The sequence below is a fragment of the Salvia miltiorrhiza genome, chromosome 2 (genome assembly GCF_028751815.1).
Source record: "Salvia miltiorrhiza cultivar Shanhuang (shh) chromosome 2, IMPLAD_Smil_shh, whole genome shotgun sequence".
In the NCBI taxonomy this organism is placed as follows: domain Eukaryota; kingdom Viridiplantae; phylum Streptophyta; class Magnoliopsida; order Lamiales; family Lamiaceae; genus Salvia; species Salvia miltiorrhiza.
Window position 1 is genome coordinate 50,057,695 of NC_080388.1, and position 140,472 is coordinate 50,198,166.

Below are 140,472 nucleotides of genomic sequence, written 5' to 3' on the forward strand. Positions count from 1 at the left end.
TTTTTTTTTTAAATTTTATTATTTTAAAGTACACACATTAGAAAAATATAATACTAAACATAAAAAAAAAATTACAAAAAACTACAATCTAGAGAAAAACCATAAAACTAACTTAATCCTTTTCAAATTTGAACCAAAACTTTTAAATAAATCGATTTTTTAAAATACTTAACATTATTTTATCCGAACATATTTTATTCAAATAACACTCCTCTTTTGTTTTTGTGGTGAAGAAAATATCGCAAAGAAGGTATAATTATAGTTTTCATAATTTAATTAGCTTCCTCTTTTTTCTAATAGTGGCGATTTCGAGTTCCCCTCCTCCGAAAAATGGAAAAAAGAAAAATGAGAAAGTAAAAATCAATTGAGAATATTTTCCCCTTGTCTTGTTACTGTTGGCCAGTTTGGAAGTGTTTTTTGGAAGAGGAGGAATGTAACCTGACTTTGACCCAAAAAATCTTTATTAATAAATGTGAAAATGTGGCATTATTATTGCTTGTCCTTATAATACATTTTGGCTGTGTTGGTTTGTCGCCGTCAAAATATAATTAATATATTCTGGAACTATGGCGTCTTTTTCCCCTCACCACCGAAACCAAACCTTCTTTGTTCAAAAAGTGAAAGAAACATACTACAATAATTTATGATTTGGTTAATACTACTTTTTAGGAAAATATTAAATGAAATACTCAAGTGACATAAATTCCACTCTGGTGCCCGTAAAACAAGTCGGGTTCAAACTAGTAAACATTAATTAGTTGCAATATTTATTAATGTTTTTTTACGGAAGTAGCAATATTTATTAAATTAGGGAAATGAAACACCTTAAGTCATGCCAATATGATAATCTGCATTAATTTTGATGAATGACTATACATGTGCATTAGGGTGCCAAGAATCTCGTAACTCATCACGCCCTTATTTTTATTTTTAATTTTATCTATACATGTCATGTGCAGATATATTTAGCCCATACTATTTTTCTTTCTTAAATTATTTTATAAAAAAAATACACAGTCAGACTCTAGCCCTATAGGTGACTCGAATCTCCGACTTATTGTATGAAGACAAATTGTCTTACCAACATACTGTGGTTCGTCGTCTATATTTAGCACATATATATAAGTAGAAATAAACATTTTCTTATTAAAATATATTTATAAATAAATTAAATTACGATGTGAAATTACAAGGAGTTGTGACTACGGCGCGAATGCCATTTCAAGACTAACATGCCACTTTACACTTTCCGCCGGACTTCACGGTTGAATTGTTAGGATTTTCACTAAAAAATTGAACTTTTGTCAAAACTATTGAGTCTAAAAGCAAAGCCAGCTACACATAATTAAATATATGAGTTATATTTCTTTTTCATCAAACTTTTTCAATAAATAAGTCCCACATGTCCCTTCGAACACTATAGAATCATTCGGTATTACGGTTTCGATTTGTAGGCGTTATAAGCTTTTCGTTTTTGGAAGCTATTTTGGACATTTTGGAATAAGTTTTGATATGATTGAGTTACAAATGACTCTTGAACATTTAAGTATAAAAATGACTTGCTAGATAACTTTTTTAGATAATATAAAAATATTTTAAGACAATTAAATAACGCCTAGTGTTTTTACTATTTATTTTTTCAAACAAAAAGTAGAATAAAAAAGTTGCACATTACATAGTATGTTTTTAGGACCACAAATCCGTTGTGTGATTCTTGATATTTTATGGTGTTGGTTCTACATGAATTCCACTTTTGTGGTTTATAAAGGTGAATGGAATGTTGCAAACTCCAATATTGGAGTATTCGGTTGAGTGAAGTTCATCATTTCATAATTTGGAAAGAGAGAAGTGTAGGTGTAGCTTCACCTCCAATGTGGGTGGTTGTGGGTGTTGTACGTTTTTATTGCCTCATTAGTGGAATCACAAGAAATAGAGGCACGTGATTTGCTTTCATTTCTTTAAGTGGTAGAGAATTTATCCAAGTTTAGTAGCTTCTGAAAATAAAAAGAAAAAAAGAAAAAAAGTGGATTCCCAAAAATACAACATGCTCTTTTGCAGTATCGCTCTCTCAAGCAACTCTAATTATTCCAAAACAAGATACATGTAACCATACTAGATATGACATAAAAAACCTAGATCTGTATTAGCAGCTTCATCCAACTTTTTTGGACTGTATTACCACATTAACCTAATCATAACAAAGCTAATATGCACTTAGCTCTTCTTCCCATTATGTTGAATGCTTTACACTTTCCCTTTGACTAGATATTAAAACTCATACTCCCTCCATCCTAATATTCATGACTTGTATTTTTCTTTGAGCCGTCCTATATAACATGACATGTTCCTAAATATTCATGTAAAAAAAAGGCTATAAATATTAGTATGATGTACGGAGTAACTCGTATTGATGCTACTCTCTTCCAATCTCGTATTGATACTAACTCGTATTAGAAGGAGCAAAACTCACAAGCCCCACTCCTATCACTTTTCCAATCTGGATTTACTAGTTCATTTACCTTCATAAAAAATGAAAGAATATTTTTATTATTTTCACATATTTACTACTCCCTCCGTCCCATTATTAATGGCACGTTTTTCTTTTTGGGTTGTCCCGTTATTGATGGCACGTTTCCTTTTTTGGAAAAAATAAGAGGTAAATTAAGCATTAAAATACTCCCTAATGGTATCATAACTCTATTCTCTCTCTCTCTCCTCCCCCCTACCAGTCGCCGCCTGCCTCCCTTCTCTCTTCAAACATCACCGCCCGTCGCCTCCACCGCCACCACCGCCCTCGCGCCCCCCCACCACCCGGTTCTCTCTCTCTCTTTCTCCCTCTCTCCTCCCCCCCCTACCAGTCGCCGCCTGCCTCCGTTCTCTCTTCAAACACCACCGTCCGTCGCCTCCACCGCCACCACCGCCCTCGCGCCCCCCCCCACCACCCGGATCTCTCTCTCCTCCCCCCCTACCAGTCCTGCCTCCCTTCTCTCTTCAAACACCACCGCCCGTCGCCTCCACCGCCACCACCGCCCTCGCGCCCCCCCCACCACCCGGTCGCGCGCCGTTCATCTTCTCCTTCCTCCCGCGTCGTCCACGTCCGCCGTCCATCTTCTCCTTCCTCCAGCGCGTCGCCCTCCTCTAGGGCTCCGATTTGTGGAGTTGTGGATTCGAGAGGAGGCCGTGGATTTGGGAATATAGGGCTCCGATTTGGGGATTTAATTTCGAAACTTGTTTGGAATTAATTTCGATCTGATTTCTGAAAAATTTGTTTGGTTTCCTCGATTTGGTTTCTGAAATCTTCGATTTGGTTTCTTCGATTTCTTCGATTTGATTTCTGCAATTTCTTCAATTTTGGGAAGAATTTTTAATTTTTGTTTGGTTTCTGCCATGGAGAGAGGGAAGGGAGAGATAGGACGGGGGAGGAGCCGACGAGGCGGCGCTCGCCGGCGCCGCCGTGTACCGGTGAGGCAGAGAGAGAGGCAGTGTGTGTGACTGTGTGTGTGTTTTTAATTAAAATAACACTACACATCTAATTCCCTTAATTCTACTTTTCTTAATCTCCGTGCCGAAAAGAAACGTGCCGTTAATAACGGGACGGAGGGAGTATATGATACAAGAGTTTCTACGAGCACGATGAAATATTTTCTCGAGCAACTCATTCACTCATTTTCTCTCAAATGTTGGATAATATTATTATTATCTTTAGGTATTAGTGAAAATAATTTTTTACATTTTTCAATAGTTTTATCTATAATAAACATATGATAAAAAAAGAAGGAAAATATAATATTTTCTTATCCATCTTTTTCCAATAAAAGTTTTATAATCAAAGTAAAGGCACCCTTATTTCATCTTAATATTCCCTCATATATGTATAAAACAATATATCAATACCCGAGAGTAGCTTTTTTCCGAGTCATGGCAAGAAACGATGCGTGCAACGAGAGAGAGAGAGAGAGAGAGAGGGAGAGAGAGAGAAAGCATTGTACTGCAGTGACGACAGGATGCAGATTTATTGTTCATCTCTCACTAAACATTTGAGGTGAGATTCAAATCTAATGAAAAATTTTGCGAACTTTTCGTACCAACCGACAAGGCTGTAGTAGTTGTGGACCTTCACCTTGCATCAATGGCTTTAAATGGCAATTATTTCAGGCTTAAAAAGACTGGTACTCGTCACATGGATCAACCCTCTTACTCTACTTACTGTCCATTCCATCAACACAACTACTTCTACTTGTGTCCTTTATTTCATCCTATGTATCATACAACATATGTCAAATATTTTCTTGTATTGCAATTGGGCTTCACATCTTATAAAAAAAATCGAATCTTGGAAATCTAAGAAGCACTACACGTTGTGCAGCAGTAACCGACACAAACCATCGCTTTTCCAAGCAACAAATTATTTGAGGAAGACGTGGTGATAAAAGGACAAAAAAAAACAACGTTTATACCTGATATAATTATTACCAGAAACTATAGTCAAAATATCACCTTTCTTGGAAGAATCTATGAAGATCAGAATGAAGTTGAGCAGAGCAAAAATAACAGAAACATGATTATATACTACTGAAAAACAGTGTTACTCATTTATTAATTATCACGGAAAACAAAATTATTAAAGTAACTGGGTCAAGAATTTTCCATCTCTGTTAAATAAGAGTTAAATTTACTGGGACCGTCATCTTTTGAAGGTTTGGGTAGCAAAACAAAACAGACTCGATTTGGGGAATATGTCTAGAGAATACATATTGAAATGCAGATGGTAAAAACTTTATAGAACTCGACCTCAAGCTTACATACAGGCACCAACTCTGTCGCGGGGAATTAAGCGCAGCTCTGAGCCATGTTTAAGAAAGACATTTCCTAAGAAATCAATTCACATAAGAAGAGTTAGGTGCAAACCATGCATCGACTCAGCACACAAACACACGATATTCAAAATCCCAGAACAGCCGAAGTAAAATGCCACAACAGAAGCACATAATGACTGAATTCCTAGCACATAATAACTGAATTCCAAAGCAAGCCATGCTACCTCTTGATTCACAGAGGTCTACATGTATATCATAACAAACTCTGTCTCTCGAAGATAGTAGTGACTGTGTTTGGCTATATTACATATACAATCACAAACAACAAAATCAAATTATAACCTAAGTGACAAAATTAGCGAAGTCTGTTATACCTTAACAATGACTGGGGTGGCTTGAGATAATTTTTGTTGAAGTATGAAATCTTTGTGGAAAAATTTGAGCTTGGAAGTGTAGAGTGGAATAAGTATAGGATAGATGTACTCAGTTGCTTCAACAGAATCTACACAAACCCCACATACAGAAGGTCTAGCCAAAGGAGAAGAAAAGCTGTATTCTAGCAGGTATCAAGGTCCAAAAGAAGCTGGTAATTAATTACAGAAATCTCTTCTATTTATGGTTTAAAGAAGTAAAGCAATGTTGGTGGGTTCAGATATAGATAAAAATGCTAAAAAGACATAGGTGAAAACTAGATGCAAATGTCAGATGGTAAAACAGAGGTTAATAAACAAAAACTAGCTGCATACGACATGAGTTAACCAAACAATGCTATTATTCTCCACATAACCATCTAGAACACAAATCCCCAATCAATCTCAGAATAATGAGAAACACTTAACACAGAAAAACAAATAGAGAATATGTAACAAAACAAGCTAAATAGTAAAGCCGAATTTAAGTACCAGCACTCTGTTGAGGATTGATTCCCACTCCATCTGCAAACAACAGCATTAAACATGCACAAGAAGCAATTCTTAGAATTCAAACACGCACGATAGAGAAGTAAAAACACAATAAGAACAAAATTGACTTATAAATAACAATCTTTTTTAAGAAGAATGGTTTCTACTGGGGCACTGCCAACATCTACAATGACATATTAATAAATCAAACTCAAAATTATACACAAACGCATAATTTTTCCATATTATCATCACCATCAGCTGTAATAAAAAATAGTTCTACATTAACATGATCTACTATTAATTCATCCTAGATCAAAAAGGGACATGGATCAAACTAGAGTTCACGACTATCATGCATCATAAACTCTACAAAAAAAAGGGACGGAAATAATCAAACTTAAAATTTATATAAAATTACTGCAACCAGCCACAAGAAACTTAATTTGCCAATAGTGAAAACATGAAGTTGCGGGAATTTATAAAAACTCGATAAAGAATTAGGAAGTCGATAACATACCGTTAGTGATGATGGCACTGGTTTGGGGGGGCACTTTAAATTCCTCGGCGGCGAATTTCAGAACTGCAGTAAAAGGGGCAGCCTCCGGTACGCTAAATCTATTTTCATTTTATTTTCAATTTTACGGAGAAAATAAGATAATTAAACATACGTTTCTTTAATAGATCATGAAATAATCTACAGAGAATATTCAGAAAAGCCTTACATTTTGAATGGGAGTTTCGGATCAGAGGTAAGAGTAACTTTGAACGACACCTTTCCGCCACCTCCGCCGCCGGCGCCACCGCTCGCCATCTCTTTCGTATTTAAATCTTTTTTCTTATTTTTCAGTAATTTTGAAGATTATATGTGCAATATCAACTGCTTGCTACATACGCGCAGGTATATCCAGCCAATATAAAACAGCCACGTGTCAATCTACTTTAATTTAGGACTTGCGTGTTTTTTTTCTTTTCCTCCACTTTACTTGTAGTTGTACCATGAGTGAAAGTTCCCAAAAATAAGTAAACACAGGAGATATTGACATGTAAATATATGAATTTTAATTTTGATATTTAGATAATATATTATAAAATTAAAATTTTTAAAAATTTAATCCATTTCAAAAACAATTTAGTAAAAAAAATCAAGTTAAAATTCATGAATTTGAAAATATTTGAAAAAACAAGTTATAACACTGAACAAATTCAAGCTAAAACAATACTATAAAAAATGAAAATTTACGCATCATTCTCTTGGATATTTATGAAATTTGAAGACTTCAGTTTCAGGGTAAATCATAACAAATTGAAAGTTTATGTATTGTCGTATGAAAAATTAAAGTCAATGTGCAATTAAAGAATTTACTCAAAGTTCGTATATTTATATGTCAATAACCTTAAACATAAATGGCAAATAGAATTGAAAATTTGTGACGCCCACGTTTGCCTGAGTATTTTTAAATGTTGGAAATGGATTCAATTACTTGAATTCATTACTTATTGTTTGGTTTGGATAATTAGTTAATCTTTACCTTTACATGAGGGTAACTCAATCACCCAATTTGTTACCCCTCAAAATAGAGGTGAAACAAAAGAAAGGGAATTCCTTACTAATGATTCATTCACATTGTTAAACCAAACACTCAATTAAAGTAATAGTTATTGTTACCATTCCACTCATTTATTTAATTCCATTCTCTTTCCATTCCTCTACTTGAACCAACCACTTAGAGTGATTGATACTCGAGTCTACTTTAATTTTATTTTCCTTTCATTTGGTAATGAAAATTAAGTCCTCAATCCTTATTCTATATGGATGTGATTAAAAATTTATAATTGGATTATCTGATGAGTTGAGATTAATTCGATTAGTCGAAATCTCTAAAATGACAAATCTATTGCCTAAATATGTACAAAACTTTTGAAAATGTCACGTCATATTCGTCTCGTTTATTTCCGCTGCTATTATTATTCTAATTGTTGAAACGTTGTTATCAACATCTTCTTTTTAATATGCATCCGAGCACACAAACTTTCAATAGGGGTTTTTAGATTTTTTTAATAAATTAAAAAAGAATATGGTATGATAAATTTAGATTTGAGGATTATATCGTTTGATAGAAGATTGTAGTCATACAAAGAAAATATCCATTTGGACCAAACAATTGAATTTAATTTTCTAGCATTGTCACTCTCTGACATCATAAGATATAAGTTGAAGGGTAGTATTATATTACAATAAACACATTAAAGGGAACAGAAAAATCACCAAGAACAACATGTTCAGGCACCTTTCTGAGGCAATGTTTCGAAGGCGGAGACAGTATTCTCAAACTTGACTCGATGCAGTGGCGCCCCACTTTGCCTGATCGCGCAAGCTTGCTTGTCCTCCAATGGACAGCGTGCTTTCAACATTGAGAAAACATGATTATTCAGTCTTCTCGCTTTCTTCATGGCTTCCAATAGGCCTTCGAAACCCTTTTCCATCAAGGTATAGGTACACCAGTAAGAAACCAGACAAATCGTGTGTGAGTGTAAGTGTACATTGTCGTGTGTGGGGGGTGAATCGGAGATGATGAAAGAAAAAAAAAAGGGAGAAATTTTCATACTTGGAGGAAGTGTGAATTCCTATGGGCTGATGTGATTGATGCAACCTCGACCTCTGCAACGTTGAGGACTTGGTGTGAGAAGTCGAACAGCTCAAAATGCAATTGTTGGCCGAGTAAGTATATTATTGTGCAGCCACCCCAAGCAACTGAATCCCCCAGCATTCCATGATGGCCTGGTTGTACCTGAACAGCTTCATGTAGGTATTCCTGCAATTAAACGACGTAGTTTGAGATGCAGTTGCAAGAAATGAAGCAATTTGCAATTTTGTATAACGTATTTTGCCAGATTGAGCACAAGCCTGCCAATATCTATTATAATCATATAACATCAGAAGATGAAAAGCCAACTGCTGTAAAACAACTTATTTCCTCGTACCAATGCTCCATTGTTCTAAGATTTCCGTAATACTAAACTTTTTTGGAAGCCATCAATGAGCGTCAAAGTCATTATGCTCATCTTTGCACAGTTAGATGCACATTTGTGCCTCCTAAAATCCAATCATTTCGTCATCAAGAAAAAATTGAGATATAGACACCATTTTGTCATATACATGCAGGGAAATTACGTCAGCTTTTTTCTGCATACAGAAGGAAGAGATCTTCGAATTGCTAATGACACTGAAATGAATTCTCATCATGAGAATGGTGAATGCATGTACAGTTTATATGATGGTTCTTTTGAACAGTTTTGCATTCAGGTTTTGAAGAAGGCTAAAATTGAAGAAATAAATTCTATGAAAAGAGAAGTTTAAGTGAAATCACAGAAGAAAATGGGATGCCCTTTAGTTTAAACCAAGTTGCAGAAATTTGTTGGCAAGTACAAAAATAAGAGTCAAAAGAGCTGTTTCTTACCATTTGGAGGCCACTATATACGATAGAAGTCCTTGGAAGTTGTAATATCGACAAATCCTGTCTTCGGTGCCACGCTCCATTTGGTACAATATTTATCTAATACTGCACTTGTAAAAGCAAGTGAATATTCCAGCACACTTCCGGCATTAATGTTTGACTTGTATAACAGGTCTGCAAAAAAAATTATAATCTGGATTATATTGCATTACAGAAGATAAATAACAAATACAGGATAAGCAGGGAACAGAAAAAGACAACTTGTCAAATGGAAAAAGGTGGAAGACAGAACAAACTCAATAGCATTAAGTTGTTGGGGAGTATTGTCTCACCAATTTCAGTGTTAACATCTTATTATTCTGCTTGAGGTGAATGTAAAGCGTTCATTTGGCTTATATATTAGTATGAGGAATGGGCCATTTTTAAAATTTTTAAAACGTAGTAGTGAGCTCATTGTTTTCCACATAAGATAAAGGCATAATATGCCATCACGATTATGTATCAGATGAAGATGATGAGGTGCAGACTAATATTATAAATTTTATAACGGATATATGCTTCATCCTACAAAACTGAACGAGTCTAATGTGCTTTCAGATCATAAAACTATACTTTGTGCGCACACTAGTTTAATGAGGAGATAAAAAAAGAAATAAATACCAGCAGCTTCTGCTTGTCTTGACAGGACTCTGAAAGATGATGAATTCGGGAAGCTAGGATTCGAAACACTTGTAACTGCTATCGATTTAAATAGACCAATGATAGGGCTATCTTCACCATCCTGGAATTGTATTGCTTGTCCATCCACACCAGGAGTTATACCCAGCCAAGGAGCAGTTTGCATGAATTGGCTAGTGTCTACTTCTCTCTAGAGAAAGAAATTAAGAGTATAAGAAGCTAGAAGCACCATCACAAAATGATTTTTCGTACAAGCTTCTCATTAAACCAATGCAACCATGATAGATGGCATTCATGGTCAGATGGTATAAGAAATATCTAAAAAAATTATGTACACTGGCAGATTTGGCAATAAAAACTGCAGTTAACTTCATCAAAGTAGCACCATACCAGCTGACAATTTTTTTAACTAAAGTTTCACTGACTTACATTATTTGCTAAAGGGGTCATTTTGTTTCTCTTTGATCTAGTGCAAATGAAGGGTTGATTTAGTTCAAGTGTCAGCTTGCAAACTAACTTGCATGTCGTCGCATATTTCAAGAAACACATGTTATAGGACATGTAGGTAAATCATTTGTAAGAGTTTTATAGATCTTCATAGTTGGTCGATCGACCATTTGTTATTCTTGTAGATGCTTCATTATAATTCCGTAAATCTCCTAGATCTCGTTAAAAGAAATGGCCATAAGAAACTGACCAGAACAATATCAAGCAGACTCATCCAGTACAGGACGCTTCCTATTTCCTTTATTCCACGAAGAGCCTCAAGTTTCAGTTCTGATTTCGACTGCCAGCAATTAAGATGTTCCTGAACAACCCTTATACAACCTAGAAAAAAGACAAGGATGCATAAAAAGTAAGAGTCTATGAACTGAGAGAAAAGTGGGGGGAAGGGGGGAAAGAAGCAGAGGGAGAAAAGAAAGAAACTACTTATCTAGCAGGGGGACCTTTTTTCCTAAAGAACCTATAAATTTTAGATCTTTTTTAGAGACAAGAGAAGAAACTTTTATTTTGAAACGAAAATGCTATTCGCCTTTCTTATTAACAAAAGAAAATGCAGCATCTCCCAATAACTCATGATGACTAAGGTAGAGTGAAAAATTACTGAAGTGATCTTTTTCATCATTTTAGAATTAAGAACATAGTTTATTTGAAGGAAAAAATTCAGAGAATCAGGCCTGCACACCTTACTATGAAAATCATCTACAGAGAATCTTCAATGAGAAAAAGTAGTCCTACTGGCCCCTAATAAAAGGTAGAAGCAAATCAAGGTGCAAGTAAACCAATTCTTATGGTAAAATGTGAATGCCTGATATTTCAACTGCTGTTTTATATGAAAACAAGAAACTGTAGTATGTTTTCACCGTGGACCACTACGCGGAGAAAGCTCTTACTATCTTAGAAATGTGAAGGAAAGCATTCTCCAAAAGCTTTCATCTGGAGTATATTTATGTAAATGTGAATTATAAATGCAGAGGAAAAATTAGATGGTGAGTAATGCATGATACATCATGTATGTACCTGATACACCACCATCAAAAGGAAGCAGTCCTATAGACTTAGGTAGAACCTCTTGCAAGCCGGTGATCATTGGTTCAAGAGTTGTTATCTACAGAAGAAATTTAGAAGAATTCAAATGCCACTAGCTTGTATTTAGATAAACAGTAGATAAGCCTGATGGTAATGACAGAAGATTTTACAAATGGTAGGTCAAACATTTATATGATAAACTACTAGAAACCAATCTCATCTTTTTAGTCATCAAGAGAGATAAGCAGGAGATAAAATGAATAATGTTTTTGAATCAAACTTATAATATAGGGCATATTAACTCTACTTGTCTACTCTAATGTATAATATAAATCAACCCAAGTATCCATGAAGCCATGCCATCAAATTGTCACCCACTAACAAGCCTTGCAAAACCTGCCCATGAAACACCCACCACAAGACCACTAAAATTCCACCAAACAACCACAAAGCCACATCATGGGGGATACAAAAAACTGAAAAAGGACAAAGGTCAAATGACCGTCAGAGAAATTCTAGTATCATGAAGTACCCACTGTTTCACAACACGTCTTGACTGAAAGTATTAAGCAAGAACACGATATGAATCCCCAAGTCCATATAAAAAATCCAATAACCACAGTCCTAATTTACTTGAACAGTTATCGCATATTTGACATTGTAGCTGCTATCAGCATCTTATTATATAAAATCAGGAACGGAAAACCGAGACATGCAGACAGTCAGAGGATAAAGAAAAGTTTAAGGCAAATAAGACTAACCTTATTTGACACATGATCTAATAGTGCTCGGATAAGCCATGGTAATGATCTGGACCCCAGAAGTCTGACAATGGAGTACATGTGAGGAATGCCAAAAAATGCACTGTGTAATCGGGCAAAGCTCTGGTATGCAGAATTTAGGTCCTTCGATTGGCAAGCACAGGGAAGTGGAGTCAATGAATCAGACTAGGATAGTAGCACCAAACACACATAAAACTGACACATCAGAAATTAAATCACTGTGAAACAAAAACTTAGTGAAAATGACAAGAATTCCATTATCTGTACATAGTCAAGCTAGATTTTGAAGGACAGAAAACAATATATATGTATGTGTGTGTGTGTATGTGTAAATACATGCATTACGTATACATAAATCGATCACAATGTTTACCATGCTCATGGATTCTTGTTAAAAACTGAAAAAAAATCTATGAAACTAAAGTACGGTTTGAAATGATAAAATAACTTAAAACACAAGAAATTATGATCATCGATTCATCATGCACACGCTTTGCAGAACTAGTTCATTTAGCAACACTATTTTTGAAGAAATAAGTGAAGTGATATTAAGAGATTACATGACAAGGAAATTGCGTATTGCTATGAGTTAAAATTTCTTACTTGGGTACCACAATAGAAGTTTGGCTTTGCCTGTGGAACTGATGGTTTTTGAACAGGAATAGGAGGCACTCTTGATGATCTAACAAAGCGCTGAGTTGTATTACACAGGATAAAGTTTGGTAAAAAGTCATTTTGCATCTCTGTCCAAATCTGGAAAGTACAAAAGTTATGCAAGCAATTTGTTAGAATTGGAGTATCTGGATGGTCAGGCAAAAAAACCAAAACAAGAGCTAATCCATGTAGTAGCAGTCATCAATTGAAACAATGGTCTGGTAGGTGGCACATGATATACATATTTCCATATCAAGTTATCAACCTGAATCAATTTGGTAGCATTCACTCCCTGCCATTTGGAGGATGGAAATGCTTACAGTTTCAATTGGTTACTGTGATGAGTTTCAACATTGCATAAATGTCGGAGTTAGAAATATGAAGAAAATTCATTTAATTATCTCTTAGCCAATAATCCATTGACAATTGCACAACATTTCCAACATTTCAGGATTGAAATGAGTTTGAACTGCTAATACTAATTTCTTAACATGTTCCAACAATTCAGATTGAGAATAAGTTGTCAGCTAATCAGGGAGTTCTGTCTTGTCGGTGACTCGGTGTTCAATATTTTTTAGTAACACAATTTACTAGTAAGAGATTCTGGATGCTCTATGCAATATATAAAGGAGAAAAGATTAGCAGTCAATGAATACAATAAGCACATCATCATACCTGTGTTGCAAGTCGGCTAGAATAAGAAACAAGAGATACATTCTCTTGCATCTCACTCAACATGAGAGTAAATGAATCAAGAGTCAGATCTTTGCAAAGTAATTCATGAGCAAGTTGCAAGACTTCAAGGAGCTTTTCCAATTCCTGAAATCAAGGTGGTCACTTAGAAAGGAAATTGATTTAAGATAAGACGCACAAAGTTTTTCAACTGAACACTCACCACAATAGCGCATATATCCTGAGACTCAAATCGATCAAACAAAAATTCAATGTTCTCCCGACATATTTTGTTTAGCCTTTCAGAGATCAAATCTCTCAAGTTGATAGTCCTTCCAAGCAACTGTACACCATGGAAAATCAATTTTAGCATAAATTAGATACAAAAGGGGGGACTCGAGTTCTGTAGACAACGAAAAAAATTATTAAAACAAAACAGGCAGAGAAACCAATATCACAAGAAAATGAAGAAGACTATAGATGGACCAGTTCAACAATAGAAAAGTAGCATACTGACTAAAGAGGATACAAATAAATTTCTTACCTTCACTCTAGTAATCTTTAATAGTGCAGTGAATCTCATTGGTTGAACTGAAAACTTCTCACCAATGTCTAAGGCAAACAAGAATGATGGATCCAGCAGCTCACTTTGAAGTTGGAAACAAAAACTTCCATTAGATTTCAACGAAATGAATCTGGCCAGAAAGCTACGTGTGAAAAGCTTGACGCAAATACCTTGCTGCCCAACTCTTATAGTATGTGAAGATGGTGTCGCATAATTTTGCTATAAATATGTCAAAGCAATTGTCCACCTGAAAAGGAAACAGAAGCCTTTTCTCTAAAGCTTGACATTCAAGCACAATAGAAAGGAAAGACAGCACAAAAGGATTGGTGGAAGTATCATCTCTGAGCTACTCCCTCTGTCCCATTTCAAATGTCCCAAAACTATAGGACAATACTATAGTTTTGGGACATGTGAAATGGGACGGAGGGAGTACTATTTAGTATTTAGCAAGTGTAGCATCCTCAGTCAATGCCAAACAATTTCCAAGTCAGTGCTGGGGAAATTATCTAAGTTCTGAAAATGACTGTTGTATACTGTAACTTGTTTATATTTAGTTACCTCTGCTTCAATTTCATCATAAAGGAATCGTTGCTTGAGGACTACAAGCGCATGCTGAGAAGCATCATTATAGATGTCAAAGGGCATCAATACACTCTCAAGAAGACCAGCACTTTGAGACTCTATTACATGATCCACCAGCATCCAAGGAAGGGAACATTCAATAGGAAACTGCAGGAAAATTATGCACGAATGCTCTTAACATCCAGAGGGAAAATGCATAAAAGTAACTTCACAATGGATTAGCTCAGCTGGAATATTAGGAATAACCAAAAATTGGGAGACCAGCTTTGAGAACCACATGTTATTGTTACTAATTATTTTTTAAGTTCATACATTAACATGATCACAGAAAAAAGGTTTAGGCATAAGTGAGTCACACAATAATTTGTGGAGTTGATATTAATGGGCAGAGACGACGATGATGAAGTTATTTAAGAGAATGTTGGGTAGTCATCCTCATCCACCACCAAGGGGTGCTTATACAAAGTACATAAATAATAATGTCAAACGATCCCTAACTATAATACTCCAAAACATCCATCAAACCCCTTTTACCTGGATAACCCGAGAAGATTCCAAATAAAATTCCCTGAACCATAAGAAACCAAGATCTGTCAAGTTTGCAATAGTTGCTGCAAAAACATAACAGTAAGGTTAGCCGAGTATAGCAAAGATATGCATGGTAATTAATGGTGATGTGTGATCTAAGGATGAGAGTCATAATGCACGATAGTAAAGAAGGTTAACTGATTGGGCATTGACTTTTCTAAGCCAATAACATATCTCTTCAGGCCAAGATATTAATCAGGATGTACAGCAATGTCGATGCATAAATAGAAGATATCTAATGTAATCATATCTATATCTGTACACTTTTTGAAAGTCCACAGTAAAGGAATGCTGGAAGATGCAGTTAATTGGTATATATCGATAGTGCTGAAAAAAAAAATCTTGTCCATAACCATAATTAGTTTTTCACATTGCAAGATAAAGAATGTCGAAACTTGATTTGTAGTTGTTCATGGAATCCTTACAAGTAAATAAGAAATTCTGATGCCATGAAATATATGTGCCCAGAGAGGAGAATTAATTGAACAACATGTTTAACAAAACCTGTATAGTCTAATATATGCAAGAAAAATCCAAGCTTGTAGAAGAATGTTTCCAACTGCTTCAAATCATTGACAGGAATTTCAGAACCAGTATTGCCAAAAAGGCCACCAGGCTTCCTCATGTTGCCACCTGATACCACCTCGTATATCAAGAATTGTAAACAATGGATCTGGGTTGGCAAGTGTAACCAGATAGACAGAGTTCTGTGTTAGTTCAAGGTCGTAATGTATTCAAAAAAGTAAAATCGGACAAGCAAGGATGGTTGTATCAAACAACCTCTACCCATGCATGGATAGAATGAAAGAGTCATTTGCTATACGGTTTCTAACAGGTTTGATAGCATGATACAAGGAAAAATGAACATATCTATTCAATTGTATAGACTACTTTATACATGGAAGTATGTTCTTTAGTCACAAAGTTTCATTTAGATAAATACTCATATGAGCTGTGCATTATTCATCTCCAAACCAATGTAATAAGACATGAAAACACAAACCTGTGCAGCTGTAGGTGCTACTGGTCTTGGATAAAAGAAGGCTCCTCTACTTTCTTCACCTCCATGCTGGAATGCTTGCATTTCAGAATCAGGTTTGCTTGTATTTGCCATCCAATCAGCTGAAAGTGTACGCATATCAGAAAGAATCCTGCAAATAACAAACGTATTATCAGAAATAATCCCCACATATTATTTGTGAAACAGTTAATGATAAATTATGTAAAATTGTACGGATCCACAAGCGAGGGTATAGAAACAATAAAAGCATGTCAAAGTGATGTGGGCAATGCACTAGATGATCGATTGTTGACCTGGATGCTGTCATATGCGATAAGCATCCGTAGTTAAAAAGATAACATATAATTGAGCCAAATGAAGTTCACTATAGAGAAGCAAATGGATCTATTGCAGGTTAAAAATAAGAGTAACCAAAGTTGTTAGCAGTCTGAGATTCTCATATTACATATACTGATATACAATCAAGATCATGAAAGTTCTACCTAGAAAGGTCTTTATTTTTTTTTTTTGATAAATTACATAAGTAAATAAAGAAATTACCTAGAAAGGTCTTTCTTCTTACGGAAGGTAGTCCGCAGCATAGTGGCAAGTATATTTTGCACAAAATCTTGGACCTCTGCATGAACAGTTTCCCACAAGGCATCTGCGACTAGTGTGTCAGACTTCTGCATCAATGACCCAATTCCCTTGATATAGCTCACAAGTTCTACCATGGCTTTTCTTTCGTCGGCACTATAATTATATCTTACCACCTACAGCACAATTAACTCATTAAGCACTTCTGTTTGAGAGATTATTAGACATCAAAGGAGAAAGTCTGCGTTCCATTCTTCAGGTTCCACCATTCCACTTAAATTTATGCCAACAAAAATTACATACGATCATGGACTCTGCAGATCCTGACGATGCGAGTGCATAAACCAATGTTGTATTTCTAGCTTATGAATAGAATGAACAATGATAAGCAACTCTAAAGTTCTTCCAGATGAACAACAAAGAAATATTAAGACCTTCTCATAGTCAGAAAAAGATGATGGCTCATGCAACTCTGTGGAAACGGGCTCCTTGCACGGTCGTGAAAATTTCCATGCACACTGTTCCCAAATACGTGCAGTCCATCTACTTAGGAGTTGAAAACCTTCAACAACCATATCATAGACATTTCCTTTGACTTCCTTTGCAAACTCCATATCTGCACCATCCATTGATCTTAATAGAGCAAGCTGCAAATAGGAAAATGATTAAACAAAATTAGCATGGCAGAAACAAGAGGAGATCAAAATGCACTGAATCAACTACTGATGGAGAGGGAATAGGGGAGAGGGAATAGGGGGTGGGGAGGGGGAGTAGATTCGCATGAATGTGTATATGTGTGTATGTGTATGTATGTGTGTGTCTGTGTGTGTGTGTGTGTGTGTGTGTGAGAGAGAGAGAGAGAGAAGGCACCTGATTCAAGGCAGAAGCAAAACGAATGGAGAAGTCGTCATGTTCAGCACGAACTGCCCCAATGTGGTTGATGATTAAAAAGTGACGCTGATAAGTAAATGAAGTCAAGGGAACTACTATTCACGTCGCTAAACTCTAGGTTACTTTCACTGAATTGGGGAAAATGATCATATATATCTATCTAAATCAATTGTCTATAAAATGAGTGCATGACTCCAGGTAAACCAATAAGAGAAGAAAATATAATCAAGACACTAAAGAACATATCAGTTATATAAAATATAGTATATAATTTCAAGGATATTCTTGTGCTTCGCGAGGTGGCAGCTCATGGGGTGAAGGAAGAGTGAGAAGTCGAGTTTGAGCCGAAAATTTTGGGAAGTATGTTGACAACTCTTTTAGTATCGCAGCCGGAGAAAGATGAAGATCTGGAAATGCAGGGATGACTGGATCATTCTACATAAATATGGATAGATCCATTACAAACTTATACAGAAGAACTGGAAAGGTGATAATAACACTTGCAGACTCAACAGATATGTCGAACAGTTTTGTACCTTAAATATATTGACCAATCTGTTGATTTTTACTCTCTTGTACAGAGACTCGCTATCTTTTTCTGATGAAGCTGCCAAGACAACAAGAACAGGCAAAACACGGAGAAGAATGTGGCGCTCTGGAAAGAGAAGGGCGAAATTCAACTCCAGTGACTCAACAGCAAAAACTATGAGAACTTGGAGAATGTCTTCAACACTATTGCAAGTTAAGGGGTTTACAAAGCATATGTTGAAGCAACGATATAATTTCAAGGAAAAGATAAAATTATAGGAATATGAAAATAACAAATCGCTTTAACTAGGAAAGGGTTATTAGAATCAATCTTACATTTAACATATCTGAAAGAAATTATAACAGGAAAACTTGACTGTATACTACTCTTTCCGTTCCATTTGAAACGTCTCATTTCTTTTGAGCAAGGGTATTACAGTGTAGATGATTTAAGTATAAAGTGAATTGCTTATAATATAGTTGGAAAGAGAAAGTAGTTTTTGGGGGGTATTTCTGTCAAATCAAGTAAGAGAGATAATGTGCAGAGAAACTTTTTTGTGGCATATCATGTAATTTATGAGTTATGTTGAGGGTGTTTGTTTTGTGTTGGTGTCTTCAAATGGAATGAGACATTTCAAATGGGACGCCCCGAATTAGAAAGTAGGACGTTTCAAAGGGAGTAGTACTTTTCAAATTTCAATAATACCATACAACTCACTGTGGAGATTATATACAGAAAAATGTCATAAGAGCTTCCAGTAAAAATTAGTTTTTATGCCCAGCCCAGCAATGTTTTCTTTAGAAGGTCTGTTTTGAGAATGAAGGAGGATTTGCTGAGCAATTTACGTCAAGATAGTCAAAGAAATGGAAGGATTTTGTTTTAAACCTCAATCATGATACTATCTCTCAAACATCATGGAAAACATACAATGGGCCGTAAACTGAAATAAGATTCTTTTTGTAAAAGAAAAAAAAATGTGGAGTGTGCATAGTTGGTAGTAACTTAAGCAAGATATGTTAACTTAAGATGATGAGTGTGCCAATATGAACAAGAAATTATTGACATGAAGGATACTTGTTGACCCTGAACATCTCAACGTGCAAATTCAACAAAATTGCCCACCTTGTACTGAGAAAGATCTGTCAAGATACATAACACTGTATGTTATTATATGATGGGGGGGAAAAAGATTCAAATAAATTTCATCACAGCAAAACCCACATTTTTTCACAATATTTAAGAAAAATCAGAGGACAATGAAGAGTTGAACTCTCACCTGTAAGTCATCTAGCTCTTCCCTCATTGAATCAGTATCTTGCCACTGCACGCTAACTTGTGTAAATGTCCTGATCATTAAATACAATTGCAAGTTTAGCAGCTAAGAAATCTGTGAAGATACATATAAACCCATGAAAGAAGTATATTGAAGAATACAATCAGTGGAAAGAGAATCTGCCAATATGGTAAACTAAGAACTCAAGTTAAAGCAAGATCATGGCAGAAGGTTAGCACTTATTTATGATGTTTCAGAAGACAATTTCCTAATTATAGCTGATCAGAAAATCAGAGACAACTATTTTATATTATCTCAGCTAATGCAATGTACATTAATAACCGAACTAGTATACTGTGAAGTCTTTCTTTCTTTCTATTTTCGTTCCAAAATATAGGTTCCCTGTATTAGATTTCTGAGCAAGAACGTCACACACAATTTAAATAGCAACATCACCATGGGGACATTGAAAAGAAAGAACATTGACATTCTATGTTCTTTAAGAATGTAACAGGATCCAAATATAAGAGAATAGTGACTGATGGTAAAGGGCGGCTCACTTCAACCAAATTTCATGAAAAGGAAAGCAGATACAAAATGGATAAAACTACTACATTGTTAGTTATTCCCAGTATAAGATCTATTAAGTTATCTGCCAGTTATTATTGCTCAATAACTTTACTCCTATTCAGACTCAGTGTCTTGGTAACAGCAACATCTAAATGCATTTTGGAATCTTCACATGCAGAACTCATTGCCATTACATCCCTACTAAATTTTTTGAGTTAGAATAGTGCAAGACAATCTATTTAGACAGATAGATCCTAATAGGTCAGCAAAATTTAAATAATTCCAGATATCAGAATAAAGAGTAAGAAAACAAAAATTGAAAGCATAAAATTTACTATTTGTTCATTGAAAAATGCATGATATACCTTTTGTACCAAGAGAAGTCATTAGGAATGCTAGCCTTTGCATTTTTTAGATGATCAAGTTGGACTAACACATCTAGTAACTTCAGCATCGACCTGCAATGAATTATGCAATTAGCTAACTACCTTTCCCAGATTAGGTATAATGTACAAAATTTAGAAGAAGGGTGACTTTTTGTCAGCAAGCTTCAGTAACCGGAATATGGACAACTGGTTGAATAATTGCTAGATTTTAATTGCAATAGATATTTCAATTTTTATAACGATGCCTAAAGAAGCATTACTTCACTGTATGGGATTAACTTCAGAAATAAATCTGACATATAAAACAGGTAACTTAAAGCTGAAATGCTGAATAGCTTAACCAAACTGCTATTACACATGGTGTATAAAGTAAAACTTATATATATAAAGACTTGATAGTGGAAAAAAGAAATGATGCCATCAACAAACCAGAGATGTGTTATGGTAGGACCATTGATGCGTCGCTCTGGTCTAGAGAAACGTTGCATATCAGCTGCTAGCTGTATCAAGATAAATCATCTTCATGTGCCAAAGAAGAACTAAAACTTTGAGAAGAAAACAGGTGGTTATCTAGTCATACTTTCGATGAAGCTGATGCTTGCCATCGCTGAATTTCGCGCAAACGGCTCATCTCTAGGTCTAAAACTTGGTAAGTTTCCAGATACAAGTCAGCCTGACTTTGCTTCATAGAATCTGGAAGCTGCCATGATTACGCTTGAATTATTATGCTATAAGGTAAAATATGAAGATCAAGAGCAGATATCCTTTTATAGTATGACTTTCAGGTAGCACACACCAGTTTTCTATATCAGACCTATATAAACATAAGTTACCTAAGGAACTACAGAGCTCGCTCAACTCAGTTATCCCACTTGAGCCTCTCATCCATTATAGCAAATAAATAAATCAAAAGCAGCAGTTAAAATAGGAATTAAAGGCAAAACGTGATTTAATTCATAAGCTCATTATAATGCTCAAAATGCATAAGAACAACAATATATTAATTTCCTAGACATTGATGTCCTTTTTTTGCCTTAATTATGTAAGATTTTATAAGATAAGTTTTATAAATCTAAAGCGTGAACAAATGTGGAAGCATGAAATCACAAACTGAAAAATAGAAGTAGTTCAGAGGACGAAGGTGATTCAATTGACCTGTGGAAGGGCTTTAACACAACTCCGGTATGTATAAAGCACTGAACCCATTTCCTTGCCTTCTCGAACAAGCAAATTCTACAACCATTGACAAAAGTTATCAATTGATAGTCATGGCAAGCCAATTACAGAGTGGAAAATGCAAGAACAATGTCTGATTGCAGTCACAAAGTCTAAGGTAAAGATAAAATATACTGAGAACGATGGAATTATTCTACAAAGAGGATCCATGAGAGAGTAAATTGTCATACCAGCTGATTAATGGCTTTAGTGTCCTCAGATAAAGATAAGCGATAGGCGGAAACATCACTATATTCTGCAATCAGAACATGGAAATGGAAGATTGAAGGGTACCACTTTTAAAGTATAGCTTTGATTGCAAAAGCATGCCAACAGTTCAGAACAAGACATCAAGTAAAGCTCAATAAATATATCTTGATATGATAATGCAAAACCCTTTAGGTGATCCAAGAAAGTACTTACAACATCTTCATTTGGCTCCATTTTGTCAGTGAAAGAACTGACTTTATCTTACTTTATATCTTTATTAAACAAAAAATTGAAAGTACTGATTGCATATAATTCCAGGGTATTTTTTCACCACTAAAAAAATAAAGTAACATTCAACTACTAGTTCTATTTATCTCTAGATCAACTTGGGGCTAGCTTGGAGCTTTTAATTAACAGGCTAAGTCCCTGTGTTACAAGAAAATGTCTAAACCAGTTCACACATGAATTATTTTTAAATTACAACTACTAGCTGATAGAAGATACTTGAAACCACAAAAACAAATATGCTGCTCTACATTGTGCATCAACTATCAAGGCACGAAGTTCTTCTCGGACATTCAGTGCTTTCTGCAATTCATGAGCTGAAGTTCTGCATGAAAATTAGTTTACACAACACCTAAATTCACTACAATATGCTATTCAGGGGCATAATGTACTTCATAACACGCAATATCTTGCCTTCCCTTTAGCTTCACATTTCCCAGAAATTCAAATTCGAGTTCATCATAGTTCAGAACTTCAATTAACAAACGATACCCGTAAATTATTTGCATAAAAGTTCACAAAAATCATTTCCCTGTAGCACACAGACCTATAAGGAAACAAAATTTCAAGAATAGAAACTTACCAATTGGACTAATAGTTGCACCTCTCTCAGTTGACACCCAAAATCCAGGCCCTTGAATTTCTGGTTGATCGTCCTAAACCGAATTAAAGTTCGCATTAGCTTAATATCCACAGAATTCAGCAATTAAAGCAAAAACAACGCTATAATTACAGAATTTACAATTACCTCCAATGAAAATGTGGACAGTGCAGCAATGGCTTCCTCTACTGGGACTGCCATGAGAGATCCGGCAGAGGAAAGTTCGAAACTTTCCGAGCTAACCGAAATGTTGAGAATCAGAGCAAAAGAAATGCAGCTTCAATTACCAATTCTACCTGTAGTGGGGTGCCATTAATTTGCAGGAATTTGGTGAGTGTACTGCTGTTAAAGCACCGAGTACAAATCAGTCAAACGAGCAGTTCACTTCAGTAGAGTCGCGTTTGGACTAATGGAGTCGGAAGGATATCTGAGCACGCTTTTAGGTTGCTCAGATTTTAAGTAAAAATGATGATAATGCCATTATTGTTATTTTTTTCTTGATTTTTAAGCATTCCGTGCTATTAACAATTAATAGATGTTTATAACTTTGCTTAGGATACAGCTTAATGTAAATTTATCAGGTTCTATGCAATTTTCAGGATATTATACCTTGCTTGATTCTAAGATGTAATCTTGAAATTTCTTTAAAGTATAATCTTTAAAAATATCTAATTGACATAAAAAAAATGTCGTAATATCAAATACTATATGGCTCTGAAAATGGAATTAATATTGCTTCAATATACTTTATTTAATGGGATAAGTGCGACGTGCACGTGCTCAGATGGTGCCACTTTGTAAAAAATTGGGCTAGTCAAAAAATGATTAACACAAGTAGTACATACTTAATTATCTCATTCGACAACACTTATAAATGACTTTGAACTTCTCAATTTTTTTAATGTGGAATCATATATCTCAGAGCACCACTAATTCCACATACTTTATTCCCTACATTCTCAAGCACTAAAATTTGTGTATTTTTTTTTTTTTTTTAGATGTTAAGAACTTCTCTCATTCAGAGAATCCACTCCAAGAACCACCTTATCTCTCTCATTCAGAGAATCCACCTTATATCTCCAATCTCCAATTCGCTCCCAAGAGGGATCGAACCCGGGTCACTTCACTTAAGTGAGGACCCAGTGGCCAGTGGGCTAAGCCCCCTGGTTACTAAAATTTGTGTATTAATTATTCATTCATTTCAACTTAGAAATGAATAATTAAATATATTAAATTTATTGCTCGAAACGTATATTTCAAATCTAAAATTGTTTTTTCACAAATTCCAACAAATTTACCATAAAAAATTATAATTTAATCACCATTTATTAACCAATTTCCATTATTAAAGAAAAAACTATGTTAAATTCGAATATCAACTAAAACGTTTGGGTTACAAAATATCAACAATGATCTACTCTTTATTAATTTAGGGCTTAAGAATTCATTTTAGTTGGCTAAACGCTTAAGAATCCGTTTTAGTTGGCTCGAATATCAACAATCACCATTTAAGCCAAACGTTTTAGTTAAATTCTTAAGCCCTAAAACGTTTTTTTTTTTTTTTTTTTTTTGTATAGTTACAACTTACAAGTAAGTTTCTAGAAGTAAAATAGGCCTGTGCAAATTGCAAAGCGCCTTATAGCCTCTCTCTCCCTCTCTGGTTGTCCCCGACCTCTTATTAGCTTCAGGCTCCAATTTCACCACCGGCCACCATTTTTGGACGGTAAGCTGCTACTTCGGAATTATAACTGTTAGCCTCTTTTCGAGATTTTACACTTTTAAACGCAGTCTCTCACCCAGCACGCACACAGTCAGTGCCACTAATTTATCTTCAATTGAATGATGGGAAGGCGGAAATGTTGGCATGAGTTTTTCATACATACAGTGCAGCTGCAAAAACATAATTATTTTTGAAATTGTACAGAAACTTGTCAAGTGTCGTTGCTACAGATTAATAAAACTGATGCATACCCGCTCAAGTTTGAACCTTATTTTATTTTCCAATCATTTTTTACTTGAAATTTTAAAGAACCGACGTTTTATCATAAATTCATGATTGAGCTACATGCTTCTTAGGTAATCAGTGGATTCCATAATTCTTGAATGCGTATTCTGATATTTGACAAAATTGGCGTCTTATGCTTTGAATATATGCAGGTGACTGGATGACAATCATACCTTGTGGAAATACATGGCTGACCCGCTGGGGAGTTCAGCCTCAGTGCATACTAAGACCCTCTACTACCAATAGATTATTGGCATCCCCGAATTGGTAAGGTTTTATTTTTATTTTTTCCGAGACTAATTTTTTTGAAATGTTCGCAATTTGCTTGTTTTGGACCATCTTGATCTTTCTTTTGCGTGGCTTGAATTTGTGACGCCTTGCATCTTTTCTTTTCTTTTTTGCATGTTGCACTTTGTTAGTGGCTTATTCGGTGATGTTTAGCTTTGCAATTACAGTTTCTAGTGACTTTTTGTTTGTTATTTGTTGCTGTGCTAGGGGGCGTATTTTTGTAGTTTCATGATAAATATTTGTTGCAATCTTGACATAATTATTTGGCGCGAACAAATCATATTTAATTTTAGGATCCAAGTATGGCTTAAATCTAAATGTAAGCTTCACCTAGTATAAGGAGAAATGGTTTTTCATGCTTATTAATGATTTCGGAAGAAAAGATATCTCTTTTATTAAGTACAGAGAAGCGCTCGGATATGTTTATGATTGGTTAGCATTGTATACATTACAGAAGATGAACTCAATGAAGATGTGGTTTCAAATGGACAGATGTATTCTTTGAACTCATTATTCTGAATGGGAATCAATTATCTCACTAATTTCCACTAAATCCAAATCTACATCGTTTCTACCCAAGTCATTGCTCTGTCTAAGTGGGCCCCTTTGTAATAAGTATAACACGTTTCCTGCAGATTCTCTAGATCATACTGTCCAAATAGGTGATATCAATAATGATTGCCATCTTATATGTATACAGCAGTAAATGAGTATGAGTGTTACTAAAACATTATGGATTTCTCCTCTGTCAAATAAGGAATTTGGGAACCATCTAACTAGGGTCTGAGTGACAATTGAATAAGACCAAGTAGGTCTGGGATCCACTAATTTGATGAACTGAATGTCGTGACAAGATAACAATGTATATTATTTTCTTTAGGATTATAACCACCAAATAATTTTACCATTTCTTCATTCTTATTGTTAGGTTGTCTTCAGTCTTAATCAAGGCCCAGAATCCTAAGCGGAACTGGAACTAACATTCAATATTTTTTGGATCCGACTCTTCATAGTTTTGATATATGCAAACAAATGCAGAGTAACTAAACTGTACCAATTAATTTTAACCCAGTGTTTTAAGATAAATATTCACCAAAAAATGAATATACTCACTTAATTAATCCAATGGTTCAGCATCATTTATTATGGTATTAGCTTTGAGAATAATATTGACCTAGTTAGCGTTATAGCTTCTTTTTTATTTGATTGTTTTTAATTCAAGAATTAACATATATTTATTATATATATCTAAAGTCATAATCAAAGTAATGCGTGTGTTGTTGGGGGGGGGGGGGGGGGGGTGAAGATAAAATGCTGTCATTTTTGGTGGTATGGTTGAAACAAAATTTACTAAGGCACAAATACAATGAGGCCATCACTTTTTTGAGGGATTTTTCATCCCTTTGTAATGACTTAGTTCGTCCATTTCTTATTGTTGTTAATTTTAATTTATAAGAGAAAATAAAACGCACGCACACACATACCTGGAGCTGTCTTGGTCACTGAGGAGGCCTGGCATGTAGAATGGGTGCCTGAGCGAAAAGGGGGCAGCCAGGGGCCACCTAGCGCCTACACCGCCTAGGTGACGGCCATTTAGAATGCCAGCATCTTTTTCAATTTTTAGATGTGTTGAAAACGAATTTCAATCTGTCATCATGTGTTGGTGTCAGGATTGGTTTCCTGGACTGTTTACAGAACTTTGGTTATATGGTTCACTTTCTATTTTGCTTTTAGTTTCAAATGTTCGTTCCTAGTTCTTGAATATTTCCACCTGTCATGTTCCATGAGTTGGTTGTTTTTTCAATATTAGTAAGTTAGTAACTGCCCATTTGTATGAAAGGATATTTGTCTGCACATATTTAATTATATATTCTTCTCATTTTGAATCTGGGAAAGAGATAATAAAGGCTCCTCCTCTGTATTCCCTCCTCTCAGAAATTGACGTTATCTATATGGTATTTTAACTTTCAGGGTTTTACGTATATACTTAACCAAAAAATTTATTCATTCATTGAATTACCTTTTATTTTTTTTTGCAGTACATCAAGCAGGAATAGGTCACTGGCAGTGGCATCACAAAGTTCAGCCTTTTATGCTCAAGAATCTTTGAATGCACTTTTCAGTTCAGGGCCATACAATAATCGGTGTCAGAGAAGAGGAACTAGGCTGATTGTTAGAGCTGAGAGAGTAAGATGATTAGATTTTTTTTTGGTGTTGACTGTTGTTATAGAAAACCCATTGCCTGCGAACCCCCCCCCCCCCCCCCCCCCTCAATTTTCAAAACAGAACACGCACACTTGTTCAAGAGGAACATAAAATGGATTCATATAGCTGTCTGTCTTCTTAGGTAAAGGTCTTTCAAGTGCTCTGCAAGAGATTTATGGCAGAATATCTCTCTATACAGGAATCGAATATGAACAGATCTTCTGTCCTTGACTCTGATTCTCAATGTTTAGAAATAAATGTTAACTACTTTTTATGCACAGGATTACTATTCTGTGCTTGGTGTGTCAAAAAATTCGAGCAAGTCTGAGATCAAAAGTGGTAAGTCTTACCCTCTCTTATACCTGTCAAGCATTGACTTCGTCGCATAGCTGGCTTAGATTAGTTGATGAGAGTTTAACATGTTATCACCATTTTAGTATAACTATAATTAACCCTTGCATTTTTGGATTGACATGTCATTCTATGTTCTCGTTTGATATTCTTCTATTATGATGTCCTCAATGGGTTGAAGATCTTGAAACTTCACTTGTTGACATTAACGCATACACCCTAGTACATATTCCTCTACGCTAAGGACATCTCTGGTGATTGTTGCATTTCCAGATTAATAATATGAATACAATTCCTCTGATTATTATTTTGTTTTCAGCATATCGAAAGCTGGCCAGGAGCTACCATCCAGACGTGAACAAGTAAGTCATAATATCTTACCATGTTAGTTCCTTTTTCTGGTCGGCTTTGTTGTTTCCTCACATGTATGTAGTAGCTGGATGTGGTAGAATAGACGATGAAATACTGTAGATGAATTGGTGTATTCACTTACAAACCTTGTTTAGTTGCTGCTTAATTAGACGTGTATGGTTGAGCTTGACTACCAATAATTCGTCTTTTATGCTTGTACCATCATTGTTGGGGGAAAATCACTGTTTATTCCACAAAATTCTCATTACTATTTTCATAACTTGCTGTCTTATGCTAAAATTAGATTTGGCAAAAACCTTGCAAACAGAATCATAGATGTCAATTGATTCATAAGAAATGTACATGTAATTTATATTGCTGAACTATCTCATTATAACTTCAGGGAAGCTGGAGCAGAAGATAAATTCAAGGAAATCAGCAATGCTTACGAGGTAGAATAATCTGATCACTGTAAAATTGTGTATACTTTTCTGACTAATGCGCTTGCTATAATTAGCTCCTAGAATTTGATAATTCATTGACGATGTGTTATTACAGGTTTTGTCGGATGACGAGAAACGTTCTATATACGACAGGTATGGGGAGGCAGGACTTAAAGGTGCTGGCGCTGGCATGGGAGTAAGTCTTTTTGCCTCAATAGGAGCCTTAAAGTCATGGTAGATGAATAGGAAAAGATCTCCCTAGTCGCATTTTATTCTCCATAAAAGTATGCTTACATCTGTTTCGGCTGCTACAGGATTTCAGCAACCCATTTGATCTATTTGAGTCATTGTTTGAGGGAATGGGTGGCATGGGCATGGGAGGAAGAGGCTCTCGTAACCGAGCCGCGGAGGGTGAAGACCAGGTTTATAATCTGGTATTAAACTTCAAAGAAGCTGTATTTGGTGTTGAGAAGGAGATTGAAATAACTCGTCTCGAGACCTGCAGCACCTGTGATGGATCAGGGGCAAAACCAGGTACAAAGGCATCTAAATGCAGCACGTGCGGTGGTCAAGGGCAAGTCGTCTCCTCAGCGAGGACTCCTCTAGGTGTCTTTCAACAGGTTATGACATGTTCCACCTGTGGTGGCACTGGAGAAAATTCCACTCCTTGCAATACATGTGGTGGGGATGGCCGGGTTAGGAAGTCGAAGCGCATCAGCTTGAAAGTTCCAGCCGGGGTAGATTCTGGCAGTCGTCTGAGGGTCCGCTCTGAAGGAAATGCTGGACGGAGAGGGGGGCCACCTGGGGATCTTTTCGTTCTCATAGAAGTTCTTGCAGATTCTGTTCTGAAACGAGATGACACCAACATCCTCTACACGTGTAAGGTTTCTTACACAGACGCCATCTTAGGAACCACAGTGAAGGTGCCCACAGTAGACGGGATGGTCGACCTCAAAATTCCAGCCGGCACCCAACCAGGTACGACTCTTGTTATGGCGAAAAAAGGTGTGCCGTCTCTTAACAAGAACAATATGAGGGGTGATCAACTGGTTAAAGTGCAAGTAGAGATTCCAAAACGGCTAAGTGGGGAAGAGCGGAAGCTCATTGAAGAATTGGCCAACCTGAACAAGGTGAAGGCTCCCAACAGCAGGAGATAGTTGGGGATTTCTGCTGCTCCACCCTTTAACTAGATCTCGCCGTCGCCATCGGAATCCACATCGGTCGATCTGCACCGTGCAGATTGGAATTCTGCTGATCAATTTTGTGTCAGTGATACTACACTTATACATAAAAATCAGGTGAATATAGTGAGATAAGTTTGTATTGTTTGTGTGAAGTAGACTATCACCATTATTTATTGTAGCATCATGTGATCATACAATCTGCAGAAACTGCTGATTGGTTAATATATTCATCACTTGCTACGTCTTTTTTATTTATTTTTTCCTTACAGTTTTTATCCTAATTATTCTTGAATAGGGTTTTTTTTATGCAGTGAATTTGTGAATTGTTGTCCAAATCAATCCCAATGAGATTGAGGCTCCATTAGCAAAAGTTGGGAACCCTAGTAGAATGCAATGCATTCTCCAATTTTGCAAATCGGACCATTGAAATAAGGTTTTTGATCTACACAAGTTTTTAATGGGTTCTTACTTTTTATTTGAGGAGATTGAGGACAAATACATAGTACTCCCTCCGTCTCCCAAGATTATGTAAAATTGTTTGGGCACAAGATTTAATAAAATTGGTGATGATTATGATGTAGTGGAGAAAAGGTTCCACCACCTTATAAGATGTGTGGTTGAGATTGAATTTGAGGTGAGTTTTTTGTAAATAAAAAGTGTTAGTAAGGATAAAATATTAAAGAGGATGGAAGGACCATTGCCTTAAAAGGAAAGTGGCATAATCTTGGCAGACGCCCGATATAGTAATTTTTACATAATCTTGGCGGACGGAGGGTATATGTATATATACATCTATATACTATATAAAACATCACTTCAACGGTAATAAATTCGCGCCTTAAATACAAAATTTACCGCAAAAATTGAAAGACAGTTTTAACAATTTTTATACTTAAAAAAACGTGCAGCTCATTCAATATTTTGACTTTTTTAACAATTTAATGACAGTTTCATATGCCAGCTGTAACCTTTAAAGCTTAAAGAAATGTGCTGTTATCGAAAAATGTATCCATATTCCTATTTATCAGCGCCACTAACCCTTTGCACTTTATTAATTATATTTAAAATATTAATATTTTAACTTGCAAATGTCTAACAGATACAAAAAGATTTACACAATTAAATATGTACACTATATTTTCTGAACAGAATCACCGAAAAATCGTGAACAGAAGAAAAAGCCATTAAATATATTTTTATCTCATAAACCTATTATAAGCCACGATCAAGTTTGAGTTTATCACATACAAAAGAATATCGGAGAATAGAATAAAAAATAATAATAAAATTAATATATTATATTTTTAGGAATGCATATCCCATAATCCCATTAAGCCACGATCAGTAATGTATCACGTAAAAAAAACTACCTTATGGATTGATTATATATTCACTATTCACAACAATCAAATTACAAAATACTGCGTATCATAAACATACATATCTTTACAAGATTCTGAAAATGCCACCGTTGTTCGGTCTGATCAAAGATCTGCAGCCAGGTAGAAGCAAGATAGCGTTGCAACTGAGACTAATCAGAAGCTATGATATTCTCAAGTTTGGCAACAAGAACGAAGCCTTTTCCCATGAAGTCATTTTTCATGATAAAGAGGTGATTTTCAGATTTTAATTTACTTTTCGTTTTCCAGAATATTTTACTTTATATTGCTAACATTATTATACTATGTTTGTTCAGGGAAATCGAGTTCATGCCACGATCAATCAATCATCAATTTCCAAAATCAAACCAATTCTAGAGCAGGGAAACATCTACACCATCAAAGATTACGTCATCACGACAAACAATCTGAAATTCAAGACCACAGAATGCAAGTTCAAAATACTGCTATTCAGGCAGACACGAATTACAGAATTGGAGGATGACACTTTTCCAAACCACATGTTCAATTTTAAAGCTTTTGATGACGTGGCTAAAATGGAAGAAGTTCAACAAGCATCATTGTTTGGTAAGATTCAAAATTCAAAACCCCGTCCATTTTTTCAATAAATATTAAATATGTTTAAATTTCGAAATTTTAATTATTTTTTAATTTCATACAGATCTTATTGGTGTAATAGTTTCCAGCTATAAGCCGATAGAAAAGGATTTGAATGGGAAGCCTACAAAGCTTATGGATATTGTGATTGAAGATCTTGAGTAAAATCGAAATATAACTTAATACTTATTTTTTCATTTTCAAACAATATCTAACTTAATATTTTCTTTTTCAGGGGAAAGACGTTGTCATGTACTTTATGGGAACAATATGCAGATACAATGTTTGAGTTCTTGTGCAGTCAGCCAAAAATGCATGTATGCATAATCCTACAATATTGTAGACCAACTATGTTTAGAGGTAAAATATATGATAATTTTTATAGCACGTAAAATTTTATTGTGTACTAAATACTTCTTTTCACAGGGGAAGTTCGAATCACAAGTTCGTACCATATTACGAACATCATTTTTGATGAAAATGTGGCTGAAATAAAAGAAATGAAAGAAAAGTAAGATGTAGATCAAAATTTTTGCATAATGTCTATGAAATATCAAACATTTACAATTTTTTTATTTGTGCAGATTTGCTGTTATTCACAAGAACAGATCCATTTCAATAAAGATGGTGAAATCTCCAACTTTTCGAACCATAGAAGATGAGATTAATGATGGTATATCTGTTCTGAAAACAATTTCAGAATTGGCTGAAGGAAAGGTAACATTTATTTCGAAAATATCAAAGTCTTAACATCCAAGTTTTGAATTAATAATTTCTTATTTGTACATCTTTTTAATGAAATATACAGGAGGGAATGTTTTGGATTTATGGAACCATACTTGAGATTGAGACACTTGGGGCATTTACTTACTTGGCATGCAAAATCTGTTTGAAAAAGCTAAAGCAAGATGATGACTCTTTTTTCTGTGAAACATGTGAATCTTTTGACGTTTCTGGAAGACTTAGGTATTTTAACAATTATTTCATTCATAACTATATAAACTGTTTATTTATTAATTATAAAATTTCCAACATGTATAAACTAAGAGTTTGTGTAGCTGATGATTCTGGAGTAGCATCTTTAAATTTATGGGATCGAGAATGTGCTCAATTGATTGGAAAACCAGCATCAGATTTGAGTGTGGTAAATATATAAAACACATTGTTGAAATATGATCCATGTCTATGCAGTATTTAATTTCTGAAAAATATTTTGATCTGTTTTTAGGAATATGGATCGAATGAGTTACCTTTTGAGATTGAGGAATTAGTTACCAAATCTGCTTTGTTCAAGATTATTATTAACAAGGGTGAAACAAAAATGTATGATGGTGCCTATGGAGTGAGTAAAATATGTAGTGATCCAGATATGATTGAAAAATATGAGATTGAAGATGGCGAAGGAAAAAAGGTAATATTTTAATTCTGGAATTTCTTTTAGGTGTGTGATGTTAAATTTTAATAATTAATTGTACGTTGCAGTGTCAAGAGTACGAAGTCGAGGAGGACTTAAAGTATTGCTTTCTGAGGATGGTAGAAATGATGGTACTACTACTACAAATGTTGTATATAGGGAAGTTTTTCAAAATGTATGACATTATGTGTGATTTTTTTTTTTTGCGTTTAATTATAACTTACAATGTCTTACTTTTATGCTTATTTATTTAAAATATTATTTAAAAAATAACAGTCGCCGTGCAACGCACGGGTGGGTGTACTAGTAGATATAAATAGGGCAAAGTTCTATAGAAACGTAAATATATGCAGAGAAAGGAGAGGGAATCTTAGCCGTTGATCTTATCTAATCTAACGGTCAACGTTTGTTCGTTCAACGTTTAACGCGGAATTTTGTTGAACATGAACAGCCATCGAACCCCGCCCCCAAAAGTTCAACAAATTATTTGTACGTTCAACAGCATTAACTGTCATGTTCAATGTTTTTGATTTCCTGTATAAGCTCTGTTTCTGTAGAATGGCTACCCTAAATATGTATAATTCATTTTGAACTTTTAAATGTTTATAATTTGTTAATTTTAAATCTATTTTTTATATATCATATATTAAATTAAAGTTTGTGTTGCAATTTCTTTTTTCAAAATTCTAAACAAAATAATATGATTTTGATAAAATATAAAAAAAAAATTATAAAAAGAAGGAAGAGAAAAAAGAGCAATTTTTTTGCTTTATATAATTATAAATTCTGCTTTATATTAATATTTATTTAATTAAAATATCATTTAATTATAATGATGACCATTTATTACACGGATGAGTATAGTAGGGCAGTTTAAGAGAAGCAAAATTTTCTCCCACCCTTCAAATTTCCTCATAATTAATTAGAACTCTGAAAAGGTTTCCTCATAAGTGTTTCTCAGAATCTCGATTTGTTAGCTTGTAGATTATTGAACTAGGTCATGAATGGTGAAAATATTAAGACATTCGAATGAATAAATGTGTTTAATCGAATTAAGAGAGAAGAAATGGCTATAAAATGTAATATAGATTAAAATATTTTTGTAGCTATATATAGAGTTATTGTAGTATTTAATTTATGACAAAGAACTAAGAGAAAGTTCAAACTCATTTAAACTTGCATATTTTCTTAATAAAGTGATGCTCGGCTTTAAATACTTATAAAATGATTAATTGATGCAACAAAAGAAAGTTTAAATGATAGAAGAAACGAGTTGACATAATAAGGAGAAACAAATAGAGCGAATATTAATACTATAAAAATAAATATTCTAAAAAAAAAAAAAGCTTCCCCTTTTTTTTTCTTTCAAAAATACTAGTATAAAATCAAATTACATCGTAGTACTTATTGTTTCAACTAAAAAGTATTCCCTCCGTCCCGCTGTTCATGTCTCATATTCCTTTTCGGGTTGTCCCACCGATAATGACTCTTTTTATTTTAGACAATAATAAGGGCATACTTAAAAAAATTAACTCACTAATTGTAACACTAATAAACCCTTAATTATTTTCGAATTTCGACCCCCTAATTCATTTACCCTCTATTTTGATTCTCTCTCGGTTCCGCAGCCCCAGAAAACCCTAAAGGCTTCTCTCTCGAGAAGCTTCCACCCCTCTGCGTTCATCCTCTGCCTTTCCGCCTCTCGTCGCCTTTCTTGGGTGTAAGTCGCCGCCCCTCTGCATTCATCTCTCACCTTTTCTACCTCCACCATCACCCATTCCCGAATAATCCATGTGATGTAGATCCATCTGTAATCTGAAGCCCTCTCTCTTTCTCTTTCGTCTTTCGTCGAATAATACTCATCGTCTATTTTCTGAGGGATTTGACCGAATAGATGTCGAAATCCTACGGAGATAAATATGATTTCGAATGGATGGCTGAGTTGGAGGTTTGGACTGAAATGTTGGCGATTGAAGATGGATGCAGAGATCAGGTTCGCCGGGCTTTAGCCCAAGAAGGTAAACGGCCATTGATGCCCTCTAGCCCCTCTGTTGTGATGAACTCCGGTGAAGAACCGGTTTCGTCTTCAAACCCTAATTCTTACTCTGATTCTTTTTTTCTTTGTAAGGAAAATTGGCAACACAGCGAAATGAGCGACGGCGAGTTGAAGATGTTGAAGGTCCTGCTTTTTGCATATTTTCTGGTGAGATCTACCCTAATCTCTATTCTGGTATTGGTTGTTGTCGATCCCTTGTTCTTATGGTTTGGTTTAGGCTGTTGGATGTGGGATTTGCAGTGTTTGTACTATGTGGTATGTGTGTTTATGTGGTCTGAAATGATGAATTACTGCTCATATGTTATGTCCTTGTTGTATTTTAGAACTATGATTGAATTTACTGAAAATGAGATGAAAGATCCCTGATTCTTGATTGTTCCCCTGTTCTTATGATTTGGTTTCCATAGTTCAAGTTTGATTGGGTTGTTTGAGTTGTTGGTTGGCTGCTGTTTGTTGGTGTTATTGGTTGGCTGTTGTTAGAGTTTTTGCATTCATTCATAATGTAACCTTAATCACAGCTTTACAAAATGTAACCTTAACATTTTCGGCATTCCTTCATTCATAATGTAACCTTAATCACAGCTTTACAAAATGCAACCTTTACAAAATATACTTCTTAACATTTTCTGCATTCCTTAACATTTTCTGCATTTACAAAAACATTCAAACTTTTACAAAATGTACTTCTTGACCACATCTTCATTTTCAAAATATTTCCTTTTTCTTCAAAGGTCTACATTTTCAAAATGGATCCTTCTTGTTCACATTACTTCAATTCCTTGAATTTGAAGATGACGCACCATCATCTCAATTTCATCTGTGCATCCTGCATGCACTCCCAATTCCTTCATTAGTGTATTATTAATTGACAATGCTCCATTGCCAATTAGGTAGGATATGCACTCCCTAACAAGTTCACTTAGAACTTGGAGATTCAAGGGAAGCATATCCTGCCTAATTAATGCATCATTCCATAAATGAGGAATCTTGTAGTTATTCCTCCCTTTAACTTTCATAATTCCAACCATACAACTTTGCATGCTTAAAAACACTTTATTCAAAGTGTTTGGGCTTAACTCATTAAATGAATTAATGACAGCATTCACTAGATCATCCATATTTGTACAAACTAATTCAGTTTGTAGGCTCTGTATTGCCCTAAACCACCCCAGATCATTGATGTTTGTATCTGGGGAGTTTGGTGGTTGATGCACCAAATGAATGTCAAAGCCATCTGCTGAAGCTATTGCCCTGAAATCTGGGTCTGAGTCTTGAATGTGAGGCCTAACATTATCTTGCTGTATATAGATGGTTTTGCTAGCATTTGCTGGCCACTTTGCTTTAATAGCAGGAACAATCTGAATTAAAAAAAAAAAAAAAAGTATTCAAACTTTGAAACACATGCATAAACACTGCCATTTAAAAAAAAATCCATACATTGAGCAAGACATTGCATTAACTAAGCATATACTGAAATGAATTGAACTTGGTACATGTTATTGTTACATTTAGAGCATATTTCATTCACCATATGTACCTGGTTGATTAGGCAATCTTTCACTACTTGTTTGGTGATGCTTTGAATTGGTTTCCATTCCATTGTACCTGCAGCCCTATTCTTACTGTTTCTTTTGGCTGGCACCAATTCAGTGAATGGAAAATTTTCAATTTTTCCATCAAACAAGCGGCTACCATCAACCCCAAAAACTAGCCTACATACATCACACATGAACATCACATTGGTGATGAGCTTTTTTTTCTTGCATGTCCTGTGAGGTTCTATCTCTTCAGGAGTCAAATAGAACATTTGTGCACTTTTTGTGATATAGAACCATTTCTCATCAATGTGTACTGTTTTGTGCATGCTTTTAAATGTCAAACTCCTAAGAATCATGTCATATTCTAGAGCTTCTAAGGAAAACCGTAGCCTAAGCAACTTGTTTGGAGCTGTAAGATCGGATTTTATCGCATTTGAATGAGCCCTGATCAGTCCATATTTTATCCACCTGCCTACAGTGCTTTTACTGCATTTAATCCCACATGCTAGCCTTCTAATAGTAGATCTTTTTGACAAATCTAAGCTAGCAATCAAATGTAAATCAAATTCTACAAGTTTTCTCCTTGGTCTTAACATTTTCTTACTCAAAGAACTAATTACCTCACCACTTTCACTTTGTTTTTTTGCAGCTGCCCAAAGTTGACTAATCGTTCATCGCGAACAACTCCACTTTTGCACCGCAGCAGTTATCTTGCCTCTATCAGGTTTTCCACTTTTGCTTCCTTCAAGAAGGGATTGGATGGTGACAACTCTCTCAAAGGAAGAAAGATACTTCCTTCTAGGTATCTTGGAGCTTTTTTTTATTTTAGGAGTTGTGTAGGTTTTGAATGTTGTAGTTTCTACCCTATTTATAAAGGGATGTAGTTTCTGAACTTAGAAAAAAATGTGGAAAATTTGAAAATTCTGAAAATTACTATGAAAATTGCTCTTCCAGTTTACTCTTGAATTGTTGCGCCATTTTCTTTAGTTTTTTTTGGCAGATTTCAGTTTTATGCTTACTCGAAGAATGCTGGCATATTTGTGTTTTTTTGGTAGCTTTAAGTTTGTGATCAGTTTTTACAAGTTTCATTTTTTGGTATATTTCGAATTTTAAGAAATGATTAATTTACTTACAGATTATTAAAAATTAAATTAATAAAAAAAATAAGTCTTTTTTGATATTGATAAAATAGAAATAATTAGTTATTCCTTAATCACAAACTTAAACATGTGGACCACACTATTTATTCACCTAATTTGCTTCTCCTTAATCTCTGTGCTGAAAAATAATGAGACATGAATAGCGGGACAGAGGGCACTACAAAAAAACGCACGATTACCGACGGCAGAATGTTGTCGGTAATAAGGCACGACCGCCGATGAAAAACGCTACCGACGACGATCGGCCACCGCCGGCAACTTGCCATCGCTAATCGGCTCGTTGGTAACGCTATTACCGACGGCGATCGGCCGCCGCCGGCAATTAACGGCGGCGCCGCCGCCGGCATTTTCGCCGTTGAACGGCGGAGAGTTACCGGAAAATTACCGACGGCAAATGCCGTTGCTAATTAGCGGCGGCGCCACCGCCGTCGGTAATTTCCACCGGACGGCGGTGGCGCACACGCCAGAGTTAGTACCGAGGGCAATATGTTGTCGCTAATTACCGACGACATTTTGCCCTCGGTAATATTTTTTAATTTATTTTTTATTTTATTTTATTTATTTTATTGTATATTCACAATTTATTTTCGTATTTATACAATATTGCATAATTTAGACGAACTTTCCAGTCGGTCACCCATCTTAGTTGTGCTCTAAGTCAAGCACGCTTAACCTTGAAGTTCTTTTCGAATGGTCACCAGTACAGAACACTCGTATTATTGATATATATATATATATATATATATATATAGTATCTATTAATTCATTTAAAGTCTACTTCAATATACAATATCATATATATTCATAACCTTAGAATATGTCGAGATGATATACAAAAAATGTTGTTAATTACGGATTGGGCTTGTTTCCGTTATTATTTTTATGTCGGAAAAATATTTATTTATTAATTTATTATTAATTTTTAATTTTTTTAATCAATCTAGTTTATACACCATAAGTATTTTATCAATCTAGTAAGAATCTTGAATTCTTACTAGGAATATTATCTTAGATTAGTGATGAGTGATGTGTGAATCTTGAATTAACATTCTTAAGTTATAATTATAAGATTCTTACTAAGAATCTTGAATTCTTAGTAATAATATTAGATTAGTGATGATTGATGAGTGAATCACTAATCAAATTAACATTCTTAAGTTATAATTATAAGATTCTTACTAAGAATCTTGAATTCTTAGTAATAATATTAGATTAGTGATGATTGATGAGTGAATCACTAATCAAATTAACATTCTTAAGTTATAATTATAAGATTCTTACTAAGAATCTTGAATTCTTAGTAATAATATTAGATTAGTGATGATTGATGAGTGAATCACTAATCAAATTAACATTCTTACGTTATAATTATAAGATTCTTACTAACAATCTTGAATGCTTAGTAATAATATAAGATTAGTGATGATTGATGAGTGAATCACAAATCAAATTAACATTCTTAAGTTATAATTATAAGATTTTTACTAAGAATCTTGAATTTTTAGTAATAATCTTAGATTAGTGATGATTGATGAGTGAATCACTAATCAAATTAACACTCTTAAGTTATAATTATAAGTTTCTTACTAAGAATCTTGAATTCTTAGTAATAATCTTAGATTAGTAATAATCAATGTTTAAATTTTCACTTGTATTTCAATATATATTTAATTTTAATATTTTTGTATTATTATCTTTGACCAACTTATTAGATGATAAATGAAAAAAAATAAAAAATAAAAAAGGTAGATAAAAATAAAAATTAATTACCGACGGCAAATGTCGTCGGTAATTAACATTTGCCGTCGGTAATTAGCGGCGGCGCCACCGCCGTCGGTAATTTTCACCGGACGGCGGCCGGATGTCATCGGCGGTGGTGATTAGCGGCAGCCGGATGCCGTCGGTAAAAAGCGACGGCAATTGCCGTCGGTAATAAATAATATATATTTAAATTAATATATATTTAAATTAGCGACGGCGCAACTGCCGCTAATTAGCGGCAGCTGTTTTGCCATCGGTAATGTGCCGGTAATAAGCAAAAGATGGGTTGCCGTTTTTGCCGCCGCCGTGCCGTAGGTAATTTCCTGACAGCGGCGGCACCGTCGCTATTTTTCGTCGCTATTTACGCATTTTTTTGTAGTGGGGAGTACATCATATGGTAAAATAAGAAAATAAGCTAATATATCAAAGATAATATGTTGTGTGGTATCTACAAAGATAATAAGTGAAGTTGTTAGGGAGTGTATATCCTACCTAATTGACAATGGAGCATTGTCAATTAGTGATACACTAATGAAGGAATTGAGAGTGCATGCAGGATGCATAGATGAAGTTGAGATGATGGTGCATCACCTTCAAATTCAAGGAATTGAAGTATTGTGAAGAAGAATGATCCATTTTGAAAATGCAGACCTTTGAAGAAGAAGGAATTATTTGAAAATGAAGATGTGGTCAAGAAGTACATTTTGTAAAGGTTGCATTTTGTAAAGCTGTGATTAAAGTTACATTATGAATGAAGGAATGCAGAAAATGTTAATGTTACATTTTGTAAAGTTGTGATTAAGGTTACATTATGAATGAATGCAAAAACTCTAACAACAGTCAACCAACAACACCAACAAACATCAGCCAACCAACAACACCAACAAACAACAGCCAACCAACAACTTAAACAATCCAATCAAACTAGAACTAAGGATACCAAATCATAAGAACATGAGAACAGTCAAGAATCAGAGATTTTTCATCTCATTTTCAGAAAATCCAATCATAGTTCTAAAATACAACAAGGACATAACATATGAGCATTAATTCATCATTTCAGACCACATAAACACACATACCACATAGTACAAACACTGCAAATCCCACATCCAACAGCCTAAACCAAACCATAAGAACAAGGGATCGGCAACAGCCAATACCAGAATAGAGATTAGGGTAGATCTCACTAGAAAATAGGCAGGAAACAGGACCTTCAACATCCTCAACCCGTCGTCGCTCATTTCGCTGTGTTGCCAATTTTCCTCACAAAGGAGTTCATCACAAAAGATGGGCTAGAGGGCATAAATGGCCGTTTACCTTCTTGGGCTAAAGCCTGGCGAACCCGATCTCTGCATCCATCTTCAATCACCAACATTTTGATCCAAACCTCCAACTCAGTCATCCATTCGAAATCATATTTATCTCCGTAGGATTTCGACATTTATTCAGTCAAATCCCTCAGAAAATAGCCGGAGAGTATTATTCGACGAAAGGCGGAAGAGAAAGAGAGAGGGCTTCAGATTACAGGTGGATCTACATCACAAGGATTATTCGGGAATGGGTGATGGTGGAGGTAGAAAAAGTGAGAGATGACTGCAGAGGGGCAGCGACTTATACCCAAGAAAGGCGACGAGAGGTGGAGAGGCAGAGGATGAACGCAGAGGGGCGAAAGCTTCTCGAGAGATAAGCCTTTTGGGTTTTCTGGAGCGGCGGAACCAGAATCAAAATAGAGGGTAAATGAATTAGGGGGCTGAAATCCGAAAATAATTAAGGGTTTATTAGTGTTACAATTAGTGAGTTAATTTTTTTAAGTATGCCCTTGTTATTGCCTAAAGTAGAAACAAGCTATTATTGGTAGGACAACCCGAAAAGGAATACGAGACATGAATAGCGGGATAGAAGGAGTATCATTTTTCCACTCATAATATAATTAATTATCATTATTAATATTATTTTTAAATTAAGACCATATAATTAATCATTTTTATTAAAATTTGTGTCTTTCTCTTGGAACTATTTTTACAGGACATGGAAAGTATACGTTATATCTCCAATGCTAGAGAAAAAATTAACCCTGAAATTTCTCTAAATGTTATCGAATTAAGATGTGCTTACATTATTTTATTTATTTATTTATTGACGTGCTAACTTTTTTCTAATGTCCTACCCCCCAAACCTGGTGATCATGATTAGCAGAACTTCATTTTGGGGACCAAAAGCAGAAATTAATACATAGACAATGGTTTTGAAAAACAATAATCGAAATTACAAAATGCTTTATCCTAATAAAAATCCAAACAAAGTAGCTTTTAATTAGATCTCCTTTTGTGAATCCAGTTGTCACACGTGTGGCGTTAATCATGTTTACCACTAAACCTATCCCCTATGCTATCATTGTCTCCATATATCTGCCTAATTATATGGCAAATTACACTTTAATTCCCTTACATGGCAATAAAATAAATAAAATAAAGTATTTTTCCTCCTTTATATTTATTCGAAATTATTATTTTATGCCTTTATACTTTTTTGCAGCCGCGTATATTCATGACTAATTAGTGGTATAAAAACATTTGGGCTGCTTTAGAAAAAGTTTATCATTTGTGGGCCACCCCGCTCGTGCGAACATGGGAGGCGAGGCCCATGAACCTTAAAATTAGGCCCATCAACGGAAAAGAAAATAGTAGTTGAGGGGTAAAGCTGTCATTTCCCCCTGCGACTTGGACATATCTTAGTTGCAACTATAGTTCGACTGTAGCACTCGTTAGCAAAAGAAGATATGCGATTGTGACAAGATTCTAATAAATAATCAATGTTGATGAGATTGAAATTAGGAATTTTATTTTAATTAGTTGGCCATGCTTGTTTGAGGGCATATTATTTAAGAGAAACGCACCATTTTGGGTTCCCATCCCATCTTCTTATTGTACGAATTATTTAATTTATTTATTTTTGGTTCTATATATATTGTCGTTTGTTTTATTGATGCACAATGCCTAATGATTTTGAACCATCTATTTCTGTTTGCGTGTGGTCGCATTGAGTTAAAATTATTAGTAACGAATGAATTAATTATAAAATAATAGTTAATTGAGGGTTAATTGGAATTTTAATTATAGTTTAATAATTCTAAAAAAAATAGGCCATAATTCTATATTGTTTAATTTGGTAGGGGAGTTTAGCAATTCTCAATTTTCATTAAAATTTATTAATCTCCAATTAAAACTTAATAATTTTTATTTGGAATTTATTCATCACAATTTAAGATTCAATTAAACAAAATGTACCAGAAGTGCCTCTTCAATTTGCCAGTATCATACTCCTATTTAATTATTTTTAGAGCAAATAGTGTATTTCACTATTTTTACAATACTTGCAAAACTATTAAGTCTGATACTATGGAATGGTAACTATCAATTAGTTCATTATAAGTTTATAACATTGTCACATGTGAAATCATGCGTGACTAGTGATAGCAAGATATGTTTCTTAAATAAAAATTTCAATCATTCACAAACAAACCATGATATCTTTTGCTGATGATATGTTTCAAAACACTGAAACAGAAAAAACCCATAACCTAAAGATCCAATCGATCCCATTCTTTCCTTGCATGCTAATCCTAGCAATGAATGAATTAGAATATTTGCAACTGATTGTTCTTGACATAAGAGTTAAGTTATGAACTGATGAATAATATAATACGTACGGTATCAAACTGCTCTAGAAAATCTGATGAATAGTATTATTACCTTAAAGATGCTCTAGAAAAGGAGATGTATCAAACTGCAATCAATATTCTTTATGTAGGTTTTCAATTTATAGAAGTTAAATTGAGTGAATTATGTAAAATAAAACATATTCATTATATTACATCTGTATGATGCATCAGTGTATACCAATTTATGTAAAAATATAAACGGTGGATATAAAATTAACATATATACCCTTTTCCCCTGTCTGCCTCTGCTGCTAAAATCAACCAAATTATGCCAACAAAGGGGAAAGAAAAAAAAAAATCACCACAAAACTAATATTCCTCTCCCCCACCCGGAATGAGATTCAGTGTATCACACTTTATGGATCTCATCCCCACCCCCACACACACCGACGTATATACAAATTCATAATCTTTTTCCACATAGCCAATTAACGATATACATATACATGGAGTGGTTCAATTAAAAAAATTCTTACTGGGAGATTTACTGTACTTAATTAACTTATAAAATAATTGTATTGAACCTATAAAATAATTATACTAAACTCTACACTCAACAAATATCGCAAATTACTTATAAATTCAGTATAAGAGTTATGAATAACATTCTAAATGCATTTTTTTAAAATAAAATAACATGCTGCAAGGTGAGCGAACCAGGTCCCTTCATGGGTGACCCAATCATTGCTCAAGAAACGCTACACATTTTTTTGTACAAGCACGCATATACTATATGACCAATCTATAATAACGTTTTCCGTTTCAGAATATTTTTTTTCCTTAAAAAATTAAAAAGGAAAAAATGAAATAATTCCACTATTATATATGCAAACTCCCTCAAAGTCTCCACTGCTTTTCTTGTAACTCTCTCTGAACAGAAAAAAATGGCTTCAGAGAAAGTGGAAACTGTGGTTGCTGGAAACTATGTGGAGATGGAGAGAGAAGAAGATGCGAAATCCACCTCCACCAAGAGCAAATTATCAAGCATATTTTGGCATGGTGGCTCAGTTTATGATGCATGGTTCAGCTGTGCTTCTAATCAGGCAACTTTTTTTTTTTCTATGTTATTGGAAATGTTGTAAGATCTTGAAAAAAAGTAACACTAAATTTATACTCATATTTTCAGGTTGCTCAAGTGCTGCTTACACTGCCTTATTCATTTTCACAACTTGGAATGGCATCTGGGATTGTATTTCAGCTGTTGTATGGATTGATGGGGAGCTGGACTGCTTATCTTATCAGTGTGCTTTATGTTGAGTACAGAACTAGGAAGGAGAGAGAGAAGGTTGATTTTAGGAACCATGTCATCCAGGTTGGTTCAATTACTCTTGGATGAATTGAAGCTTCAACATCTCCATTATTATTATTAATTTTCTTCTTAAATTATGGAAATATATATATGTGTGTGATTGCAGTGGTTTGAGGTTCTTGATGGGCTGCTGGGGAAACACTGGAGAAACATAGGCCTTTTTTTCAACTGCACTTTCCTTCTATTTGGATCTGTTATTCAGCTCATTGCATGTGCAAGGTATGGCACAATCATAAATCTTTGTCTAGCTAATTGTTATGATACTATTATTAAATTTCAGTGGGTGCAGTATCTATCGTGATCATCCATCACTTTCATCTTTTCTCTGACATGAGATTGCAACTATATATTTATATCTGAAATGATAAAAAGGATAAAAGGTTGAATAGTGAAGAACTTCTCCTTTGTTGTTTTGCAGTAACATCTATTACATAAATGACAACCTTGATAAGAGGACTTGGACTTACATATTTGGAGCATGCTGTGCTACAACTGTTTTCATCCCATCATTCCATAACTACAGGATCTGGTCTTTTTTGGGCCTTATTATGACAACTTATACAGCATGGTACCTAACCATAGCTTCCCTCCTACATGGACAGGTTAACTCTTTTTTTTTTTTTGTTTAAAGTAAATATTATCATAATTTTCATTGGACTAGTATTAATTACCTCAATATAATCATGGTATTAAAGTGAAACTTTGGCCTGATTTGGACTTGAAAGAATTATTTAATCAAATAATGATTTTGAACTGGATTTTGGTAAGTGAAGGTTGAAGGAGTGCAGCACTCAGGGCCAGCAAAAATGGTTCTCTACTTTACTGGAGCTACAAACATTCTTTATACATTTGGTGGGCATGCTGTCACAGTGTGAGTTTCTTCAAATTTTCACTTTTTTTTTTTTTGAGAGAGAGACAGAGTAGAGAGGGATAGGAAAACTTATAGTACTATTAATTATATGCAAGTTGCATATCCATATGAAAAGTTCATAGCTGGATTTTAATACTTTTTCCTATGCTTCATGGAAACATGGTCAAAGCTTCTGTAGAAAAATGAAAGACTAGTAAAAACATGATTCAGGTTCAAGGTGAAGGTTGTTTAAACAAGTTAAAATACACATAAATTAATAAACATATATTCTTTCCGCATGAAGAGGCAAGAGGCGTTCTCAGGTGAGAAAGGTAGAAAATATATATTTTTATTTTTTTTTCATTCTTTTCACTTTTTTTTTTGCTAAGTAGGATGATTTTTTATTCCGAGCAGCCCCTTTTCCATTCTTTCTAACTCTAGTTCACGATAATATTGTCTTTGGTTATATTAATTAATGATCATACTGATTTTTTTTTTCCTTTCTTTTGTGTAGGGAAATAATGCATGCAATGTGGAAGCCACAAAAATTCAAGCTAATATACTTGTTGGCAACAATTTATGTATTAACACTAACCCTTCCATCAGCAAGTGCTGTTTATTGGGCTTTTGGAGATTTGCTTCTAAATAGGTCAAATGCTTTATCTTTGCTCCCAAGAACTAGATTTAGAGATGCTGCTATAGTCCTCATGCTCATTCACCAGGTCCATATATTTTTATTAATTTCTTTTATATTTTAATTAAGTTATATATGTCCTTGATGAAGAAATTGATGTATTCTCCAAACAGTTTATAACATTCGGGTTCGCGTGCACTCCTCTGTATTTCGTGTGGGAGAAATTTGTCGGGATACACGAAACTAAAAGCTTGTTCAAGCGCGCTCTAACCAGATTGCCGGTGGTCATTCCGATATGGTTCCTTGCCATAATCTTCCCATTTTTTGGGCCTATCAACTCCACAGTTGGATCACTTCTTGTTAGCTTCACAGTTTACATTATTCCTGCCATGGCACATATGGTCACCTTTGCTTCTGCATCAGCTAGAGAGGTATAACTAAAACATTTAATTATTGCTTCAAGAAATATTAAAATTAGTCATTCACATGTTAATGGTCCCTCACAAGCCTAGGATATGCCTAAGTAAAACGTGTTTATGATCAATTTTTTGTAGCATAAATTCTAAATGTCTAGTGAAAAGGCTAGCTATTGCGGAATTAGACGTGCAGTGTGACAGATACATGTGATATCTATATAATTTATCTATTTAGGTGCGTAAAGTGAAATAGCCAATAGAGGGTCATGCCACAATCCATTAGGTTAACTTTATCAACACATGTTAGGCAGCTAATGAAATAGACAACACTCCCCCCACACGGAAATTTTATAAAGCAAAGGAGAAAAACAAAGGCAAAGGTTAGGCTGTAAATGTTTGTCAAAAGAAATTAATCTCACAACAAAAAAAGGTTTCAAGTCTCGATTTTCTATTTCACCACCACATTAATTTTTGTTTTCAAACTTGACTACATTTTTTTATACTTACACATGATTTATTTTATAATTTCAGAATGCAGTGGAGAGGCCTCCAAGATTTGTTGGAGGGTGGGCTGGTTTGTACATAACCAACATGTTTGTGGTGGCATGGGTTTTCATTATTGGTTTTGGATTTGGAGGGTGGGCAAGCATGGTGAATTTCGTACGCCAAATTAACACTTTTGGCCTTTTCGCAAAGTGTTACCAATGCCCTAAGCATTGAGATTATTTATTAATTACCTATTATCCTTCACAGTCAAGAGAAAATTAAAGGTTCTTGCATATCAAGATTTTATACATATGGAAGTGTGTAAAGATTAAGGATGCCATTTGTAACATTTTTTCTTTTTTTTTGGTGGGTTTCTCCTCTTTAGTTGAAGGCTGTTCTTCAACATGTGTGTGCCCAATTAGTGGTTGTACTAAGAAGTGCATCTCCCTTTGTTTTTGTGGGATCACTTAATTATATATGCTTAATGTTTGAGCATTTTGGCTTTCTTAAGTATTTATGTTGTATATCAATATAATATTTGATTTAAATGAAACTTTCAGGATCGAAATTAATTATTACTTGCCTACAAAAAAAATTATTACTTGATAAACTAATAGTAACTAATTAATTAACTTATGGTCGGATTTCTATATATTAATTTTTGATAAATTAATAAATACTAAAGTATATGTATAGCAAAAGATAAATCCATACTCGATGAATTAATTTTTCTTTACATAAATACTTTATGTGGTTTCAAAATTTTCGATTTATAGAGATTTCATATATTCATACCCGTTGCCCATTTATTGTAACTATTTATATGGCATTGAGGGAGAAATAATATTTCTAAACGTTATATTATAGTAATTAATCAACCATAGGTCAATAAGATGCGTCTTGTTGAAACTAACCTTTTCCCCCGCGTTTGACAAATTGTTGCAAAATTACATGCTTTTTAACCCAATAATTTGATTGATCACTACATTATAGTCACTCATCACTTTCAATCAAATTTATGGAATTCATATTCTACTTCACTTTTTCTAAAGCCAAAACTCCACGTCACATAACTAATCGACAAGACGTGCTACAGTGTCAATGTTATCGCCTAGGCCGATATTTAAAAATGAAGCAAAATAGTTTAAAATTGTGTTGTGAAGAAATAATTCGAATTTCAGATTTCGTTTAAATTAATTTCAATTCACAAAAAATGCACGTCCCCTTCATAATTAATCAGATATGCGATTATTGGCAAACCGGATGGTTCTTTACATTATTTTTATAATTTTCGAAACGATTTTGAAAGCGTCTCATCAAGGACATAAAGTAAATCAGTTTTGCAAGAACTATATGAATCCAAATACTCTCTCCGTCCCACGAATCTTGACACGTTTTCCTTTTTGGGCCGTCCCACGAGTCTTGACCCGTTTCCTTTTTGGGTAATAATTATTACATTCTCTCTCCTACTTTATCACCTTTATTATATTCTCTCCTACTTTATCACTTTTATTACCTTCTTTCTCCTACTTTATCAATTTTATACTTTATTAATTACACACTTAAAACACTAATCTACAATTCCTTAATTCTCGTGCCGAACCCAAACGTGTCAAGACTCGCGGGACGGAGGGAGTATATATTACAACCTGAGAATAAATATTTGTAAAATAAATCAAGTTCAGTTGAATAGATATTATTGTAGTGAACTTGTAAGAAATATTCGAATAACAAAAAAACAATTATTTTCTTTATAAAATTTGGGTCAAAATAATGGCGATATACAAAGATTTATATGTCAATGGGGCAGGTATAATTGATTTCATGAGTAAATCTCCAACGATTTGGAAAGTTTGTCATAATACATTGACAAGACATATGACTTATGGGTTTCAAACATTGAAGAGAGCATTCCAACATTTCACCAAAAAGCAAATTAACCCACTCTGAATTACTCCCTGTGTTTTTTTAAGTGTCTTATTAAGATAAATTTATTGTTCCTATTTAAGTGTCCTATTTCAAAATTTGAGAATAAAAAATGACAAAGTTCCTATTTTATCCCTTTTTAAGTGTCCTATTTCAAAATTTAAGAATAAATTTATTACACTTTGAAAATAATAAATATGGGCACAAAAGTAATACTTCAACTTCCTTGATATATGTACTTTTTTTCCATGGGACACTTAAAAAAAACGGAGGGAGTATCTATTTAAATTAAATAGAATATATTATGTTATCTATATGCATATATATTCATTATTTAATTGTAATTATTAATTATGACTATATAAATGCCAATACAATATATATATATATATACTGGTACGCATTACGGAATACAAAATCTCAATGCGCTAAAAATTGTAAAGAAAGAAAAGAGATGATCCAATAGTCATTTATCAATAAATAATCAATGAGATGTAACAGAACCTGCAAAGTATATATATATATATGTCAGCCTTCTAGGGTAACCTAAATAAAGAATTGAAGTTGAACTAAACGGTAACTATAAATGGGACTTGTTTTGACATAAGCTTATTGCTTGATGGAGATTGAATTTTTTTAGCAATAAATTACAATTTGATCTCATTCAATTTATAGTATAATCGGATGACGATAAATTTATAGATAATTAATTATGAAACTAATTAATGCGAACCATCGAATATGGTTTCGGCTGATGACACATGGTTATCGTTGTAGCTCTTTCTGCTCGAGCTTCATTATAAATCAATATTCTACGTAACAATCAATTAAGGTTAAATATATGGTAATTATTCATTTCAAAGACGTCTAATGTAATTAATGTCCTCTTTTACAACTAATTAATTAATCTCATGAGATACTTTTCCTTTTCAAAAATCAATTAAGGTTAAATATATTATCCAGCCCGTGTACGGCCGTCCGTGCCAGAGATCTCCTCACAGAAATATATACATAGTTCGTGTCACTGTTCATCAATCATACTCCCTCCGTCCATGATTCAGTGCTCTGTTTGGCCTTTAAAAAGTGTCCACAATTGAATGTTCTGTTTTGCTTTTTGTACCCTTTTACTCTCCTACTTTTTCTATATTTACTATCATTTGCTACTAATGGACCCACCTTCAAACACATTTTTCACTTTTATTTTCTATATTTACTACACTTTATCAATTATCACTTTAGTCAACTACCTTTATCACTTTAGTCAACTACCCTTATATTTCATCACAACACCTTTTTCAGCTTTCTTAGTCTCCGTGCCCACACCTAAATGAGGCACTGAATCATGGATGGAGGGAGTATTTAATTTTTTAAAATTAGTTTTCCAAAAAAAAGAAAGAAAAGAAAATAAATCCCACTATTGTGATTGAATCAAACATGACCAAGCACACGAGTCGCTATCCAGCTTTTGAGTTTGCATAAACTACAAACGAGCTGATCCATTGAATCGAGTTATAATCAATTCAACCAAACCCCATATACCCCACCCCCACCCTTCCCAACTCAAAATAATAGTATAATATAAAAATAAAAATAAAATAGTATCGATCCGTAGCTAGTTATTTTAATTTCTTGGAGTTTTCACGTTGTAGGCATATGAAAATCTTGATATTAAGGGCCTTGCAATCCCAAAAATACTGAGGATAAGGTACACATGGGGGCCTTGTAGGCAGTTTTTCTTCTTTCTTCTTCTTCACATTTATATTTACACATGATCAAAGTCAGAAAAAATTGCATGTGATGTGAGAGTAGTGCATTTGATCAAGTGGGGATACACTTTCTTTCGGTGATCAATATAATGGACAATAGAGTCATGACACAATTTTGTGTTCACGAACATTATGGAGAGTTTGGAGAAGTTTGCATTTGTTTGCTAGCATTAGTCTCTCAAAATCAGACATGCATGGGGCATGGATTTCTTAAAAAAAAAAAAAACAAAAAAAAACTGCATTTGTCATCTTCTTATAACTTTATAAAAAACTGAGTCGTAATGCTAAACATGAATAGGGATTTAATGTTGCATTTCTGATTAGACTACGTTTATTTTGCTGGATAAATTTATCTATGGAAAAAGATGGATAACACAAATTTATGCCTTTAAATATCTCCTTCTTTTTCCAACATTTGACACAAAAGATATACTCACTATTTTTTCTTCCTCGTTTTCACTTTAAGGATGGATAATATTATCACACCAAAAATGGAGGGATAATATTATCCATCTTTGAAGTGAAAACAAGGAAGGAAAAACGGTGAGCATTTCTTTTGTGTCAAATGTTAGAAAAGAAATGAGACATTTAAAGACATATATATATAAATTTGTATTATCCATTATTTTCCATGGATAAATTTATCCATCGCAATAAACACAGCCTTAAAGTTTTTCGATTTATAAATAAATGTTAGATGCAAAACTGATCGATCGAGTGTCAAATGTATGAAATTGAGAAACAACATTTTACTAGAATTTATAAGTAATTAAGTCAAACATATATACAAATCAACAGTGCGGATGGACAAAGTATATCTTATTACGTACTTTTGGCACTTTGGCATATTGTTATATCACAATAACTTAGGTATAATCGGGTGTACCGTACAATCGGATTGATCCACACCTAAAATAGTGTTATTTATAAGATTCGAGTCAGGATACGGATTCGGATCAGGATGCGAATCAAGGTCTAAGTGAGGATGCAATCCGATTGTACGGGTACACCCGGTTGTACCCAAGACCACCTCTTATCACACACACACACACACACACACACACACACACACACATATATATATATATATATATATATATAGAGAGAGAGAGAGAGAAGGCGAAAGACAGTCTGAATAAGTCAATAATTTTACTGAACGGAATAAATGTGGCGTGTTATTTATTGAATGTCTATTCATGCGGTCTCTGGAATTATTCGGTAAAATTATTGACTTATTCAGAACGAAATATATTGACTTCCTTATAGATCCCAACCCTATATATATATATATATATATATATATATATATATATATATAGGAAGAGGTTCTAATAAAAACCTCTGTTAAAATGAGAACTAGGAACCTAATCTTGACCTTTTAAATATTAGATCTAATGGTTAGGATTTAGTCAACAAAAGAAACTGTGCATCTATTATATTTTACTGTGCACTTAAAAAATATGCAATTTATGCAATTGAAACCAACAATGCAAAATACTCAAGCAAATCGAAATTGTGCATCTATGCAATTGAAATTGTGCATCTATGCAATCGAAATTGTGCATCTGTAGTTTAATCTTAGCCATCTATTTTATTTAAATCAATGGCTTTAAATTGGTTCCTAATTTTCATCTTAAGAGGGGTTTTTATATTAACCCTACCCTATATATATATATATATATATATATATATATATATATATATATATATTTATATAGGGTAGGGTTAACATAGAAACCTCCCTTAAGATGAAAACTAGGAACCAATTTAAAGCCATTGATTTAAATAAAATAGAGGGCTGAGATTAAACTACAAATGACCAATTTCGATTGCATAGATGCACAGTTTCAATTGCATAGATGCACAATTTCGATTTGCTTGAGTATTTTGCATTGTTAGTTTCAATTGCATAAATTGCATATTTTTTAAGTGCACAGTAAAATATAATAGATGCACAATTTCTTTTGTTGACTAAATCCTAATCATTAGATCTAATATTTAAAAGGCTAAGATTAGGTTCCTAGTTCTCATTTTAACAGAGGTTTTTATTAGAACCTCTTCCTATATATATATATAGATATCGTGCGTTTATTTCATAAATCCTATGTCTGATATTGTACCTAGAGGGAGAATTTTTTTTTCAGGGTTCGAATCTTTGAGGGAGCAAAATATTTTAAATTTCGTTATTCATCAGTATATACTGCCTTGTGGCCTTTGTTCATCAGTATATACGTTTTATTCATTGTACTCAGTGTTTCACAAAAAATAAGGGGTCTCACCGGAGCGCGCCCATATATATATATATATATATATATATATATATATATATATATATATATATATATAGGAGCGCGCTCCAGTGAGACCCCCTATTTTTCGTGTAACATGAGTACAATGAATAAGACATATAATACTAATTAATAAAACGTATATCTAATGAACAAGATGTATATATTGATGAAAAATAAAATTTAAAAAATTCGTAATGAATAAGAAATATATACTGATGAACAATGCAGTATATACTGATGAATAACAAAATTTAAAATATTCTGCTCCCTCCAGGATTCGAACCCTGCGAAAAAAAATCACCCTCCAGATACAATATCAGTCATAGGATTGATGAAATAAACGCACCAGATTGTGCCCTAGATCTCACTAAAATTAGGGGGTCTCATTGGAGCGGCCCCCTATATATATATATATATATATATATATGAATAAGTTAGTATATAGTGTCGAGTAACGGTTTTTAGTTAATTGATAAAATTTTTGCTCGCTTCATGATTTGAACTCAGATAAAATTGCATCTCCTTAATTTAAATATTAGTCATATGATTTGAAAATTTAACATTTTAGATTCATTCTTATTTCTAATCGCATGTGTCCATTTTCATTGGATCATTTCCTTAGGAAGAGGTTTAAATGAGAACATATATAGATTTAAAATGAGAACGAAAAACTATTCTCAATGCTTAAACCATGAAAATCTATAATCGATACATAATTTTGATAGATAAATGCATCACTTAAATTCGAATTTTGAAGGAAATAAAAATTTTATTTTTATTTTCATTTTTTAAGAGTTCAATCAATTCTCATTATATATGACCAATTTCTTTGGAACCATTCATTTTTTTGTAAACATAATCCTTACTTAGGAAATTTATATTTATCAATTTTGGCCTATGTAAACTTAATTTATGTACATGTATTGATTGTTTATGTCTCTTTTTCGTGATCTCCATAAGACAAACCATTATGATATTTTGTTACTCGATAATATTGAATAGTACTTCCTTTATCCCTTAATTTAGTATTTATTTAAAAATGATACGAGTTTTAATAAAATGATTGAGCATGTTCTCAATAAAATAAAAGTCACACGTTTATAAGAGTGTTAAAGTGAAGTAAGGGGCCCATAGTTTATAAGATTGTGTGGAGTATTTTTAAAAAATATAAAGTAATACTTCATCCCTCCAATTGATAATGATTCATTTTCCCTTTTCGTCTGTCTCATTGATAATGGTCTGTTAAAAAAATAACTTATTCTCTCATAAAAAGTTGTGGGCCCCATCACTTTCTATCATTTTTATATTTTAATCACTCTTCTTTTTAATAATCGTGTCGAAAAGTAATGAGTCATTAATAATGAGACGAAGGATTTACTAAATTGGGGATAGACTGAAATGGAAATATAAATACTCCGTCAGTTTTCCATAAATACCCATAGGTGCTTTCAGCAAGAGTTTTAATGAAAAGTTGTTTAAAATATTAGTAGTGGAAAGAGACTCTGACATAAATAGTATTATTAGGTAAATTGTGAGTAAAATGTGTAACTTACAAGTTACAAGGATAAAATTGTAAAAATAATGTTTGAGATAATGCCCAAAAATAAAGTGTACATAAATTTGAAGGATGTATCAAAAATAAAATATATATATATATATATATGTAAATATGGAGAACGGAATGAGTATTAAATTGTAAGAGGGAGATAGTATTAAATAAATGAATTAGTGCACATATTTCTATTGGATTCCAACTTTCATAATTAATGATAAGAACCAAATTATGAAACTCAAAGTAAACCTTACTCAATTTTTTATTAATTTCTTTTATATTTTAATTTTTTTTCTTTAAGTTATGTCCTAAATCATGGTGTGTCCCCGGGTCCTATAAATAATACATTCATTTGTCTTATTCCAAAGAAGAAAAAGTGTGTCCATCCCTCTGATTTTCGCCCTATCAGCTTGTGTAATGTTGTCTATAAAATCATCTCAAAAGTAATTACTAATCGTCTCAAGCTTTGCCTCCCGGACATCATTAATGAGAGTCAGTCTGCTTTTGTTCCTGGCCGTCAAATTACGGATAATGCGTTATTAGCTTTTGAAATCTTTCATATGATGAAGCATAATAAGGCAAAAACTCGTGGTGTCTTTGCGCTTAAGCTTGATATGGAAAAAGCGTATGATAGAGTCGAGTGGTGTTTTCTAGAATCTATGCTCTCTCATTTGGGTTTCCATGCGTCTTTTGTTGCTCTTATTATGCGATGTGTCTCCACCGTTTCTTTTTGTGTGTTGCTTAATGGTTTTCCAGGTAGCTCTTTTGATCCTAGTCGGGGACTTCACCAAGGGGACCCTCTATCCCCTTTTTTGTTCTTAGTTTGCGCAGAGGCTTTGTCGGGGTTGTTACGGAGGGCAGAAACTGGTAACCTGCTGCATGGGGCTAGTTTATGCCGGAATTCTCCAAGGGTGAGCCATTTATTGTTCGCAGATGACTGCATAATCTTTGGGAGATCTAACTGTGAGGAGGTGAAGGTGGTTGGCGAGATTCTTAAAGATTATGAGAGTGTTTCGGGTCAAAAAGTTAATCTTACAAAGTTCATGATTTCCTTTAGTGGAGGGGTTCCTACTCTTAAACAACAGGAACTCGCCCAACTGCTGATGGGGGTTAAGCTTAATGGTGCCCGAACTACTTATCTTGGCATCCCGAGTACGGTGGGCAGGTCCAAGTCGGAGGTGTTTCAAATGTTGGTGGACAGAACAAGAAAAAAATTGAAGGATTGGAAGCGCAGATACTTATCAGGGGCGGGTAAAACAATTCTTATAAAATCGGTATTACAATCTATACCAAATTACTTGATGAGTTGTTTTGCTATCCCGGATCAAATTTGCCAGAGACTCAATAGTATTGCCGCTAGTTTCTTTTGGGGCCAAAAAGATGAGTGTTTAGCCCTATTTTGTGATTTTTGTGAGTTTTCCTGCTGCGCATTCGAGCTCGTTTTGTACCTTTGTGCTCTATTTTTCACGTGCTTGATGACCTTTTGGGTGTGCTACTGTCGTATGCAGGATTCGGGAGTTACCGCGCGTTTTGGCATCGTTTGGAGCGGTTTCGGAGGCAAGGCTCACGGCCGCCGCCGCCAGGCGGCGGCCGCCGTCGAGACGGCGGCCGCGGCCCCACGGCGCGGGCCGTGCTTTACTTGGAGAAGATCAGCGAAAGGCTCCCACGGCGGCGCCGCCCCACGGCGCCGCCGTCTCACGGCGGGCGCCGCCAACCATTTACCAGCCCAGGTCCCACAATTCAAGAAAAGGCCGAAAGGGGGGGACGGCGCCGCCGCCCCTGTGCAATTCCGGCAGTTACGAAAATTGCTATAAAATCCGATTTTTAGGGTTTCATTGAGATCAGACTTCCCCAGCAGCCTCCACCTGCGATTTTATGCTTTTTTCCCTTAGTTTAGTTAGATAGAAACATTCTAGATACTTGTGGATTCCGCTAGATCGTTGATTTCATTGAATCGATTGTAAGTTCTTCATTTTGATTAGTTAATCTTTACAAGCTTTCTCGTTATTGCATTGCCTAGATAATCGAGCACTTAGATAATGATATTTAATTTATGCTTTTGATGTTTTCATCGCCTAGATAATTAGTGTTTATGGTTGTTGATTTACTATTGCTTTCTAGATTGCTAGTTAAAACCCTAGGTTTTTGGCTTTCCTGCGTTCTTAATCCGCTTCCCATCTTTCGCCTAGATAGATTTATATGCTTCCTGTTGATTCTGCATTAGATAATTTACAAGCTTTATTTAATTACGCCTAGAATTAAAGAGAGAGTGTCACACCTAATCTACCCGATTAGAGTGTTTAGGTTTTATTTCTGTTTCTTGTGAGTAGCACGATCGAAGCCCTGCTAAGCCTTCCTTGAGAGACGACTTGAGTCACCTTACCGCCCTAGGACGACCTCGTATAAATTCGAGTCCATCCGTTAGGTGTTTTTGGATGAGTCAAATTTTGGCGCCGTTGCCGGGGAAGGCTTTAGGCATTTGATTGTGTTGCATTTGTTTTTCGTGTTTATTTTGTTTCTTTCTTTTGACTCGGTTATTTTTTCTCCCTCCGGTGCGTTTGATTTGGTTTGCTAGTGTTGTGTATGCAAGGTCGCCGTAGCTTGAAGAGAAAGCTAGTGCCTTACTTTGACAACATTCACCGACCTCGTGAGGTCCCTTCAAGCCTGGAGGAGGAGTCCGAGTCCAGTTCGAGGAACCCTGTGGAATCACAGTTTCAAGAGGAAAACTGTGAAGAGAGAATTGCTTCCAATCCCATCCTGGAAGCCATTGAGGAGACGCCTTCAGAGCACTCTGAAGAAGAAGAAGAAGAAGAAGCTCGGCCCAATCTTGACCAAGAAGCAATGGCGGAGCAGAATGTCCAGTACATGGGAGATTTTTCCAGGCCAGTTATTGGGACCACTAGCACTTCTGCGATAGTGCTTCCCACGGCGGTCCGGAATTATAATCTGAAGCCCAATGATTCAAACCTGCTCCCGCTCTTTTATGGGATGCCCAGTGAGGACGCCTTGCAGTTCATCCGTGATTTCTGCACCCAAGTGCAGACCTTTCCACTGCTGGAACTCACCGAGGATCAGTTGAGACTCAAGTGCTTACCATACGCACTCAAGGACCGAGCGAGAACGTGGTTACTGTCCCTGCCGCCGAACTCCATCACTACATGGGGAGAGGCGAGTGAGAAGTTCATGCTCAAGTACTATCCTAATCACAAGACTCAGGAGATTAGGACCCAAATAATGAACTTCATGCAAGGAGCTGACGAGCCCCTTCACGAGGCTTGGGAGAGATTTCAAGAGCTCCTCCGCCAGTGCCCGCAGCACCAGTTAGCACCCGTCATGTTGATGCAGTTCTTCTATGACGGATTGATTCAGACGGCACAGTTTATGGTGGACAGTACAGCAGGGGGCAACATTGCCCGGAAGACAGCTGATGAGCTCAAGGAGATTTTCAACACACTTGCAGCGAGTTCTCAACAGAAATCAGCTAGAGGAAGGAGGGTTGAAGCCAATGCAGTAGCTCCCAACAATGAGCTTCAGAAGCAAGTAGCAGAATTGATAAGGCAAGTTCAGCACCTCAAGATGAACCAGGCAGAAGCCCCACCAGTTCACGCGCCACCAGCAGAAGGATGTGGAATATGTGGCGATTTTGGTCATGGAACCAACGCGTGCCATCGCATGGGGGGATTCACACCTGAAGGAGAAGCAGAGGTCTATGCTGCTCAGAGCTATCCGGGGAGGCCTCAATTTGAACAGAGGCCTATCTTTAATCAAGGGCAACAAAGCTCCAATTCGGGTTGGAGAGCTCAGCAGCAGAACTACACTCAAGCTTATCAGCAGCAGCAGCCCCCGCAGTATCAGCAGTATCAACAGTTCCCTATCCAACAAGGGAATTTTCAGCAGCAGCAGCAATACCATAATGCCCCCCAACAGTGTCAGAAGCAAGCTCAACCGCAGAAGCCGTCTCTCGAGGACACCATGCAGTCTTTCATGGAGATGACCAAACAGAACATGGAGTCTCAGAGTGCTACCATCAAGCGCCTCGAGACTACAGTTGGGCAACTTACAGGAGCCCTAAATCAGCTGCAGCAAGAATAGCCAACTGGGAAGTTCCTAAACCAGGACAAACAGCCGCGTCAAGCTCATGCCGTGGCGGTAATCAAGGAAACTACCCCAATAACCACGGGGAAATGGAGAAGCAAAACCGTGGAGGCAATCAAGGCTACCCAATGCCCCAGTGAGCCACTGCCACCTGTCACTGATGCACTAGACCGACCACCACCCAAGCAAGGAGATCCAGGTAGCTTTATTTTTTATATTAGCTTAGGTGGGGTTGAAAAGGTGTTTGGAATGCTTGATTTGGGCGCGACAGTCAATTTGATGCCGTTTGATATTTTTGAAAAATTGAGTAATAAAAGGCTGAAAGGCACGAATTTGAAGATAGAGCTAGCTGACGGCTCTATTAGTAGTCCACGGGGCCTTGTTGAGGATGTTGAGGTTGTTGTGAGGGGGATTAGTGTTTTAGCTGACTTTGTTGTACTTGATGTGGGAAAAGGGATTAGAGGCGAGAATGAGCATCTCGTGCTACTTGGCCGACCCTTTATGGCCACCACCCAGACTCGCATCGATGTGAGTACGGGGACTGTGAGTATAGCAGGGGCAGGTAGAGCGATAACATTCTCAACCTTTGATGAAAAACCTACTCCTTCCATTTCCTTAATTCAAAGCTGCTCTTATGTTGAAACTATTGATGCTTTGGAGGAGAACTGTATTGTGCAGGAACTCTTGAATAAGCTGCAGGAGGAGGACGAGATCGTGGAGAAATTCCTTGCTAACTTGCAGGATGAGGTTGACATTGAGCAGGAATTTCTGGAAGAGCTGCCGGAGGAAGTTGATAAAGAGCAAGGCCTTCTGTGTGCTTTGCTATTGGAAGATAAGCTTGATGAGGTTGAGTCACTCAATTCCGTTGGATGTGTGGATAGAGGGCCATTACAGGATATGAGTATGGAGGACTCATTTGGAGGACTCGCAGCTGCAATTCAAGAAGATGTGTTTACAAGGGCGCTAAGGCAGCTGGAGCTTCAATCGGATTTTGGTTAAGGGTTTCTCTTAGTCGGGCTGGCGACTTAAAAACTAGCGCTGCATGGGAGGCAACCCATGTTTTCTTGCTTCTTCTTGTTTCGTTTTTCTTTCGTTTTGTTTGTGTCTTGTTTTGTTGCTTGGTGCAGGTTGTTGTGTTGGAGACTGCTTGTTCTTTGGACGAGAGAGAGGCAGACATTGTGGGACACTACAGACTCACCACTGGATCGGTATTTAGGGAAGTTTCCTCTTTCACCCCTCTTTTTGTTTGCACTGAGGACAGTGCCAGATTTTAAGTGTGGGGGGGCGTTTGTTGGTATTTGTAAATCCTGTGGGTGTCTTCTTGTTGTGTCCTTGGGATTTCTTGTGTTGGGGCGAATGGTCCCCTTGCCTTGTTTTCTTGCTTGTTTTTAAGTGCATCGCATGTTGATAGTGATTCATTGGCGATTCTGGATTGTGTCTGTGTTGTTTGTTATCCTCGTTTTTCTTGATTGATTTGTTCCCAATGAAGTGTAATTAGTTTAAGGTTTTGGTGCAACACCCTGATGAGCAACTTTTGACGTGATTTGTCCGGTAGAAGCTAGGGGGAGTGTTTTCAGTGCAAATTCCTAATATCATTCTCTGTGTTCAATTGTTTGGTTGGTTGTTGAGTTTTTGATAGATCTGGGTCTCTGCTCCTCTAATGGCTTCATTATGAGCATGGGAAACCACACGAGAATATTTTGGATCACCTCCAAAAGTTCAATCTCGTGAATTATGGCCCGTCTATTGAGAGCGAAAATAACTTGACCCAAAAAAAAAAAAAGTGAAATGTGAAAAAAATGTAAGAATGTGAAAAAGGATGAGATATGATTATAAAGGAAATTGCATTAGGAAATTCACCCCTAGCGGAGAACTGGGTCTGATCGGATTGAGTTGTATCATCTTGTTGTTGCATTTTAAACCTTAACTTTGAACACCCGATTGGGGACTTTGATATTTTGAAAGACTTGGATTGGTTGTGTTTGCCTGGTGAGAAGAATCGCTGGAGGATTTTCTGTCGATGTTGTGATTGTTGCTTGAGGACAAGCAAGGAATTAAGTGTGGGGGGTTGTTTAGCCCTATTTTGTGATAATTTTGTGAGTTTTCCTGCTGCGCATTCGAGCTCGTTTTGTACCTTTGTGCTCTATTTTTCACGTGCTCGATGACCTTTTGGGTGTGCTACTGTCGTATGCAGGATTCGGGAGTTACCACGCGTTTTGGCATCGTTTGGAGCGGTTTCGGAGGCAAGGCTCACGGCCGCCGCGGCCCCACGGCGCGGGCCGTGCTTTACTTGGAGAAGATCAGCGAAAGGCTCCCACGGCGGGCGCCGCCAGCCATTTACCAGCCCAGGTCCCACAATTCAAGAAAAGGCCGAAAGGGGGGGACGGCGCCGCCGTCTCACGGCGGCCGCCGCCCCTGTGCAATTCCGGCAGTTACGAAAATTGCTATAAAATCCGATTTTTAGGGTTTCATTGAGATCAGACTTCCCCAGCAGCCTCCACCTGCGATTTTATGCTTTTTTCCCTTAGTTTAGTTAGATAGAAACATTCTAGATACTTGTGGATTCCGCTAGATCGTTGATTTCATTGAATCGATTGTAAGTTCTTCATTTTGATTAGTTAATCTTTACAAGCTTTCTCGTTATTGCATTGCCTAGATAATCGAGCACTTAGATAATGATATTTAATTTATGTTTTTGATGTTTTCATCGCCTAGATAATTAGTGTTTATGGTTGTTGATTTACTATTGCTTTCTAGATTGCTAGTTAAAACCCTAGGTTTTTGGCTTTCCTGCGTTCTTAATCCGCTTCCCATCTTTCGCCTAGATAGATTTATATGCTTCCTGTTGATTCTGCATTAGATAATTTACAAGCTTTATTTAATTACGCCTAGAATTAAAGAGAGAGTGTCAGACCTAATCTACCCGATTAGAGTGTTTAGGTTTTATTTCTGTTTCTTGTGAGTAGCACGATCGAAGCCCTACTAAGCCTTCCTTGAGAGACGACTTGAGTCACCTTACCGCCCTAGGACGACCTCGTATAAATTCGAGTCCATCCGTTAGGTGTTTTTGGATGAGTCAATGAGGAAAGACGGATTCACTGGAGAAGTTGGAAGAAGCTATGTCGGCCGACGTTTGAAGGGGGGATGGACTTTAGAGATCTTCAGATTTTTAATAGAGCTCTATTAGCAAAGCAGGTGTGGAGAATTCTCGTTTGTGATAACTCTTTACTGGCTCGCTCTCTTAAGGCTAGATACTTTCCAAGAACGGATATACTTCAAGCGAGCAATGCTCATAAACCATCTTTTGTATGGAAAAGTTTGCTCGTCGGGCTGATGAGCCCATGTTTGTGCTCATTTTTTTTGTGTCTGTTTTAGGTCTAGATAGAGTCTTTTTCCTTTGTTTTGCTAGAGTCAGTCGCCTGGGAGGGCGTAGTTCCAGGGCAGGCCCGTCCTTTGGGCAGAAGGTGCTTTTAAGGCATAATGCTGCTGCATTCCGCGAAAGAGGCATGAGGTTGAAGCAGAGGAGTTTGGGACACTCAAAAGCTTGTTTTGAAGACCAAAAGTCCGAGAAGCAGGATGTTGGGCAAACTGACCCTTTTGCCCATAAGTACCGCGCGGGATCCAGTTGCATCGGAAGAAGGTTCTGGGCATAATGCGACTTCGGTTCGGGGAAGAAGTATGAGCACAACTACAAAGTCAATTGGAGATTGGAGCAGCAGGTTACAAAAGCTTAGATAAAGTTTGGAGTTGCTCAAGGCAAAACCGACCCTTTGCCCATAAGTACCGTTCGGGACCCAGTTGCACCAGAAGATGATCGTGGGCAGAAGGTACAGACGGGGCAGAGAAGAAGAGTGCAGGAGATGGAGTACATAAATTCGTGTTGAGGGCAAAAGGCACAATCTGATCAGAAGATGTAGATAAGGAAAGAAATCCAAAAACCTTATCCTTTGAGGTTTGGATAAGAACAAATCAGCCTCCAGATCTGGATGCTATCTCGGGCAGAAGGAGCCCTAATTCCAGCCCACTCCTTTTGGGCCCAGCTTGAGTAGCCCTAACTCATGCCTATAAATACCACATAGCTGTGAACCATTCAGGAGAGCAGTAGAGAGGAGGGAAGCACGAATTTGAGAGACCATTGCTGTAGTTTTACTTTCCATAGTTAGGTAGGAGTAGTCGCCCCTTATGGGCATAGCAGTTTAATTTTCTGTTCATATTTTCTGGGGCACTTTTGGCCATAAGTACCCTTTTGCCTTAAGTAAGTTTCTATTTCAGTTTTTACTTTATGTTTTCTTTTATGTCTTTTGTCTTTGTTATTTACTTTATGTTTGGCTAAGTTTTATATTCTGATTTGGGCAAGATGATCTAAGCATGAACACTTAACTCGAGAGGTCTAATTTGGGCATAACAACTGTATGAGCATATTCCCGATACACTAGGTTTGATTCCAAAAAGGTTGTAACAACTTGGTTAATTAATTGGTCACTAGTTAACTAGGGAGTTTTGGCCACAAGTAATACTTTGGGCAAAAGGCGAGTTGCCATCGACCTCCAAAATAGTACAACGAGTGTTGGAGCCGTGACTGCTGTGAAATATCGGCGTAAGAGTCAAGTGGGTCTATCTAGTTCTTAAAGCATTCTGGGCAAAGCACAACTAGCGATAGACCATCGCAGAGAGCGTGGATGTTGCCCGGGGTAGTTGATTTCCATTAGCTGACCCTTCTAAGGGATCATAAACTGAAAGGATAGATTGGGCGAGGGGTTTTTGCGTGCGTGACGAGTGACAATAGGGGCGCAACAATTCTTATGCCTATAACCACTGGTATGCGAGTATAGTGATTTATCTTTGCACCAATGATCGAGTGTCCAGTTCATGTTTAGTGATTCAAACCCAAGTCAGAATTGTTTTGTTATTTGATTTATCTACCTTGTTATTTCAGTTTTAGTTGGAAACCATGTTCTGCCCATAAGCACGTTGTGGTCAGAACACTGCAGGATACAAAACCTTTTTAGTGACACCCTTGCAGGAGAAGTTACTGCTCAGTTCCTTGTGGATTCGACTCTGGACTTACCACTAGCTAGTCTAGTTGTGGGCACAGGATATTTTATTTGCGCGAAGCTCAAACGACAGCTTCGTCACAGGCGTGATTTGTTAGTGGAAGGAATAGCTTGGAAAGTTGGCAATGGAACTCGTATCAGAATTGGGATGGATGCTTGGATCCCGGATGGGAAGGGAGGCTTCCATGCAGCGGCAGTCGAAGAGAGATTTCGGGCGACTAGGGTGGCGGATCTGGTCCAGGAGGGCTCTAGCAGATGGGATTCGGCAAGGCTCGAGGAGATGTTTGAATCGAAAGATAGATGGACGATCAACTCACAACTGAGGGCAAATCTGAATGTGCCAGATACTCCCTTTTGGCCTCATGGAAAGTTCAATTCATACTCGGTTAAGAGCGGCTATTGGTTGGCAGTTAATCTCTTAAGACGGAATGAACCATCCTCTTCGGAATCTCATAGCAGTTTATGGAAACGGATTTGGAACCTTAATGTGATTCCCAAAGTTAAGATTTTCATGTGGAAATGCGTCGTGGAGGCTCTTCCCACTAATATGGCTTTAAAGAGTATAGGAGTGGATGTTAATTCTAAGTGCAGGAAGTGTGGCTTGAAGGATGAATATATGGAACACTCCCTCCGGGATTGTGGGTGGGTAAAAGCTCTTTGAGAGATGTCTCCTCTGCGATTACAACCTCTTGAGAGTGAGGATCCTTGCTCGATTATTGTTTGGTTTGAGAAAGTTAAAGAAATCCGACAAACTGAAGTGCATGCGATGTTTGCCGCAATCGCTTGGTCGACTTGGTATGCGAGGAATTTACTGGTTTTTCAAGGGAAGGAATTGACTCATGGTGACTGCCTTAATGTTGCCCAAAGAGCTATTTGGACAATTACACCGGTTTGCTCTCCAACTCAATCGCATCCTCCTCGGTTGATGGTGAGCAGAGATGGACAGATGAAGGTTTCTTGCGACGCGGCTTTAAGAGATGGAAAGGGTTCTGGTTTTGGGTGTGTTTTACATAATGTTGATGATGTCTTTTTGGGCTGCCGTTATGGGTTTCGATCAGGTGCTTACACATGTTTGGAAGATGAAGCAATGGCGGTGTTTGAAGGAATTCAGTTGTGTGTGGAGCAGGGGATTAGGGATGTCATCATTGAAACTGATAACCAAACTCTTTTCTGGATGCTTCATAAAAGGGATTCTGATCTTTCCTATTTGGGGGACACTTTGAAGAAATTTTTTGAGGCGGTGGATACCATTCCTTTGGTGGCTTTCAGTTGGACTCCTCGTGAAGGGAATGCAATGGCTGATAGAATCGCTAGTTTTGCTATTGATAATTCTGTTTTACCTGTTTCCTCAAGCTCTTTGCCTGCTGTACTGAACTCTCTTTTGGTGGAGTAATATCTTTCCTTTGGGTTCTAAAAAAAAACATTCGAAGTATGTGCGTGCCAAAAATTAAATGAATGTTGATACATTTTTTAAATAAAATAATTAAGAAATCACGATCATAAAGATCCTACATGGACTCCGTCAATGAAGTCTGATTCAAATGACATAGTTGAGTCATTCAAGTTTTATTTTTTTTGCAAGGTCTTGAGTTCAATCTCATCTGTATACATGTGATTTTTTTGTCTTTGTATGAATAGTGATATTGGTACCTTTGCGTGGATATTTTCTCATATTTGTATGGATAGTGGTACTAATACCTTTGTGTGGATAGTGATTCCGCCTGCGTGCAATTATTTTTCCACCTTCTTATAGTGTGGATGTCCCACCTTATTTGATTATTGTAGAAATATCATTTTATTTGATTATATAATAGATATCTATTATAATTCTAAAAATAAATAAATAAATAAATCCTACATGGACCCCACCCCGTATTGAAAGGACCCGACCCGTTTGGGCAATTATTTCCCCCCCCCCTTTTGTTTATCCTGCCAAAATCGGAGTTGGGCCCGACAGAAATAGCACATTATCTGTTCATCTTCTAAAACTGAAAGTAGGAGTCAGTATCACTTTCTCTAAATTATTTCCTATTTCATTCCTTTTATTTCACTTTTTCCTTTTAGCTCTTTCAAATTTGTGATATTTGCTTTGCGGAAATCTTTGCAGATTCCGTATATATTATTTTGAAAAAGACTGGTTCGGACTAAATAAGCGGAGGGAGCGGATCCTTCATTAATGTGCTTAGAATCGCGTCACGATATGTTGTTCGTTTCAACTTCATTATTTTGGCTTCTATGACTTAATGTTACTCCATTTCTCAACTCTTTTGTATTAGTGATTTATAGGTTGAAGAATTAAAAACAATGAGCAATGCAGAACATCTCTTGTTGTGTTTATTATAAGCTATTAAACATTGACTCTTTATTAAGGCGATGGCTACAACTGTGCTAGCAATTACTCCCGTCGTCTACGAAATAAACTCCCATTTGCCCTAAAATTTATGTCCATCAAATAACCTAAAATTTATGTCCATCAAATAAACTCATATTTTGCTTTTTGGACAATTATGACATCCCTTATTACCTATATTTATTACTCCCTCCGTCCACCAATTCAATGCCTACTTGCCTTTTTGGTCCGTCCACAAAAACAAGGCCTACCTATTTTTGGTAAGTTTTTATTCATTATTTAATCAAAAAAGTCAAAGATTCTTTACAAAAAAGTGGGACCCTTTCTCCACTCAACTAATAAAAATACATTTTTTCTTAAAAAGTGGGACCATTTCTCCACTCAACTAATAAAAATACACTTTTTTCTTAAAACCCGTGTTTTTTCATAGAGGCCTTTAATTGGTGGACGGAGGGAGTATCTTTTACTACTGATGGGCCCACCCCACAACACCTTTATCATTTTTATATTCTATATTTACTACTCCCTTCGTCTTATAAATAATGGCTTGTTTTCCTTTTTAGGTTGTCCCACAAATAATGACATGTTCCCTTTTTAGGTTATAATTAATACTTAATTAAAATTTTTAATTATGCTAACAAAACCCTAAATATCTAATTATTTCACCCTTCCATTCCAATTCCACCGCCTCCCATCTCCCATCTCACTCTACCGCCTCCATCTTTCCAATTCCACCATCTCCTATCTCGCTGGTTCCATCCACCGCCGCCGCCCTTCATTGGTTCACTCACCTCAACCCTCTGGCGAAGGCGCGACGAAAGCCAGAGACGACTACTCGCCGGACTTGTAGCAGTAGCAGCAGCGAAGGCGAAGGCAGCAGCGCCTCTTCTCTCTACCCTTCTCCACCTGAGCCGCCTTCTCCTCTGCCAGCTTCTCCTCCATTAGCCTTCCCTCCGCTGGTCGCCGGAGTTCTCTCCTCCGCCGCCTTCTTCCACCAACAACACTCAACTTCTCCTTCAACCGCCAAACCCTAGATCCTTCAAACCCAGAAACTGTAGCGCCGCCGCCTTCACCATTCAGAAACTCTAGCGCTGCTCCACCGCCTCCGTCATCCTCAACCCTCGCTCGTCTCCACTGTCTTCTCTTGCGCCGCCTTCACTGAAAATCCCCTCCGCCAGCCAAGCCAACGCTGCACTCTGCGTCGAGATCCACGCCGCCAACGTCCTCATACACTGCCTCGACCAGATCCAGGCCGTCATCTGGTAGGCGATGCTCGATCATCCCCTTCTTCGTGTTAGTTTAAAAGACTTTTTTTTTCCTTTAGATTTTGGATGTAATTTTCGTGTAACATCTTGGAGTTGGAAATGTAACATCTTTTGTTGTTAATTTTGATTTGTATTTTCGAACCTGTGGATGTTTCTCTACGTTTTGGTTCTGTGAGTACTTGGAGTTCGAATATGTGAATGGATCCATTGTTGTTTGAAATGTCTGTAGATGGATTTGGGGGTGGAGAGTGAAGGGAAGGCGCTGGCCTTGCCGGTGATGAAAGCGCCAGCTGCAGTAGCAACTAATTTTGGAGGAAGAAATGTTATTTTATTAACATTATTTAAAACTAATTAACCATTAATTAAATATGTGGGCCATACAACTTATCTACTAATATAATTCTCCTTAATCTCCGTGCCCAAAAGAAATGGGCCATTATTTCTGGGACGGAGGGAGTAACATTTATCACTTATGGGCCAACCTCACAATACATTTATCACTTTAGTCAACTACCCTTATATTTCACTCACAACACCTTTATCAGCTTTCTTAGTTTATGAAAATATACTGTTTTAATTCAATAATTACATGTGTTTTCCAATTAATTCTTTTCGTACCGCAAAAGCAGCCCTCTTTATATTCGAACTTTTCTTGATTTATTTAACACACACACACACACATATACATATATATATATATATATATATTTGTAAATATTTATTCAATTGGACATTTCCGAATACAAGTCTAGTTATTGAGTTGAATATGGAAATAATAGTATATATTTTCCCCAATTTTCTTTTAGAAGATTATTGTTAATCTAGTAGCATCTAGCATAGGCCCATTAGCCAGCGAACCAAATCAAAACATGGCTTTAAGGAACTATAATCAGAAGGAACTTCAAGAGAAGGATAAGGTGGACGAACAGAGAGGTCTTGAAGAATCAGAGGTGATTAGGAGAAATGAGATTCAAGCCCTGCTCTCCCTTCAACTGAAGAATAAACAGATGATGCTGCAACAGAAAGCCAAAATCAAATGGCTCAAAGAGGGAGACACTAATTCGGGTTTTTTCCATAGGGCAATTCGTGGGAGACGTGTTAAAAACGAGATTGGCGGAATGCTCTTTGATAACTCGTGGATATCTAAACCGGAAGATGTTAAAGCAAGAGTGAGAAATCATTTTGAAGCTTTTTTCAAAAGGAAAGAACGACTGATGCCCGATTTCCCCCTGGACTTCATGAGGAGGAAAATTTCAAATGACGAGAGGCAGTGGCTGATCAGGGATTTTGATCTGGACGAGATTAAAGAAGCAGTTTGGAGCTGTAGTGGAGACAAGAGTCCGGGACCCGATGGATTTAACTTCACATTCTGGAGAGCGGCGTGGCACGTGGTTAAAGAGGACTTACTCCAGGTTTTGAAGGAATTTCATGAAAGCGGCAAAATACCGAAAGGTGGTAACGCCTCTTTTATTGTTTTGATTCCGAAGAAAGAAGGGGCTGGGTCGCTCGATGATTTTCGCCCAATTTCTCTTATCACTAGCTTGTTCAAAATTGTGGCTAAAATTCTGGCTGAGAGATTGAAGAGGGTTATGGGGTCGATCATTTCCGATAATCAAAGTGCTTTTGTCAAGGGTCGCTTCATCCTAGATGGGGTGGTTATCCTGAATGAAGCTATTTTTGAGGCAAAAAAGAAGAGAGTGGGCCGTATTTTCTTCAAGATTGACTTCGCAAAAGCATACGACTCTGTGCAATGGGATTTCTTGGATATGCTTCTCGATCGACTTAACTTTGACGGAGTTTGGAGGAAGTGGATTAAAGGGTGTCTGGAATCTGGAATGGCAAGTGTATTGGTGAACGGGTCATCGACGGGAGAATTCAAAATGGAGAGAGGTTTGAGACAGGGTGACCCGTTGTCACCTTTCCTGTTCCTTATCGTGGCGGAAGGCCTCAACGAGTTCATTGAAAGAGCAACGGAGAGGCAGTTCCTGGTCCCGGCGAAGATTGGCAAGGATAAAGTGCCCATTTCACATCTACAGTACGCGGACGATACTATCTTCTTGTTGGAGGCAGATGACAGGAATATGGAGAGCGTAAAAAAACTCCTGATTCTCTTTCAGTTCGCCTCGGGTTTAGCTGTAAATTTCGACAAAAGTTGTCTTCTGACAGTGGGAGTGGATGAGGCAGTTGAGAGGAGATGGGCATCGCTCCTCATGTGCAAGATCGGTTCCTTTCCGTGCAACTACTTGGGTACTAAAGTGGGGGGGCGCAGCAATGGTGTTGGAGATTGGAAGTTTTTGATTGAAAAAGTTTCAAACAAAGTGGCAAGCTGGAAGAAGAGACACCTTTCGTTGGCAGGGCGAATTACTCTAGTCAAGTCGGTGTTGCAATCCATTCCGGTATATCAATTATCCCTCGCTTTCATACCTAAAGCGGTGATTAAGGAACTTAATTCACTGTTCTCCAAATTTTTGTGGGGAGGAGGCACACAGACGGGGGGTATCACTTGGTTCAAGTGGAATGCCTTGTGCCTAAACAAGGATTCAGGAGGTCTGGGGTTTCGGAATATCGATTGGTTTAATCAGGTCCTGTTAAGTAAGTGGCTCTGGAGATTTTTAGGGGAGGGGAAAGCTCTGTGGGTAAGGGTGATCAAATCGATTTATGGGGGGCTAGTGTGGGGGGAAGGGGGTGAATGTTCGGTGGCGGGAAGAGGTGGACAGAAAGGGTGGTGGCAGAAAATTGTGGATAAGGTAGGAGGAATGAGAGATCGGTGGTTCATCAATAATTTGAGGCGAAGAATTGGGGATGGGCTTGATACCAGCTTTTGGGAGGATGTGTGGGCGGTTGACAAACCCCTTAAGTTTGTGTTTCCGAGATTGTATAATTTGAGCCTGAACAAGAAAAGGCTGGTTGGTGAAAGCGGATTTTGGGAGGGAGGGTCGTGGGTGTGGAGGGTGGAGTGGAGGAGGGAGTTAAGGGAGAGTGAGAAAGGGTTTGCGGAGGATCTCCAGTTGGTTATAGCTGATTTTGTTCCTTGTGTAGATGTAATAGACGGATGGAACTGGAAGGCGACACCAGATGGATGCTTCACAATCAAGTCGGCATATGAAATTGTGGCAAAAACAAGAGAGGAGCAACAAGTTTTACCTTTGGAGTTGGCAAAGGTTTGGAAGGCCCCAACACCAAATAAAGCCAAGGTGACGGCATGGAGATGTCTTAGAAACAGATTGGCAACATGTGATAATCTGAGTAGAAGAAATGTCCAGATCAGCGTGGAGGAGAGATGGTGCAATGCCTGTGTTTCTAGTGAGGAAACGACGGAACACCTGTTCCTCTATTGTCCGAAAGCAGCGGCGGTGTGGGACCAGATCTTTCAATGGCTTGACATCAAAACGGCAAATCCGAGAGGTATTTTTCAACACTTCATTTCTTTCATTGCGGCTGGAAAAAAGAAGAGAGAAAGAAGACTGCTTAAAGCTTTGTGGGTGGGAACAGTGTGGTTGCTCTGGGAAAGCAGGAATGGTAGTCGTTTTCGGGACAAGGCTTGGGATATTGATAGACTTGTTTTACAGATTAAGGGGAGACTTTGGAGTTGGAACGAGGCCTACAAAATCGTGGAGTTAGGAATTACTTTTACTTCTTGGTGTTCCAAAGACTTCAAACTTGTTTTGTTGTTTTGATTGGCATTCCTGATGCCTTGATCCCTTTTCTTTTAATAAAATTTTTACTTTACTGATCAAAAAAAAAAAAATCGTGTTAATAATGAGATATCAGGATATCTACATTTTGATGGGATCCGGCAACGGGGCGGAGATTACTTTTCCACCTATATTCATTTACATCGGGCCGAATTGGGACGGAAATTACCCAACAAAGAAAGGGTATTCGTCTGGTACCCATCAATTTAATTATTTATTTATTTTATAAGATTTTTTTATACAATAAGCATTTTATCCATTTCATCAAATATATAAAAACTCAAAATAAATAATAGTATTATTCAACATCACAGATAAACCATAAATTTCACAATTAAAACTTAAATATATCTTCTAACAAAAACTCTATTAAATTATATAAAAATATGATCGGGGCGGGTACCTATACCCCCGAATCCGATCCGGGTATAATTTTCATACCCGCCCCCGAAATTTCACCCTCATACCTCATACCTCATACCCGACCCATTAGAAGTGGGTACCCGCGCATATTATTGCCTTCCCTAGGCCAAAATGTAGATATCTTCTCAAAAACAAAAAAAAATCTACATTTTGATTTTTCAAAAATAAAATAAAATAAGATATCTTTATTTTGAACACAAGTAGGATCTCTATTTTTTTAATATTTTTTTGTTAAGTATCTCTCTCCCTCAGTTAAATTGAATATTTGAATTTAGTACGATGATCAAGTCGAATATTTGAATGTAAAAAAAGAAATTATGTTTTCTAATTAGTTTTCGTAGAATAAAAAAATTAATTGCCAGATGAAGACCACACACAAATCATAATAGAATATTTATAAGTATTACTATATTAAAGTGTATAATAAGATACATATAAATATCCTATTAAAATATGTGTGTGTCCACACAATGGATACGTCGGTCCCATGCTAGGCACATGATTTGCAAATGGGATCCTTTGTCCTAAATGTAGTGTGTATTAATGTATCATTGTTAAAAAAATTTATATAATTTTTAATTATTTATTATTTAATTTTAATTTATTATGCTTTAATATAATATAAAAATAATTAACAAGAATTCACTCATTCAATTAGGATTTATAATTATATTTTTTTATATTTAGTTGAATTAATAATAGATTATTTGAGTTCATTAATTCAAAGTTAGGATATATAATTTTTTAAATTTCAATTTTTAGTGATAAATATTAATTAAACTTCATAATATAATAATAATTTTTATTTTTATAAAAAATAATTATATAAAAAAAATCAAAAGTGGTATACGACTGTGGTCACACCAGATGCTGGGACAGATGATCCTGTCTTCATAATTTGTAGCACTCACACCGTATGAAGTCCAAAATTAATTTTTGAATTGAAAAATCCGATTTCAAATAAAATAAAACAGGCCCAATTAAAATTTTGATGAAGCCCAATATTTTGATTATCCATCCTCAACAATTATTAGCTCATGGATTAATAAAATTTGCTTTGTTAATTCTGATGAATGATTTGAAAGTTTGAATTTTTTTCGTGACTTTTAGACATTCTGTTAATGTAAAATTAGTTTTCTACTCCCTCGGTCCCATTACAAATGTCTCATTATTTTTGGGCATAAAAATTAAGAATTGTATAATAAATAAATAAAATAAATTGATAAAAAAATATTTAAATATTAAGTATAAAGAGAGAATATATTACCAAAAAAAAGAATGAGACATTTGTAATGGAATGAAAAGAGTATTATATTATCATTATATAAACAATTCAACAGTATCTGTAGATATACTTTTTGAACTAAGGATTGGATCTGTCATTGTACTTGCCGTGTTTAAAACAATTCTATGTGCGTATTTTTAGCAACAAGTTTAAGGATAATGTCTATGCGATTCTTGTGGATATAATCCACATCAAATCTTCAGATTTTATTAAGTATTACTCCTTCCGTCCCACCGAGCTTGAGTCGTATTCATTTTCGGGTTGTCCCACCGAGCTTGAGTCATTTTATTTTTTGGCAAAAATTAGGCAATTTAAAGTACTAATTTACAAAACTAATTGCACCCCTTATTATATTCTCTCTCCTACTTTATCACTTTATTACATTCTCTCTCCTACTTTATCACTTTTATACTACACATTTAAAATACTAATCTAGTAATCTACAACTTCTTAATTCTCGTGCCAAAAAAAAAAACGCCTCCGTCCCACCGAGCTTGAAGCGTTTCTTTTGGGCACGAGAATTAAGAAGTTGTATATTAGTGTTTTAAGTGTGGAGCAAAAAAGTGATAAAGTAGGACAGAGAATGTAATAAAGTGATAAAGTAAGAGAAAGAATGTAATAAAGTGATAAAGTAGGAGAGAGAAGGTAATAAGGGGTGCAATTAGTTTTATATATTAGTGCTTTAAATTGCCTAATTTTTGTCCAAAAAGGAAATGACTCAAGCTCGGTGGGACAACCCGAAAAGGAATACGACTCAAGCTCGGTGGGACGGAGGGAGTATTAGATTGCAATTATAGATACACTCTATTATCCTCGTTGGAGTTTTATTCAAGACATAATTGTTTTTAGGATTTGCCTATGTAAAGAGAGGGAGATAAACGATTTTTTTGTCGCTTTTATTGATATTCTATTGACCTTTTGTAGAATATATTCGTTCCTATTACCGGTTCATACAGTGCGTGTGTGTGTGAACTTGTTTGTCGCTTGTTTCATCTTATAAGTGAGGTTGTTCTCTTTTGGTTTTTTTTGTTCTTTCACCAGCCCGTTCGTGGAAGATTAATTTGTTGGGTTTAGGTGGTGAATCTGCGGCATTCACACTTAGAGAGTAACTCGTTGTCTTGCTCTAAATTATTAATCATTTGTGGAGTTTTGGGAAGATATAGAGGCATAGTAAGGTCGAGTCTTATCGTGTAGGTTCTTTATATATCTTGACTTTATTTAGTGGATAATTTATCATGGACGTGCCCCACAGAGATAGGTGTTTTATCACCGAATTGGCTAATCATTCTTGGTGCATTCTTCTTTATTTTAGTACAATCTATGATATTATATCTGTACACGTGCTTACTTTTCTTGTGTGCAAGATTTAATGTGTTTGGATAGGTAACAATCTCACGTTGTACGCACAGATTTTCTTTTATACAATAATTGAGTCTGTGATTGATAATTCGGTCCCATCTAATCACTCAACTGAATGATTATTTATCAGTCCTCTATCAATATTATCTATTCAATCCACTAAAATAGATATAATTGATATGATTTAAGAATGATTAAATAACCTACCAAACTTTAAGGTGATATATAATCGCTCAATTGCTTGATTAGAGTACAAACTTAGTTATCCATCACGAGCCCAGTTGTGCAAACCAAACACTTGATTAAGTTGAATTGCTTTATCAATCATGGCTTATCACTCAAATCAAACGCCTCCTATTAGATCTAAAATTTTGATTAGATCAGATAAATTAATACTCCTTTCTTTTCATTATTATTGTCTCATTTATTATTTTTGAATTGTCTCATTATTATTGTCTTAATTCTTATGTCCAAAAATAAACATTATTTAATAATAGAAGGGAAGGACTGAAGGAGTATAATTTACTGGAGCAGGTTTATGGCTTGGGCACAAAGTCATCAAATTTTTAGTCAACTATGTTGCCCCTTCACACAACTATAATCATTTAATTTTCTTAAGAGTGCCAGCTTTCATATATAATATGAATTTGAGTCCCAATGAAACAAAGTTAATATCTAAAGGGCAAACAAAAGGTTATTCATTGGGTATTCGTGATTTTTTAAATTAAAAGTTTTAGAGCTGAATTATATCAATGTTCTATAGATTTGAATGTGACTATGAATTTTATGAACGAAAAAAAAACAGAGTAAATTTCTAATTTTAAAATATCAATACACATGTATGATTTACATTATGCTACTTATCAATTAAATACTAAAAAGGTGTTGCAATATTATATCATCAGAACTTCGGATACATTTTTGCAATTACTATTTTTTAATGGGACAAAATGATATAATACTCATTTTAAAAGATAAAATCTAAAAAGTATACATTTTTAATAAAGGGTAAATATCATGAAAACCCTCAAAATATTTTCTAAACCCTCAAACTATTAGATTTTTATCAAATATATTCCGCATTTATTTTCCGATCACAAAAAACGTGATGTGGCTCGCCGGATGCCACAATGTAATTTATATTCTATTTTTTTTAAATGCAATGACAAAAACGCCGTCGTTTCGTACCATATCAGTTTAAAAAAATCCACTCTGAAATCTAGAATTCACTCCTATCGTGTTTGAAATTCACACTAATAACCTAAAATTAGGGATAAACACGATAGAATATGGTACGAAACGAAGTTGTTTTTTTCCATGTCATTTTTAAAAAATAGAATATAAATTACATTGTGGCATCTGGCGAGCCACATCATGTTTCTGGTAATCAAAAAATAGATGCGGGATATATTTGATAAAAACCTAATAGTTTGAGGGTTTAGAGAACATTTCAAAAGTTTCAGGGTATTTTTGATAAAGTTGATATAGTTTAGGGGTTTTCATGATATTTACCCTTTAATAAAACATATAAATATACTCATTTAAGACATTTTTACCTTTATGTCAAACATTAATGTATTTTGCACTGATGCTCAACTTGTAATCTGCTCAACTTGTAATCGTCAAATGTCGTGCATTAGTGTATTTTCTAAGCGCTCGACTACTAATGCTCGATTGCTCGACTCGCAATGATTGAGCATGTCAAATATTGGTGTATTAATCATTATTGCCCGACTCACGGAAGTTGAGCTTGTCAAGCATTAAGATATTTATTACAAATATGCTAATGCTCGATATACTCGACTCGCAATGTTCGAATATGTCGAGCATGAATGTATTTATCACCAATGCTAGCCATCCATTAGTCGAGCATGTCGAGCAAAGTTTGCGATTTCAGCAAATTTTGTGAGTTGAATAAGGATAATTTTGTCTTTTCAAACTCAAAATGAGTATTTTTTATAATTTTCTTTTGTAATGAGCATTTTTTTTTTAATCTTTAAGAATGGGTAAAAGCAACCATTAACCCGCACACAACTCAATTAGCTCTTCTTCTTCTTCTCCCTTTGATCTTTTAGTATCATTTAATTTCTTCAAAAGAAAAAAGAAAAGCCATGGGTGTGATTGTTGACGAGCAAGTACTGACATGCTCCATTCCACCAGCTAGGTTTTTCAAAGCATTCATTGTTGATTCACACAATCTGATTCCTAAGATTTTGCCTACCGTTTTCAAAAGCATCGAATACACAGGGGGCAACGGCGGACCTGGATCCATCAAGGTGCTTCATTTCTACGACGGAGATGAAGTGAAGAGCATGAAGCACAAAGTGGAGGAATTGGACGAGGCAAACCTTGTGTACAAGTTCAGCATAATCGAAGGTGAGAATATGGGGACGGATTTCGAGGCGGTGTCGATCGTGAGCAAGGTGGAAGCAGGGCCTGACGGAGGATGCATCTTTAGATCGATCAACACATATACTACCAAAGGAGATAATGAGAATGTGATCCAAGCAAGTATCAAGAAAGCTAAGGATGGTCTTGCTGGTTTCTTCCAGGCGGTGGTCGGACATCTGCATGCCAACCCCGATGCATACAACTGAAAACTATATATGATATGGCCTTTTCAAAAAATAATACTTTGTGTTTGTGTGTGTGTCATTAATTTCCAAATAAATTTGATTTCCTTTTCACGTTGTGTGACCAATTGTTGAAGAGTTGCTAAGTTGTACTTCTATCTTTCTTTCAATTAATGATCATCAATAAATCGTTTTGTTTGAATTAAAAAAAAAAAGCAACCATTAACCCTTTTTAATGTATCAATACTGCACCTTTTAATTTCGAGCAATCACGACATTCTCATTTTTGTAATTGAAATTTATCTCAGAAACAATGCCGTTTCAACCCCAAAAAACATTGAAAGCTGTTGAAATTGTAACAGATCATATGCCGGAACTATAACTTTTTGGTGTCTAAATTACAAAATGTAATAAATTTATTGGGAAATTAACTAAAAATAAAAAAACATAGTTGTAGTTGCATGATAACGGGAAAGAGAGGGAAGACCCGGGGATAGACAAAGTGAAGAGAAAATGAGTCTCAAATTTGGGCACCAAGAAAAGTTTGAACATATGATATATATGAGCAATGCATCAAAAATAATCTCAAGAAATGGAGGAGGACAGAATCAGCCAACTCCCAGATGCAATTCTTCAACAAATCTTGTCCTTGATCGACATCAATCAAGCCGTTGAGACAGCCGTTCTCTCCTCAAGATGGAAAAACCTCTGGTTTTCCCTCTCCGATCTCAACTTCCACCTCACCCGCTTCCCTCACTTCATCTCCAACTTCCTCTCTCATCGCGACGACGCCGCCCCCATCCGCAACTTCCACCTCTCATTGGACACCGGTGGGCCGGCCCACGAATTCGTGGAGGAATGCGCGTACTACGCCGTCAGTCACGGCGTCCAATCCCTCCGCCTCCACGCTCCCGGCGGCCCACTTCTGAATCTCCCTGCCGCGTTTTTCGCCTCGACAACGCTGCGGGAGCTCCATCTCAGACAATTTAGCGGCGGGATTTCTCTACCTGGAAACTTTTGTTTACCACATCTGAAAACCCTGTATCTTGAAAGCACTCGCTTCTTCAAACATGATTTCCTGTATACTATCCTCAAGGAGCCGTTTTCGCGCTTCCCGGAGCTCGAGAAGCTCACCCTGCGCCGGTGTATGCTGTATAGGCTTGTCGTTAAGGCTCCCAAGCTTAGATTTCTTGAAATTATTCAGGAACGATTGGAGATGGAAGAGATTTCTGCTCCATTGCTAACTTGGTTTAGATATGAGGGGCACTATCCTTTTGAATGTCCCAATGTTAATCTCCCAGTGTTGGAGGAAGTCAATTTGGACATTTATAAAAGATTCTACGAGGAAGGGATGCGTGTGAAATGTGTTAGGATGCTTCAACAACTTGGAAATGCTACCACTGTTGCATTAACTCTGGACATTCTCAAGGTAACTATATATCTGTGTCTCTCTCATGCATATATATATACACACTAGTGCTTACTTGTATGCTTGTTTTTCAAACTGAAAGGTTCTAGGAAAGGATCGTAGTTTGATTGAGCAAAAGCCTTGTCCATTTCCGTACCTGAAATGTCTGAAATTGATGAAAGGGCGTCGCGAAATTCCTAGGGTGCTACAGAGCGTGATGAAGTATTTAAGTGAGTCGGCGAAGGTGGAGTTTCCTGATGGTGTGAGTGTGGTTGAAGAGTACTCGGGAGACGAAGACGACAGTGATGATGAACTGGAACTCCCACAGCTGTTTGGAATAGAAGATGAAACATAATTATCAAGTTTGATTTTCGCATCTTCCACTAGCTTGCACAACCTGGCTGACTCAACTTCTAAACCTTAAATATCAATATCAACAATCTTTACAATATTATCTCTCCTTTTTTTTTTTTTTTTTTAATCCCAGACTTCTAAACCAAAAAATATTGGTAATTGTTTCTTCATCTTTTGGCATTGGGTATCAAACACGACAAGATGAAAAAGACAATTACCATTCTTCTCTGGTGTTGGGATATGCTTCTTTTAAAATGTTTTCTAGTCTAGCACTTCTGAAGTTGTTTAATTTTGTTGTATTTGGAGTTTTATCTTTTAATCCCATCTCATTCCTTGTTCGAGGCAAAATATTAAGGGTTAATTGCACCAAATGTCACCAATTTTGTCCGAATTTTATTTTTACCATAATTTTAAAAAATTTCATTTTTTATCATAAATTGAATTAGTTGTTCATTTTTCCCACGATTTTTAGTTCCGGTAACCGGAAAGTTGACGTGGCGCTGATGTGCATTTAAATTTAGGGTTAATTGCACCAAATATCACCAATTTTGTCAGAATTTCATTTTTCTCATAATTTTAAAAAAAATCATTTTTTTATCACAAATTGAATTAGCCGTTCACTTTTTTCCATAATTTTTAGCTCAGGTGACCAGAAAGTTGACGTGGCGCTGATGCGAATTTAAATTTAGACATAACATTGATGTGGAATATATATTAATTTAAAATTACTCAAATAACAAAATCACACAAAAAAGGCCTAATATCACTTGAATTAGAAAAAAAATCCCTAAAAATCGGCTGCCTTATTCTCTTCCATCCCAATCTCGCCGGCCGCCGCTGTGGGCCGTCGGCACCCACCGCCTCCTGTCTTCCATCGCGCATCTCGCTGCCAGCCGAAGCTTCGCCTGTCTTCCATCGCGGCGCCATCCATCTCACCGGCCGCCACCATCAATAATGTGTCTTCCATCAGTTGAAATAGTCGAAGCTCCGCCGTCCTCCACCCCCAATAAGCTTGAAAATACATAATCGGATTATCCCCGCAAATCATCACAAGTTACCATTCAAATCGCCGAAGCTCCGAGCAACGTGGGTGAAGAATGAAAAAAATGAAAAATTATGGGGAAAATGGAATTCGGGTATAGTTCGTGATATTTGGTGTAGTAAAAAAACGCAATTTTTTCAATCGCCGGAGTGGAACGTGTGTGGCGCGTGCCGACGAGCCACATCAGTGCCACGCCAACTCCGATTTGAGGAGGGAAAAAATCATGGAAAAAATGAACGATTAATTCAATCTAAGATAAAAAAATGATTTTTTTTTTAAATTATGAAAAAGTTTATGATATTTGGTGCAATTAACACAAATTTTAAATACCGACTTCTAATATTCAAAGACAAATTTTACCCATCTATCATAAAGCAAATAAAATCTAGAGGTAATTAATAGTGCTAACACCCACCTCTTTTAACTAAAGAGAACATATACCCACCAAAATTAAAAGTAAGTATATCAAAAAACCTAATTTTTATAATAATGACCAACAACTCAAATTATGCCACTTAAGCTCTAATTACCACCTAAGTCTTAAACAAGCTCGTATCTGATCATATGCTCAACAATCAACATGCTGCTAGGATCCCAAATTTTTGGGGGTTCAATTTTTTTGATTTTTTTAATAATATGTATATATAAATTATTTTTTCTTAATAATAAAAATAGAATTTCAAAGCTTATATCCGTCTTATGAAAGTTCTTTTTGTCATCTAGATTACACTATTAATGTTGATTTCTTTGTGCATTCTCAAATACTTTTTGGTTGAAAACTCTTTTGAATAATTGGTCAAAAAAAATTATGTTAATATATTGTTATTGTGTCATTAATATAAAAATATATATATATATATATATATATATATATATATATATATATATATAAGAGCCTATTTTCTAATTTTTGCTTAGGACCCTATGAGACACAAGACCGGAGCTGCTCCTAAAGTCCATAATATGTGGCCCAAGGTCCACAAGTCAATTTTGCCACATCTATAGACAAGAGTATTGGAGTGAGCATAAATAACAATAGCGAAAGCTTCTAAAGGTCAAACTTATTTGGTATCTAAATAAAAAAAAATTACAAAATGAACAGGGAGTAATTTATTCACAACTAACCGAAAATAATCATACATACTTGCTTGACAAGGGGAAGAGAAAAACCCACCCGGCAATAGACGTGCACTAAAAGTGAATGCAGAATTTGTTTTTAGTGACGATTGAAATTTAGATACCAAGAAATTTACCAAGAATATCAGAATCAATTACAATTCATCATATAAAAAAATGGAGGAAGACAGAATGAGCCAACTCCCAGATCCAATTCTCCTTGATCGACATCAATCAACAAGATGGAAAAACCTCTGGCGTTCCCTCTCCGACCACCCGCGATCGCCAACTCGCAACTTCCACCTCTCATTCGACACCAGTTGGCCGCTGAATTCGTGAGCTACGCCATGAATCACGGCGTTCAATCCCTCCGCCTCCACTGCAAGAACCCACGCACCTACTCACCGCCGCGCTTTTCGCCTGCGGGAGCTCGAGCTCAGGCAGTTCAGCTGCGGGATTTATGTACCTGGACAGTTTCGTTTACCACTCTTGAAAACCCTTTATCTTGACAGCTATCTGCTCGTCCATGGTGGTGAACTGTATAGATTTAGTTGAGCCATTCCCCTACTTGAAATGTCTGAAATTAATCAAACTTCGACGAGCGTATTGAACTACTTGACAGTGGGAACTTCGATGGTGTGGATGTGGTTGAAGAGAATTCGGATGACCAAGACGACAGTGATGATCAACTGCAACTCCAACTGCTGTTTCGAACATAATTATAGTCTCGTTTACGAATTTTTGACATGTTTGACTTAGCTTCTTGCGCTCAAATTTGGACAAGATCGATGGTGGAGAAATATCAATATCAACAATCTTTACAATGTTCTCTTGTTTTTTCGTGCTCAACCACAAAATATTGATTTCATTCATATAATATGTTTTCTAATGCACTCTTACAGATTAAAAGATAAAATTTACATGTAATTATATTAGTGGCTATAATTTATCTTTGTTATGTCAAAATGGATATATACTATTTTGGCTCTTTCATAATTACCTCTACTATATAACTTATAAAGACAGAAATATTGCGTGAGCAGGCCAGCTTGTAATTTTAACTATGAATTTTGATATCTATTGCGCGTTAGTAAAACTAATTAAGGTTGGTGGCTTGGAGTAAAATAATGACTGTTGGAGAACTAATCGCAGATATATAATGAATAATTGAACGATGCCATGGAGATGCGAAGATCAAAAAAACAAAAATGGAGATTTGAAGATAAATGGATCTACTCTGTTAAGACAGGGGCTGGTTCCAATTCGCCCTTTCTCTACCACGTTTCAACGTCAAAATGAATTACTATGAAAGTTAAAATCATTATGAAGATATCTTAAGATGATGCCAAAATTGGGAAATGATTTACTCGGTTAACCCAAAATAAAATAAGATATCACATACTTGCATGACAAGGGGAAAGAGTAAGACCCGGCAATAAATATATAGACGTGCTTCGCTGAAAGTCAATTGAAATTGAAATGAAAAAATAAAAATAAACACACAGAATCAGTCAATATCCAAATTTGGTCACCAAGAAAACTCCTCACATATATATTTATTACCAAGAAGATTGATCCTCCCCCAAAATCAAAACTCATCATAAAAAATGGAGCAAGACAGAATCAGCCAACTCCCAGACGCAATTCTGCTACAAATTCTGTCGTGTATCGACACCAATCAAGCTGTTCAAACAAGCATTCTCTCCACGAGATGGAAAAACCTCTGCTTTTCCCTCTCCGACCTCCACTTCCGCCTCAGCAGCTTCGCCGTCCACAGCCGCGCCACCTTAAAGAATCGAGAAGCTCTCTCCCACCGCTTCTCCCACTCCGTCTCCCACTTCCTCTCTCACCGCGACGGAGCCACCACCATCCGCAACTTCCACCTCTCATTCGAGCACAGCCATGATCTGCAGCTCTACGCAGACGCAGCATTCGTGGAGGAATGCGTGCTCCACGCCATCGACCACGGCGTTCAGTCCCTCCGCCTCCAGCTGCGCTGCCGCCCCGAACTCACTCTCCCCGCCTCGTTCTTCGCCTCCACGACGCTGCGGGAGCTCGAGCTCAGGCAGCTGGGCTGCGTGATTTGTGTACCGGAGCAGTTCTCGTTACCACATTTGAAAACCCTGTATCTTGAAAGCTCTGCGTTCGTGAATGATGGTCAGTATTTTTCTTCCTTGAAGGAGCCGTTTTCAGGCTTCCCGGAGTTGGAGAAGCTTACTCTTCGCCAGTGTTCGGTTTATAGGCTTGTTGTCAAGGCTCCCAAACTTAGGTTTCTTGAAATTGTTCAGAAAAATTCGTATTATTATTCTGATCAGCTGATGGAGGAGATTTCTGCTCCGTTGCTTACTTGGTTTAGATACGAGGGTTATTTTCCTTTCGAATGTTCCAAGGTTAATCTCCCAATGTTGGAGGAGGTTTATTTGGATGTTCATAAAAAACTACAACCGCATAATAGATATGTATTTTTTGGTGAAAAAACCATGCTTCTGAAATATGTTAGGATGCTTCAGCTACTTGGAAATGCTAAGATTGTTGCATTAACTTTGAGCACCCTCAAGGTAACTCTCTCTATTATATAATTAAGGTTAATCATAGTTTCTATTCCCAACTTTCAGCCTTCTCCAAAAATTTAAATATCCTTAATTTACGTTTACATTTCAAGAACCCTCAATTTTTGAAAAAGTTAGATTTATCCCATGTTACATAGCTGGATTCTAAAAGTTTAGGGCTTTTTCTATAATTAATTTTATAATTGCTGCAAGGATAAAAAAAAATCCAAATTTGAGGGGTTTTGAAGTCAAAACGAGGATATTTTTCTAATATAATTGAAAGTTAGAGACATAAATTATAATTAACCCTATATAATTAATTATATATACTAGTGTTGCTAACCTGTTTGCGTGTTTGGGGCTGCAAAGGTTCTTGAAATGGACCGTGGTTTGCTTGAGCAAAGCCCTTGCCCATTTCCCTACATGAAATGTCTGAAATTGATGAAAGGGCGTCGGGAAATAGCGACGGTGCTGCGGAGAGTGTTGAATTACTTGACGGAGGAGAATTTGGTTTCGGAGTCATTACTGAAGGTGGAGTTACCTCAAGATGTGGTTGTGGTTGAAAAGAATTATGAAGACTTGTTTGAAGACAACAGTGATGAACAACAACTTGAACTGTTGTTTGGTATAGAACATGAAACATCATCGTCTGCAATCTGATCAAATACTTCCTACGTCCCATTGATCATGTCCTGTTTACCTTTTTCGGTTGTCCTATTGATTTTGTCATGTTTCTGTTTTTAGTAGTGATTTTACACTATAAATAATATGGTCTCACACCTTTACACACTTTTACTACACTAATTTAATTCTCCTTAATAACCATGCCCAAAAGAAATGGGATAAGTCACTACAAGAAAAACGCCAATAGACAACGGACAAAACCCATTGTCTATTAGAAAATCAACTGTTGTAAATTAGAGTATTGTCTATTGGAGGGCGGTCATAGACAACGGTTTTCCGATCGTTGTCTATTCTCTAATAGACAACGGTCGAAAACCCGTTGTCTATTCTCTGATAGACAACGAACAAAAATCGTTGTCTATTCTAATATAGACAATGGTTTTTAAAATAACTTTTTTTGTAATTTATTTATATTTCCTAATTTTTTAAATATATATTTATCAATACTAAAAACTCATAATAGAAAACTAAAAATACATATATTAATACTAAAAATCCATACATTCATTCAAACATTATTAATCAAATATTACAACATCACAAATTTCATCCAACATCACAAATTTCATCCAACATTTGAATCAAAAGGGTGCGTCGTTTCTTTCTAAACATCAAATGGACAAGCTATGAACACTACCCACGCTCTCACTCTCCGCTGGGCGCTGCCTCCGCCTTCCTTCGCCCTTTCCTCCGGCGCCCCTCTCCCATCCACCAACTCCAAACCTTCCTCACTCCGCCTCCAAACCACCAAAAATTCCTCCACCACCGTCTGCCAAAGAGGGAATGAGAAGAGAATTTCAGTTTTTAAACAAAAAGGGGAACGAAATGAAAGGAATTAGAAACTAAAGAAATATAGGGTTTTTACCAAGGCAGACGGACGGCGGCGGCCGCGACTCTGCTGCTGTCGGTTGAAGATTTGAAGGGGAGAACGAGCGGTGGCGGCGGCCGGAGGAGGGCTGCTGTCGTCCGCCGAAGTGAGGGAGAGATTTTGTCAGATCTGGGGGAGAGGAGAGTGAGGACGGCGGCGCTAGTGTCGTCGGTAGTCAGGAGGGGGAGGCGGCGTGGCTGGCGGCGGCGGATTCTGTGGGAGCCGTTGCTTTGCCGGGAAGGACGAGCGGCGGCACCCACGCCGCTGATTTGAGTGCGGATCTGGGTGTGTGCGTTGGGTGTGAGAAGAGAGAAAGTGATAGAAAGAAAAGGGAGAGGAGGGAGAAGATGGCGGTTGGCCGCGATGGAGCTGCCGGGCTCCGGCGATGGAGCAAAGTGGCTGTGGCGGCGGGACCTAGGGCTGAGAGAGAGGGATGAAATCTGAGAGAGAGATAGTGAGATGGGAGGGGAGGGGGCGCGGCGCAGATAAGGGGAATAGTGAGAGAGAGATATATTATTACCTTATATTGTTTGTTTTTTAGACATTAACTTAATTTTAAATTGTATACAAACTTAACCCCACATTCTAGAATATGTTAATACTTAAATACTATTAATCATATTAAATAAATAAAAACTATCAAATTGCCCAATAAGAAATACTAGCAAATTATAGAGGCGGAATTACTAACTCACTAAAAATAAAAAGGATATATATGGGGATTGATTATTATACAAATCATAGTTATTGTAGAGAATAGGTTAATTTTAATGTTCTATGAAATATTATGAATTTAAAGTGAAAATTTATGAATTTAAAAAAATAGAACTTTTTTAGTATATGGAAATTGGGTTAGTGTTGGGTTTAAATGTTTAATATGGGTATAAAATGTTAATGAAGAGAAAAAAAATAAAATATTTTTAATTTTGTTTTTTCATAATTTATTTATTTTTTATGATTTTTATACCATATTAAATATTTTTTCATTAACTTAAATTTAAGATGTAGTATTAAGTATTCTTTTTATGAATTAAATTTGATGATGTTCTTAAAAAAAATTAAAGAAAAAAATAGTAAAAAAAAATTAGTGAAAGAAGAGAGAGAAAAATGTAGGAAAAAACTCCTCTTTTATAGACAACGATTTTTCCAATATCGTTGTCTATGACCGTCCTAAATAGACAACGATTTTTCAAAACCGTTGTCTATAGTTATAATAGACAACGTGTTTCAGAAACGTTGTCTATGACCGCCCTAAATAGACAACGATTTTGGATAGACAACGAGGTTCAGACCGTTGTCTATGACCGCCCTAAATAGACAACGGTTTTTCCAAAACCGTTGTCTATAATTATCATAGACAACCGGTTTAGAAGCATGTTGTCTATATTATGTTGTCTATGAGCTGAATTCTTGTAGTGAGTCTAATGGAACGGAGGGAGTATAAAATAACTTCCTCCGTCCCACTTCAAATGATCCTAAATTTTTCAACACGAAAATTAAGAAATGTGTGATAAAGGTGTAAAGTGGTGGTGGAATCATCCAAAAAATAGTATTAAATATTTCTAAATTTGGATGAAGTAATTTGAAAGGGGATAGCCTAAAATAAAATAAGGTCTTTTGAAGCGGGACGGAGTGAATAATATTTTAGCTTGCCCCAAGAGCTTCTTACGCCCTAATTTGGACAAGATGGTGGAGTCAAGTTTTAAACCTGGCTTATGTCAATATCAAAGAACTTTAAGAATATATTGATGACTGATGACTGTTGTTTTTATCTGATGTCTGGTGTTGATATGCTTCTTTTAATATGTTTTCTAGTATAGTTGGAGCTTTAAATTTTGGTCCCATCCCATTCCACTGGTGTATTTTATTTTTGTACTTTGATTTGGCTATGTCTATATACATTTTCTCCACTTTCAATGCACTTAACAATTTTTTTTTTTAAACTCGTGTCGCTCCCTCCTAAGAAGTTCTTTCATGGACGGAGGGAGTATATTTTTATTTTTAATGTGTTTTTTAATCTTTGTATAAATTCTAATTAATTTATATAAATGGAATAGAAGGAGTAATATATTCGACAACTAACCCATTTTTTTTTTACTTGAGGGACAATTAACCCAAAATAAAAAAAATAAGTACATATTTGCAAGTTGCAAGATAATGGGAAGGAACGTGCTTCCCTGAATTGAAAGTCAATAAATAAAAAACAGAACCGGTCAAAAAATCAAATTGGGACACCGAAAAGACTATCACATATGCAATAACGAAGAAGCAAGAAGATTGTTGCATCAAAATTAATCATTCAAAAAAAAAACGAAGACAGAATCAGAACTCCCAGACGCAATACTCCAACGAATCCTCTCGTTGATCGACACCAATCAAGCCGTTCAAACAACCATTCTCTCCACAAAATGGAAAAACCTCTGCTTTTCCCTCTCCCATCTCCACTTCCAGTCTTCCACCTCACCCGCCACACAATCTCTCTCCCACTTCCTCTCTCACCGCCACCCTCCGCAGCTTCCACCTCTCGCAGCTTCGTTCGTGGAGGAATGCGTGCTCCACGCCGTCCAATCCCTCCGCCTCCATGGATCTGACGCTCCCCGCCGCGTTCTTCGCTGCACGAACGCTGCGGGAGCTTGAGCTCAGGCAGTTCCGCTACGTGATTTGTATGCCGAAGCAGCCATTTGAAAACCCTTTGTCTTGAAAGCACTGCGTTCGTCAATATTATACCTTCGTGAAGGAGCCGTTTTCGGGCTTGTTTATGGCCTATGGGCTTGTTGTGAAGGCTCCGAAGCTTAGGATTCTTGAAATTATTGATCAGGATAATACGTATTCTCATTTGATGGGGGAAATTTCTGCCCCGTTGCTTACCTCGTTTAGATACGAGGATTATAAACCTTTGGAATGTTCCAATATTAATCTCCCAATGTTGGAGAAACTTCACTTGAACATTCATAAACAATCGGATTACATAGAAAATGAAAGAATGATGGCTCTGAAATTGTGTTCGGATGCTTGAGCAACTTGGAAATGCTAAGATTGTTGCATTGACTTTGGACACCCTCAACGTACCTAACTCTAGCTCTCTCAATCTCTCACATATAATTATGAATTATTCTTAAATTATAGTCCCAACTTTAATTCCATACTAACTTTTAGCTACAATTTGAGAAAATTGTTAAATTTGGCCTATACTTAACAAGGTTGTCAACTTAATGGCATGTGGATTAGAGTTTATCGGAAATTCGAAGAACTTGTGAAATTGTGAAAACTTGAAAATTTGAGTCAGAAATCCAGCCACAAAACTCTAATTCACGCTAGCTTTAGTTGGACGAAATATTTGACATAGATTATTAAATGAACAACATAAATAAGTATACAAGTTATATATGTATCTTTTCAAAATTCAAGCTAAAAAGTCAACGAGACCAAAATTCAAGTTATATTTTAAGAAGAACCCTATAATCTATACTAATGAAAAAGTGTCTTAGGCACAAAGTATCGATCCCTATTAGTATTTATATTTAAGGGTAATTATGTAAATTATATTACTTTCTGCATCCCATTACAAATGTCCCAGTTTTTTAAATGGGATGTCCTATTACAAATGTTTCATTCCCCTTTTTAGTAAATAATTAAGAGACTAATTAATTATGAACCCACCACCTATCTGAGCTATCTCTCTATACCTACTTTTACAAATTTCAATTTATTTAGCTCTTTTTACCAACTCATTTTATCTACTAATTACACATCTCTTAATCTCTGTGCCTAAAAATAATGAAACATTTGTAATGAGATGGTGGGAGTATTATATATTTAGAAAAATATATTAATTTATTAGATATTAAAATACTATAAATTTATTAATTAATTACATTATCTTATCCAAAATCTATTATATATATATATATATATATATATATATATAGGGGGCAGTTATTCAATAAACCACCCTTCTTTTAAGAATTACGAACTAGCAAAAATGCATGAATTTTATGTATAACACGCATGAATAAACTGTATAAAGGCATGAATTGCGAAAAATAATTTTTTGCTACATTTGGGATTTGAACTCAGGACCATGAATTTATCCAACAAGGTGATGAATCAACCGTAGATCTTGATGATCTAAGGGCTGAAAATGGTTCCCAATTTATATTTTAAGAAGCGTTCTTATTTTAGCCTTCCCCTATATATATATATATATATATATATATATATATATATATATATATATATAGAGAGAGAGAGAGAGAGAGAGAGAGAGAGAGAATATAGATACTTAAGTAGATAAATGAAAATAAATAAATAGGGTACATATCATGTATACATTGAATTGTATATAAATATTATCATACCTTGATATGTATGTGTTTGAAAATTCAGTATGAAATTTCTAAGAAAATACAATAAAATCTCAATAATTAATAATATGTTAATATATAGATAATTTAATAACTATCTAATCTATAAAAAAAATTCTTAATTTTGAAAATTACAATTTTAAATCAAGTTATATTTATTAAAAAATGAGAGATAATATTTAAATTAAATAAATGCATATATCTATTATCAATTCATTGTGTGGCTGATATTAGTGAAGATCCTAATGATGATCAAGCTCAAAATGATTCAACAATAGACTCATATTTTAACAAGTAACCATATAGTATTCATAGTTATAATATTTTAATATAATTCAAAAAAAAGTTATAATATTTTAATAATTATTAATTTATAATATTAATGGGACCTATAAATTTACTAAGGGTTCTCTAAAATATTATTATTTTATTATATTATTATTTTGTTAAAATTAATTATGGTTTGAATTGACTCAAGTTGGGATAAGAGAAATTTATTTGGTTTATAGAGTTTATTAATTTATTGAGTATTATTTTAAAGAGGTTTTACTATAATCGTAAATTCAAATAGATCAAATTGCTAATTAAAAAATTAAATAAATTATATCTGTATTTTTTACTTTTATGCATTGATTACCCGTACACTATACCCTCTTTTAGGTATAGTTATATATATATATATATAAGCGTTTGCTAACATGTTAATTTGGTTATTTGGAACTGGAAATTAAGGTTCTTGAAATGGACGGTGGTTTAATGTCTGAAATTGATGAAAGGGCGTCGAGAAATTGGAAGGGTGCTATGGAGAGTGATGAACTACTTGACGGAGGGGACTTTGCATTTCGAGTCGTTGGTGGTGGAGTTACCTCTAGCTGTGCTTCTCGTTCAAAACAATGACGACAGTGACCACGACCAACAATTTCAATGGTTGTTTGGATTAGAAGATGATGGAACATCATCGTCAAAAATGCAAAATTAATTTTTGACTGAGTGTTATCTTTTGGTCATATCCCATTCCTCGTATATTTAATTTTTCTTTTTAGTACTCTGAGTCTTTTATTATATTTTGTCTATGTTTTAGTGAAGACCACATTTTTTATTTCAAAATAATTTTACATCATCTGCTCCAATAATTACCACATGTATTATAATATTTAATAGTTACTTTAATTAAGTCTATTTAAAAGTTATAAATGACATATGTATTATAGTATTGCAAAAATATTTTTCTAGCCTGACAAAAACAAAACAAAGTCACTTTCCTGGAGTTCCCATCTCCCAAGCAATGTGAATTGAAACCCAAACAATACAATTATATTGTGATTTATAGAGGCTGTGATCGCCTGTGAGCGACTGTATATAGGCTAGAAATCTACTACTATCAACTATCAGAATTGCTTTGCAAACTGAAGTTGCTTTTTTTTTTGGAAGCCCAAAGGAAATAATTGTACCTAAGGTTCGATTATTTGTACCGTAATTTTCGATTATTCGAACTCAAAATATGTCATATTTCACTAATCGTTCCCGATTCGGTTAGTGAAATTTTCAGGTTTTGGGTGATCAGTTACCCAATAACCGATTCAGTTAACCGAATCAGTTATTTGAGTATTCGAACACCCATTTAAAAAATCAAAAATCAAATAAGGTGCAGATCCATCTCTATTGTAGAGTCCCCTATAGCGTATTGCTCTCCATAGTCAATATTGGATCAAATAATTAAGCCCCTGAAGTCCAAAAAGTTGAACAATTAACTACATAATATTTTTTTCGAATGGCAAATAGAGTTGGCGAGACAAGACTGAAAAGTTGCATGAGGGTTGAATGGCCAGCAAGCAGGACGAGCAGCTGTGGTGGTGCTGCATTGCAAAGCTTGGCATGATCTTCCGTGGGGCTAGCTGGCGTGTGACGTTGATGCAACTTTCTTTACTGCCCCAGGTGCAACGGGAATTGTGACGGTGCTCAGGACTAACAAAGTTTTATGCAGCTCGCACTTGTTGTTTCATGTTTGCCTGGTCGGAGTCGTGTTGAGGAAGGCGAAGCGATGAGAATTCGAGAGGCACGCACTGTCTTGGATTAAGAGTTTGGGGTTGGGAAAGGTATTTTTGCAGTCGAATTGCAGAGTGGTTATAGATGCTTTGGCGCTTATCAATGACGAGGACCGAATAGAATTTGGAGCTCTCATTAGTGATTGCAAGGTCTGCTCCAAGAGTTAGGTACAGTCCATGTTAAGTATATTAGTAGAGATTGTACTCTCATGGCTCATACTACTGCCTGATCTGCTTGGGATTTTGCGAACCCTCATGTGTGGACTGAGCCACCAGATTATATGTGGTTGGTCTTCCAATTTTCGGGTGTCACTACTCATTTTAATAATATTCCTACAGTTTACCACAAAAAAATTTAAAAAAAATAAACAGAGATGGAAGCAAGCCCGGATTAAATCATCATACATAGCGATAATAACTAAAGAAATGAACTCTTCTCTAATTGCACACCGTATATATACTCTATTTAAACTCGATCATTGTATATTTACAGGTAAATCATAAAAGATATATATATATATATATATATATATATATATATATATATATAGGAAGAGGTTCAAGAAAGAACCATAAATAAAAGAAGACCGGAGAACCATTTTCAGCCATTCGATCATCAAGATCTACGGTGGATGCATCATCTTGTTGGATGAATGAAGATCCTGGGTTCGAATCCTGAAGGGAGCATTTTTTTTAATAATTTTTTTAGTGCATTAATTTTAACAGCGAATGCATTAATTTTTACAGTGGATGCATTAGATTTGATGGTTCTCCCGTTCTCACAAATAATGTAGTTCTCTCTAGAACCACACCCTATATATATATATATATATATATATATATATATATATATATATATATATATATATGAATTGTACTAGAAAAATACACATGATATGTGAAGTTGTCACATATCCAAAGACATAAAATTGAGCACACAGAAAAAGTAAGTACATGTGCAGATACAATATTATAGATTAATTGTACTAAAACAATAAAGAACATTACGCCAAGAACGATTACTCAATTCTGTGATAAAACACCTACGACTGACGGCTTCAAATTCACACAAGCCCAATCAATCGCTCAAGAACACAATGAAAAAACAATTGACAGAGATCACACACTCACACACAGTATGATCTGAACTAAAGCACGAATATATTCTCCTCAATATCAGTAGAATAAAAATGAAAGCGTCAGCTTCAAATCGTCCTCTTTATAGCTCTTAAATAATCGAACCCTAGCAAGAGTTATAGCTCGAATAGGACTCCACCAATAGAGGAAGAGTTATTTGTAAAATACGATCCAATAATGCACCAATAGATTATGATATTCGAAGCAATGTATATCCAAAAAATAACTCTCCAAAAGCTGCTAAAAATCCGCAAAGATAACTATCATACCGTTTCATTCAAATTCAAGTATAATGATAGATATTGGACTGACTCCAAAAATACACCTGTTGATATTTACAAATTATTTACATAATGATAATGTAATAGAGTATAACCTATACTCTAACAATATGCTCGATTTATAAAGCATGGGTGAGATATGAATTTGAAATATTTTAATTAGAAGTACCCCTTATATTACCATTTACCCCCAAGATATATTGATATCAGAGAGCCCGTTTATGGCCCACTCAAGAGGAGTCACGGCCTCTTCCTCTCATATAACCAAAATTTTCAATACAAAATCCATCACAACTCATCAATTATTTCTCATGACATTATGACTTTCTAAAGCATCCTATATACCCATTTTTTTTTATTCTTTTCTCTCTTTTATCTCTCTCTCTTTTTTTTTCAACAACTTGTAGGGTACTAGGATTTTTCAATCAATATCAAAGTTCATAATCCATAATCACACATCTCCACAAACCAACAACCCCATAACAACAATCTCCAAGCTCCCACCCATGGCTAAAACAAAGAATATGGATAATAAGGCTCAAAGGGGCGAACTAAGATCATTTAGTAAAAGGACAATTATGAAAAATATAGGCTAGCAAAGACGGCCTTCTATCATCTCAAAGTTATTAAGCACACCATGTGACCTCGAGGGAGAAACCAAGACAAGTTCTAGTGAGAAACATGCATGCTTGAACAATCACTCAAGAATAAGAAATAAGACTGTAAAATAATAACAGTCAGGGCTCAACAACTTATTTCATTGATTGCAAATACATAGATACCACGCTTATCATTCATCACTCATGCTCAATCTCAACAATATCAACACAAACGCATGCGATTCCAAAATTTTAATCAGAAATCATCATGAGCCGGTTATCCAATCAATCTCTACACTACTCACATCTTCATCAAGGTATCATCACAGAGAAACAACCAAAATAAGACTAAACGACACAAACAAGAACTACCAAAATAAAAGTGCACCCACAAAAACACATCCCCCCAAACTTATTCACCACCAAGGAGAATAAATTTGAAAAAGAATTGTGGGACACGAAAACGAATAAATAAACGAAAAAAACGAACTAGCCATAATTGGGTTGCCTCCCAATAAGCGCTATTTTTAACGTCGTTAGCTTGACGATCTAGCAGGTATAGGTGGCGGCCACTTTTCATCAAATTTGAGTACATCATTTGTTGCGAACCAATGATAAAGTGACTTTCCAAGCTTCCAAATATCTTGAAAACAATGGTCATCCTGTGAACAATCAAAAGTACTACCACACTCCAAAAAGTGTTCATTAGATGAATCAAAATTAAAATCAAAAGATGGAGTTAGATAAAAGCTAAAGAGACAAGCCTTCAATAATTTCTCTTGGTTGATGCAAGTGTCGACTACATTTAGGACATTGCACTCTTCAACACTTTTAAAATTTTCATCCTCCAAGCTCATCTCAACTTTCTGAACTTCTTGCTCTTCTTCTATCACTTGAGGCACTTCATATGAAGTTTCATTTTCAAGCTCAATGCTCTTACACTGCTCTTTTAGACTCACCACGGTATTGCTTGGGAATTGGCTCGACTGATATAGATTGCTAATAGCAGTGGTCATTTGAGTCATCTGAGTCTCAAATACCTTCATCTGAGTCCCTAAAGAAACAGTGGTAGACTCAAGCTTCTCCATCCAGTCATCCGACTTGGAGATAAATTTCATCAGTAGCTCTTCCAAATTAGGCTTCTTCTCCTCATTGATGACACCATTGGTGACAGAGAAGCCTGGTGGAGCCTGAAGTGCGTTATTCAGGACCCCTCCATGATAGAACTGTTGTCAACTCTGATTGTTTCCCTGCTGTCCTCTTTGAAATCCACCCTGCTGAAAATTCTTGAAATTCCAATTGCTACCAAAATTTACCTCTTTCATCATCATCGGATTTTTCACAGCTGACTCCATCTTAGCAATAATCAAAGCATTTACCTTGGAAGTCAATGCAGCGATTTGAGTGGCTAACAAAGTAACCGAATCAGAACTTGTGGCGGCAGCAACATTATTCAAATATACCCTCTCGGTTGGCCATTGATAGCATGTAGTGCCCATGCTATCAAAAATCTCCATAGCTGCTCATGCACTACCTGGAAAAACTCCAGAACTAAAAATAAGAACCAAAAGAAAAATAAAGAACATAAATAAAAATAATAAAAAATAAAGGGTTAAGGTGCAGATAGGCCCCTCAAGTGGAGACCCTTAGAGCGTTTCAGTCCCCTTACTAACTGTGTGTGCAAATTGGCCCCCGAACTCAAAAAAACGGTGCAGATCGGCCCCTCTGACTTAACACCGTTATGGGCCGTTAGTCAAGGGGGCGATCTGCACCGTTTTTTCGGAGTTCAGGGGCCAATCTGCATCTTTTAACTTTTTAATTAATTCATCTCTCTCGCTCAAAATTTGATCGTCGTTGTCGCTGATTCAAGCTCCGGCGAGGCCGGCGAAGGGCGCCGCCCCTTTCTTTCTCTCTTGGGCCCTAAACCTCGGAGCTCGCTCGACTGCACACGCTTAGCGTCAAGGACGAGCCCTAATTCTCCCATTCCGTTAGAAATCGCCGCTGCAATATCCGGTGAACCCGCCGCTTGGCTTTTCTCGATGAGGAGTCGCCTAGCTTTTAGCGATAAGGAGTCGCCTCCTTCTCTCAAATTCGGCGAAATCCGGTGATAAAGGCCGACGATGCCCGTCGCCATCTACACTATCGGCGTGCTGTTGAAGAAGGACGCCTTCAAATCAGAGACCATGGCCAACATGATCTCGATCTCGATTGGGGTCACGATCATCGCCTACGGCGAGACGAAGTTTGATTCGTTGGGGGTGATTCTGTAATTGGGGGCGGTGACGTTCGAGGGAGAATTCGAGTTTCCATTTCGATTATGTGATTTTCGAGAGCAATGACGCCGATTTGGAATTCCCGATTTGGGGCTTGGGAACTTGTTTTATGATTTTCCTTATCTGACGGCGATTGACGCTGGAAAAGTTGGTCGGAGAAGATGAGATGTGATTTTTTTTAATGAACGGTGTGCAGATTAGCCCCCGAACTCTAAAAAGGGAAAAGGTGTAGATTAGCCCCTGAACTCCAAAAAAACAGTGCAGATCGCCCCCTCTGACTAACGGCCCATAACGGTGTTAAGTCAGAGGGGGCGATCTGCACCATTTTTTTGAGTTCGAGGGCCAATCTGCACACACAGTTAGTAAGAGGAGTGAAATGCTCTAAGAGCCTTCACTTGAGGGGCCTATCTGCACCTTAACCTAAAAATAAAAATCTAGATTAGTATCAAACAATCTACAGATAGTACTGATAAATAATCAGTCCCCGGCAACGGCGCCAAAAAATTTGTTCACTAATTTCTTAGCACACCGCAAGTGCACAGGTGCAACTGTGTACAGTAGCAAGCAAGGTCGTATTCCACAGAGACTAACTAATATCAATTCCTATCCTAAATCCTAATCCTCTATCTGGATAATCGAAATTAAGAGTTTTATTTTTAAAACTAAATAAATAAATAACAGAAAACAAATAAATCAAGATGCGAAACAGAGAAACAAATATAAGAAGAATTTCCCAAGGCAAAGGTTTCAACAGATTCTCATAACTAATTAACAAGTTCATTTCAATCATCAAGATGATTCCTAAGGCAATCTCAAAGCTAGTCTATACCCACTCTCATGGCATACAAACCGTTGATTACATGGAAGGCTACCGTCTCCGGATTACACTTCTAACATGCAACTCCTAAAAGCTCCTAGGATTAACGCCCTCACAAATATCAATTCCCTTTATAATTAAAATAAATGTGTTCTAACTTCTTTGTTCAGGTAATAATTATCATCTCTCGATATCAAACTAAAACCTACGATTATGCTAAATTGGTGATCAAGCAATAAAGCAAACAATATAAACAAGAACATAAAAAGGAGTAACAATCTCGATTGATTGAATCAAACAGTCAGAAACTCAAATCATGTTTACTCCCTAAACCCTCGGAAAAAGGATTCTAGCCACACATAGACATATGAACTAGAATCAAAGTCTCAATAAAACAGAAAAACATTCAACAATAAAAATCGTAGTGAAATTGAGAATCTTCAGTTCTTGCTCTGGCTCCGTCCTCCGTCTCCCTCAGCTCTTAGGAAAAGTAGAATATGGTAAAAGTTATTTTCAATATGTTTCTGGGGAGTATTTATATGCCATAGGTCTCAAAATATAAGTCAAAACCGTGTAGGATCGAAAAATAGCATGGTAAAAAGTTCGCGCTAAATCTGTGCTGTCACGCGGCCCGCCCGAGGCGAGGCCGCGCGCCCAGCCCGCATGCAACACCGAAATCTTGACAGCTTTGCGCAGCGATTATTTTTTTGGCTCGTTCTCTCTCGTCCGAATTCTGATTTATAATCCGTTTACGCTCACGAACTCTTCTCGAGACGAACTACAACTTGTATTTCAGCCAATTCTTCCAAATTCTGCTTCATTATTTCTGAAAATTCGTTCAAACAACAAGGAAATAACAAGTTCTTGACCATAAACCAATTTAAGCTCAAATAAATCATCAAACACACAAAATTCTCATAACTAAAAATCAAATATGACACACCAAGAGGTAAAAATGCATGTTTATCAGCGGCTCAAGGCTTCATCAAAGAAAATTATTGTGTGAATGATTGTGTAATAATAAGTATTATGTGTGAATTATTGTGTAATAATCCTGATCAATTAATAAATTAAATCAAAGAAAATTGTCTTCTAAAAATTTCAAATTTAAAATTAATAAACACCCCCAATGAAAAATAAAATATAAAAAGTCTTTATACGCACTTACAGCTATCTACTTATGATTGTATAAGGCAAGGGCTAGCTACTTAGAACAACTACAGCGGGGCTCGATCGAGTAGCTCGAGTCGATCCTCGACGAGTCCCGACCCGCGCCATTGCCGAGCCCCTAGTCTCGATGTGAGGCGTGATGTGGAGAGCCTGACTCTAAGGAGGAAATGTGGGAACCTTGCATTGCACGCACTCCTCTAAAAAAATTAAATTTCATTTTTTAATATTAAAAAAATGAATTAATTTCAATTTTAACTAAATGTAGCTTATCTTTTTATAGTGCCCTTCACATTGTACGCCTTTTGATGTGAGATTCAATATAAAATCAAACTAATGTAGTTTAACTATTTATAGTACACTCCGCATTCTAGAGAAATATATTTCAAATAGTTTTAATTGTAATTTTTAATTTTTTTTCTATTTTATTTATTGTAATTTTTGAATTTAAATTTAATAGAATTTTTAAATTTAAAATTAAATATTTATTTTAATCTTTGAATGCATTAATTTTACAAAATTGAATTAAATTCTATAGAGTCCTACTAAGGTGGAGCCTATTTCTATAGAGTCCCCGGGGTCTCTCCATTGTAGTTGCTATTATTTCAAAAAGAAGAAAAAGAAAAAGGACGGGTAATCGGCTATATGATCATATCCAAAGACAAACAAAAACAAAATAGAAAGAAGGAAAAGCATACGAGGTCTAGTCTTGTGTATAAGTTGTAGATAATGTGTAGTGATGAAAACATGTAAAATGGCTGTCGATTTATACAGCTGGGAGCAACATGTGGACCATTTATTGCACGGGAAACACATGCACCTTTCAATTCACCCATTATTTAATTGACAATTAATGTGTCCTTTTTCAAGCAAGGGATCGGAAGATCAATTATTTGGGTTGTTGTCCCCTTGGGATGGCCTAGTGGTTGGGGTGGTTGCCTGTTGTCCAAGAGGTCACAGGTTCGAATACTCTCGGCCACAATAATCACTAGGTGGGGTGTGTGTGTGATTTGTATTATTTCTAATGTAATTTCATCAAAAAAAAAAAAAATTATTTGGGTTGTTACGAAACTAATTTGCATTATTTTTATTCATTTTTCCTCCATCTAAACCTTTCTTTGTTCAGGCTGCTACCTATCCAACTTTTTCAAAAAACACATCAATATTAAAATTTTCTGCCAATTTAGTTAGGAGCCAAATCTCTCTGTTTCGATATGTTTTCATTGCGAAAAGATTATTTAATTAATCCGTGGCCTGAATTTAGTTCATGGAATGAATAAGCAGAACTACTTGAGTTCCGTAAAAATTTTTAAATTAGCAAAGCTTGAATGATAAATTGAGATTTTGTTATTTATAGTGCTGTAGTTTCATGTTTTTATGTATAAATTATAAATAAAATAAATGTATTAAATAAAACGAAATAAAGTTAATTAACATAGGCTAAACATGAACGGTGGTTACATAATGTGCTCATGGAAATGGAAGATGAGCATATTTCTTGATATGTGCATTACGTTTGGAGGTTAAAATATTTAGAATCTTAGATTTGATCACTTTCTAAAAAAACTAGTACCAAACTTGCAAGGTAATGTATGCTATCTATATATTCATTTCCATTATAAAATTAAATGTACTCGAGGTCAAGGGGGATATGCAAAATATTAATTTGATTGAACTCTGACATCAACTCCGCAATTTTAAACTGATACCACTATTTCTTGATTTTATAAATAATTTTTTTTTAATAAGACAAGATAAAGCATGGAGAAACGCGAACTTCGATTATGTTAATAACTAATACAGCATTGTTAAGGACCTAATAAGTAGTTCCACCTAACTGTATGCAGGCTGTATCCCACGAAATTAAATTTGAGAATGGTAGGTGGGGTTTCTCATATACTATCATTTTGTTTCCTTTTTCCCTTTTTGCAGTACCTCAATAATGCACCGGTCTCAATAATATATATTGTGATCATGTTTATTCATGATCATCTATGATTTTCTAAAAAAAAAAAAAAAATTGAAGAAAAAAGTTAAACATTTCAAATAACTTGAGTTGTTAACTATATATATTCCCTATTGATAAATTCAACAAACTTTTTAATCTCCTGGATTTGGGCCAATTTGCATAGCTCAACATTTTGATAAATTAATACTAGTAGTATATGATTTTCTAATGACTATTAGATAACTATATATCGTCCCATTAATACCATAAATTGATATTGTTTATAGAATATACTATACATATATGTTGGGCAATTTTATTATTTTAATCTAACATCTCCAAATCTTTGGAATGTTATGCTGCAAAATTGAATGCAGATAAGTACGTAGTTATCAATCTTTAATGCTTCAAATTGAGAGCTCATTGGCCGAGGGAATTGTTTCTCTTGACTTGAGTAAAGAAATTATTTTTCCGCCCCCCTAAAAAATTAATGCTTCAAATTAAAAGCTAAGTACATACATATTAATACTGTTATTTACTCTTTATAATCTTTAGTACCACTCTTTTGAACAGTTACAAATTGAGATTTAAAATATAACAATTGTAACTTTACACTCTAGTTTGATAAATCATATTGCTGGAAGAATGACCTACAATTAAATTCTTGAAAACTGATACAGATGATCCGAAATTGCTACATCAAGAGATATCAAAAGTATTTCTTTAAAAAAAATCCAATGGGAATTTTATTTTATTTCTTTTAGTTTATTTACAAATAATAACTTCGAAAAATGTAACTAAAATTGGTGTTGAACCATAGTTAAAATGAAAAAATTCAATCATTTTTATTTTTTGCAGCTTCAGATGAACTTTTTTCTTCTTTGGTTGCACATACAATGTCGTCCACCTGGTCACTAGCTTCTTGAACCTGCGCAATTCATTCAATAATTTTCATCAAATTTTTGGCACAAACTGAATTTGATTTTCATGAACTCTGATAATGAATTAAACAAAACTTAGAAAGTCATAGACGCAATTGTAAATAATTATGTGCAAATCAATGTGAAATCATTAATCATAAAATATATATATATATATATAATCCCACTAGTATGAGCTGTACATTACGGATTATATTATTCTTTATTTTGGTTTCTTGCAGTCGCTATGGCACATGATCAACTTGACAAAGATAGTATTTAATTACACCATCTTACCTAATAATTTAAACTTCAAATTAGCATAAAGAATCAGTCAAGATTTTTACAAAAACGAGATAAGAACGATTTTATAATATCTTTCAAGGTCTGTTTATTTGTTTTACTTTAGAAGAAGACGCACAATAATGACACTATCAGTAGGCTATATGTATAATATTAATTATTTCATTCATGGCGTGACATTAATTTTAATTAAAAAAAATTAGGAGTAATTAATTATACCTTGTCGATGACGTTGTCGAGAGAGTCAGCCGTCTTGGCTGTTTTCTCAGCCAAATGTTCGACCTTCTCAACAAGATCGCGCAGCTTTGATCCCTCGGGAAGATCGTCGGCGATGTCCTCGGCGATTTTGTCGACGGATCCCGCCACCTTCTCCACCGCCTCCACTATGTCCTCCACCGTTTGAACTGCATTTTCCAGCTTATCTGCGTGCGTATTCTATTTCTCAGCATCCATCCTTGACCAAAAAAATTAAAGCTGGGATTTGAATTTTCTTACTTTTAATCACCCATAATGGCCCCCATTTGTTGGTGAAAAAAGGTAGAATAAATGATACCACTAGTCCCAGAATCCAGCTCCTGTTTCATTGTCATGTCAGAAAACAAGAGAAAGAAAGAGTTGTAACTTTTTTGAAAAATTATTGTTTGGTGTCTGCCATGTTTGCAAGGATGGAGTATATTTACTAACATGGGTTTGGAAGAAGATGGTGGGCCAGAAGCTGGTGGAACTCCAGGTGCAGTGTTGGCACTCACAACAAATGATTTCCTAAAATAGAAAAAAGAATATGAGTTCATTAAAAGTTATGTTAAAAGCTGGAAACTGGTGATCCCTCTAGTGCATATCTCGTACGCACCTGGTGTATTGGAGTGTTTTCTTTCCGGCCCAGAAGCTCAATTCGTCGTTCTTGCACTTGGAAACGGCTAATCTCGAGATGGGATTCCAAGACCTCGTACTCGTTGGCTTTGCAGAGAAGACGACGATGGAAGAAGAACTCGCCATTGACATAGCTTCGAGCTTTATGAAATGATATGTGGGTTTGTTTTCGAAGATTCTTGCAGAGATGGTGTGTTTGGGAAATAATGGTTAGGGTTTTGGTCTTATTTTATAGGAGACCGATAATCGGGTGGAGTTGTTCCAAACATATAATGTGGACTGGCGGTAGTTTGACAATTGAAACACGGTGGAAAGAAAAGAATAAATTAATGTGTGGTAAAAACAAATAAATTGTGGAAATGAAACACATGATCGTTTAAACAGTCAAATTTGACGACCTGGTCCACATGTTGTCTACTCATTATAAATTCAGAAGCGTGGTTTCTCTCTCATTTTTTTTTTTTGTGGAAACGTCGAGGAAATTGTTAAGGGGATATTATTGATTGAAATAACATAATTAACATAATTTATTTCAAATAATAATAATTAATGGAGTGATGAACCTTATTAAGATTTTTCTTCTTTCCTAAATCCTAATAAATATTTTATTTTAAAATTGAGAGTATAATTATGAAATTATTCCTATCCTTATTTAATATTTTTTAGAATATGGTAATTAGTTGTATATATATATATATATATATATATATATATATATTTATCATGATAATTAATAAGATTACATATATAATTTTCTTAATTCCTTGATACACATAATTCGAAAACTAGCATGAAACTTCGTTAAAAAAGGAGGGAATGAATAATTACTACTCTCTCCGTTCCTTAAATAACTTCTTAGGAGGGAGGGATGAGTTTTAAAACGTATTGAAAAAGTGAAAAGTAAGGATAAATGAGGTATTGAGAATAATGAAAATGTGAAAATTAAGGGTAATGAATTATTTAATGGTGAAGTATAGTTCAAAAATGGAAAGAGAAATTTTTTGGGGGACGGACCAAAAATAAAAGTTATGAAGTTCTACAATAAATCTATACAGACACATCATGGCCACCTACAAACTAGTTTAATAGGAAATTTTTTGATTTATTTATAAAAATAGAATTTAATTGTTTTATTGTATTGTCTATATTGTAGTTATGTTTAAATTATTTTTTTGCACTTTTTGTTTTTATTTTATATTTTAATAAAAATAAAAGAAGTTACAAAAAAGTACTAGTAACTATGTAAACAATATAATAAAATAACTAAATTTTATTTTTATTTTAAAAATAAATTAAATAATTAAAAAAATTGTTTAACTAATTTGTAGGTGCTCGATGTGAATGTTAGCATCACTCGAAGTTATTTGGGGACTGTGGGAATATAATCTTATTTTGATCTAGCTAGTGGTCCCACCGAAAATCTCGCTCAAACATAATACTAGTATCTCTTTTTGTAATAATAATTTTATTAATCGTAAGACGCAGCCAGATGCAACGACACATACACTTAATTAATGTGTGTAAGTGAGTTATTTTGTATTTTTTTTAATAATAAGTTTGACATAAAATGAATTTGACTAAACTAACCAGTCTTTTGATAGCTCAGCTGAGCGAGTACCGTAATCTCCATTTATATGATAAACAAGCTATATATAATTATGGTATAAATAATGAATTATTTGAAGTATTTGTTATGCATTAAATTTTAATTTTAAATAATGGTATATTGACATGAAACGTACAAATAAGACAAGTCGATCTATTAAAATGCGAGTACAAGGTTTTATTACTATATAGAATTAGGAAATAGGGCTTTTGTGTACTTAATTAGGTCCGTGTGTTTTAGTGGGCTCATGCATTCAGGAATTCAGTTGCGCCAACCTTATAAACTTATTTGGGCCTTAAAACTTATTTATCTACACAAGCGCTCGAGTAAGTTCTCAGTTGTCATGTCTCTGAAATTTGGGATTTTATGATTGTCTCTGAATGTTTTTGTTATGGGGAATTTTGATCAAAGTCAAATTTTCTAGTTGCATTTAGGAAGGGCGATTTGTTGAAGATCCTAGTCTTGCCAAGTGTTCTACACTTCTGCATGATAATCCATCTCAGCATAATTAAAGATCCACATCAGCAAAGTATCTCTTGAAAATTTCTGATTCTCATGCATTCTTGGCAGCACATGCTTTGACTATATGCAAGACTCATTTTGGCTGTTGTAGTTTGTTTTACTTTAACCATAGCAGCAACTTTCCGATAAGAATCAAGGGTCTGACTCACTGTGTGATGATCTTTGGGAGGTCTTCGCACATGCTCGTCAACATGTGGTGGTTGATTTCTTTCATATGCGCCGAGAGGCTAATCGTGCGGCCCATGAGCTCGCTCGACTTTCTCTTTCTTTCACGAATGCTTTTTTCTGGAAGGTCGATTTTCCAAATTGGCTTCTAGACATTGTAATTTCCGACTCTTCTTAATATAACTTGTTCTTTTCGTCTCAAAAAAACCATAGCAGCAGCTTTATCTTGTCCTTCGCTAGGTACTGTTACATTGATGTATTAGGGTTTGTAGGTGATCCTATTCTAGTATCTTCGATTGATGTGTATATAGTGAGATAGGGATCGCTCATTCAGCTATGGGAAAAATCTGATTTCACTATGCCAATACAAATCTTCATTATGTCTTCTTTCTTGTTTATCACAAAGAGTAATGCGAAACAGCCACATTGTGGCCACCCACAATCCACTTAATTAGAAAAAATATTAATTTTTTAAACTTATTTTTTAAAATAAAAATAAGATTTAGGTATTTTATTGTATTCTTTATATTGTGAGATTTTTTTATAATTTTTGTAATTTTTAATTTTTTATTAAAAAATAAATTAAAAATAAAAAATGCAAAAAAATTACAAAAAAATAACTACAATATAGATACTACAATAAAACAACTAAATCCTATTTTTATTTTAAAAAATAAATTAAATTAATTGAAATTTTCTTTATTCAACTAAATTGTGGGTGACCACAATGTGGCTGCATAGATTTATTGTATCACAAATTCTATCATGATATCAGAGCAGGCCGATTATGACCTGACTCTAGATACTCACCACCATTTTCTTTTTCTCTTTTAATCTGTCTCTATCATGGCAGAAGCTAGCAATCTTTCTTCATCTCATATTCCTATATTTCCTGAAAATAATCAAATCTCTGTCAAGCTTAATGACACCAACTTTCTTATCTGGAAGCAGCAAGTCATAGCAAATATTCGTGGCCTGGGTCTGGAGAAATATCTCACAGAAGATCCACCATCTTCAACATTACCTGAGTTCCATGCCTGGGTTCGTCAGGATCAACTCCTATCTGCCTGGATTTTATCTTCTCTCACAGAGAGCACACTGATTCTTGTTGTTGGCCTCGACACCAACAAAGAGATCTGGGAATCTCTCTTCCAAAAATTTTCAAATCAGTCAAAGGCCAAAGTTATGCAGTATAAGTTACAGCTACAAACTCTCAAAGAAGATTATATGCCTATGAGAGATTACCTCAGTAAAATCACAATTGTTGTGATTTACTTGGGTCAGCTGGATATCTTGTCAATGAAGACGACCAGATCCTTTCTGGCTTAGGTTCTGAGTACGACTCTGTTATGGTAACTATTACCTCTAAGCCTGAAGTCTGGAGTCTTGGTGATGTAAGTTCTTTACTTTTGAGTTTTGAAAGTAGGGTTGAGTCAGCCAAAACTCATGTTGTGAACTCTGAAGGCTCTCAACCTTTTGTGAATTTTGTATCCTCTAGTCATCAAGGCAACAACACTCCTTCAAATCAGACAAGCAGAGGCAAATGATATCAAGGGAACAACTATAACTCTAGAGTAGGTTTTGGTGGAAGAGGTTGTGGCAACAACAGAGGTGGTGGAAGATCAGGAGGAAGGTATGGTAGAAACAAACCAATATGCCAAGTTTGTGGGATTCCTGGCCACACAGCAGATAGGTGTTAGCATAGGTTTGAGCCGAACTTCATACCTACACCAAGGAACAACAACAGCAGGCCTCCTTCTACAAATCAACAAAACTATCCACCACCAACCTCATATCAGCATAACTTTGCTCAACAGCCCGGATTGCATCTTGCTCAACTTCCTACCTCTTCTTCTGCATCAGATTTCAACTTTGATAATGGGAGCCTTTCCAGTTGGTACCTTGACTCGGGTGCCACCAATCATGTTTCCAATTATTACAATGCTCTTCATTCTACCTCATAGTATCATGGAGGTAAGTTTTACAAATGGGCAATGGATCACATATGTTAATATTGCTCATATTGGTGATTCAGTTTTTAAATCTTCTCTTCATTCGAAAAATTTCATTCTAAAAAATCTTCTCCATGTTCCCACCATAACTAAAAATCTACTTAGTGTCTCTCAGTTTGCTAGTGACAACAATGTTTTCTTTGAGTTTCATCCTCTTTATTGTCTTGTCAAGGATCAGGAAACCAAGGCAATCCTTCTCAAGGGCACCCTTAAAGATGGCCTCTACCAGTTCTCCCTTCAAAAGCTTCCACCTGCTGCCTGTTTCAAGAATTTGTCTCATTCAATCAAGAGTAGAAATACTCATTCAACTACTTCTAGACCTATGGTTCTCTCTATTAGTAATGTTGATATATTAGTTTCTAGTTCTTGCTTAGATACGTGGCATAAGAGATTATGACATTGTGCTCTTGATATACTCAAGAAAGTTCTCCACAACTGTAATGTCTCTTATGATTCAATGGAAGCTCTTAATTTCTGCCATTCTTGTTCTGTTTCTAGAATTCACAGATTGCCTTATTCTCACTCTCTCTCACAACACAATGAACCTCTTGCTCTCATACACAGTGACCTTTGGGGCCCTTCACCTGTGCTGTGATATCTAGAAATGGTTACGGATACTATGTTTTATTTATAGATCATCATAGCATATTCACTTGGCTATATATTCTTAAACAAACGTCTGAAGTTAATACTATCTTTCAGAGATTCAAAACCTTGGTTGAAACACAATTTTCCAAGAAAATAAAGATGATCCATACTGATTGGGGTGGTGAGTATCAAGGGTTGACTTATTTTCTTCAAAATTCTGGGATTCTACATAGGATTTATTGCCCTTATACACCTCAACAAAATGTGAAGTAGGTCTTTCTCTTTTAGCTCAAGCAAACCTGTTTTTGGCTGAAAGGAAACATAGACACATTGTTGAAGTAGGTCTTTCTCTTTTAGCTCAAGCAAACCTTCCCCACATTTTTTGGATGATGCTTTTACCTCTTCAGTTTTTATCATCAATAGAACTCCAACCAAAATTTTATAGTTTTCTACTCCTTATGAGACCCTTTTTCATACTAAACCTGACTACTCTCTCTTAAAAGTTTTTGGCCGCCTATGCTATCCCTACCTGAGGCCCACTAACTCACATAAGCTACAATTCAGATCTTCACCAGGCACATTCATTGGTTATAGCACCCAACATAAGGGTTACAAAGTTCTACTTTCCAATGGCAAACTTGTAATCAGTAGGGATGCTTTATTTAATGAAAATGGTTTCCCTTATTCCAAATCTCCCTCATCTTCCCATCATATTTCTTCTACTCTATCATTCAAGTCTTTTCTTCCTCCTTCCCTCTATCCAACACCCACTCCTCAACTTACTCCTCCACCATCACCTCATCCTACTTCCAATTCTGCCCATCCTAATACTCCACCATCATCACCATCTCCTGCCTCCTCTCCATCAACTTCTATTCAGTCTACCTCTCCCTCAGTAACTGAATCATCTAATATGCCTAGTAATATTTCTGTTGATCCACCACCTATTGTGACTACTACTCATCCCATGGTGACACGTTCCAAGGCTGGCATTTTCAAGCTTAAGATTTATACTGCTCAAACTCATGAGGATTTTGACTATTTATTTGTTGGGCCCAGAAATCATGTTGAAGCTTTGAAAGTTGATGTTTGGAGGAGAGCTATGGGTCTTGAAATTTATGCTTTGATAAAAAGGGCACCTGGATTTTCTGTCCCCTTCCCTCTGGCAAACATGCCATCGGCTGCAAGTGGGTATTCAAGATCAAGAGACATGCTGACAGGTCCATTTCTAACTATAAAGCCAAACTTGTGGCTCAAGGTTTTTCTCAAGAGCCTAGCTTTGATTTCAATGAAACTTTTAGTCCGTTGGTTAAGCCTGCTACAATTCGTCTTGTTCTATCTTTAGCTATTAACTTTGGCTGGAATATCACTCACATGGATGTGGATAACACGTTTCTTAATGGAGATTTACAGGAGGATATTTATATGAAGCCACCTCCTAGTTTTGAGCCACCAGTTCAGCCCCTATGGTTTGCAAGCTTAAGAAAGCTCTATATGGCCTTAAGCAAGCCTCTAGATCTTGGTTTCTAACCATTAAATATGTTCTCATTGGTCTTGGTTTTTCTCAGTCAAGGGCAGATCATTCATTATTTTTCAGAACTAGAGGTGCTTCTACTATCTATCTTCTTATTTATGTTGATGATATGCTCATCACAGGTTCCATACCCTCTGACATTTGATAGGTTATTCATCAGCTTAATGCTTACTTCTCTCTCAAAGATCTTGGTGATGTCCATAATTTTCTTGGTATAGAAATCACCAAAACTGCTCATGGTCTCCATCTCAAACAAGGAGGCTATATCAAGGATCTCATTCACAAACTCAAAATGGGTGAAGCCAAAGGCTGTCCTACCCTAATGGTTGCTTCCTGTCAACTTTTCAAAAGGGAGGACATAAGCAATGTTGACGGAAAGCTCTACAGAAGCACAGTTGGGGCTCTTTAGTATGTAACTATCACAAGACCAGAAATTGCCTTTTGTGTTAACAAAGTTAGCCAGTATATGTCTGCTCCTCTTAACTTTCACTGGAAGGCCGTTAAAAGGATTCTTAGATATTTGGCAGGCTCCAAAGATCATGGTTTGCATTTACAAAAGTTCCCACTCAATATCACTGGTTTTAGTGATTCAGACTGGGCAACCGATTTGGGTGATAGAAGATCTATAACTGGTTATTGTGTTTATCTTGGAAAGAATCTGATTTCATGGAGCTCAAATAAACAAGCTGTTGTTTCAAGATCTAGCACAAAAGCAGAGTATAGAAGCCTTGCACATGTGGTTGCTGAAATTTCTTGGTTACAATCTCTTTTCGGTGAGTTATCGATCAAAGTCAAGGCTCCTGTCATTTGGGTTGACAATATGAGTACCATATCCTTAGCTTTTAATCCAGTTATGCGTGCACGGACGAAGCACATAGAGTTGGACATACATTTTGTTCGTGACAAAGTGGCAGCAAGATTGATTGAGATAAGGCATGCATGTTCCATCACAAAATCAGTATGCCGATATCCTTACTAAACCACCCCTTAGTTTACAATTATTCTCGCGCATGAAGAATGCCCTTGGAATGTGCTCATTAGCTACGATCGAATTGTGAGGGGGGATGTTGAAGATCCTAGTCATGCCACGTGTTCTACACTTCAGCATGATAATCCATCTCAGCATAAAGATCCACATTAGCAAAATATCTCTTGAAGATTTCTGATTCTGCATCCTTGGCAGCACGTGCTTTGACTATATGCAAGACTCATTTTGGCTGTTGTAGTTTGTTTTACTTTAACCATAGCATCAGCTTTATTTTGTCCTTAGTTAGGTATTGTTACATTGTTGTATTAGGGTTTGTAGGTAGGGATGACAATGGGCCGAATCTGGACCGGATCCTACTTGGTCCAGATCCAGATCCACATTTTCTTACTTAGGTCCGGATCCGGTCCAGATCCGTTGGATCTAAAAAAATAAGATCCAGGTCTAGATCCATAAGATCCACAGGATCTCGGGTCTAGACCCAGATCCATATTTTTTTTTCTTTTTAAAACATTTATAAATTTTAAATAAACTCAAATTCAATTTGATCTAGACTTTCAACAATTATTAAAAAATAAATAACTAAATCGTAATCTATATAAAAAAATTACTATAAAAATTCATAATAAGTAAGAATATAATAATCAATTACTAAATAATATATTAGTATTATAATGAGATATACACTTATTGTAACAGTGTATGTAAAAAATGATGAAAATTAATTATAACATCATTAAAATCAATTTCATCTCTATCTTCAGCACAATATTTAGTAACAGTGGAACAATGTGTCTTCTATTTTGACATTGAAAAAAGAAAATAATAATAATAATAATAATAATAATAATAATAATAATAATAATAATAATAATAATAATAATAATAACTAAAATTTAAATTAAGATATAAGTAAAATACAGTATTAACTTTAATAGAATTATATATTATTTATTATTTATGAAAAGAGATGTATAGATTAGTAATAGATTTTAGGGTAGAGTTCAATAATATTTTTGAAATTATTTTAAAAATACCTTCTCGAAATAATAATAAAAAGTTTACGGGATGAGTCGAATCGATTCCAAAACAAAGAAGTTGGATCAAATTTAAACCGATAAAATTCTGGATCCAAATGTGTTAGAAATGGATATTGGGCTCATTCCTCCCTTAAAAGGCCTTATAAGGGGAGAGGGTTGCCTCACCATATAAAATGGCTCATGCCACTATCTCCAATCCAATGTGGGACACTTCAATAAAATGAGTTGGGTCTAGAAACGAAATCAGAACTGTTAATTTGTAATTTAACGATTGCGGATGAATCCGCTGATTAACACCCTTCATCCCAACTATAAAAAGTTCATAAATAAGTGTTGGAGAATCACGGCCACCGCTATTGTGCAATGGACGATGCTCTTATTCCACTTTTTACTAATCATGTTACAATCAGGTCCAAAGTTATAAAACTACTTGTTAACTTTGATTCTGTTATTTACTTATCCATCAAAAAAATTAATCTGTATACGTATTAAATAATTATATATATTTGATCACTTAATTTTACAAATTTTAAATGATAAAATCGCTCTTTGTGAGGTATAAATAAAGTATTTCAGTCACCATACGTGACTGATCACAAAAGCTAGGGCTGGCTTGTCACAGTCGCTCCTCCTTTGCCATTAATAAACTCATATTGTCAACTCTCTCTCTCTCTCAATTAATGTGTGAGTAAATCTAAAACGTCAAACTCTCGAGGCGGCATATTCCAATAACAAACCATCATTTTAATCATAAAAAAAGAAAAAGCACACACCATTTTATGAGGGGAGCAGTTGCCATCGCATTTCAGCGCTATTCTTTCACACAATCTTGATTTCCCAAATTCAGGGTGAATACCCCATGCTCTTCTCTCTCCAGATTCTTTGTCTATTGCAACGCACTTTAAGAAGTCTTCCCGTTCAAGGTTCTCTCTCTTGCACCTAAACACATGTATATATTATGGTTACTCTGTTTTTCTTTTGTATATGTTCATAAATTAACTGTAGATTCTGTGTCCGTGTAATCCACCCATAGAATCTACAACATCATCTCTATTTTTGACGCAGTGGGGCTCTGAAAAAGTTCACTTTAATTATTAATATTTGGAGAGTGGAAAAGTTTTAACTTTTTGATGAATTGGAGCTCTTTATGGTTTTTTAATGTATTGTTTATTTGTCAGCTCAGTGAAGTTGTTGATTGGCTGTGTGGTTTTTGTTCCATTAGTGGAGAACAAGGTCTATCTCCCAATCAGTGCAAGTTTTAGTGGTTTTAGTGAAAAATTATCCACATAAAAATCTACTTCTCAATTTCGTTTTCACTTTTATAGTCTTTTAATTTCTTTTCTGGAGCATCCAAAATTTACATAGTTATGATTTCCTGTTTAATCTTGGAAATGTGAAATGTTGAAGCACTTCACATTTTAACCATAACACATTAAAAAAATTGACAATTTTTGGAAGTTCACTCGTGTAATTTTGTTTCCCCAATAGTAATTGTAATCCGTGTAAAGAATTTAACATCAACATTATATTGGGAAGGAATGAATATTCAATTGTCCTCGTTGCTTTGTGTTTAGTTCTTCCTTTCCAGTTTTGACTCATGTTCCTCAATTCTCAAAGAGTTAATCACGGGCACATACACCAATCTTCATGTGGTTAAAGCTGTTGTCTTTATCAAGAAACAGTACCTTTTCTTTAATAGAGTTCATACTATATATTTGTGTGTGTTTGATCATCACTGCAACTCTGTCTATTGTGATTTGTTTATAGATTGACTAAAGTAGCATTACTAGATCAACAGTTGATAAGCTGTAGAGAATAATTGCACGTGCCAAAGTTATCAAGTCTTTCAATGCATAAATACATTGTTAAAGATTTTCCAGATTCTTAAATCTTGTGATTTTGTCAACCATAACCGGCGACAGAAAAAATGAAGCTGACCCTTTTATGAAAAGGGCTCATGATTCTTGTTGTTGTAATTTAACTAAGATAGGTGTAGACATTATAGATCATATATTGGATGCTCTTCATTGTAAGTTTTTTGTCCTAACCTCAAATTCTATTTATCTTATTCATGTATCTTGTTTTCCTATGCATCATTATATTTGATTATATGTTGGGACAGTTTTACATTTGTATTATATTGGGTTGGCATCTGTCTAGAAAACAAAGCTTTGCTGGGAGATCATGTTGTGTCAATATCTTTTCCATCATGGAGTAGTTGGATTTGGATTATCATGCGATGCAAGTTGCATCATAATTTGTATTGTCAATTGACACAGAAATGTTTTGAAGTTTTTTGAGTAGAACAAGTAAAGGATTATGGATCATCAGAATCCAGAACTGGAATCTAGACGGAGTGATTCCTTTGGTAGGCTAAGTGTTGCGAGTTCTTCAAGAAGGTGCTCTTTGAGTACATCATTTTCTTTGGCACGACACTCTGATGATGTGATTGAGAGTGAGTCTGTCTCGGAGGCAGGGGATATTGGTGATAGGGCACTCCACAGCAACAGAGTCAGTGCAAGTGGCCGGAGTCACTTCTCCTTGGAGAATTTGGCAGAGAATGGCGCTGTCGTTCCAGTTCAAGACGACAACCTCTTGGAGCCTTACTCGGATGCTGCTTTTCCGGTAGCACCGGACTTGGAGAACATCTCCCCCCTTTCTGCTGATGCAATGGTTCAACATGGAGAAAAGAAGATCGTAAGTATATTTCTATTTTTGCTAGGTTAATGCTAGCTCGTGGCGATTCAAGTAGCTTCTGATGTTTCTGTGCAGGATGAGAATGAAATTCCATGGTTGTTAGAGTACGTTACGTGTCTCCTTTCTCTTGCTGTGTTTGGAATTCTTGGGGTAATCTGTCAATCCTTCTTTATGTGAGTGATTGTATTTTCCTCTATGTTTGTGCCATAGTTAGTCATGCATAGAGAAATCCAAGAAAGCTTACCATTTTGTTGGTCAGATTCTAGTTCGATATGGTCTTCAAAAGCTCTTCGGACCCAGCGTAATTGGTGCAACAAGTGACCGGAGTTATATGTATCCCGATCTTCCTTCCAACATGGTTGCTCTCTCTCTCTCTCTCTCTCTGCTGCCTTTTTTTTATCATTTGACTCTGCTCAATGAAAATTTACCTTGACTTTCGTCAGGTAGGTTCGTTTCTGATGGGGTGGTTCGGTGTTGTCTTCAAAGGCGATATCGTGAAAGTTTCGGATCAGTTAGCTATTGGTTTGACAACAGGTTTCTTGGGGAGCCTTACAACTTTCAGTGGCTGGAATCAGAAGATGCTTGACCTCAGTGTCGATGGCCGATGGGTATTTGCATTTCTTGGCATTTTCCTAGGTTAGTATATAAGTTTATCTAACATCAAGGGATGATGAATTGATGATATATTCAAGCAATGGAATTGATATATATCTATTTCTGTATCTTGAAAGGCTTGTTTCTAGTCGCTTACTCGATCATCTTCGGGATTGAGACCGCCAAGGGCTTGAAATGGCTGCTGCACAGACGATCACACACAAGATCTTGCTACAGTGATTCCATCTCACACAAGTACTACTGCCTCTCGACGTTCATGGTGATGCTTTTGCTGATGCTAGCCCTGCTATGGAGCGTGTTCGGGAGTCTGGCAAGGAGAGAATTCGACTCCGGAAGCAGTGAGGCTCAGCTGTTCTTGGCTTGCATGGTTGGGCCCTTGGGCGTCTGGATTAGGTGGTACTTGGCTCGTCTCAACGGCCGTGGCCTAGGCAAAAACGCCACCTTAAAATGGATGCCCTTTGGCACCCTTGCTGCTAATGTTGCTGCTGCTTGTGTCATGGCTGCACTTGCCACGCTGAAAAAGGCGGTAAAACATCCACTTTATGGCATTGCTAAATACACTTTGAAAATCTCTTGTGTGAATGCAAACTCTCCTTAATTTATACAGGTGAATAATAAGGAGTGCAATACTGTGGCAAATGGGATCCAATTAGGTCTGCTTGGTTGCCTAAGCACAGTTTCGACATTCGTCGCGGAGTTTCATGCAATGAGAGAAAGCAAGCATCCATGGAGGGCCTATGCTTATGCAGCCATCACCATTGCCGTTTCCTTCACTTTGGGAACTCTTATATACTCTGTTCCAGTCTGGGTGAGGGCTTATTCTTGAATAATGGTATCCTTTTGAAGAAACTATTCATCAAAGATTGTCTCATTCTAGAATTTGGAACTCGAAAAGGGCAGGCAAGAAATGCTGAAATTAATTTCCAACCTAGTCCACGATTAAGGTTTCTATATTTAGGAATCTTTTCTCTTTTCTTGTAAATGTCATTCGATGATGTAATATTGTTATTGTTATATTAGTAGTATATTTATACTTGTAGAGTAATGGAGTGTAATGACGCTCACAATTAGATGGTTTTAGACAAAAATTGAAGCTTCCCCCTGTTTGAAATTGATGGGAATCACAGCAGAGGCTGCTATGCCTATGCATTAAAACACAGCGTTTTGATTCCAAATACAACAGCTCTTATTTGTTTGGTGGGTAGAGTGACAAAATCACTGAGGAATCTTGTTAAGCTTGCAATAAGCATAATCTTTATACTTCTTGGTCTTGTATTTTGGTGGATTTTGTTGATTCACAAGCTTTGGAATTGGCCCCAATTCAAAATCCTGAGGTGGCTCCACAAACACAGGCCAAGACATTCTAGTATTCTCCTTGTTTACTGTACTCCTGTGATACACAGCCTTGTATTTCCCATTGCTTAGTATCTGCCAAATACCAAAATAATGCGTCATCAATAAAAAAAACAACTCCAACAACTGTCGACACCATTACGTATGTGAACTTCATTTAATTTGCACCTACCTTTTATCATTATACAATACCAAGTAAATGACATACTCCCTCCGTCCCATAAGCTTAGGCTGATTGGGATTTTCACACAGATTAAGAAAAATCATTGGAAATGAAAATATATAAGTAAATTTCCTAGTATGCCCATATTTATTATCTAATGATGTATTAAAGTGGGAGTAAATTAAAGAATTAAATAGGGATATAATAGTAAATGAGTAAAAAAACATTACTTTTTATGGAAACAAGCCTATATAAATGGGACATTCAAAAAAGGAAAACAAGCCTAAGCTTATGGGACGGAGGGAGTATATAATTGTGACAACTTCAAAACGCACACGAAAAGATGTTTCAAATCACAATTTTGGTAAACACAAACTAATTCCGTCTAAAAAACTTTATTGTATTCGATCGTGGCACATTCAACAGTAAATCACAAACCGAGTTATTATTCCAATTTTATTATTTTTGGAGAAATAAATTTAAAAAAGATGATTTGAATTACCTCAATTTGGTCGCCAATGTGTACGATGAGGGCATTAGGTATATACTTGACATCGTACCAGTGCTCATCCCTGAAGACTTGGAGGCCTTGAACTTGGTTGGGTACGAGGATCGTGATCGCCGACATGTCGGTGTGGGCCACCACCCCGAGCGCAAGGTCGGGGCGGGGACACGGCGGGTAGTAGTTTATTTTCATCAGATAAGCCACGTCTTCGCCGCCCATAGCCGCCTTCAGCTCCCCCTCCTCCAGCCCTAACCCTAGCGACAACCACTTCATCAGCTTCTCCGAAACCTCTAGAAGCTTCTCCGCGTACTCCTCATTTGCTTCTCTGCCATACATTAATTGTTGAGGCAAAATGGGATATACCCTTTTTGAAAGATGAAATATAAAATATACCCACTTTTTTTAAAACAATAAAATCTACCCACTTAGGACATTTTTACCCCTATGTGTAATTCGCGCATTGCTCGACACTGAAGCGTCGAGCATTGAACTGTCGAGCATCGAGCATGTCGAGCAATAGTTCAAATTGAACTATTGCTCGACGCCTCGAACATCGAGTGTCGAGCAATTAAGAACTGTCGAGCATGTCGAGCAATAGTTCAATGTCGAGCAAGACGAGCAATAGTTCAAATTGCTGTCGAGCATGTCGAGCAATAGTTCAATGTCGAGCAAGACGAGCAAGACGAGCGATTTTTGATTTTTTTTGGAGGGGATTTGTTTGGTATTTCCTTTTTGTTTTAAGGGTATCTTAGTCCTTTCAACCTCAAAATGGGTACATTTTATATATTTAATTTTGGGTGGGTATATTTTATGTTTCGTTTTTCAAATAGGGTAAAAAACACCATTAACCCTTAATTGTTTCTCGTTACTATCCAACTTGCATGTGTCTTCAAATTAATACGTTGTATGTAGATTGTACTAAATAAAAGAAACGGTTAATCATAATTTGTGTCCTTATCTTTTCACTTCAAATACATCAAATTCTTTCCAAAATTGAAGGTTTTTGAAGTGAAAAAAATGCATTAATCGTTTGTTTCTTCTATGTAGTTTTGCTGCGCAAATTCAAATGATAGATAAAAGAAATTTGAAGGTAAGAAGATATGTGACCTGTAAGAAGGTGGGTTTTGAGGCCAAAAGTCGTAGTTGATAGCTGCAGGTGGCCATATAATGTGGAACAAATGATCAACCCAACCTTTTTTGGCTTCAACCTCTTTCTGCAAGCTAGTTCCATAGCCTTGGATTCCAGAATCTGGTGTTTTAGCAATCAACTCCTTCTCTTCTTCTGGAAGCTCAAAGAATTCTCTCCCAACTCGTTGCAATTTGGCTATGACTTCATCGGGGATTCCATGGTTCACCACTTGGAAGATCCCCCAATCGCTGCTTGCTTCGCTTATCAATCTCCTAGTCTTATCATCAATGTCGCCGCCGCCGAGGTCGATCACCGGAACCTCCAGCACCACCCCGTGCAGGGTGGTCGCCGCCGGCTGCTCGTCTTCCGGCCGGATGAATTGGGAAGGGATGATGTTTGCTAGCTTCGATTGTGAAGCGATAGACTGCACTCTCTCAACCTCCATTTTTCTCTTTCTTTTCAACTTTTCTTCTTCTCCCAACTGCCTTTCTTTATATACGACGAGTTGGACCACTCCAATTCTGTGATTCTTATTTTTACACATTACATATGAGCGGAATAATTTTTTTTTTTTACAGAAAATACACGTGGTAACAACTAACAACCCCACAGTTATGAAACGACGTCGATCGTTTGGGGATATAAGATTTCATTCGTACTTTTATAGCATGCAAATGAGATAGACATGACCATACATTAATATGTTTGTTGAGCATTTATTTCTAGAAATGATGCATATATTGATGTTATATGCAATGGGATTAAATTGAAAAGGTAGATTCATTAATCTTTTTTCTTTTAATTTGTTCAATATATACATGATTGGTGCATGTTCTTTTTTTCTTTTTCTTTTTTTAATTTGTATTGTGTCTATTTTAGGTTTCGTTGTGTGAGGTTGATACCTTCAATGGCATTAATTAGAGTTTTCGCGTGGCTCAATGAGCCCTAGTAACCGATCGACATGCAAAATTGCAAACTCTAGGAATTAATTTACTCGCAATTAAGCATATTAATTAATTGCGTAGATTTTAGTTTGAGGCTAGGCAATAGGCAGTCGTGGTGAGCCTAATTCAACAAAAACAACACAAGAGTTTCCAACTGCATCGAATGATATTTATTGATCATAAAAGTCTAACAGCGCCCAAAACTAGTTAGGTAGGAGGAAAACCGGCAGACAGAATGTAAAAATTAAACATATTTTAAATTGTAAATCAATACTATGTTTTTAGATCCAAATATTTGATTCCTTTAGTGGATGGTGATTCATCAAAATCATCTTGTACAAGTTTTTTTTTTTTTGAAAAGTAAATAAATTCATTAATAAACACAAATGTGGAAGAGTACCAGCGGTACTCATCCCCAAAAAGTAAAGTACATCTTGTACAAGTTTTTGTATGGCTATATATGTCATGATTGAATTTTGGATGTTGATCCGTCAAATCATCTTTATACAAGTTAACGTTTGTATGGCTATGTATGTTATGATTGAATTTTGAACGTTTACAAAGGTTTTAAAAATTGTGTCATGTATTTTACTCCCTCAGTCCGGTATTCCTAAAGTCACTTGTGATGATATATGTTGTCTTCCATTTTGTCCTTACATCAACGTGGGCAATTTCTTTCTTTTTGCCCCATAATCAAGCTTCTCGTGGTTGTGGTTGCTATATGCTGGAGTAGCCGTTGTGCCACGTTACTTTTCACATCATCCGTCAATTTAGGCCTACAATTTGCCATTCTCCATCAACTTTTTGTTATGTGAATTTATTGCTCATTGTCAGCCTTCATGCCTCTATTTTTTTTTTTTGAAAGTAAATATGAAATTCGGATTCAAGTGTAAAGTGTATCAGGAGTACTCAAAATGATGACAACTCTTACAATTTTGAAACCACCAACATACGGGTAAAAAAAGAGGAAGAAGAAACTAAAGATCTGTCGGCATACAATCCTGAGGATGTGAACTTCACTCATGCAGAGAAATAGAGAAAGATGATGGATAGTGAGACTTCAATCATTTCTACGAGCATAATTTAATACTCTTAATATTCTCAGCAATCGGTATTGAGTTTTTGAAGATCTTATCATTTCTTGCCTTCCAAATTCTCCACACAACATATTGCCAAATAAGGCAAAAAAAAAAAATTCTTCACTTTTGCCAAGCCAGAACTCCCATAATCCTTAATGCCTCTATTTATTGAGGTTTTAGATAGGTGTAGTTCAAATTTCCCTCCAAACTTTTGAATCACATCTTATACTCTAATGATTTTTTTTAATGCATGAAAAGTTTCTTTTGCCTCCAAATTTGGAGCTTTGTTACAGTTGAATTCATTTAGACGGTCCCCAAATTCCACTTGTTAAACAATTGTTAAGTTTAGGAAGCTACACTGTTGGGAACTTAATGAAATATCCTAATCCTAGTTTTGATGATACCAAAATCCTTAGGTTTCACTTGTAATAGACTAGAACTGCTCGAACTCAACTGTTAGAGTTCTTTTTCTAGTTTAGTTGCTGTTCTGAAGACTGAAGGCTAAAGTTGCCGACTGATGTAACGATGAAAGGCAGAGTCAAATATTGATATTTGACTTACAAGCCCAAGAATCAGTTACGACTGATTACTTAATGCGAGCCACGTGGATTCAGCGGACTGATACTAAAGTCAAGTATCAGTTAAACATTCTTCCTCGGACTAAAGCTCCAAAGCCTAAAGGAAGCTACGCACTCCAGAAGTACAGTCGCATTAAATGCAGAGATATCGAGGATCGTCCTTTCTCTACAGAGCCTTCCTTTTTGGTGATTACCTTTTCAGAGACGTCGTATCTCCTTCTCTCAAAGTAATCGTTCTCACCAAACAAAGGAACCTCGAAGATTGAAGCCTTAGAAAAGTTCAAATCTATCTCAAACGGATGAATTCTTGAAGACTATTTCAGCCAACGGATCTATTCAAGACCTCTCCTATAAATAGAGCTCGGGGATCACTTCAATCTTCACCGATTCAACTACATAAGCTGAAACGCTGCCGAAATTGTCACTCATTAATTCAAAGTCATTCCAAAGTTTGAATTGAAGAAGAGACTTACAAAGCCCAAAATCAGTCACTGCTGATTACATACATTCTCTTAGAACTTAGGCAAATATTGTATATCCAAAGCCTAGTTATAACTGATTACAGAGAACTTGTTCTTTGTAATCCAGTTGGCAAGTTTTCGAACCTCTTTTCAACCAAGCGAATCGAGAGTTTGAACCGAGAGGAGTTCAGACCAGTGTTCTGACTCCAAGAGATCTTAGTCTTTGCGGAAAGGCATAGTTTTGTCTCAGTGAAGCTAAGAGTGAGAAATTCAACCCAGTGTGTTGGTACTGAAGATTGGATCTTCGGTTGTTTAGGTTTGCTGTGCACCCGTAAGCACAAGCCTAGTGAAGTTGTCCATCTGATAAACTGACCGTGGATGTAGGAAGTGTTTTCCGAACCACGCAAAAATCCCTTTGTTGTTTATCGCTTTCAGTATTTACTTTCCTTATCTGTGTACAAACGTTTTATCAACTGAAACTGATTAATAGCAAAGTGAAACACAAACCTTGACAACTTGCTTAATCACAAGGCTATTTCGAAAGAAAAGTTTTCTACTGTCAGTAATATTAATCTAACTGATAAATCTTCGGATAGTCAGTGAGATTCATATTACTTCTCTGTTTTACAAACTCGACTGAAGTCTAAAGTCTTTGACTTAACTGATATCTTTTTACTGAAGAGTGTTTAGTATCAATCGCCAACCAAAGTTTCACTAATCTCTTTTAACTGAAAAAGGTTGTGTCAGTTTGTTTTCATTTGAAAAATAGCCTATAGGTGTATTCCTCCCCCCCATACACCTATTCGAGACCCCAAGGGACCTAACATATACAAAGTCTTTAATTAATGACATTAAATAATTGATAAATAGCTATTAAAAAAACAGTTTCAATTAAAAAATATAAAAAAAAATTGTGAAGCTCCTTCATTTATGTAAGTGTAAAGACCTTTTCCTAATAAAAAATTTAACAAAAATTAATCAAATATCTTAGGATAAAGGTCACTTTCTGTCCCATCGTTTTAACGAATTTTTAAAAATATCCTAATCTAAAGGTATTACCAAAACGATACTCAACCTACCGAAAAAATATTGTTTGTGTCATATTAAAAATTTTCGGCTCCCGAAAATTGACATAGATTACCGGATGTCCAACTTGGCTTGCCTACATGAATTAAAAAAACAAACAAACAAACAAACAAAAATACGCCTAATTCTTGTCTTCCTGTTCTGTTTATGCTACAGAAAACTTTATTTCTTTTATCTATCACTCTCCCTGAAAATGCCGCCAACCATCTTTGCTATCTCAAAAATCCAACGAGGCTAGAGCCATCTTTATATTCCTCAATTGGTGCCTCTCTTAATTATGTCCAAACATCTAAAGACTGGAATCCCTTTCAAGAAGCCATCGCTTCTTCTCAAAATCATGTCTGTTGTCGTCGTTTCTGAGGATCTGGTGAGCCAGACATCTGACAATTATAGGCCGCATCTACTCTATTTTCTTCCTTTCGATCAATCAACAAGAGCAAGGACATCAATGCCAAACCATTGTTGCTTGCTCCATTCGGCTCACTTCAACTGTTGACCACCTGATTCACCTAGTGGACAACAAGAAGTCGCCATCGTCGCCGGACAATGACAACCAATGCTACTTTCCTCTTTATTTTTGGCACACACAAAGTTTGAAATTCTCTTTCTCTTTGATACACACACACACTCTCTCTCTCTCTCTCTCTCAAATAGAGTCCAATTCATCACCAACCACCACCTCAAGCACAACGAAAGCCCCTCCTCGATTACCTCACCGGAGAATTTCAATTCTTCGATTGAATTGTGCCCTTTAATTTTTCCAACAATAATCTTCAAATTAGCAATGTAGCAGTACAAGGCGGAGCTTGCCGGATTTTTTCAAGAGGCATCGTGAAGGAGTGCGCACGAGAGAGAGAGATGAATAATCTGAAACATTGATATTTTATTTGGTTTTTCTTTTTCTTAATTTCAGCCAAAAATCCATATATATTAATATATCGATGTTGGCAAGCCACGGTGGATATCCGGTATTCCACATCCATCTTCAGGCACCGAAAATTTTTAATAGTACACAAACAATATTTGTTTGGTAGGTAGGGTATCATTTGGTAATATTCAGTATCCACAAGAAAAATATCGCCCTGGTAGTGCTCTTCGGTGTTGGCGATTCTTCCCCAAAGGTAAAACGGCAACGTCTCGACGGATGTAGCACCACAAGTCCGGCGAGCTCCGACGAACTAAACAAGGATCAAGAACTGAGCAAGTATGAAATGAGAGGAATGCAGAATTTCTGTGTGCATAATATGCCATGCACTAGATGCCTATTTATAGGCTAGTCTCATCATGGGGAAATTAACACAGAATTAAGTGTAATAATCAACCATATGGTGGTTACAATGGTTATAACATGAATAGTCATAAACCACACATTCAAAATTGGGAGTTACACTTTGAATACCATCAAAATTCAAAGTTCAAAAAACTACTTGTGTGCTGGACCAAACCGCAGGCGGTTTGGGCTACGTTTTGGAACATAAATGTATCCCTTCTTAGACCTTTTTAGGTTCTGAATCAAACTGTCCATGGTTTTAGACTACGGTTTGTAACAGAATCAGAGAAATCCATCAACACACGATTTTAGCATCATTTCTCACTCACATTGAGAAAATGAACATACTACGATCTACTCAACGAGTAGAACAATTTAATAAATGTTTTAATCAAATAAATAATATTTAATTAAACATTTACACTCCCATTTTTCCAATAATGATAGGATAGAAACTAGAAAGTGACATTTATCTAATATCTTAACCATTATTTTTTTATCCCACTCATAATATTTTTATTAATTTTATTAATCTTCGTGCTCAGCATAAAATGAAATTTTGTTTTATGGACGAAAGGAGTACTTCTCTTACAAAAATAAAAACAGACATATCGAAAGTTACCATTACCAAGAATCTATAAGGAAATATTGGGTGGACCATGGCTTAGAGGTGCCCACGGTTCTGTTCCTGGTTCGAATCGGAACCGGACCGGATATTGGCCCTCACGGTTTCGGTTTGAACCGTAAACCGACGGTTCTGGTTTTGGTTTCGGTTTCGAACCGTAGGTTCCCGGTTCGAACCATGGAACCATTATTTATTTATTTATTATTTTTATTTTATATTTTAAAGTGTTAGTTTAAAATTTATAATATATACACAATGTTGAACTATTTATTTAGAATGTAAATGGTTGACATTTAGTATGAATTAGATGTGGGAATGAGAGTTCAACATTTTATTTTGATTGTAAATGATTGAAGTTTACTATAAATTCGAAGTGAGAATAGAATTTGAGATAGACAAAAGTAAAAAACATAAAGAATAAAGAATGCACATGAAATTATAGTTTTTCAATACACATGTTTCCCACATCGAATTTTTACTAAACTCCAACCATTTACTACCTAAATAAAAGGGTCAATCCTCATTTCTCATTCTCACATCTAATTCATCTAAATTTCAACCATGTATAACCTAAATAAATGGTTTAACATTGTTTAAATTTCATACAACACTTCAAAATTTAGTAAAAAAAAAAAAAAAAAAATTGAATGGTTCCACGTTTCGGAACCGTGAATTGCCGGTTCGGGAATATTGGAACCGGAATTGAATCGTGGAGCCATGGTTACGGTTTCGGTTTGAAACTGTTGACCACGATTTCAGTTCCGAAACCGTTGACCATGGTCCGGTTTGACGGTTCAGTTCCCGATGCCGATTCTTTTGGGCATCTCTACCATGGCCCAAGAGTACGTAGAAGTAGGTTGAGTAGTGGTTTGTCCAATTAAGAATATACACAATTTTGTGAATGGCGCATGCATTCTCCTCTCCATGTCACATGTTATTTTTCTTCACAATTAATTATTAATTTTATCCAAAATAACTGACGATAGTTTTTATTTATAAAATATGTTACATTTTTCTAAATGTATAATATGGGAGAGTTTGTAAAAAAATTAATTTGTCTTAATTTATATAAATTAATTTGCAATATACTTTTCAACGGGAAATCACTTTATGTTGTAATTTATAAATAAATTTTATAACAATAGTTTTATATTTGGTTAGGTGATTTTTCAATATTTATTAAAAATATTAAATTGTTCACATTGAACTAAAGTAATAATTTATTTAACCTAAATATTTATTTGGCCAAATTGTGGGATGAAAAAAGTCAATTAATTCTAAACAAATTTGAGAAAAATAAAAATGAAGAGATTATATAATGCCACATAGAAAAGATAATTAACATGGAGCTCTGAATCAGTAATCATATTATATAATTATTCTAACTTGGTTTTAAACTGCTATTTATAGGCCTCAACAATTAACTTCCCCCTTTAAGTTATTCTTAAAAATAAATTAGGAACCCAAAAGAAAAAGAGGTGGTCTTGTACACCTGGGTGTACCGTACAATCGAGTTATATCTTTATTTAAATTTTGATCCGCATCCTGATTTGAATTCATATTCTGACTCAACCTATATAAATAATATTATTTTGAATATGAATTAATCCGATTGCACGGTACAACAAGGTGTACCCAAGCTTTTGTGAAAGAAAGAGAAAAAGAGGGTAGCCGGGTTTTTGATAGGCTGGTATTAATAAGGACGTGGGTATAAAAACCATTAAAAAATGGTAGGCATCAAGATGGAGCATTAATTTATGAATTAAAAAAACTTTAATATATGTAGATATATTAATACTTTTAATGAGACTCCCCTAAAGCTAAATATCAAATATATTCCAAAAAAATATTATTGGACGTTATCCACATGGGGGTACCTATAAAAAGATGCGATACAACTATAATAAAAAAAAATATTACTTTCTCCGTCCCACTATATCTGAGACTCTTTCTATTTAAGTCGTCTCACTGTAAGTGAGACTCTTTCATTTTTTGGTAAAGATTTTACCCTTTAAACACATTTTAACTTTTTCACCTACAAACAAAATACAATTTTCTTAATTTCTGTGTCCAAAAAAAAGATCTTACGTACAGTGGGACGAGGGGAATATTCAAATCAATAATGACACAAAGAACTAATGCCCTTAAATCAATATATACTATACTAACATTCAACCAAAAAAAAAAACTCAATACTACTATAATTAACAACAGCCAAATCCGCGGATATATAATCCTTCTCTTGATGTTCTTTAATTTGTGTATTATCAATTAATACAATACCAATAAAGTTACAAAGACGAATCTAATTAATCTCAAAATCAGGGACAGTGGTTATTGAAAAATGAAATCTAAAATATAAATTCACTGAGGAATGTTGTTGAGCTTGCAATAAGCATAATCACTAAACTTCTTGGTCTTATATTTGGGCTGATTTTGTTGATTAAGAAGTTTAGGATGAGGGCCGACTTCAAGATGTGGAGGTGGCTCCATGAAAACCGGCCATGAAATTCTTGTTATCTCCTTGTTTACCACTGATCTGTGAAGCACTGCTTTGTATTTCCCATTGCTCAATATCTATGAATCCCAATAATAAAATAAGATAAAATGAAAGCATGCAAAAAGATGATTGTAATTAATGCACGCTGAAGTAAATTAGGTATAGAATTTTGTACAAGATGGCCCTTGATTTATTGTGTCATAAAACATTGATAGCTGCAATGCTGATAATGTGTTAGTTACATTAATTATTTCATTGTACTGTACCTGAAATATATTGCCATATTCGTAGTCTAGTGGTAGGTGGAGTTTGTGGATGTTTGGGTAGTTTCAAAATTTTTTAAAAAATGTTAAAAAAATATGAAAAAACTACAATATGGAGAAAACAACAAAACTAACTAAATCCTTTAAAACTTGAATAAAAAATTATAAATATATTGATTTTTAAAAAAACTTAACCTTATTTTTGTCCGGACAAATTTTGTCCAAATAGCACTAATAATGCTATTTGGACAAAATTTGTCCGGCCAAAATATGATGAAATACTTTATAAAATAAATTTATTTATAAATTTTGGTTCAAAATTAAATAAAATTTAGCTAGTTTTATTGTTTTCTTTATATTGTAATTTTTTAATAATCTTTTTAATTATTATTATTTTTAAAGTACACAAATTACAAATAAAATAACAAAAAATTACGAAAAAACTACAATATGGAGAAAACAACAAAACTAACTAAATCCTTTAAAACTTGAATCAAAATTTATAAACAAATTGATTTTTTAAAAAATTTAACCTTATTTTTGTCCAGACAAATTTTGTCCAAATAGCACTACTCAAATCATAAACATATGCATATTACGTACGTACATTGTAGATATTTATTGCACATGTATTATATAGACTTTATTTATGAGTAATGCTAAATAGCCACATTGTGGCCACCCAAAAATCATTTAAATAAAAAAGGATTAATTTATTTAACTTATTTTTTAAAATAGAAATAAGATTTAATTATTTTATTGTATTCTCTACATTGTAGTTATTTTTTATATTTTTTTTATTTTTATTAAAAAATAAATTAAAAATAAAAGATGCAAAAGTTTTTATAAAAAATAACTAAAATGTAGAAAATACAATAAAATAACTAAATCTTATTTTTGTTTTAAAAAATAAATTAAATAAATTAAAATTTTCCCTATTAAACTAGATTGTGGGTGGCCACAACGTGGCTGCATAGATTTATTGTTTATTTATTTAAATGTCTATGCCAGTATATCGAAGTTAAAATTAAATATTATTGTTTTAAATATTTGGAAATAATGAGCAAACTGAAATTATTATTATTATTATTATTATTATTATTATTATTATTATTATTATTATTATTATTATTATTATTGTTGTTGTTGTTGTTGTTGTTGTTGTTGTTGTTGTTGTTGTTGTTGTTGTTGTTGTTATTATTGTTGTTGTTATATGGCTCCATAAATCTCTCATATTCTGTTTCTTGGTGACACTTCCTAGTACCTAAGCTAAGCACACCATTAACTAGTTTAGAATTTTTTATTTTTTATTTTCTTTCAAGAAATCATTAACAAATTAATTTAATTTAGTTAAGTAATGAATTGATTGACTATCGAGCTGTTTAACAAATCACTGAAGCTGTGGATGGACAATAATGCAGAGGTGTAAAAGCACAACTCTAATATTCTTTGAATTTGAATGCTTTTAATCAATGAAGGTGCATGTCGGCGACAGCCCCTCTATAATTAATTTTATTTGCTTGTTTTACTATGGATATTTGGTTAAGAAATGTGCACGTAGTATATGTATACGTGGATATATTTTGTTCGGAGAAAGGATTAGAAGAAATATATGGATTAAATGCGAATTAATATCTTTCTTTAGAAATGAGATATATATAAATAAACATCTAAAATATACGAATTAATTTTCATGATTTATTTTGTGTTCAATGAGGGATCTTTGTTGTTGACGACCTAAGCTTGATTTAGTTTCATCTCATTCTTTCTTGAAATTGAAAACCAAACTTTCTTGGAAAGGAAAAAGGCGTTAGCAGCATTCTTGAATCTATACTGCCAAGTAGTACTCGCTCCTTCACACTCGTTAGATCTCTTCTTATCCTTTCTTATTAGGGCACGATTACTTTTGAGTATTAGTCCCAATAAATTAAAATAATAAGACTAATTTCTTTTTTTTCTTTTTTTCAGCAGAAGACTAATTTCTTATTCGCCAATTATTGGGTGCGGCCGGATCACCCTGCGCCCAAACCCGTCCCTCTGACCCGCGCTCTTGACTCGCACCCCTTTGACTCGCGCCCTAAATTATTACATTTGTTCATAATAATTGTTACTTTTAATAAGCGTAAGATATACATTTGTTCGCACAAATGTATACTTATGTTAATATAAGTAGTTAACATCAATATTGTGAAGAAATGTATATTTCAAAAATATTACCATTCTTTATAATAATAATTAGTACTTTTTATTATAACAATAATTACAATAAATATAATATTTTTGAAATATTATCTTACTCCATATCAATTATTACTTTTGTTATAATAATTATTATTTTTAATAAACATAAATAACTATATTATTATTTGATCAAATAATTATTATCGTAAGGAAAAGTAATTATTGATATGTATAATGATTTATATTAAATGAAGGTAAATATTTATATTAACATAAGTATACTTTTGTGCGATCAAATGTATATGTGATACTTATTAAAAGTAAATACTCCTATTAGGGTTTAGTGTCCAAGTTTTAGGGTTTAGTTTACAGTGTTTAAGATTTAGAAAATATAATACTTTATATTGAATGAAGGTAAATACTTATATTTACATAAGTATACATTTGTGCGAACAACTGTATATCTTATGCTTATTAAAAGTAACAATTACTATGAACAAATGTAATAATTTGGGGGCGCGTGTCAAAAGAGAGCGGGTCAAGGGCACGGGTTAGGTGACGAGTTTGGGCGCGGGGCGACCCGGCCGCATAATGACTCTTTCTTATTTACTTAGAAGGATGTAGAATTTTAGGATATCTCAAGACTTTTAATTATTGATATCATTTAAGCTAATTTTACTTTGTTCATAACTCATTCACAAGAATGAGATTAAAGAAATTCTAATTTTAAGGATAAAATTACTCAATCATATAAAATAAAACGACTGTTAATTAGGTATAACCCGATTACTCAATTAGGAAATAGAAACAAAACTCTTTTGAGTCATTCGCTATTTCTTGATTCTTTAACTCTCCTTAGACTATGTTTATCACCAACCACTCAATCATCTAATCATATTTAATATTTAATTAATTTATCTGTCTTCTACATCATTAATATTCATTTCAATCCAATCACCTCTCTTTTTGTGGTTTATCAATGATCACTCTAATCATTCAACCATAATATTATGTATAATTATTTTATTATTATTTTTAATTATAATAATTTAGTAGTATAAATTAAAATATTGCAAATAATTTAAAAATTAATAGAAGTTATGTGTAGAGGAAAAAAAAGGAGAAAATTTAAAGAGTGTGTTAAAATATAACAAGAGTGGTCTCTATTTTTTTTAAATATTTTATAAATGATAATTTTATATATTAATTTAAATAAAATTTCGAAAGCCAATAGAGTGGAAAGAAGTGTCTCTCTCTCAAACATGGAATATAGAGGAGAGAGAGAGAGAGAGAGAGACCACCTAGTCTCATTTCTCTTGTGATCGACCGCCCTCTTTTTATTTGCTTTAATGTTGAGGCGTTCAATTAACCATATATGGCAAAATGTTGTTGCCGTTAAAGATGGTCTTATGCGTCATCTACTCTTCTTCTCAAAAGAAGCTATATATTTATAAGTTCAAATAGATCACATCGTTCTATTAATTATTGATCCATTATCTTTTCAGTGCGTCTTCTCATGTAAGCTGTTCACGATATATTGTTTTTTGAAATTGACTATTCGAATTGATTATAGTTTATATTTACTTGTAATTAATTTTGACAATATTGTGTCAATTTGTATAGAGCTAAAAAAAATCCAATATTTAGTTTTATATCTAGTATATACTCCGTTAATGTGAATTGAAAAAATCTAATAGTCATGGTCCCATGAAATTATTAAAAAATTCGGACCATATGTACTTGATATTACTTTTCGACTTTTTAATACTACTATGCATAAAGATTTGGTGGTTAATTCTTAAGAATAAAAGGATATAATTAATGAAGATATAACGTACCTCAATTTGGTCTCCAATGTGGATGATCAAGGCATTAGGAATGTATGAAACATTGTACCAATGTTGATCTCGGAAAACTTGGAGTCCTTGCACTTGATTTGGCACCAAAATTGTTAAGGCGGAAAGATCGGTGTGCGCCGGCACCCCAAGAACCAAGTCCGGCCGGGGGCACGGTGGGTAATAGTTGATCTTGAGGTTGTAGACGAGCTCCTCACCTCCCACCGCTGTCTTCAATTCCTCCGCACCTAGCCCCAACCCTAACGATAGGCACCCCAGCAGCTTCTCCACCACTTCTTGCAGATTTTTTCCGTACTCTTCAGTAACCTCCCTACCATTTCAATAATCGTAAAAAAAATGTAGAGTTGTCGATGCAGATACCATTAATTTAACCTAATTAATTAAACTAGTGAAACTTTCGTTATTCTTTCCATGTGTGACATTATAAGAAAGAGATATTTTTCGTAAAATACACACTTTCAGCAAATTCTAGTTTTCTCACGAGCTTTAAAATTTGAAAAAAAAATACATCATCTTCTGATTTTTTTCTGATTTTTCCCATGAATAGAAATAGCCTCAATTAAAAACTGATTTTAGGGTTTTGACTTAGATTTGTTGATACCTAAGCCAATGCATCGACTTTATTATGTCACCTTTATTATCCGTCAAGCTTAGGTATCAAAAAATCTAAGTCAAAAGCTCTAAAATCAGCTTCTATTTAGGGTATTTCATATCCGTGGGAAAAATTAGAAAAAATTGAAAGGTGGTGTATTTTGTTTTTCAAATTTTAAAGGTTATGGGAAAAATCAAATTTTGCTGAAAGTTCGTGTATTTTACGGCAAATATTGCAAATATTCCTATAAGAAATATATTCATCGTGTGGATACCATTAATTTAACCTAACTAATTAAATAGTAGTATCTGTACTGGGGCTTTTGTTTCAACTGGAATCGTTACTAGGCTGAATTATTAATGTCTTCCCTCTATATAGGTTGTTATTTGGGAGTGTAGTAAATAAATGACGATAAATGAAAAAAGATGCAGAACCGAGGCGAGATTAAATCTCTCTCCGTAAGGAAAAATTATTTCCGCTCTGTGCTCGTAGATCGCAGATCTACAGTAATTGCCCCCAAGATACAACGGTTTAGGGATGATAGAGGAGTCCTTAGCACTAGGAGATCGCTATCCGGTCGAACGGCTTGATACTCGAGACTGAATATGTAAACTAATCTAATATGACAAGTTGATTATCTGAATTCGTTAGTGTATTTAATCTCATTCTGGAGGGCCCCATTTATAGTGTTCCAGGGGTTTCCTCGAACGTACGTGACTCTTCAGTCCGAAGAGGTGCACCCTTCTGTTTCGAAGAGATGTGTCTCTTCAGTACGAAGGGGTGCACTGTTTGGGCAAACAGGTGGTTCGAACCAGCGTGTCTCTTCGGTCCTGAACCGTCGTCACGTGCTGTTTGGGCAAACAGGTGATCCGAACAGTGGCTATCTTTGGGCATTAATTAAGTACCCATTCAATTCTTTATAGATTTGAACAAGTAAATATACCAAATTAATCTACTCAACATGTAGATTCCAAAAATACTTTTTAATTCTATTAATTACAAAATAATTATGGCATTAAATAAGCTATTTATTCCAACATAGATTTGGTGCAAATCTATTAATATTTTTACTTCGTGACAAATTTTCTTTTCTTTTCCTTGTCTATGCATTTCGTAGCGAATTAAATAAGTGGCCACGCCCAACAATTATTTAATTTTAGCTCCCGTAAGTGGACATCACTAGTCTGTGTTTTTCGCGTAAATTATAACTACAACTCTACAAGGTCAAGATTGATTTTTATTTAATTTATTTATTCACATGCCACTACCGATGACAACATCAAAATACCATTAAAGATTCACCGCGGAGGGAAGGTGGCGGCGGCGGCACGGGGGCGCTAGTTTTTTCAAATTTTTTTTATCATCATGGATATTATTTCCTTTTATTAAATAATATTGACCTATTAACTCATCATCTAATATTCACAGCATATTCATTCATACATATTTCAAAAATTTATGGCATTAATTTAAAATTCCACGAAGAAAATTTCACAGAAAAGAAATACCTATAATCAGGCGGAGTTTTGGGCCAGAAGCGATAATCAACGGCGTTAGGAGGCCATATTTTGTTGAACAAGTGATCAACCCAACCATTTCTAAGCCTACTTCCATAGCCATCAAGGCTCTTGCTCTCTGGATCCCTCGCATATGCCATTTTCTCCTCATTCGGTAGCTCGAAAAACAGCCGCCCAACCCTCTGCAAATTGTCTATAACTTCGCTGGAGATGCTGTGGTTCACAATCTGGAATAACCCCCATTTGCTGCTCGCCTCGCAAACCGCCTTCACCACCGTTTCCCACTCGCCGCCGAAATCAACCACCGGCACCTCCGCATCCGCCCCCTCGAACGTCGTGAAACGGGGCTGCTCCGCCTCCGGCCGGATGAACTCCGCCGGCAATTCGCATAGGCCCGCAACATTACTTTGCACTTTTTCCATTTTAATTTGTTGTATTGCAATCGTATGTATTGACTTAATTTTTGTTTGTGTTTTGGGGATGGAAGAAAAAAGTCAAAGTGATCTTACATGGTGGTGGTATAGTAAAACAGAAAAACAGAAATAACAACTTTGCGTCATGTCCATCGCATGTTACTTATAGGATTGGTGGAAGGAATTATAATAGTATTTTTATTTTTATTTTGATAAATTTTCATCTCCATGCGATCTATATATATATAGACATATAGGAGGAAGTTCAATAGAAAATAAATATTTGCAAAAGGAAAAACAATCTCAGTCATTGATCATGATTCATCGAACGGTCAATAATTAAGATTAAATTTCGCATTCAAATTTTTGATGAACGTATCGGTAATTGTGTTGAATGTATCCAGATTTCAAACCCCAAACGTTCAATAAATTATTGGTATGTTCAACCGCATTACTGACATGTTTCTCCTTTTCTTGTAGAACCCAATCCTATATATATATATATATATATATATATATATATATATATATATGAGAGGGCTAAAATAAAAACATTTCTTAAAATATAAAATATAAACAATTTTCAGCCCTTAGACCATCAAGATCTACGGTTGATTCGTAACCGTGTTGGATGAATTCGTGGTCCTGAATTCGAATCCCAAAGGTAACAAAAATTTATTTTTCACAATTCGTAACCCTGTTGGATGAATTCATACGTATTCTACATAAAATTCGTACATTGAAAAACGTTTTTATTTTTATTTAGTTTAAGAAGTGTTTTCACGGTAGATTTTCCCTATATATATATGGTGAGAATGGAGAATGATTACATAAGTCAGTATATATGTTGCATAAAATACTTATAATTTACATAAGTTGCTTGTAATGACTGCATAACGAAATTCAATTAATTAGATAAAATTTGCGCTCCCTACAAGATTCGAACCCAAGTAAAACTTTTATGCAGTATTATATATACCGCAATTTATGCAACACTATATACTGGCTTATGCAATCATTTTAATTTTTCACGAAAGATAGCAATCTCAGTATAACTCATCCACACACACACACACACACTAGCATAAAGTGCATACGTTGTACGCATAATCAATATTATTTTATTTGATAAAAGTAGAAAATATAAATATATTATTTATTATATTTAAAATTTTAATTATAAATTTTGTCTATTGGATTCTATAACTAAACATTTTTAAAATAATAATCAAATAAACTAATAAACTCTATAAACTAATAATTTTTTTTGGTCTCAACTTAGATCAGTTTAAAAAATCATCAATCTTAATAAAATAATAAAAATAAATTTTAATAATTTTTTATTGATTCAATTTATAAATATATAGACTTCAAAGCGCGAGGGAGGTCGGTGAGAAAGGCGACGTGCAGCGCATATATGGATGCTTGCGAGTCATCAACGAGCAAAGGACGGAGTGCAGAGTTGCGAGTGCGACGAGGCGAGGGACGTCAGTGATGAGGAATTACGTTGAAGGAATTGTACCTATCTTGATACGTGTACGTTCAGTTAGTTTAAATTATTATTAAGGATTCTTAATTCAATACAAACATCAATTCTTCGTTAATTAACAAAAGATAAAAAAAATTCTTAAATATCTCACAACTAAATAAAATATACATTAAATAGATTTATATTCTTTTTATAAATATATAATATAAAAAATATAATAGGGGTAAAATAGATAATACACAAGTTGTGTCCAATGTTCTTTTTATATTAGTATAGATATATAAGGAGCGGATCATGTGTGTATGTGGCACACTAGAAGCATGACACGTGGCCTTCCAAGACAAAATACACGTAGGGATAAAATAGAAATAATATTTTAAAAAATTAAAATAAGAACAAAGTTTTTTTTATTGTAATTTTTTTCTTGGGCGGAAATTCAATTTTTTTTGCCCGGCTGCAATCAAAATTATACATATAATTAAACACAAATGTGCATGAACATAAATACAAATATGCATAATGTTGGATAGAAATATGCATTGGAATATATGACTCGTCACGTGCCTATCGTCGCTGGTCACCTGACGGGTCGCATAGTGTTATTCATATTTGTGTGTAAAGTTATGCATATATATATATATATATATATAGGGAGAGGTTCAAGAAAGAACCATAAATAAAAGAAGACCGGAGAACCATTTTCAGCCATTCGATCATCAAGATCTACGGTGGATGCATCATCTTGTTGGATGAATGCAGATCCTGGGTTCGAATCCTGAAGGGAGCATTTTATTTTTATTTTTTTAGTGCATTAATTTTAACAGCGAATGCATTAATTTTTACAGTGGATGCATTAGATTTGATGGATCTCCCGTTCTCACAATTAATATAGTTCTCTCTAGAACCACACCCTATATATATATATATATATATATATATATATAAATGTATTTATGTATATGTATATTTATGTTCAATTATATGCATAGAACTATACGACACCGCCAGGTGGCTCTCGCCGTTGTTCACCTGACGAGTCGCATAGTGTTATGCATATTTGTGTGTAACGTTATACATATATATGTTTATATATATGTATATTTGTGTTTAACTATGTGCATAATTAAGGCGACGACAAGCAGCAGCGACAGGCGCCTGACGGGTCGCATAGTGCTATGCATATGTGTGTAACGTTATGCATATTTGTATTCAACCATATGCATAACTATGACGGCGACGGGCAGCAGCGAGAGGCACCTGAGGGGGCCAATAGTGATATGCATATTTATATGTAATGTTATACATATTTGAATTCAACTATATGCATATATATAGAGTTACGTTCTAGTGAAATTGCTATTTTTCGTGTATAGTGTTTAATAAAGAAGTATATAGTGTTGAATATTGGAACGAGACGTATATCGTTGTCTACGTGTCGTTGTTTTCCCTAGCAGCGATGCTACCTTAGGATAGACATTTCCCATTTTTTAATTAAAAATATACATTTATTCTTCTTTTTTGTACTAACATTACCCTTACCAATTGTACATTTATTCTAGTTACAAAAACTTTAGAAATTTTATTAAAACTTGTGTCCATCCTCAAATGAGATTCTATTTTGTGGACGAAGGAAATAGTTAATTAAAAAAACATCAAACTAATAAATAAAATATTAAATAGAAATACATATAAAAATTACAGCAGAAAATCACCGCATTGGCCCAATCGGGCTATTTTAGACGACGCTTGGACCCATATTTGGGCCTAGTTAGGCCTAAATATGGCTTACGAACGCCAATATTTGGGCATGTTTTCGACATGAGCTGCGCTGCATTGTTATTTACGACACTGTATACGCTTCATTGTTCACATACGATCGGAGCACTAAAGCAGTCAATACCTTTTGTGAATCCTGATATCCATCTACCAATACTCTCCTTACCACTTCCAGCGAGTTGTCTATTTCATTATGTGACTTATACAACCTTTTGGCCCGTCCCACGAAGATGCATAACCCTGACGGTGCTTTGGAGCTCATAAGTCGTTGACTTCTGAGGAGCATGACGTTTTTGCTCGTCTTGGTTAAGGAGAAATATTGGAACGAGACGTATTTGGCTATCTATATTTCTGCTTGGCTACGTGCCGTTGTTCTCCCTAGCGGCGATGCTACCTTGATACGACCATCGTAGGGGCAGTGCACATTACACAGTGTAGGGTAGATATTTCCCATTTTTAAATTTAAAATATACAATTATTCTTCTTTTTTGCACTAACATTACTCTTACAAATTGTACATTTAATATTGTGACGCCCCAATCTTCTTATTAAATAAAAAGAAGTACTTTGAATAAAAATAATAAGATTTCAATATTTAAATAACTAAAACCCAAATCCAACAGAGGAAGTAAATAAACATCATAAACTGAGTATGTATTCTAATTGGAAATAAAAATATTATTTCTTCTTTTATCTTGACCATCATTCGCCCTGCCTCGCATCGCCCGAGCCATCTCCTGAAAAATATATTGTTTTGGGGTGAGTACAATAAACTCAGTGGGGTGCATTTATCCATATTATAAGAATCACAACAAAATATAAGTGCAATAAAAACTGTGTGCTCTTTCATATTGCCCGAAAGCAATAACTTTTTGTCTCTTAGCCCGAAGGCTATATAACTTTCTGTCTCATATAGCCCGTAGACTATAACTTTCTTTCTCATATAACCCGTAGGCTATATCTTTCTGTCTCATATAGCCCGTAGACTATAACTTTCTTTCTCATATAACCCGTAGGCTATATCTTTCTGTCTCATATAGCCCGTAGGCTATAACTTTCTTTCTCATATAACCCGTAGGCTATAACTTTATGTCTCATATAGCCCGTAGGCTATAACTTTCTTTCTCATATAACCCGTAGGTTATAACTTTCTGTCTCATAGCCCGGAGGCTCTGCCTGCTTCTCACACATATAAATTGAGTAAAACGTATAATAAGGATAAATGTTAAATGCAACGTTATAACCCCACATTTACTTCTCTTTGACACGTGTAGAATAATTAAAAATTAAGTCTTGCGCGCCTCGCCTAAAAATAAATTATGAACTCATAATTAAGATACATTTAAATCAATGAATGCACATGAAGATAAATATGCTAAAATAAAATTAGAACATTTAAGAGATCAAGTATATATATATATATATAGATAGATCGAAGAGACTGGGAATCAAAACTATGTAGATTTTATTATAATACATGTCTAATTTAATTTCCAAGCAAAAGCTATAAACTTACGTCACATACATATTTAATATATACATTCACACATTTAGGGACACAACATATATTACATACATAAGTTTATTTATAAAACACAAATGCACAATTTTCTAGATGCTATATACATAGGTACACGTAATATATATATATGTCAAACATAAATGTAATGAATCACCCTTAATTAAACAAATTTCCTACAATAAAGTATTAAAAATATAGTAAATAATACATGAGTAAAAAAAATAAGAATGTACTACCAAGTATCCCCTTTATTTTTAAATGTACTATCATCACTATCACTTATAAAAATATTTTCGTATAATTAGTAATCTCATAGTAACAGTGAAAAACATGCGGGCCTGAACTTTATTGCGGGCTTGGAGTACTATATAAAATGCCTATCAAACGGAAGGAAAAGGTAAGAAATAGTACAATTTATCTAATCTAATAGCCGCTATCAAACGGACCCTTATAGTATAAAGAAGCATTAAGCTTATTAATTAAAATAACATATTTGAAAAGAAAGGCACTATATGGTGGGGGTTTTCCCAAAAAAGTGCAGTACCTATATATCTATGTATACCTAGCATATCAAAAGTACATGCATATACATAATATATATATATAAACTTACGTATACTAAAAGGACAAAGCAGTGAAAAGAGATCTGACAACTTTATTAAAAACATTTGGATAGTACTACTGATATGATGCTTACAGTATAGAATAAAAAGTGGAAGCGTCTTCCTCGACGAAAAAGAGAAACAATGGAAGAAGGAAGGAAGAACATACAGAAAAGCATAAATAAAAGAAGAGGAGGCTTACTCCACTCAGAGAGCTCGATGAATAAATTAAGTGTGTGGTAAAGGGCTACCAGAGCTGCTATTTATACTAGAGGTTGAAGGTTTATTTTTGGCAAGAAGAATCATTCAGGCAAAATCTTTCCATAATATTTGATTTGTTAAAAAAAAAGAAAATTAGGGTACAGATCATGCAGGGAACGCGAGTCCATGAAAGCGCACTGCTTTTTCTTTGGGCCAAAAAAATAGAATTGGGCTGAAATAAAACTATAATTATTTGGGCTAAAAAAAATGTAGTAACTTATAATAATAATAATAATAAATGCTTAGAATTTATTATGATTAAATGCCCATGCTCATGAAATATCTAGGCGCGACTTATAAGACTTAAAATTTAATTAACGAAAAAAATAAGAATAATAAAAATAAATTTCTTTGTAGTTAAAAATTTTGGGTCACTACAAATATACTTACAAAAACTTTAGCAACTTTATTAAAACTCATGTCCATCCTCAAATGCGATTCTATTTCTTGGACGAAGGAAATAGTTGATTAGAAAAACATCAAACTAATAAATAAAATATTAATTAGAAATACATATAAAAATTACAGCAGAAAATCACTGCATTGGCCCAATCGAGCTATTTTGGATGACTCTTGGACCCATATTTGAGCCTAAATATGGCTTACAGACACCGAAATTTGAAATAAATTATTTATTTTTGCATGTTTGAAAAAAAATTGGCTTATTTTTGCCAACCGCTCTAAGAATGTGGCCAAGAAAAATTTCAACTCAAGTTTTGATATATATTACTAATTTGTTGTTTGTTTATTAGGTTAGATGTATGTCTAATCAACTATATTTTTATTAGAGAAAAGATATCAAAAAGAAATTAAGGTATTGGCTAATATTTGGCCCTCAAAGAAAGACACCAATCATATGAAGATATGTCTGTAAGGTTCTATTTAATGTTAAGAGATGCAAGTTTAAAGCTTAAAAAGAGGATGAAAAATATATCTAAAGGACGTTAGCATTAATGTGGATAAGAGTGGCAAATCCTTAGCATCAAAGTACGGACGAGGGAGAAAGGAGCCAAACGAGTGGACTACGCACATAGACCTACAGCCGCAACCCTGCGGCCATGGGAAGGGCCTTGCCTACGGTCACCACCCGCGGCCGCGGTGGTACTGCGACTCATGGTGCATTTTGATACATGAAGCACCTACGGGTCCAACCGCGAGCCTCCACTCTCTATCACATTCCTAGCCGGGGTCACTACTGTGACCACGGGAAAAAAGGCCGAAAACCTCATTTTATGGCCCCATATGGGATTTTGAGCCCAAAACCCCTTTCAACCTTCATTTTTGGCTATCATTCATCACTCCACCTAATTCAAACTTCCCCAACACTCCATTCAAATGCATATCCTGCATTACTACCTCCAATAATCCATTTTGAAGAGCACTGGGGAAGAGATAAGAAGATTGAAGATTGCAAGACTTGAAATAGGATTTGTCATTTCTATCTGTTCCTTTGATTATGTGTTTCCTTGATTTAGGTATTTTGTTTGTAAACATGCTTGGTTAAATCCTCCTTTGATTTGGGGATTAGACTAGATGATTTATGTAATGGATTATCATCTTTATTTGATATATATCTTGATTGTATTTATTATCCCTTCAAGTCATAGTTTTATTTCTTGTATGAATGGTTGGTCACCTTTTGTGCATTTCTAATTTGTTGGTTTGAATCGGAAGAATATAATTAACAATACACTAGGAGCTTGAAGCATATCATCTCAATAAACCAGGAGATTGGGAGTTTGAGCGAGGGCTTATTGATCTTTAATTTGTGTTTTTGGGAGTTATATGTTAGAAATTGATCGGGGACGATAGTTATGACTTGTAATATCTACTATTTTGGTCGTCCGGGAGGAGGCTAAAACTAGTTGTGAGATCGCCCTTGATAAATAGGTCATATCAAGATAAATAATGATTTATATTGAAGTCCATTGATGTCTGGTCCCTAAATCACTATGTCATTCCATTAATCCACATTTGTTGTTTGAGTTTTATTGTCATTTTCATTGTTAGGTAATTACTTAGATAAACAAACTAATCACATTGTCACATAGTCTAAATAGCCTTAGCCAATTAAATTAGGATAATCACTAGAATGTGACATGTAATCTACCGTTTTAGTCGTTCGTGGACTTGCAGCATAGTTAAATATTATAGCGAACATACATCTGAGTGTACCATACATTTGGATCTGACCCACGTTCCGACCTGGCGCTCTGACTTGCACCCTCTCCACATCCTAAACCCTAATATCAGCCCCCATTTCAATTATCCCTTTTCTCTCTCTTGCTCTCCCTCTTCTCACGATTCTCGCAGTCGTCTCCTAACTCGCTATAGTTTTTTAGCTCGTTGTCACCTCCTGCCTCGTCAAAGCAAGAGGAAGGCAAGGCCGCATAGAAGAAGCAGCGGCAAGCTGCGCTGAAGAAGAAGCAACATTCGTCGCGCTGCCGTCGTGGAATCGGGGTATGGTGGAGTAGAGTGTGTTGCCGGAGAAGTGCTCCTGCCGCGAGACCAGTGAGAATTTGGAGATTTAGGCAATGGATCTGAGCCGAGGCGGCGCTAGCCTACGAGTCGTCCGGTGGCCAGAGACAACCACATCGCCTCGACGACCAGAGCTCGACTCAAAAGCCGTGTTGGAGGAAGCCGACGAGAAATCATTTCCCAATGCTGCCAGCCTTGGAATCTCCGGTGATGCATTAATTTTAACAACAGATGCATTAATTTTTACTACATATGCATTAATTATAACAATGTGTTCTCTTTGGTTAAAAATATAATCATAAGAAAATGAGGGATATAATAACGAAAATGTCTCCCCTTAAATTCCTTTTGTTCTTTTCCCTCGAATTCTCCCCTTGATCATACTTTTTTTTTTTAATTCCTGGAAGAATAATTTTATCCCTCTGTTTTTTGTGTGATAATATTATCCTTTTGGAAGTGAAAACTCAAGTTGCATCCACATGCTGCATAAAAAACAAAAAATGCAATATAGATACAAAACTCAAGCATCCATAGCATAAAAAGTTCTTCTTACTTACTTTTAAACAATATTATATTGGTCAGTACTCATTTGACATACTTATAACAAAACACTTCGTTCAATCATTCTAATCCAATGCACAATACACGAGGAATCACATGTAGTAGACAAGCATCTCAATAATATTAAGGTCACACAAAAAAGAATCAAATTTGTTTAAAATAATGATT

At 35.4% G+C, this 140,472-nt stretch overlaps 15 protein-coding genes, 1 long non-coding RNA gene and 1 pseudogene across 19 annotated transcripts; 10 read left to right on the forward strand and 7 right to left on the reverse strand.

Moving 5' to 3' along the window:
• Nucleotides 1-4,567: 4,567 nt before the first annotated feature.
• On the reverse strand, nt 4,568-6,737 carry LOC131011966 (ubiquitin-fold modifier 1). Of its 2 annotated transcripts, XM_057939869.1 has the most exons (4): nt 6,445-6,737; nt 6,240-6,337; nt 5,720-5,752; nt 4,568-4,869 (listed from the first exon to the last, which is right to left on the reverse strand). In XM_057939869.1, the coding sequence occupies exons 1-4, from the start codon at nt 6,531-6,533 to the stop codon at nt 4,799-4,801; spliced, it is 291 nt and encodes a 96-aa protein (XP_057795852.1). In that variant the 5' UTR covers nt 6,534-6,737; the 3' UTR covers nt 4,568-4,798. The 2 variants fall into 2 exon arrangements, with proteins under 2 accessions (XP_057795852.1, XP_057795853.1); XM_057939870.1 differs by lacking the exon at nt 5,720-5,752 and having other exon boundaries at nt 6,445-6,606.
• Nucleotides 6,738-7,803: 1,066 nt separating this feature from the next.
• LOC131011967 (protein PIR-like) lies at nt 7,804-23,193 on the reverse strand. The gene is given in 31 exon segments (XM_057939871.1): nt 7,804-8,197; nt 8,329-8,535; nt 9,181-9,199; nt 9,201-9,351; nt 9,838-10,045; nt 10,553-10,683; nt 11,377-11,464; nt 12,147-12,290; nt 12,771-12,920; nt 13,497-13,640; nt 13,717-13,836; nt 14,038-14,140; nt 14,229-14,305; nt 14,617-14,787; nt 15,175-15,251; nt 15,733-15,901; nt 16,232-16,379; nt 16,790-17,001; nt 17,260-17,472; nt 17,696-17,789; nt 18,000-18,151; nt 18,253-18,448; nt 19,320-19,384; nt 19,522-19,591; nt 20,454-20,546; nt 20,904-20,974; nt 21,055-21,174; nt 21,630-21,707; nt 21,881-21,945; nt 22,768-22,840; nt 22,933-23,193. Coding segments are annotated over 31 exon segments (3,858 nt in total). The 5' UTR covers nt 22,987-23,193; the 3' UTR covers nt 7,804-8,002.
• A 1,159-nt stretch (nt 23,194-24,352) lies between these two features.
• On the forward strand, nt 24,353-29,861 carry LOC131011968 (chaperone protein dnaJ A7A, chloroplastic-like). Of its 3 annotated transcripts, none has more exons than XM_057939872.1 (8): nt 24,353-24,508; nt 24,943-25,057; nt 27,118-27,265; nt 27,565-27,622; nt 27,954-27,996; nt 28,389-28,437; nt 28,544-28,624; nt 28,743-29,861. In XM_057939872.1, exons 2-8 carry the CDS (start codon nt 24,951-24,953, stop codon nt 29,583-29,585), a joined length of 1,329 nt encoding a protein of 442 aa, XP_057795855.1. In that variant the 5' UTR covers nt 24,353-24,508; nt 24,943-24,950; the 3' UTR covers nt 29,586-29,861. The 3 variants fall into 3 exon arrangements, with proteins under 3 accessions (XP_057795855.1, XP_057795856.1, XP_057795857.1); XM_057939873.1 differs by having other exon boundaries at nt 24,407-24,507; nt 24,926-25,057; XM_057939874.1 differs by lacking the exon at nt 24,353-24,508 and adding an exon at nt 24,514-24,861.
• A 1,091-nt stretch (nt 29,862-30,952) lies between these two features.
• On the forward strand, nt 30,953-33,604 carry LOC131009672 (replication protein A 70 kDa DNA-binding subunit B-like). The gene is made up of 10 exons (XM_057937084.1): nt 30,953-31,224; nt 31,309-31,579; nt 31,674-31,770; nt 31,845-31,969; nt 32,036-32,120; nt 32,194-32,326; nt 32,418-32,753; nt 32,838-33,020; nt 33,092-33,154; nt 33,581-33,604. Exons 1-10 carry the CDS (start codon nt 31,075-31,077, stop codon nt 33,602-33,604), a joined length of 1,467 nt encoding a protein of 488 aa, XP_057793067.1. The 5' UTR covers nt 30,953-31,074.
• A 2,236-nt stretch (nt 33,605-35,840) lies between these two features.
• LOC131009674 (uncharacterized) lies at nt 35,841-37,213 on the reverse strand. Its single transcript, XM_057937085.1, has 2 exons — nt 36,617-37,213; nt 35,841-36,437 (listed from the first exon to the last, which is right to left on the reverse strand). Exons 1-2 carry the CDS (start codon nt 37,211-37,213, stop codon nt 35,841-35,843), a joined length of 1,194 nt encoding a protein of 397 aa, XP_057793068.1.
• A 6,673-nt stretch (nt 37,214-43,886) lies between these two features.
• On the forward strand, nt 43,887-47,452 carry LOC131011969 (auxin transporter-like protein 3). Its single transcript, XM_057939875.1, has 8 exons — nt 43,887-44,305; nt 44,389-44,574; nt 44,678-44,790; nt 44,990-45,173; nt 45,345-45,442; nt 45,936-46,143; nt 46,229-46,486; nt 47,003-47,452. The coding sequence occupies exons 1-8, from the start codon at nt 44,147-44,149 to the stop codon at nt 47,189-47,191; spliced, it is 1,395 nt and encodes a 464-aa protein (XP_057795858.1). The 5' UTR covers nt 43,887-44,146; the 3' UTR covers nt 47,192-47,452.
• A 7,603-nt stretch (nt 47,453-55,055) lies between these two features.
• LOC131009675 (uncharacterized) lies at nt 55,056-64,302 on the forward strand. Its single transcript, XM_057937086.1, has 3 exons — nt 55,056-55,743; nt 60,782-60,936; nt 63,703-64,302. Exons 1-3 carry the CDS (start codon nt 55,056-55,058, stop codon nt 64,300-64,302), a joined length of 1,443 nt encoding a protein of 480 aa, XP_057793069.1.
• Nucleotides 64,303-64,305: 3 nt separating this feature from the next.
• LOC131009676 (uncharacterized) lies at nt 64,306-65,034 on the forward strand. Its single transcript, XM_057937087.1, has one exon. The coding sequence runs from the start codon at nt 64,306-64,308 to the stop codon at nt 65,032-65,034; it is 729 nt and encodes a 242-aa protein (XP_057793070.1).
• Nucleotides 65,035-76,042: 11,008 nt separating this feature from the next.
• Nucleotides 76,043-76,806, forward strand: LOC131011970 (major strawberry allergen Fra a 1.08-like). The gene has a single exon (XM_057939876.1). It carries the CDS (start codon nt 76,130-76,132, stop codon nt 76,613-76,615), a length of 486 nt encoding a protein of 161 aa, XP_057795859.1. The 5' UTR covers nt 76,043-76,129; the 3' UTR covers nt 76,616-76,806.
• A 160-nt stretch (nt 76,807-76,966) lies between these two features.
• LOC131011971 (F-box/LRR-repeat protein At3g26922-like) lies at nt 76,967-78,690 on the forward strand. Its single transcript, XM_057939877.1, has 2 exons — nt 76,967-78,020; nt 78,103-78,690. The coding sequence occupies exons 1-2, from the start codon at nt 77,184-77,186 to the stop codon at nt 78,352-78,354; spliced, it is 1,089 nt and encodes a 362-aa protein (XP_057795860.1). The 5' UTR covers nt 76,967-77,183; the 3' UTR covers nt 78,355-78,690.
• Nucleotides 78,691-82,025: 3,335 nt separating this feature from the next.
• LOC131011972 (putative F-box/LRR-repeat protein At5g02930) lies at nt 82,026-83,851 on the forward strand. Its single transcript, XM_057939878.1, has 2 exons — nt 82,026-83,069; nt 83,430-83,851. Exons 1-2 carry the CDS (start codon nt 82,119-82,121, stop codon nt 83,718-83,720), a joined length of 1,242 nt encoding a protein of 413 aa, XP_057795861.1. The 5' UTR covers nt 82,026-82,118; the 3' UTR covers nt 83,721-83,851.
• A 355-nt stretch (nt 83,852-84,206) lies between these two features.
• Nucleotides 84,207-85,273, reverse strand: LOC131011973 (uncharacterized). Its single transcript, XR_009097154.1, has 2 exons — nt 84,610-85,273; nt 84,207-84,513 (listed from the first exon to the last, which is right to left on the reverse strand). It is a non-coding gene; the product is annotated as an uncharacterized LOC131011973 (long non-coding RNA).
• A 14,604-nt stretch (nt 85,274-99,877) lies between these two features.
• LOC131011974 (uncharacterized) lies at nt 99,878-101,659 on the reverse strand. Its single transcript, XM_057939879.1, has 5 exons — nt 101,317-101,659; nt 101,151-101,228; nt 100,962-101,041; nt 100,686-100,888; nt 99,878-100,171 (listed from the first exon to the last, which is right to left on the reverse strand). The coding sequence occupies exons 1-5, from the start codon at nt 101,466-101,468 to the stop codon at nt 100,079-100,081; spliced, it is 606 nt and encodes a 201-aa protein (XP_057795862.1). The 5' UTR covers nt 101,469-101,659; the 3' UTR covers nt 99,878-100,078.
• Nucleotides 101,660-104,921: 3,262 nt separating this feature from the next.
• LOC131013748 (small nucleolar RNA Z247) lies at nt 104,922-105,051 on the forward strand (annotated as a pseudogene).
• Nucleotides 105,052-110,397: 5,346 nt separating this feature from the next.
• On the forward strand, nt 110,398-114,145 carry LOC131011975 (fluoride export protein 1-like). Its single transcript, XM_057939880.1, has 7 exons — nt 110,398-110,711; nt 112,081-112,485; nt 112,561-112,635; nt 112,745-112,843; nt 112,929-113,121; nt 113,217-113,626; nt 113,708-114,145. Exons 2-7 carry the CDS (start codon nt 112,108-112,110, stop codon nt 113,924-113,926), a joined length of 1,374 nt encoding a protein of 457 aa, XP_057795863.1. The 5' UTR covers nt 110,398-110,711; nt 112,081-112,107; the 3' UTR covers nt 113,927-114,145.
• A 30-nt stretch (nt 114,146-114,175) lies between these two features.
• Nucleotides 114,176-116,762, reverse strand: LOC131011976 (flavonol synthase/flavanone 3-hydroxylase-like). The gene is made up of 3 exons (XM_057939881.1): nt 116,229-116,762; nt 115,119-115,446; nt 114,176-114,528 (listed from the first exon to the last, which is right to left on the reverse strand). The coding sequence occupies exons 1-3, from the start codon at nt 116,693-116,695 to the stop codon at nt 114,316-114,318; spliced, it is 1,008 nt and encodes a 335-aa protein (XP_057795864.1). The 5' UTR covers nt 116,696-116,762; the 3' UTR covers nt 114,176-114,315.
• A 7,735-nt stretch (nt 116,763-124,497) lies between these two features.
• Nucleotides 124,498-131,809, reverse strand: LOC131011977 (flavonol synthase/flavanone 3-hydroxylase-like). Its single transcript, XM_057939882.1, has 3 exons — nt 131,194-131,809; nt 129,076-129,403; nt 124,498-124,870 (listed from the first exon to the last, which is right to left on the reverse strand). The coding sequence occupies exons 1-3, from the start codon at nt 131,622-131,624 to the stop codon at nt 124,658-124,660; spliced, it is 972 nt and encodes a 323-aa protein (XP_057795865.1). The 5' UTR covers nt 131,625-131,809; the 3' UTR covers nt 124,498-124,657.
• Nucleotides 131,810-140,472: the final 8,663 nt, after the last annotated feature.

Bases quoted from the DNA above. Each gene is read 5' to 3' on its own strand.
- LOC131011966 (XM_057939869.1), bottom strand. From the start codon at position 6,533: ATGGCGAGCGGTGGCGCCGGCGGCGGAGGTGGCGGAAAGGTGTCGTTC. The intron at 6,338-6,444 runs GTAAGGCTTTTC...AAATGAAAATAG, and splicing joins CCGAAACTCCCATTCAAAAT to ATTTAGCGTACCGGAGGCTG. The intron at 4,870-5,719 runs GTACTTAAATTC...TTGATTTCTTAG, and splicing joins CAATCCTCAACAGAGTGCTG to GAAATGTCTTTCTTAAACAT.
- LOC131011968 (XM_057939872.1), top strand. From the start codon at position 24,951: ATGACAATCATACCTTGTGGAAATACATGGCTGACCCGCTGGGGAGTT. The intron at 25,058-27,117 runs GTAAGGTTTTAT...TTTTTTTTGCAG, and splicing joins TTATTGGCATCCCCGAATTG to TACATCAAGCAGGAATAGGT. The intron at 27,623-27,953 runs GTAAGTCTTACC...TTTTGTTTTCAG, and splicing joins CAAGTCTGAGATCAAAAGTG to CATATCGAAAGCTGGCCAGG.
- LOC131009672 (XM_057937084.1), top strand. From the start codon at position 31,075: ATGCCACCGTTGTTCGGTCTGATCAAAGATCTGCAGCCAGGTAGAAGC. The intron at 32,121-32,193 runs GTAAGATGTAGA...TTATTTGTGCAG, and splicing joins ATAAAAGAAATGAAAGAAAA to ATTTGCTGTTATTCACAAGA. The intron at 32,327-32,417 runs GTAACATTTATT...TGAAATATACAG, and splicing joins CAGAATTGGCTGAAGGAAAG to GAGGGAATGTTTTGGATTTA.
- LOC131009674 (XM_057937085.1), bottom strand. From the start codon at position 37,213: ATGTTAAGACCAAGGAGAAAACTTGTAGAATTTGATTTACATTTGATT. The intron at 36,438-36,616 runs GTACATATGGTG...TTTTTAATTCAG, and splicing joins AAGATTGCCTAATCAACCAG to ATTGTTCCTGCTATTAAAGC.
- LOC131011969 (XM_057939875.1), top strand. From the start codon at position 44,147: ATGGCTTCAGAGAAAGTGGAAACTGTGGTTGCTGGAAACTATGTGGAG. The intron at 44,575-44,677 runs GTTGGTTCAATT...GTGTGATTGCAG, and splicing joins TTAGGAACCATGTCATCCAG to TGGTTTGAGGTTCTTGATGG. The intron at 45,443-45,935 runs GTGAGTTTCTTC...TCTTTTGTGTAG, and splicing joins GGTGGGCATGCTGTCACAGT to GGAAATAATGCATGCAATGT.
- LOC131009675 (XM_057937086.1), top strand. From the start codon at position 55,056: ATGAAGCATAATAAGGCAAAAACTCGTGGTGTCTTTGCGCTTAAGCTT. The intron at 55,744-60,781 runs GTAAAACAATTC...TGTCGTATGCAG, and splicing joins CAGATACTTATCAGGGGCGG to GATTCGGGAGTTACCACGCG. The intron at 60,937-63,702 runs GTCCCACAATTC...ATTTGCGCGAAG, and splicing joins CCAGCCATTTACCAGCCCAG to CTCAAACGACAGCTTCGTCA.
- LOC131009676 (XM_057937087.1), top strand. From the start codon at position 64,306: ATGTCTCCTCTGCGATTACAACCTCTTGAGAGTGAGGATCCTTGCTCG.
- LOC131011970 (XM_057939876.1), top strand. From the start codon at position 76,130: ATGGGTGTGATTGTTGACGAGCAAGTACTGACATGCTCCATTCCACCA.
- LOC131011971 (XM_057939877.1), top strand. From the start codon at position 77,184: ATGGAGGAGGACAGAATCAGCCAACTCCCAGATGCAATTCTTCAACAA. The intron at 78,021-78,102 runs GTAACTATATAT...TCAAACTGAAAG, and splicing joins TAACTCTGGACATTCTCAAG to GTTCTAGGAAAGGATCGTAG.
- LOC131011972 (XM_057939878.1), top strand. From the start codon at position 82,119: ATGGAGCAAGACAGAATCAGCCAACTCCCAGACGCAATTCTGCTACAA. The intron at 83,070-83,429 runs GTAACTCTCTCT...GGGGCTGCAAAG, and splicing joins TAACTTTGAGCACCCTCAAG to GTTCTTGAAATGGACCGTGG.
- LOC131011974 (XM_057939879.1), bottom strand. From the start codon at position 101,468: ATGTCAATGGCGAGTTCTTCTTCCATCGTCGTCTTCTCTGCAAAGCCA. The intron at 101,229-101,316 runs GTGCGTACGAGA...TTTCTATTTTAG, and splicing joins AAAACACTCCAATACACCAG to GAAATCATTTGTTGTGAGTG. The intron at 100,889-100,961 runs GTAAGAAAATTC...ATACGCACGCAG, and splicing joins GCCATTATGGGTGATTAAAA to ATAAGCTGGAAAATGCAGTT.
- LOC131011975 (XM_057939880.1), top strand. From the start codon at position 112,108: ATGGATCATCAGAATCCAGAACTGGAATCTAGACGGAGTGATTCCTTT. The intron at 112,844-112,928 runs GTTGCTCTCTCT...GACTTTCGTCAG, and splicing joins CCGATCTTCCTTCCAACATG to GTAGGTTCGTTTCTGATGGG. The intron at 113,122-113,216 runs GTTAGTATATAA...GTATCTTGAAAG, and splicing joins ATTTCTTGGCATTTTCCTAG to GCTTGTTTCTAGTCGCTTAC.
- LOC131011976 (XM_057939881.1), bottom strand. From the start codon at position 116,695: ATGGAGGTTGAGAGAGTGCAGTCTATCGCTTCACAATCGAAGCTAGCA. The intron at 115,447-116,228 runs GTCACATATCTT...AATGTATGGCAG, and splicing joins CAAAACCCACCTTCTTACAG to AGAAGCAAATGAGGAGTACG. The intron at 114,529-115,118 runs GTAATTCAAATC...GGTATTTGGCAG, and splicing joins ACATTGGCGACCAAATTGAG to ATACTAAGCAATGGGAAATA.
- LOC131011977 (XM_057939882.1), bottom strand. From the start codon at position 131,624: ATGGAAAAAGTGCAAAGTAATGTTGCGGGCCTATGCGAATTGCCGGCG. The intron at 129,404-131,193 runs GTATTTCTTTTC...TTGAAATGGTAG, and splicing joins AAAACTCCGCCTGATTATAG to GGAGGTTACTGAAGAGTACG. The intron at 124,871-129,075 runs GTACGTTATATC...TGGGATTCATAG, and splicing joins ACATTGGAGACCAAATTGAG to ATATTGAGCAATGGGAAATA.